This window comes from Salmo salar, chromosome ssa20, assembly GCF_905237065.1.
Source record: "Salmo salar chromosome ssa20, Ssal_v3.1, whole genome shotgun sequence".
Classification (NCBI taxonomy): domain Eukaryota; kingdom Metazoa; phylum Chordata; class Actinopteri; order Salmoniformes; family Salmonidae; genus Salmo; species Salmo salar.
In genome coordinates, this window is record NC_059461.1 from 35,359,889 (window position 1) to 35,504,067 (window position 144,179).

Sequence of the window (144,179 nt, forward strand, 5' to 3'; positions counted from 1 at the left end):
GCCGACGCAGGTGCTGTGTGTTTGAGTGACAGTGTGAGTGAGGTGCAGCCAGGCGGCTTCTCTTTGTAAGAAGTGCTGCCTACCTTCTCTTCCAACAAGTCCCTCCCGGCAACAAACTGTCATGGCTGACAGCTGCCACAAAGGAAGAGAGGTAAGGATTGAACAAAAGTTTAAGAAATGAAATTAAAGCATAGAAGGGAACCTGACGGCACCTAGAGAAGAGGCATTGTCCTTGGGGGAAATGTATCTGTGAGAACATGCTTTGATCACTGGAGGATGAAAAGGAGGATGAGAAGGGGAGAGCCCATTGAAAACAATGGAGGGAAGAAACCAGACCTGCAATTACTCTCCTCTCAGTGACTCAGGCAGGCCAGAGGAAACCACAACACTACATTACACAACCTAGAAGGTCAAGGTTTAGACATCCTTGACGCTGTTGGTTGTGCAGCAGGGCACGTTGAATGGGGACAGTTGTAGTAACTATGTTCTTCTAGGGTGTGTTTCGTCTCGTTTTCTCCTCTGTGGTAATGAATGCTTTGTAAAAACAAAAGATTGAGCAAATGCAAAAAGACAGTTGAAATGTAGCCACAGCATTGAAGTAAAAAGGCAAAAACACCTTTCGAAGAGGAAAACCACAAAACTAAGGAGTGTAGGAAAAGAGAAGCATCACTTCACAGGGGGAAGATTTAAATACATGAAGGAGAGTGAACTGAGCAAGAGAGAAAGAGGGGAGGGGTGGTTGGAGGTGGGTGGAGGAGGTGGGTGGAGATAATCACCTTTATTTTGTGATTCGGAGGAGAGGAGCGGTAGGCAGGGCACCGCCCCAGCTTTCTATAGAGGTAAAGATGAGTGCAGCTCCATTGCCCCACTATGGTCCACTTTGATAGACAAAGCAGCCCAGTGAAGGGGAACTTCATGCTGGCAGAATCTGAGGAGACTGTTTACAGAAGAGCTTGTCTGATGTAGGCCCTGTTCCCCTTGTATGAGAAACAGTGGAGGGAGCCCTGCTTTGATGTCTCTTTCTTTCTGCTTCTCTCTCTCTCTCTCCCTCTTTTTCCTTCAATTTCAAGAGACTCAACAAGTAAGCATTTTTCTTGTTAAATCTGCTAGGTGATTGAGATGCATTCGTTACAGGTTTTATTCGGTTTACATTGGATTTAGAAAAGAGTGGAATTCTGTTAGAATATAAACTGAAGTGAAAGTAGAAATGGTCTTACAAAGAGAAAAAATAGGGAGAATAGAGAGGTTACCTACAGGTGTTTGTGTGTGTGTGTGTTTGTGTGTGTGTGTGTGTTTGTGTGTGTGTGTTTGTGTGTGTGTGTGCATACACGTCCATATCCGTGCATGCTTGTGTTTGTGTACATTCGCGTGTGTGTGTGTACTCTGACCAGGTCAAAAAGGTCCTGTCAACAGACTGGCTGCTTTAATGTGACATATTAATGTGGCCTGCCAGTGCCAATAACCCACCACAAGCAGCACGTGTGTGCATATTTATGAGAGTCCATAACTTCAGCCCCCTCGTAAAAATCTCCACTTGTGCTGGGAACTGCTGAGTGTGTTCATAAACCATTGAGAAAGCTTTTTCCCCTTTCACTACCTGGGGTAGATTGGTGAGTATGTTCAGGAGAGGAGATGGCAGAAAATATAATGATCAATGTTCTAGTTGAAAAACATGGAGCACATTCATAATCCTGTGAACCTGATTGATTCTGTGTCAATTTATCTCTTATTTTGCTTTAATCTATGGCTAAGTCCCAAATGGAACCCTATTACATATACTGAACTACTTTTGACCAGAGCTCCTATGAGCCCTGGTCAAAAGTAGTGCACCCTACAGGGAATAGTGTGCTATTTGGGATGGAGCCTAAAGTATGTACTCATCTATAGAGGAGTTATTGTGTTTCTCCTACGAGGCACTTAATGTAAATGAAGGGTGAATACATTTATCCATAAATGAGTTATTCTATACACTGTATTAAAATGTTGCAGGATAATAAAATGTGCTTTCTCCAATTGTTTACTCTTGCCTCTGCACTACCTATGGAGGCTTTAGTCACAAGAGACAATCAGCTATTTTCTTTATACACTGAATACAAATATAAACGTAAAGTGTTGGTCCCATGTTTCATGAGCTGAAATAAAAGATCCCAGAAATGTTCCAAAGCACAAAGAGCTTCTTTCTCTCAAATTTTGTGCGCAAATTTGTTTACATCCCTGTTAGTGACCATTTCTCCTTCCCAAGATAATCCATCCACCTGACAGGTGTGACATATCACAAAGCTGATTAAACAGCATGATCATTACACAGGTTCCTCACCGCGGGATGGTATGTGACCAGCCAGATAATTCAGCTATGGGTTTGCACAACTGAAGAATTTCTGCATAAACTGTCAGAACCCGTCTCAGGGAAGCTCATCTGCATGCTCGTCATCCTCACCAGGGTCTTGACCTGACTGCAGTTCAGTGTCGTAACCGACTTCAGTGGGCAAAAGCTCACCTTCGATGGCCACTAGCACACTGGAGAAGTGTGCTCTTCATGGATACATCCCGGTTTCAACTGTACCAGGCAGCTGGGCGAACAGTTTGCTGATGTCAACGTTGTGAACAGAGTGCCCCATGATGGCGGTAGGGTTATGGTATGGGCAGGCATAAGCTATGGACAACGAACAGAAATGCATTTTATTGAAGGCAATTTGAATGCACAGAGATACCGTGACAAGATCCTAAGGCCCATTGTCATGCCATTCATCTGCCTTCATCACCTCATGTTTCAGCATGATAATGCATGGCCCCATGTCACAAGGATCTGTACACAATTCTTGGAAGCTGAAAATATCCCAGTTCTTCATTGGCCTGCATACTCACCAGACATGTCGCCCATTGAGCATGTTTGGGATGCTCTGGATAGATGTGTACGACAACGTGTTCCAGTTCCCGCAAATATCCAGCAACTTTGCACAGCCATTGAAGAAGAGTGGGACAACATTCCACAGTCTACAATCAACAGCCTGATTAACTCTATGCGAATTAGATGTTGCACTGCATGAAGCAAATGGTGGGCACACCAGATACTGACTGGTTTTCTGATCCACACCCCTACCATTTCTTTAAGGTATCTGTGACCAACAAAGGCATATCTGTATTCCCAGTCATGTGAAATCCATAGATTAGGGCCTAATGAATTTATTTCAATTGACTGATTTCCTTATATGAAGTGTAACTCATTAAAATCTTTGAAAGTGTTGAATGTTGCATTTATATTTTTGTTCAGTGTAGTTTTTTCACCTGTCTCAGCATTAACTGCATCCCAAATGGAACACTATCCCCTGTATAGTGCACTATTTCTGACCAGTGGCCATTGTCTTTTCTGGTGATCCATTGTAACATTGGACATCTGTTCCTGCTGTAAGCGTCAAAAAAAGCCATATTACAACCTATGTGCTGTGATAATTGGGTTGTTTGCTCTATAACCTGTTAGTTCATATTCCTTGTGACAGTGATATATAGGCCTAAAGGCAGATACAATTAGAAGGCACAGTGGCAGAATAAATTCAACCACACCTTTGTTTCATCACAAAACTGGATAGCGACCTCTGTCCAGTGAAGTCCACAAAGCATATTGCATGTACAGTAACAGACAGTTAGATGAACTACAGCATGGTCAAGCAAGTTAATGTTTCCGACATTTTCGGACCACTAAATAACTATTGATTTAGAGAGTTACCGTAATTGACTAAGAACACAGGAGCTGCCTCCACTATTCCAGCACCATTTCAACTTCAACATTTCAACATCATCAAATCATCTCTGCTTAGTCTAATACAGTGACAACTAAAATATACTAAAAACGATTTAGTCCAATCAATGTAAGCTGAATATGATATGGCTGTCCATGGTTCTGATTTCTGTGTGTGCGCACGTGTGTGCGTGTGTGTGTTTGCGTGCAAGTAGAAAACATGTTGACTCACCCTACTTGTAGAGAAACGCCAATGCCATCCTCTCTTTCAAACGGTCTATCCCTCTGTCATACAGTAGACGCTTTTAGTTTTTGTTGTCCTAGGCTACCTGGCTAAAATAACCTCCATTCATGGACAACGTTAGCTGGTTAACATTAGCCTTCTACATCTACAGCTACATACTGAACTTTAATTCTCTCGGGCCGGAGGCACAACAATGTATGAATTTATGGAAGGATCAGAATCCCTGTTATAATCATTAATTAAGTAAAACCACAAGTCCAAATCTCTATCCATGGCTAATTTAGGAAAGGGACAATTTTAGCTAGCTAGCTAGTTAGCCACTGGAGGACAACAACACAACGAGATGCAACAATTCAAGTTTTTCTGTCAATGACATATGCTCTTGTAGCGTCTTGTCTGTGGTGTGGCGGAAAGAAGCGCAGGAAGCAGCGAACACTGTGTGGTAATTTTAATTAAGAACCACCCGTACAAAATAAGAGGTCTCCCAACAACAGGGAAAAATACAATGGACAAGCACAGTCAACAAACGCAGTTGACATACAGAAAAACAATCCCGCACAATAGGGTGCGGGCCAGCTGAACTAAATAGCCCTCTTAATTACCTAACTCAGGGCAGGTGAGAAAACATAAAAAAAGGGAAAAAACAAAAAGGGAATCGGTGGTAGCTAATAGGCCGGTGACGACGACCGCCGAGCGCCACCCGAGCAGGAGGGGGCGCCACCGTCGGTAGGAATCGTGACAGCTCTCAATGGGATTTGATAGGAGTTACGCCAAAATCCAAGCTGGTTTCCATTAACACTTTTTTTTGGTGCGCCAGGACCATTCACAGTTGAGCTCGCTCAGTTTAGCTCAACGCTATACTTTTTTTATCAAGGGAGGCCAAGTGCTCAGCTTGCTTCCCTTGCCTTCAATGCTACGGGCGGCAACGATGTCATACTGGTTTGGACCAGACAGCATCAGTTAGATGGCCTACACGTAGAGAGACAGAGGGGCGCTGTTTTTCTCACTCTGATGTTTTCTCCTGTGAGAAACATTCAGGCTCTTGCAAATTGAAGGAAGATTATGAATCACAGAGACAAAAGAGACAGAAGATAATTTTTTAGTTTTTGAGTTTTCTTGGTCAATTCTTTTGAGGAAACCTGCCTTTTTTTTGTTGAACCTTTATTTAACTAGGCAAGTCAGTTAAGAACAAATTCTTATTTACAATGTTGGCCTACACCGGCCAAACCCGGACAACGCTGGGCCAGTTGTGCGTCACCCTATGGTCTCCCAATCACGGCCGGATGTGATGCAGCCTGGATTTTCTCGGCATCCATGAATACACACTACTGATGCTGGGTTTCTTTCCTTCTTGGTCTAGTAGTCCTGTTGACGTGCCTAGAGGAATTTATTGGAGCTGGGAGCCGGGAGCACACAAGTGCATGCACACAAACAAACACACACACTTCATGACAAAGTGAAATAGAGGGAAAATGACACACAGCGTATTTTCATAAATCTCCCTGCCTGTTGGCATAGTAGCTCTGTGCTGTCAGCAGGTTGTCTCGTTAGTTTAACAATCAGACACACATAAACCAGACAACACAATGTGCCCTGCATACAGGATGGACAGAGTGAGAGAGCTCATCCACGGGCTGCTTGGGGGAAGTTTGATATGAATGGCTACAAAATCAGGTTCTTCAGTTTGGAAAAACAGAGGGTTTAAAATCTCATTCTCTCAAATGATTCATTTCTAAACAAAAGAGCTCCAACTCATACTGTTCCTGAGTCATTTCACTCTATTGGAGGAGAAATTATTTAGACTGTTACAGTGTAATAGGCCTACTCACCCCCTCCTTCTTGTCTTTCAGATCTCCACAGTTTACATTGCTCAATGCTAGAAGCACAGAGCGACTGGCTGCATACGCTTTTCCAGTGAACTTAAATAACTGCAGGGCCACTACCACCGACATGGTTTCCTCACAGTGGGACAGATTGGTAGACTAGACTCATGACAGGGCTTCAAATGGAAGACAAGAGGGAGATCAGACATGTGACTCAGTGTGAAGAGGTCACAAGGGCTGGTTTGTCCCCCTTTCCCTTCCCTCCCCCCACCGCCATCTCCCTCACTAACACTAATTGTAAACATATGATTGACGCTGCCGCTGCAGATGTGGAGCACCTCCACTCACCCTTTACGTCCAGTTCCAGGTTGTGTCCGAAATGGTATCCTATTCCCTATATGGTGCACTATTTTTGACCAAAGCCTTATGGACCCTGGTCAAAAGTAGTGCACTGCATAGGGAATATGGTGCTATTTTGGACACAGCCCCAGTGAGCTGCCTCTATCTAGCCAGAATCCAAACAGAAATATGAAGAAAAGGCTTGTTTAGAGCGCTACAGGGGGGTGGCTCAAATTGAAAGTGACAGCTTGCCATAATATGGCACCTGTAATGTGATTAGGCCAGCATGGCACTATTTCTATAAACCCAGAGAGCACTACTTAGACGGCATCCCAAATGGCACCCTATTCCCTATGTAGTGCACTACTTTTGACCAGAACCCCATAAACCCTGGGAATGCCAAATACACTCAATCTCTTACCACTAAAAGGGGACAAAAGGATGGATTTTCCCCCACAATTTTGTTTATCTTGCAATGCTTCATGCTTTGAGAAGAATTGAGATTATGTTTTCGTTGAATCATAACTCCTAGAGGGGAATTGCAAAAACATGTGGACGAGGGGAGGTTCGACTGGGTTTAGTACATTGTGAGCCAACAACAGAGAGGGAGGAGAGAGGGAAGTAGAGTACTCTGGGAAAGGATTAGGTCAGGCCTTATCAGATGCTCTGCTGGTCCGAGTCAGTATGTCAGTGCCTGCGATGTGAATGAGAAATGACATGACAATGATATCACGAGGTTTCTCATTGTGAAATGGAGCTGATCTTACTTCTCATGAAGTTGAAACTCATTGGTATAATATAAACAATATTAGGAGGGTGTTCTTAATGTTTTGTACACTCAGTGTAGATACTATTTGATTTGTAAAGGTATGTAGTTGAGGATGAGAAAAACATATATAGTGAAATTAATGCAGGGAGGGAGAGATAATATATGCCATTTTGCAGACACTTTTATCCAAAGTGACTTACAGTCATGTGTGCATACATATATTAAGCATGGGTGATACTGGGAATCAAACCCACAACCCTGACGATGCAAGCGCCATACTCTACCAACTGAGCCATACAGGGAGGGAGGACAAGGACATACAGGGATGGTAGGAGTCCATGGATGGAGGGCTGGATAGTTTGTACCCCTTTCCTGTAGTCGAATGACTAGTGGCCTCATGGGTGGAAAGTTATATCTTTCATAACTTCATAATTAATAAACATAATTGTTTTTAAAGCCGGAAATCTGGTATTTCTACGTCAAACGGATTTGTTATATTTCAGTCTTCTGTGATGTATATAAAGTGTAATATTGGGATGCAAACTCAAAATGTAATACATTATATCTGACATGGTACACGTATCTTATTGTTTTAAGTCCATAACCAAGTGTGTGAGGTGTATACTTTGCTTTCAAAGTAGATTTGTATAAGTCTACCAAGAAACACTCTGTGTGAGCCTGATTTAGCCCACTGCAGTAAAAGGTTTTAAGTAGAACTGAGCGACTGGAAAGAGTATGGGGAATATAGAGAGAGAGTGAGCATTGCAAAAAAGTGAGAGACAGAATGGACCTTGGAGCTAAAACCAGCATGAAATTCAACAGAAATTCTTCAAAAGTCTGAGGCTGACAGTGAAAAACTGTGAAATTATAAAATTGAGCTGGAGAAATAAAAATAAGAATTATTATAGTTGGCACGCACGAGGGAAGCAAGAGCCCAGGGCTGCGTTTCCAAATGAGCCGTCACCGATTGAGAGATCTGGGCTTCAGCTATGATTTAGTGTGGAAGGAGAGTGCGTGAGTACTCTAACCTTCACAATTAAGTTTTTTACCCCAGGAATTCCCTGACTATCACTCTAGCGATGACAGGATGAAAGATGGGGAAAGGGGGACTGACGGACTTGAGCATGGACTTGGCTGGGCTAGGAAATGAAGGGATGGCAAACAGCAGCATGAGAGGGTATTGGGACTGTGTTGCCCTGCCAAACACAGTAAAATTTAAAAGCATTGTAATTCCTCAACTGTGTTTAAAAATGTGTCAACGAGCAGGGAGATGGAGTAATGTTGCCATCTCTCCTTGCCTTTTGCCCCTTTTATATACCTCCCTCTCCCTCCAAACTGAAATGAAAACAAGTCTTTATTTGTATTATTACACCGTGCTAGATGCCAAAGCCTACAGCATGTGGATCATCACAAAAGCCTGTATGTTAGCCATCATTCTCCCCCTGTACCCCCAACTAAGTAGACTTAATGAGTGACTCCATCTCCCTCTCTCTCCTCTTGCTCCCTCTTTCTTCCCTTGGCTTTGAGTTAAAGAAAAGCCTGTCAAGGGCAATCAAGTCAAGCCAAAGACATCGTTGAGCATATGTGACAGGCTGAAAGCAGCTAAAATGGCCTTATAATGAAACTAATAATGGTGTGGGTAAGCATAATTGACCAATGCTGGCTGGGGAGTATTGAGAGAGGGATCCATTTGAGACGCAGGCGACGAGATGGAACAGAAGGGAAGGTGGAGTGGCTCTAAGCCCAGCAGTCTCTCTGTGGGCCAGCCCCGACCTGTATCTACTGCTACCTCTACCTCTACCCAGCCCCGACCTGTATCTACTGCTACCTCTACCTCTACCCAGCCCCGACCTGTATCTACTGCTACCTCTACCCAGCCCAGCCCCGACCTGTATCTACTGCTACCTCTACCCAGCCCCGACCTGTATCTACTGCTACCTCTACCCAGCCCAGCCCCGACCTGTATCTACTGCTACCTCTACCTCTACCCAGCCCCGACCTGTATCTACTGCTACCTCTACCTCTACCCAGCCCCGACCTGTATCTACTGCTACCTCTATCCAGCCCCGACCTGTATCTACTGCTACCTCTACCTCTACCCAGCCCCGACCTGTATCTACTGCTACCTCTATCCAGCCCCGACCTGTATCTACTGCTACCTCTACCTCTACCCAGCCCAGCCCCGACCTACATCTACCTCTACCCAGCCCAACCTGTATCTACCTCGACACAGCACTGCCTCTACCTCTACCCAGCCCGACCTATATCTACCTCTACCCAGCCCTGCCCCGACCTGTATCTACCTCGACCCAACCCTGCCTCTACTTCTACCCAGCCCGACCTGTATCTACCTCTACCCAGCCCGACCTGTATCTACCTCTACCCAACCCTGCCTCTACCTCTACCCAGCCCCAAACTGTATCTACCTCTACCCAGCCACGACCTGTATCTACCTCTACCTCTACCCAGCCCGACCTGTATCTACCTCTACCTCTACCCAGCCCGACCTGTATCTACCTCTACCTCTACCCAGCCCGACCTGTATCTACCTCTACCCAGCCCCGACCTGTATCTACCTCTACCTCTACCCAGCTCTGACCTGTATCTACATCTACACCCAGCCCGACCTGTATCTACCTCTACCCAGCCCGACCTGTATCTACCTCTACCCAACCCTGCCTCTACCTCTACCCTGCCCCAAACTGTATCTACCTCTACCCAGCCACGACCTGTATCTACCTCTACCTCTACCCAGCCCGACCTGTATCTACCTCTACCTCTACCCAGCCCGACCTGTATCTACCTCTACCTCTACCCAGCCCGACCTGTATCTACCTCTACCTCTACCCAGCTCTGACCTGTATCTACATCTACACCCAGCCCGACCTGTATCTACCTTTACATAGCCCTGCCTCTACCCAGCCCGACCTGGGCAGAGGTAGATACAGGTCGGGCTGGGGGTAGAGGTCGATACAGGTCAGGGCTGGGTAGAGGTAGAGGTAGATACAGGTTGGGGCTGGATAGATACAGGTCGGGCTGGGTAGATACAGGTCGGGCTGGGGGTAGAGGTAGATACAGGTCGGGCTGGGTAGAGGTAGATACAGGTCGGGCTGGGGGTAGAGGTAGATACAGGTCGGGCTGGGTAGAGGTAGATACAGGTCGGGCTGGGGGTAGAGGTAGATACAGGTCGGGCTGGGTAGAGGTAGATACAGGTCGGGCTGGGGGTAGAGGTAGATACAGGTCGGGCTGGGTAGAGGTAGATACAGGTCAGGCTGGGTAGATGCTGGGGGTAGAGGTAGATACAGGTCGGGCTGGGTAGATACAGGTCGGGCTGGGGGTAGAGGTAGATACAGGTCGGGCTGGGTAGATACAGGTTGGGCTGAGGGTAGAGGTAGATACAGGTCGGGCTGGGGGCAGAGGTAGATACAGGTCGGGCTGGGTAGATACAGGTTCGGCTGGGGGTAGAGGTAGATACAGGTCGGGCTGGGGGCAGAGGTAGATACAGGTCGGGCTGGGTAGATACAGGTTCGGCTGGGGGTAGAGGTAGATACAGGTCGGGCTGGGGGCAGAGGTAGATACAGGTCGGGCTGGGTAGAGGTAGATACAGGTCGGGCTGGGTAGATACAGGTTCGGCTGGGGGTAGAGGTAGATACAGGTCGGGCTGGGGGCAGAGGTAGATACAGGTCGGGCTGGGTAGAGGTAGAGAGGGATCCATTTGAGACGCAGGCGACGACATGGAAAAGAAGGGAAGGTGGAGTGGCTCTAAGCCCAGCAGTCTCTCTGTGGGCCAGCCCCGACCTGTATCGACCACTACCTCTACCCAGCCCGACCTGTATCTACCTCTGCCTCTACCCAGCTCGACCTGTATCTCTACCTCTACCCAGCCCAACCTGTATCTACCTCTACCCAGCCCGACCTGTATCTACCTCTACTCAGCCCCGACCTGTATCTACCTCTACCCAGCCCGACCTGTATCTACCTCTACCCAGCCCAACCTGTATCTACCTCTACCCATCCCCAACCTGTATCTACCTCTACCCAGCCCGACCTGTATCTATCTCTACCCAGCCCGACCTGTATCTACCTCTGCCTCTACCCAGCTCGACCTGTATCTCTACCTCTACCCAGCCCAACCTGTATCTACCTCTACCCAGCCCGACCTGTATCTACCTCTACCCAGCCCGACCTGTATCTACCTCTACCCAGCCCAACCTGTATCTACCTCTACCCATCCCCAACCTGTATCTACCTCTACCCAGCCCGACCTGTATCTATCTCTACCCAGCCCTGTCCCTGTCCCTACCTTTACCCAGCCCTGTGCCTGTCTCTACCCTTACCCAGCCCTGTGCCTGTGCAAGTGCATGTGTGTGCGTGTGTGCGTGTGTGTCTCTGAACAGGGGAGTAAAGCCATCAGGACCAATACCGTTTCAGGACAGAGGCAGGTAGATGTGTGGGCTCTGTGCCATGGCTATCAGCCACCTCATCAAAGTCACTTTCCCAAACTAATAGTGACTCACGTTTGCCCCCGGCCGCCCGGCTTATGTTACAGTACCAGTCAAAGGGATAATGGCCTCATAATTGGAATTTGGTGTTTGAGATTAAATCAGGCTAACTTAACCTGTGCCTCTCTCTTTCTGTTTGGTTGGTTTGATCGCTGCTTGCCGAGCAGTGGAGGGAGCCTGGGTGGGAAAGGAGCCTAGACAATTGCATCACCAGATGAGAGACACGTGGGTGGGGAGGGAAATGGATCTCCATGTTTGGTTTTTCAAGTTCAGAGCTTTCTCTTTCTCTCCTTCACTCTCCCTCTCATAATTTATCGTGCTCTCTCTCCCCCCTCAATTCAATGGGCTTTATTGGCATGGGAAACATACTGTATGTTTACATTGCCAAAGCAAGTGAAATAAGCAATAAACAAAAGTGAAATAAACAATCAGAAAGGAACTGTAAACATGACACACTCTCTCTCTGTCTATCTTGTATGCAGGGCACAGTGTGCTGTCCCAGTGTGTTTGCTTGTTTACGTGTGTCTGATGGTTAAACTAAGGAGACAGCCTGCTGACAGGCCCTATGCCAGAGCTACGTACGCCAACAGGCCGGGAGATTTATGAAAATATGCTGTGTGTCATTTCCCCTCTATTGAATGATGTGTGTTTGTGTGCGTGCACTTGTGTGTGTGTGTAAGGAAGAGGGTATAGGCCTATGTGTGTGTCATTTCGGGAAAGTCTATAAAAGTTGGATCTAAAAGCCAGAATATGCCTATTAGATACAATGTCTAGAGAGCATTTCAATCTCAAAGCCAGTGTTTTTGATCCCACACGCTCATCAAAGCTCCTCCAAATCTACTCCAATTTAATATTTGATCCCTGCTTTTGGAATGTGAAGTGAATGATAACATTTCATATGAGGCGAAACGAAAAAGAAAACAGCCTCAAGTCGAACACGAAACATGTTGGCTGTCAGCACAGCATTTATTTAATGCCACTGTCTTTAGCGGCTCGGCAGTTGAGTTTAATCTGTCGGAGCGGTGGAAATGAGTGTTGGTGACAGGGATGTCAACAGCGGTTTGTTTCATGGGCTACAGGAGAACAGTACCTGCCTGTTACACAACCGGTCCAGTCTTCTCCCCTTGTGTGCCCAAGTCAACCTACATTACTGTCAATCTCTGAACCCAACAGTGACATGCTTAATCACTCCGTCAGTTAGCCCCACTCCAGCGCTTTCTATGTTTGTGTCCCAAATGGCACCCTATTCTCTACTGTATACTATATATTTCCTATAAGTAGTGCATAAGTAGTGCACTACATAGGAATGATGGTGCTATTTGGGATGTATCCTAAATAAAATGATAACATGCCACAGTGGAAGTTTCAAAATAACTCAACTATGTTTAGATGTTATATTTTCATTTGGATGACGTCCATCCACTCCACAGGTTGCCTGATACAAAAACATGTCTGACAGGTGATGTTGATCCTGGTGGTTGAATTAAATTGGCAGTTGGTTGTTTTGGCAGTTCATCAGGGGTCATTTCAGCTTGTGTGACTTAATAGATGTTGGACTCTCTTATACTCTTGTGTTGTCTGTCCTCATAACTTCCCTCTCCCTCACCCCTCCACCCCTTTAATTCCCCCTAACTGTCAATCACACCCTGTGTGTCTGTGTGCCTTTGTGTGTGTCTGTGTGTCTGTGTGCCTGTGTACCTTTGTGTGTGTCTATGTGTGTGTGTCTGTGTGCCTGTGTGCCTTTGTGTGTGTCTGTGTGCCTGTGTGTGTGTCTATGTGTGTGTGACAGTGTGACTGTGTGTCTGTGTGTCTGTGTGCCTTTGTGTGTGTCTGTGTGCCTGTGTGTGTGCCTGTGTGACTGTGTGTCTGTGTGACTGTGTGTCTGTGTGCCTGTGTGTGTGCCTGTGTGACTGTGTGTCTGTGTGACTGTGTGTCTGTGTGCCTGTGTGTTTCTGTGTGTCTGTGCCTGTGTGTGTGCCTGTGTGACTGTGTGTCTGTGTGACTGTGTGTCTGTGTGCCTGTGTGTGTGCCTGTGTGACTGTGTGTCTGTGTGACTGTGTGTCTGTGTGCCTGTGTGTTTCTGTGTGTCTGTGCCTGCGTGTGTGCCTGTGTGACTGTGTGTCTGTGTGACTGTGTGTCTGTGTGCCTGTGTGTGTGCCTGTGTGACTGTGTGTCTGTGTGACTGTGTGTCTGTGTGCCTGTGTGTTTCTGTGCCTGCGTGTGTGTGTGTGTGTGTGTGTGTGTGTGTGTGTGTGTGTGTGTGTGTGTGTGTGTGTGTGTGTGTGTGTGTGTGTGTGTGTGTGTGTGTGTGCCTGTGTGTGTGCCTGTCTGTGTGTGCCTGTGCATGTGTCTGTGTGTGTGTGCGTGCATGTGTGTGAGAAAAGGGAGAGTTTTAGCACTATTGTAGCGAGGACAAGGGGAGGAGGGGAGGGGAGGAGAGGACGAGGGGAGGAGGGGAGGACAGGAAATACTTGCACAGGAAACCAGCAGCAGTGGCAGCAGGGCATATATTCCAGTGAGACAGTGAATGTGATTCATCCTGATCAAAGGAAGCTGTCAGTGACAAAGGGCCGTTTGTTTTGCCGAAGCATGACACGTATCAGAGACACATAAATTACAGGAGGTATTAGATGGAGGCTTTGTGGATTTCATGGTCGTGTGGCTACACTAACTGTTTCCCAAATGGTACCCTATTCCCTATATAGTGCACTTTTGAGTAGTGCACTATATACTGTAGTGTTCTATTTGGGACACAACCTCTGGTTGGTTGGTTTGATCGCTGCTTGCCGAGCAGTGGAGGGAGCCTGGGTGGGAAAGGAGCCTAGACAATTGCATCACCAGATGAGAGACACGTGGGTGGGGAGGGAAATGGATCTCCATGTTTGGTTCTTCAAATCCTCCGACAAGAGATGAGAGCTGGCATGTGTCTGGCCCAGAATGAGAGGATTGAGAGAGAGGAGAAGGAGAGACAGAAAAGGAGGATGGGTATGAGGAGCGTACAGTATCTGTGATCCTGGGATTGTGTCTGCTCTGACTCAGTGTGTCCTTTTTTAAACACACAAATAACGAGAGGAACAAGGGAGAGATCTCCCCGGCAACATCTTGTCAATGGCAACATATCATTCAAACAAGGACTGGTAGAAGATTGCTTTTGTTGCTGTTCTTAAATAACCTGACCAGTGATCAGTTGTAGTTATAAGGCCACAAGGCAAGACCCAGATGCAGACACGGGAGGCAGAATGGTCAGGCAGGCGGGTACAGAGTCCAGAAACAGGTAAGGGTCAACACCGGGAGGACTAGCAAAAAGAGAGTAGAAAACCAGGAGCACGGGAAAAACATGCTGCTTGACTTGAACATACAAGACGAACTGGCACAGTGAGACAGGAAACACAGGGATAAATACACTGGGGAAAATAAGCGACACCTGGAGGGGGTGGAGACAATCACAAGGGCAGGTGAAACAGATCAGGGCGTGACAGTGGTAGTGATGATTAGAGCAGAACAAGCTTATATTTTGGTTTATGAAGTGGTAGGACAGTTTAACTAAGCTTGTGGGGCATTTTATAAGCTACATTCGTCAAGAATCAATGGGTATACACTTAGTGGTCAGTTTGTAGGTACACCACCCCATTGACGGTTAGTGGCCTGCTATTTAAAGCAGGCAGACAGGCATTGTGAGGCATTCGGTTATCGTTCGATTGGTCATTAGAATGGAGTGACCTAACCGACTTGGAGAGTGGTATGATCGGTGCCAGGCGCGCCGGTTCCAGTATCTCAGAAACAGCCGTCCTCCTAGGTTTTCCATGCACAACAGTGTCTAGGGTTTACAGAGAATGGTGCAACAAACAAAAAACATCCAGTTAGCGGCAGTCCTGTGGACAAAAACAGCCTGTTAACGGAATGTCGAAGTAGAATGGCAAGAATCGTGCAAGCTAACGGGCGGGCCACAAACAGGCAAATAATGGAGCAGTACAACAGTGGTGTGCAGAACGGCATATCGGAACGCACAACTCGACGGTCTTTGTCACGGATGGGCTATTGCAGCAGACGACCACACCTGGTTCCATAAGCTAAAAACAAGAAGCAGCGGCTCCCGTGGGCCACGATCACCAACACTGGACAATTGAGGAGTGGAAAGACATTGCCTGGTCCGACAAATCACGGTTCCTGTTGCAACATACAACATTCCCTACACTTTAGGTCCCTTGATACCAATTGAGCAACGTTTCTATGCACCAAAGAATTCAGGCTGTTCTGGAGGCAAAGGGGGTCCGACCCGATACTAGATGGGTGTACCTAATAACCTGAGTGTACATCCTTAATTTTAATCCTTAATCCTTAAAAAGTCCAAAAATGTACCAATTGCAGATTGCCCCTTTAAGTTGCGAAAGAGGATTCAACACAACCTCCAACAGGATCACATTCCAAAATATCAGACAAATCATTATCTCCAAACCTGCAAAAACAATATATTTCCACATAGTCCTGTGTTTGGGCTTACTATTGATTTCGACCAGACAAAGCCCTGCTAGCACATTTGGTTTCTTGGAAGTTGTGGGAACATATGAGGCTTAGAGAATGTTTTACTATCGTTCCCAGAGGTTTTCCTTGGAGTTTTATTAACATTCTGAGAGTGGAAATTATAGGTTATTTAAAGTTTTTTTTATTAACGTTCTAATAAGACTTTTAATAACACTGCAAGCTAAGTTTGGGTTAACTATTTTGAACTCCAAGCACAGATAGGACACATTTCTTTTTTATTGTGACACAGGGTCACTGAGATTGGAACCTGTGATCTTCTGTTCTCTATCAATGGAATTAGTCCACTGCACCACCAGGATGGAGCTAGCATGCCATGTTTTTGTTTTACTTATATAAAGCTGTTTATTTTAGTCTAGTCAAACAGACCCCATTTCTAAGGAAACAAGCACTCATTAAGATCAGGTGTGGCCAATTAGTGGGCATGGCCAACACACCTGAACACACCTAATAAGATAGAGGATGGAGAGAGTGTTGTTGACACTAGGAAAGGAATGTATATGTTTCTAAATAACATTCTTAGAACGTTCTTTGAACGTTATTAATGTTTTCTTGTGGTTTTTATGGAAAGATTTCTTAATGTTCTTAATGACTTTAAATAGAATCATGAGGAAACCTGTAGAAAACATTATGCTGAAGTACTTAAATTCCCACAGAAAAACATTGTAATTAACATTTTCGGAAAGTTCTGAGTATATGACTTTAAATAGAATCATGAGGAAACCTGCAGAAAAGGTTATGCTGAAGTACTGAAATTCCCACCTAAGAAACATACGGTTTTCAGAACATATTGTGCTAGCTGGGTATCCTGCACCATTCCCAGAACTTTGTGGGAAGGTTCTATGCAAATAACCATAGGATAACCACACTCTAATAGAGTTCTAAGAAACATGTGGTTCTCAGAATGTTCTGTGCTATCAGGGAGTCCTCTGCAGAGACAAGTAATACAATACAATCAGCAATCTGATCTGTTTTGATTCATCGTGCCTGCCAGGAAATTCATTTACTGCCTGGTCTGTAATCCAGACCAATTAATGGATTGAGTTTCATAGAGTTACGTGTTGGAAAACCTCACACTGTTCCTTTGTTCATATAGGGAAACAACGGTTTGTATTAGTTTCAAACAAACTCTCTCAGACCGAATGCTGTGTAACTGTGAAAATAAAATATGACCACCACATTTCTGGAGCCGAGCCCCTCCCTTTCGTTTTCAGAAGAAATAAAAACTGCTGTAATAAATTTAGATGACAAAAAAACAGGGAGATTTGACAAATTAGTTTGAACACTTTTAACTGTCAAGTTGTTAATTTATGACTGTGCAAACTTCCAAGTGTTTGGCTTGGCTGTTGAACATGGAGTCCCAAAGCTCTCGGAGGTGACTGTAAAATGAAATATGGAGGCAACGTTGCTATTTATTTTTTTCCATGCCTGGGGCTTTCATGGGCCTATTGGTTTTAATCCTCCAGAGTGCTGTAGGAGAAGCCGATTCCTGTTCACATTAATAAATATAATATTTTGCAGAGCAAGGTCTAATGGTCAAAATGTCACATCTACCACTCTCCCTTATCCACCGCACGGCCGTAAGTGAACAAACCACTCTTTTATTTGCTTGTTTCAAACTCGTGAAAGGAAAAAATCCCCGTTACTTTTGGTTTGGACCACTATGAGGTGGTCCAAAATCCCCCTGTTACTTTTGGTTTGGACCACTATGAGGTGGTCCAAATGTCAATCACCCTGTTTGATGAAAATATGAGTTTTATGTTTGAGTTGTTCTACTTTCTTTATCTCTGCACATTACCTGCATATCTCATAGGCTCTCTGTATCTCTCTGGTTTCTCTCTTTCTCCCTCTGTCTCTGCTCTCCCTCCCGTCCTCCTCTCCTCCCCTCTGAGGGTTTTGACTAAAAACATGCGCTCTTTAATCACCAAGGTGACAGTCCATACCCTATGTGTGCCTCTGCCCTGCTGCAAAAATAAAGGCAGGGTCAGCCTCAGTGTCAGCTCCAGGTGTAACGTGGGAGGGAGGGAGGGTGAACTGAGGGGAAGGCACTGTAAGTTGCATTTTATGCATGCCTGCCACAGGAAGAATTCCGTAGGAAAAAATTAAGAAGGAGAACTAGAGAGAGTTTGAAAGTCAACAGGATTAAAAAATATATATTTGTAACCTTTGTTTAACTAGGCAAGTCAGTTATGAACAAATTCTTATTCTCAATGACAGCCTAGGAGACTGCCTTGTTCAGGTGCAGAACAACACATTTTTACCTTGTCAGCTCAGGGATTTGATCTTGCATCCTTTCAGTTACTAGTCCAACACTCTAACCACTATGCTACCTGCCTCCCCATTTACAATGATGGCCTACCCCAGCCAACACTGGTACAATTGTGCACCACCCTATGGAACTCCCAACCATGGCCGGATGTGATGCAGCCTGGATTTGAACCAGAGACTGTATTGACACCTCTTGGACTGAGATGCAGTGCCTTAGACCGCTGAGCCACTCAATACAGTGTGTGAGGGGAATGTTAGTAGCTGACATCATTGAGTCTCCACAGGGCTGGTAAGTCAACAGGATACAGTGTGTGAGGGGAATGTTAGTAGCTGACATCATTGAGTCTCCACAGGGCTGGTAAGTCAACAGGATACAGTGTGTGAGGGGAATGTTAGTAGCTGACATCATTGAGTCTCCACAGGGTTGGTAAGTCAACAGGATACAGTGTGTGAGGGGAATGTTAGTAGCTGACATCATTGAGTCTCCACAGGGCTGGTAAGTCAACAAGATACAGTGTGTGAGGGGAATGTTAGTAGCTGACATCATTGAGTCTCCACAGGGCTGGTAAGTCAACAAGATACATTGTGTGAGGGGAATGTTAGTAGCTGACATCATTGAGTCTCCACAGGGCTGGTAAGTCAACCGGATACAGTAGTAGTGAGTGTTTTGGCACTTTCAAACAATGAACCTTATGGGAGCTGGTGAAAAGTAATGCACTATATAGGGAATAGGGTGCCATTTGAGGTGCACCCAGGCCGAGATGTAAAGCAGTAGAGGAATCAGAAGATCTTGTGACCCGGTGACTTGGCAGACATGCTTCTGTCTGTCTGCGTGATGGACAAATAGAAGGGCTGGCAGCAGGGAGCACCATGGTCTTTGTGTGTGTTTCTTACTGCCTATGTATGTATGTGTGTGTGTGTGTGTGTGTGTGTGTGTGTGTGTGTGTGTGTGTGTGTGTGTGTGTGTGTGTGTGTGTGTGTGTGTGTGTGTGTGTGTGTGTGTGTGTGTGTGTGTGAGGGCTGAATTCCTGTGGAGTTCACGGTGAGGCCAGGCCCCATGGCAGAGTGCCTGCTGGGAGGGGTGGGACAGGAGAGGCCATTAATTACAGCGCTGTGACACAGGGACTGACGAGCTGTAATTGATGCCTCCTGTGCAGCAGGAGAGGAGAGGAAAGAAGAGGGGAGGTGCTTAGTCATGCAGTGAAAGGGTCACCTCTCAGCCAGGCCAGGCAGGGGGGTAAGGGGGGGGGGGGGGCACACTGCACCCACCAAAAATGAGTAACTCTCTCATGGGCCTGTAGCCTGCACCTCCGCTCGCTAGTTAGATTTTTTTCTTGCCAAGTTTTTGCGTATGGTTCTTGAATGGTTGTTCTTTCTCTATCAAAGTTACCTTATAAAATAATACTTGAGATAGTCAATGTTTTGAAAAGGCAGTGAGTTGGTTTTGATTCTAGCTAGGTATTACAAGATTTTTATAAGGTTTTGTCTCCATTATGGCACATTAAAATGTTACATAACATTAGCTACAGATGTGTTTATCTATTTCAGCCATTTAGCAGATGTCGAATAAGTGAAACCAGATCAATTCGGTTTTGTAACAAGGAGACTGAAGCAAACCACATAATACAAGCTTTAATATAACATAATACAAGCATTAATACCACATAATACAAGCTTTAATATAACATAATACAAGCATTAAAACCACATAATACAAGCTTTAATATAACATAATACAAGCATTAAAACCACATAATACAAGCTTTAATATAACATAATACAAGCTTTAATACCACATTATACAAGCTTTAATATAACATAATACAAGCTTTAATACCACATAATACAAGCTTTAATATAACATAATACAAGCTTTAATATAACATAATACAAGCTTTAATACCACATAATACAAGCTTTAATATAACATAATACAAGCTTTAATACCACATAATACAAGCTTTAATATAACATAATACAAGTATAAAAACAATTGTAACAACTACCAACCACAGCGCTAGAATGCTGAGAGAGTAAGTTTCAAATTGTGCCCTTGCCTTGCTCATGTCAGTTGAGGATGAGCAATGGCCTGTCAAACAGAGGATGGACTCCTACTTGTTAGGGTCCTTTGATCTGCCTGATGAATAATGGGTAACGAATGAAGGGCCGGGTGGGTAGACAGAGGTCCTATGCATGAGTGTGTGTGTGTGTGTGTGTGTGTGTGTGATGTATGAGAGAGGACCTTACAAGCTGCCTGGGGGTCCGTCTTTCTCTCCTTTCAGGGTTTGGGTGGCCCCCTGGTCTGCTCTCCTGTTGCAGGGGTACACACACACACACACACACACACACACACACACACACACACACACACACACACACACACACACACACACACACACACAGGAGAGGTAGGTGTCTGAGGAGACAGGGCTGATGGAGAGGTCACTGGCAGGGCATCTGGATAGCAGAGGAGACACTCAATAACCTACATAACAGGTTGACAGCCAGGATAGGACAGGACAGTCCGGACACTACTGAAGTGAACTGACCAACTGACCTCAGAATTGTTTTTTCTTAGGTGACAGTTAACTTAGTGTAGGTATAATGCTTTATTACTTGTTTTAAGCATGCCTGTATACACCTTTTATAATGTCTTAGTATAAGGTTCATTTTCAATCAAAATGGCTATTATTTAGTAACAAAAAAAAGTTTAGGGATAAATAATGGATAAGATGTCAGAGAAGTGTTATGATACCTCATACTACATTATGTTTACGCAAAAGTCTGAAAAGACATCTATTGAATTTTATAAATATTCTGTCAGTTGAAGTACACCAGGTAAAGTGAGGAAGTTTCATTTCACAAGCTGACAATTCACTGTGTCTTAAACTAAATTGGCCTGGACAGTAATTTATATTTGTTTCAAGTTCTGACAGATTGACACCATCCCACCCACGCCACAGATTGAAAGTGAAAAGTGAGAAATGAGAAACAGGTGTCTGTGTGCGTGCATGTGTGTGCACGTCCATGTGTGTGTATGTGTGAGTGACTGTGGTAGAGGGGCGATTCGGCTGACCTCCGCAGAGAGTGTGGTGGGTCAGGGCTGGAGTACAGGGAGAGGGGTGAGAGAGGCGTGAGAGAGGGGTAAAGGAGCCTCAGGCCTGGAGTGCCTGTTCTGTTTGTTAGTTTAGACAGTCCAGCTGGTTACAGTGACTGGTTACTGACTAGTAACTGTTTAAAGCCCTTATATAGCTTAACTACTTTCTCCTGTCCTGTGGTTAACTGGTGTCACTGTTTGTGTTCCAATTGATTCATCAGTCACAGACTCATTGACTGACAGTGCTGCTTTTAGTGAGAGGTCTTTATCACGCCAATTACTACTGTACCCAGGGCCTTTGTTGTCTACCCTGCAACCCTTGAGAGAGATCACAGAGACTGGCTGGCTGGCTGACTGACAGGCTGATGAATTGGAGTTTTGGTTGGTTGTTTAGGCTGTATAGTGTAAATGGATGCTGATGATGTTTAAGCAAGGTGTGGTTAATAAAAATTCCTCCGCAATAAATACAGTACAGGTTGTGCTGTCTCAGCTGTTTAGTCACTCATTACTCTGATGTAGTGATGATAGGATGGAAGGACTTGAGGATTCAATGATATGATGGAACTATTGCTGACATACTGTGGGACTTGGGTATTTAAGACTCACTCACTTGGTGATGCACAGTAATTCAACCCCAGTCATTTTTTATCATATGGAGGATGTATTTTTCATGTGTTTTTACTCCCTAGTCCCCAGCTGCACTATAAATTGGTGTGAAACAGATGACGTGATATACTGTGTCCGTCTTCCAGTCATAAATCTAGCAAATTGCCCAATGTGTTTCTCTATATATTGTGTAGCGTTTGAATGATAAAACAGAGTGCTGTGCTGGCAGATCCTCTGTGCTGCCTGTCAATGACTGATCACTCAGCCCGGGGCTTTCCAGGCAGATGCTAAAACTGAGTCTTTTGACATTTAAATCGATAGGCCAGGTCCCTGTTCTTCACATAGATTCCAATGAACTTTTAACACCCCGGCCTTTGAAGAATGCAAATATGATCCCCCTTAGAAAGTTTACAGGAAAATGAGCACTGGTAGAGCAGTGTCCAAACACAGTTGAGTTATGACCCACCAGATACCTCTGCTGAGTTTAAAGGAGATGCGGTCACGGAACGCCGTCCAAAAATAAAGATAAACAGGAATAAATCTAAATCCCGGTGCTGTGCAGGAGAGGGGAGGGTGTGTGAGGGGTTGGAGGGTTAAGGCCTAGTTGATTTATGAGCCTTTTGGTATTGAAATCACACACATAAAGCTCCCCTCCTTGTGAAATCATGTGGCGCGTTTCTGCCTTCCACCCCATTTAACCCCTGGCTGGTGGCACTGGTACACCGTGACCGGTCAGCCAATTGGAGCACACCTTCTCCTACCGTGGACCAATGCCGGCCATCGTAAGAGAAGGATAGCAGCCGTGTCACACCCACCACCTTTTATGACTTATTGTCTGTGTAATAATGTTGTTGTTTTTTTCAGTTTTTAAAAACATATGATGAAAGGACAGGAAGGGTAGCTACAGTAGATGAGTGGAAAGGTTGATGGAGGGGTGGTGGAGGGTGTCACAATGATGTAATAATAGTTGCCAAAGCATGAAAGAAGTCTATGTTTCATTTTCCAGCTCTGAGAAGGAACAAGAGGAAGGAAAAGAGAGACATCTGGAAGTAGGGAGCGAGGGAAGGAAAGAGGGAACAAGGGAAGGAGAGAGGGAGGAGAGAGGGAGGAGGGAAGAAGAGAGGGAGGATGGAAGGAGAGAGGGGGAGAGAGGGAGGAGAGAGGGAGGAGAGAAGTAGAGAGGGAGGAGGGAAGGAGGGAGGGAGCAAGGGAAGGAGAAAGGGAGGAGGGAAGGAGGGAAGGAGGGAGGGGAGAAGGAGGGAGGGAGAAGGGAAGGGAGAAGAAAGGTGGGAAAGTGAGCAATATATGAGTGTTGAGAGAGCAGAGGAGGGAAAAAAATTAAATAAAGAACGCCAAGCCTTCAGGTTTGATTTGGGCGTTTTTCTGACAGCTATAATTCTCCAGCCTACAGAATTTCATCAAACTGAAGTTGTGTCAAAGCTGTGCTGCGGGGCTGCGGTCCTTTCAAGTCTCCTTCTCTGACAGGTAAATTTATTAGTCCTGAAATTTGTACAGATCAGACGTCACTCATGGCAAACTGTCAAAACGTCAGCACGGCACACAGGCAGCCTTCCTGCAATGCCCTTTGCTTTTCAATACATTTCAGCAGGGACAACGATTTCTCACTCACGCTCCAACTCAGAATTCATATATTTCTGTTGATTCCTAATCTGTAAATTATCCAGACTTAACGAGTAAATAAAGTATGGCATAAAGCTAAAAGCGGCAAAAGAATTAAGGCTTGAAAAAATACAATTCAGTGTGGATAGTTTGAAAGCACAAGGATGTGTTTGAGTGGAAAGCTGACTTTGTGTTTGTTAGCTTTGGTGTTTGGTTACTATTTTCTGGGCATCTGCTCATGCACCGCACATTAAAGGTGAATGTTGGATTAACATCTGTCATGGTTGGAAAGAGGGAGTTGGATGGAGGAGGAAAGAGCATAAATTAGTGTGAGGTGGTGAGTGATGGAGAGAGGCGGACGTAAACAGAGGGCATGTGTGGGTTAAACCTCACACAAGATTTATGGGCAGTGAAATAAGACTGGGTGATAAGTCAATGGACAGGAGAGCTATACAGTGAAGACAGAAGAGACTGAGGGAGTGAAAGTGAGTGAGAGACAGGGCGGCGAGGGAGATAGAAAGGGTTGGGGGGGGGTTAAGGCAGTTTCCTTGGTTGCCTCTTAAAAACTTACTTTACCCAAACATCTGGTTCTTATATTTCAAAGGGAATTAGTTATATTGGGGTTGTCTGAAGATACATTTATCATCCAGGAAAAACACAAACATTTTAAGAAATGAAAGGTGAGGTGACACTTCTCTGATGTTTAAATAAATCATTTCAATATTATTACAAACGTACGTGCTGTTGATGGGAGAGAGCATGGAGAGAGGGAGGGGGCCCAGCTCACAGGGAAAGCCTTGTCTCAGCTTTTTAAATTGCAGGGCCCCGCTGTGTGTGGCTGCTTTTTTCCCCCTTTGCTCTCTCTCTCTCTCACTCTCTCCACTTTTTCCCTTTTCTCTATACTTCTCCAACACATTCATGTCATGTTTTTAAATCATTCATTCATTACTGTTTGTCATTTTCCTACATTCATTTAGCTAACTTCTTGTCCTCTGTCGGTGATAGGATAACATTAGCATTATGTAATTCTAAGTTTTGTTTCTTAATCAAATTATCCTCCATATACACAACCGTTCAAAAGTTTGGGGTCACTTAGAAATGTCCTTGTTTTTGAAAGAAAAGCCATTTTTTTGTCCATTAAAATAACATCAAATTGATCAGAAATACAGTGTAGACATTGTTAATGTTGTAAATGACTATTGTAGCTGGAAACGGCAGATTCTTTTATGGAATATTTACATCGGCGTACAGAGGCCATTATCAGCAACTATCACTCCTGTGTTCCAATGGCACGTTGTGTTTGCTAATCCAAGTTTATCATTTTAAAAGGCTAATTGATCATTAGAAAACCCTTTTGCAATTATGTTAGCACAGCTGAAAACTGTTGTACTGATTAAAGAAGCAATAAAACTTGACCATCTTTAGACTAGTTGAGTATCTGGAGCATCAGCATTTATGGGTTCGATTACAGGCTCAAAATGGCCAGAAGCCATTTCTTCTGAAACTCATAGGTCTATTGTTCTGAGAAATGAAAGCTATTCCATGTGAGAAATTGCCAAGAAACTGAAGATCTCGTACAACGCTGTGTACCACTCCCTTCACAGAACAGCGCAAACTGGCTCTAACCAGAATAGAAAGAGGAGTGGGAGGCCCCGGTGCACAACTGAGCAAGAGGACAAGTACATTAGAGTGTCTAGTTTGAGAAACAGACACCTCACAAGTCCTCAACTGGCAGCTTCATTAAATAGTACCCGCAAAACACCAGTCTCAACGTCAACAGTGAAGAGGCTACCCCGAGATGCTTTGCCTTCTAGGCAGAATGGCAAAGAAAAAGCCATATCTTACACTATCAGGAATCAAGGTAAGACCCAGATGCAGACTGTCGAAGTAACACTTTATTGTAGCAACAGGGGCAGGCAAAGACAGGTCAAGGCAAGCAGGGGTCGAAAATCCAGGGTAAGGCAAAGGTACAGGACGGCAGGCGGACTCAGGCTCAGGGACAGGCAGGATTCAGTAATCCAGAGGTGGAGCAAAGGTACAGGATGGCAGGCAGGCTCAGTGTCAGGCAGAGAGGTCAGGCGGGCGGGTAACAGGGTCAGGACAGGCAAAGGTCAAAACCGGGAGGACTAGCAAAGAGAGGCTGGGAAACGATAGGTGCTGACAGGAAAACCGCTGGTAAGCTTGAACGAACAAGACGAACTGGCAACAAACAGACAGAGAACACAGGTATAAATACTTGGGAAGATGGGCGACGCTTGGAGGGGGGTGGAGACAAGCACAAGGACAGGTGAAACAGATTAGGACGTGACACAGACTGTCCAATAAAACGAAAAGATTAAGATGGGCAAAAGAACATAGACACTGGACAGAGGAATTCTGCTTAGAAGGCTAGGAACCCGGAGTCGCCTCTTCACTGTTGACATTGAGACTGGTGTTTACAGACACGCGCGCGCACACACACACGCACAGACACACACACACACACACACACACATACACGCTCTGACAGAGTTTCATTAAAGCCTGTCCTCCCGCCCTATCCTCTGGCAAACTGTGAAAGACGGTCCGGAACGAGTCCCAGATTGAGCCAGAGACAGACAGGGCAAAGAGAGAGAAAGAGAGTAAGTGAAAGAACGGTCTGAGGAGAACGACAGACAGGCCTCACATTAAGACTTGGCTGCCTGCCCTGTGAACCTAAAGTTACGTGTTACTGATGAGCTTTACACCCTCAATGTGTCCATGCTTGTATTTGTCTGTGCTTTCATGTAGGTACTCAAGGTCATGTGGGTTATGCATATTGTGTGACGAAACAACAGCAGTAACACAAAAAGGACCATACATAGTGGAGACATACTATATTTTGTGCTTCAGTAGGGCTGAATAGTTCCAGGTTTGGTAAGAGTAAAGCTTTACACTTCTTTATAAATATTTGGGGTCACATGGTGTGTGTGTGTGTGTGTGTGTGTGTGTGTGTGTGTGTGTGTGTGTGTGTGTGTGTGTGTGTGTGTGTGTGTGTGTGTGTGTGTGTGTGTGTGTGTGTGTTGGAATGACTTTAGGTTGTAATTACCTGCAGAACAGACCTCTGTGGAGGAGGACTGTAGCTGTTTGATATAATCCTGCATGGCATGCCATGTTCTGTACCTCAAACAGACATAGCCAAATGCTTCAGCGCTTTCTCCCCCCATACCGTGTGTGTGTGTGAGGTGGTCATTAGTGATAACACAGCCAGCAAGATGAAAATGTCATGTGAGTAGGGGTATGTTGACTGGGCTGTCATTATTGACTTGACTGGGCTGTCATTATGGTGAACATGTCAAATGGTGGTTGGAGGGGGTACGATCAGCCTGACAGGTCACAGTATGAGAGAGAGAGAGTGGGGGAGAGAGAGAGAGAGTGAGGGAGAGAGACAGAGGCAATAACCGAGAGAGGGACATTAAGAAAGATGGAGAATGAGAGAGAGAAAGATACCAAAGGAGAGTGAAAAATAGAGAGAAAATAAGATGTACAAAGATGGGGTGAAACAGGAAGAGAATAAGAAAGAGAAGGACTGAAAGAATGTGAAATAGAGAAAGATAAGAAAGGGGAGGGAGAACAAGAGAGAGAAGGAGACAGAGAGAGATAGCAGGAAGATCTCAATTACATACTCATCGCATCCTCTCTCCTCTCTCCTCATGTCCTTCTCAAAACCCATTGGATGAGTTTTGAGGAGACGAGGAGAAAGGAGAGAAGGCGCAAGGAGTATGCACTTGAGATCTTCCCAAAGAGAGTGAGTGAAAAGGAAAGAGAAAGAGAGAGACTTTTGCTGCTGAGGAGTAAGGAGGGGACAGACACAGCAGAGACAGCAGAGACAAAGACACTAGAGACAGCACAGACAGCACAGACAGTAGAAACAGCCGAGACAGCAGAGACAGTACAGATAGTAGAGACAGCTAGACAGTAGGTACAGTAGAGACAGTAGAGACAGCCGAGACAGCCGAGACAGAAACAGCAGAGACAGTAGACACAGCAGAGACAGTAGACACAGCAGACAGCACAGACAGTAGAGACAGCAGAGACAGCAGAGACAGTAGAGACAGCAGAGACAGCAGACACAGTAGACACAGCAGACACAGTAGACACAGCAGAGACAGTAGACACAGCAGAGACAGCAGAGACAGCACAGACAGTAGAGACAGCAGAGACAGCAGAGACAGCAGAGACAGTAGAGACAGCAGAGACAGTAGAGACAGCAGACACAGTAGACACAGCAGAGACAGTAGACACAGCAGAGACAACAGAGACAACAGAGACAACAGAGACAGCAGAGACAGCAGAGACAGTAGAGACAGCAGAGACAGTAGAGACAGCAGACACAGTAGACACAGCAGACACAGTAGACACAGCAGAGACAGCAGAGACAGCACAGACAGTAGAGACAGCAGAGACAGCAGAGACAGCAGAGACAGCAGAGACAGCAGACACAGCAGACACAGTAGACACAGTAGACACAGTAGACACAGCAGAGACAGTAGACACAGCAGAGACAGCAGAGACAGCACAGACAGTAGAGACAGCAGAGACAGCAGAGACAGCAGAGACAGTAGAGACAGCAGAGACAGTAGAGACAGCAGACACAGTAGACACAGCAGAGACAGTAGACACAGCAGAGACAACAGAGACAACAGAGACAGCAGAGACAACAGAGACAGCAGAGACAGCAGAGACAGCAGGGACAGTAGAGACGGTAGAGACGGTAGAGACAGCAGAGATTAGAGACAGGCATCAGAGACGGCAGAGACAGTAGAGACAGTAGTATTTGGCTAAGGTGTATGTAAACTTCCGACTTCAACTGTACATATTCTTATTTCATTCCTTTACTTAGATTTGTGTCTATCAGGTAGTTGTTGTGGAATTGTTAGATTACTTGTTAGATATTGCTGCACTGTCAGAACTAGAAGTACAAGCATTTCGCTACACTCGCAATAACATGTGCTAACCAATAAAATTTGATTTGATTTGGCCGGGGTAGGCCGTCATTGTAAATAAGAATTTGTTCTTATCTGACTTGCCCAGTTAAATAAATGTTACATATAATCTATAGATCTCAGTTCTATATAATGTGTTCCTACTCTCTATATAGTGAACCAGAACCCCTGGTCAAAAGAGTTGCAGTATGTAGGGCAGCGTTTCCCAAACTCCATTCTCGGGACCCCAAAGTGTGCACGTATTGGTTTTTGCCCAAACACTACACAGCTGATTCAAAGCTTAGTGATTAGTTGATTATTTGAATAACTTGGGTATTGCTAGGGCAAAAACAAAACCCACTTGGGGTTCTCAGGAATGAGTTTGGGAAACTGTGATGTAGGGAATATGGTGCCATTTGGGACGCAGTCACTGTAGTAGAACTTTGCTGTGTTGTCGCCATGGTAACGGTGGGTTATTCCAACAGGAAGTGTAAAGCAGGGCTTCCTGTCTCTGGGTCTTTGACGTCTCTCCAGTAGGAAATTATATGGTCATCTCACAGGAAGATTCCAGTCAATATTTCCACCATTGAGTTCCTCCTAGTGACTGATGTACAGACATCAACACATCCCCTTCTCTGAGGAATGGCTTCCCTAATCCACAACAATAGGACCATAGGACCATGTTGTCATCATGTAGAACCCTGCAGCCAGTGGGAAGGTTCCATTATGATGGATTACTGTGTTGGGGTAGACTGGAGTAATAATATTTATATAAAATATAGTACAATTATGTTTAAGGGATGTATTTAAATTAATACATTCGACCCATTAAAGATAGTTATGCTTATACAGTTGAAGTCAGAAGTTTACATACACCTTAGCCAAATACATTTCAACTCAGTTTTTCACAGTTCCTGACGTTTAATCCAAGTAAAAATTCCCGGTCTTAGGTCAGTTAGGATCATCACTTTAGTTTAAGAATGTGAAATGGCAGAATAATAGTAGAGAGAATGATTTATTTCATGATTTATTTAAGCTTTTATTTCTTTCATCACATTCCCATTCCCATTCCCAGTGGGTCAGAAGTTCTGGGTCAGAAGTTTACATACACTCAATTAGTATTTGGTAGCATTGCCTTCAAATTAACTTGGGTCAAACATTTTGGGTAGCCTTCCACAAGCTTCCCACAATAAGTTGGGTGAATTTTGGCCGATTCCTCCTGACAGAGCTGGTGTAACTGAGTCAGGTTTGTAGACGCTTTTTCAGTTCTGACCACAAATCTTCTATAGGATTGAGGTCAGGGCTTTGTGATGGCCACTCCAATACCTTGACTTTGTTGTCCTTAAGACATTTTACCACAACTGTGGAAGTATGCTTGGGGTAATTGTCCATTTGGAAGACCCATTTGCGACCAAGCTTTAACTTCCTGTCTGATGTCTTTTGAGATGTTGCTTCAATATATCCACATCATTTTCATTCCTCATGAGGCCATCTATTTTGTGAAGTGCACCAGTCCCTCCTGCAGCAAAGCACCCCCACAACATGATGCTGCCACCCCCATGCTTTACGGTTGGGATGGTGTTCTTCGGCTTGCAAGCGTCCCACTTTTTCCTCCAAACATAACAATGGTCATTATGGCCAAACAGTTATTTTTTTGTTTCATCAGACCAGAGGACATTTCTCCAAAAAGTACGATCTTTGTCCCAATGTGCAGTTGCAAAACGTAGTCTGTTTTTTTTTATTGCGGTTTTGGAGCAGTGGCTTCTTCCTTGCTGAGCGGCCTTTCAGGTTATGTTGATATAGGACTCGTTTTACTGTGGATATAGATACTTTTGTACCTGTTTCCTCCAGCATCTTCACAAGGTCCTTTGCTGTTGTTCTGTGATTGATTTGCACCTTTTGCACCAAAGTACGTTCATCTCTAAGAGACAGAACACGTCTCCTTCCTGAGCGGTATGACGGCTGCGTGGTCCCATGGTGTTTATACTTGCGTACTATTGTTTGTACAGATGAACGTGGTACCTTCAAGTGTTTGGAAATTGCTCTCAAGGATGAACCAGACTTGTGGAGGTCTACAGATCTTTTTCTGAGGTCTTGGCTGATTTATTTAGATTTTCCAATGATGTCAAGCAAAGAGGCACTGATTTTGAAGGTAAGCCTTGAAATACATCCACAGGTACACTTCCTTTTGACTCAAATGATGTCAATTAGCCTATCAGAAGCTTCTAAAGCCATGAGATCATTTTCTGGAATTTTCCAAGCTGTTTAAAGGCACAGTCAACTTTGTGTATGTAAACTTCTGACCCACTGGAATTGTGATACAGTGAATTATAAGTGAAATAATCTGTCTGTAAACAATTGTTGGAAAACTGACTTGTGTCATACACAAAGTAGATGTCCTAACCGACTTGTTAGCAAGACATTTGTGGAGTGGTTGAAAAACGAGTTTCATTGACTCCAACCTAAGTGTATGCAAATTTCCGACTTTAACTGTATAAATATATGGATGAGCTCTGACCGAGCGGCATGGGAAAGATGAAATAGATTGTATAAAATAGAGTATATACATATGAGATGAGGAATGCAAAATATGTAAACATTATTAAAGTGGCATTATTAAAGTAACTAGTGATCCATTTATTAAAGTGGACAATGATTTCAAGTCTCTATATAGGCAGCAGCCTCTCTGTGTTAGTGATGGCTGTTTAACAGTCTGATGGCCTTGAGATAGAAGTTGATTTTCAGTCTCTCGGTCCCAGCTTTGATGCACCTGTACTGACCTCGTCTCCTGGATGTTAGCAGGGTGAACAGGCAGTGGCTCGGGTGGTTGATGTCCTTGATGATCTTTTTGGCCTTCCTGTAACATTGGGTGCTGTAGGTGTCCTGGAGGGCAGGTAGTTTGCCCCCGGCGATGCGTTGTGCAGATGCCACCACCCTCTGGAGAGCCCTGTGGTTATGGGCAGTGCAGTTTCCATACCAGGCGGTGATGCAGCCCAACAGGATGCTCTCAATTGTGCATCTGTAAAAGTTTGTGAGGGGTTTAGGTGACAAGCCAAATTTCTTCGGCCTCCTGAGGTTGAAGAGGAGCTGTTGTGTCTTCTTCACCAAACTGTCTATGTGGGTGGACAATTTAAGTTTTTTCTGTGATGTGCATGCCGACGTACTTAAAACTTTCCACCTTCACTGCTGTCCCGTCGATATGGATAGAGAGGTGCTCCCTCTGGTGTTTCCTGAAGTCCACTATCATGTTGTTGTTGACATTGAGTGAGAGGTTGTTTTCCTGACACCGCATTCCGAGTGCCTTCACCTTCTCCCTATAGACTGTCTCGTTGTTGTTGGTAATCAAGCCTACTACTCTTGTGTCGTCTGCAAACTTGATAATTGAGTTAGAGGCACACATGGCCACACAGCCATGGGTGAACAAGGAGTACAGGAGGAGGCTGAGCATGCACCCTTGTGGGGCCCCAGTGTTGAGGATCAACGAAATGGAGAAGTTGTTTCCTACCTTCACCACCTGGGAGCGGCCCGTCTGGAAGTCCAGGATCCAATTGCACAGGGCGGGGTTGAGACACAGGGCCTCAAGCTTAATGATGAGCTTGGAGGGTAATATGGTGTTGAATGCAGAGCTGTAGTCAATGAACAGCATTCTTACATAGGTGTTCCTCTTGTTCAGGTGGGATAGGGCGGTGTGCAGTGTGATGGCGATTGCATCATCTGTGGACCTATTGGGGCGGTACGCAAATTGAAGTGGGCCTAGCGTGACAGGTAAGGTGGAGGTGATATGATTCTTGACTAGTCTCTCAAAGCACTTCACGATGACAGAAGTGAGTGTTACGGGGCGATAGTCATTTAGTTCAGTTATCTTTGCCTTCTTGGGTACAGGAACAATGGTTGCCATCTTGAAGCATGTGGGCACAGCAGACTGGAATAGGGAGAGATTGAATATGTCCGTAAACACACCAGCCAGCTGGTCGGCGCATGCTCTGAGGACGCGGCTAGGGATGCAGTCTGGGCCGCCAGCCTTGCGAGAGTTAACACATTTAAATTTCTTACTCATGTCGGCCACGGAGAAGGAGAGCCCACAGTCCTTGGTAGCGGGCTGCATCGGTGGGACTGTATTATACTCAAAGCGGGCAAAGAAGGTGTTTAGTTTGTCTGGAAGCAAGATGTCTGTGTCCATGATGTGGCTGGTTTTCTTTTTGTAGTCCGTGATTGTCTGAAGACCCTGCAACATACGTATTATATTGTATTTATAATGGATCCCCATTAGCTGCTGCCAAAGCAGAAGCTACTCTTCCTGGGGTCCATCAAAATTAAGGCAGTTTATATAACTTTAAAACATTACAATACATTCACAGATTTTGCAACACACTGTGTGCCCTCAGGCCCCTACTCCACCACAACCAGATATCTACAGTACTAAATCCATGTGTATGTATGGTGCCTATGTTATCGTGTGTGTGTGTGTGTGTGTGTGTGTGTGTGTGTGTGTGTGTGTGTGTGTGTGTGTGTGTGTGTGTGTGTGTGTGTGTGTGTGTGTGTGTGTGTGTGTGTGTGTGTCGGTGCCAATTTTTGTGTTGCTTCACAGTCCCTGCTGTTCCATAAGGTGTTTTTTTTATCTGTTTTTTAGATCTAATTATACTGCTTGCATCAGTCACTTGATGTGGAATAGAGTTCCATGTAGTCACTGCTCTATGAAGTACTGTGTACCTCCCATAGTCTGTTCTGGACTTGGAGACTGTGAAGAGACCTCTTGTGGCATGTCTTGTGGGGTTTGCATGGGTGTCCGAGCTGTCTGCCAGTAGTTTAGACAGTCTGAGCTGTTGAATTGCGTTTCCACTTTGTCTCTATACTGACATTTCGCTTGTTTGATTGCTTTGCGGAGGGAATAACTACACTGTTAGTATTCGGCTATATTCCCCAGTCAACTTTCCATAGATAAATGTTTTCAGTTTTGCGTTAAGGTAGGTTTTAATAGTCACAGTGGGTATAACATCTCTTATGCACTTCCTTATAAACTCACTTACCGAATCAGTGTATAAATCGATATTATTCTCTGAGGCTACCTGAAACATGTCCCAGTCCGTGTGATCAAAACAATCTTGAAGCGTGGATCCGATTGGTCAGACCAGTGTTGAATAGTCCTTGTCATGGGTACATCTTGTTTGAGGTTCTGCCTATAGGAAGGGAGGAGCAAAATGGAGTCGCTGGGCCAATTGTGCACCACCCTATGGGACTCCCAATCACGGACAGTTGTGATACATCCTTGAATCGAACCGGGGTCTGTAGTGATGCCTCTAGCACTGATATCATTTTACATTTTACATTTTAGTTATTTAGCAGACGCTCTTATCCAGAGCGACTTACAGTAGTGAATGCATACATTTCATTTCATGCATTATTTTGTTTATTTAAAAAAAATTATAATAATTGTACTATGCAGTGCCTAAGACCGCTGCGCCACTCGGGAGCAATACTTAGATACTAATGTACTCCAGAATCAAGAATCCATGGCGGTAAGCAAGGCCATGAGAATACAAGCAGGAATGTTTAAATTAATAACTTTACTAATTGTATCTCTCATCAGGACAGATTTATTTAGACACATCAAAGTGATGATTGAGTGCTATTGTATTCCACAGCTACAGTAACAGTTTAGTGTTAGCCCCAAGCAGGTTTTTCTTTTGCCATGTTTCCTTATGTGTTTCTGTAAGTTTGTGTGTGTGTTTGTGTTTGTGTTTGTGTATGTGTGTGTGTATGTGTGTTTGTATGTGTGCGCGCATCCATGTGTGTGTCCAACACATGCCCACGCACTCTGGTATGCCCATCCTGGAGGGGCCAGTCCCTTCACAGAGAGAGGGACATACACACATGTACCACATAGAGAGGGGAGAGGTCCTCCAGACTAACGAATCGTCCAGATAAACACCATGCTCTCAGGAATCTCCCAGAGGCGTGAATGAACAAGAAAGATTTAAGCGGGCATGAGAGAACAGAAGAGACACACAAAGGGAGTTCTTCCCTCTGGTGTTTTGCTATTTACTGCCAAGAGGGCGGCCTAGATCCCTATCTATACTGAACAAAAATATAAAGGCAACATGCAACAATTTCAAACATTTTACTGAGTTACAGTTCATATAAGGAAATCAATCAATACAAATACATTCATTAGGCCCTAATCTATGGATTTCGCATTACTGGGCAGGGGCACAGGCATGGGTGGCCCCGGGAGGGCATAGGGCTACCCACTTCGGAGCCAGGCCCACCCACTGGGGAGCCAGGCCCAGCCAATCAGAATTAGTTTTCCCCCACAAAAGGGCTTATTACAGACAGAAATACTCCTCAGCACCCCCTCCCCCTCATCGGACAATCCTGCAGGTGAAGAAGCCGGATGTGGAGTTCCTGGGATGACGTGGTTACACGTGGTCTGCGGTTGTGCGGCCGGTTGGCTTTACTGTCAAATTCTCTAAAACGACATTGGAGGCGGCTTATGGTAGAGAAATGAACATTAAATGATATATCAAAAGCTCTGGTGGACGTTCCTGCAGTCAGCATGCCAATACGCTCCCCTCAAAACTTGAGACATCTGTGGCATTGTTGTGTGACAAAACAGCACATTTTACAGTGGCCTTTTATTGTCCCCAGCACAAGATGCACATGTGTAATGATCATGCTGTTTAATCAGCTTCTTGATATGCCACACCTGTCAGGTGGATGGATTATCTTGGCAAAGGAGAAGTGCTCACTAACAGGGATGTAAAACATTTGAGAGAAATAAGCTTTTTGCACATATGGAACATTTCTGTGATCTTTCATTTCAGCTCATGAAACATGGGACCAACACTTCACATGTTGCGTTTATATTCTTGTTCAGTGTATGTGCTGTAGGGGTTGTGAGGAGGAGGAGCAGGCACACTAGAAGAACCAGTTGTTGGCTGACATCTTGTCTTGACAGTCCTCTATGTAATGATTTACTAACATGATAATCGATGGCTATAACATATAGGACATTCACACGCAGTGTCTTATCTGCAATTCTTCCTACAGATAGGCAACATACCTGTATCTTGTGTGTGTGTCAAATCAAATCAAATGTTATTCGTCACATGCGCCAAATACAACAGTGAAATGCTTACTTACAAGGCCTTAACCAACAATGCAGTGGTATTTACTAAAATAAACTGAAGTAAAAAAAAAAGCAGAAAAAAATGAAGATTATAGAAAAAGAAATAAAGAGCAACAATAAAGTAACAGTAGCGAGGCTTTACACAGGGGGTGCCAGGACTGAGTCAATGTGTGGGGCACTGGTTAGTCATGTGTCATACTGAGTGTGTGTGTGTGTGTGTGTGTGTGTGTGTGTGTGTGTGTGTGTGTGTGTGTGTGTGTGTGTGTGTGTGTGACAGAACATTGGGCTCACAGTACTGCAACCATCCTGTCCTGGGACTTTATAGTTGTTGTTATCAGTGTATAGATTTTGTCATTCCTGTTCCTCCTCTGAGTCCCCAGAGATAGTGAACCCATCTACTTTCCTCCTCCTTCCACCTTTTTAAACCTCAAATACACTACAATTTGCATTTCCTGCTGCACAGTGATCAAATGATGATAGTACATCTGTACACACACACACACACACACACACACACACACACACACACACACACACACACACACACACACACACACACACACACACACACACACACACACACACACACACACACACACACACACACATAGATATGAAGGCACACACACATCTTGCATCATATTCAGAAGGGCTAGAGAATTCTACCCCAGGAAGGGTCCTCAACAGCAGAGGGGGAAAGTTGCACCCCTACCCCAATACCCCCAGTCTCCTCTGTAACCCCTTTGTCCCTTCTCTCAGGTGGTGATGACAATGACACTAAGTGTGGGGTGTTGGTTGTGTGACTGGCTTGGAACCTGGCTGGGCTGACCCCATTAAAGAGAGGGGGGCATTGGGGGGAGGGGTAGATGGAGAGGACAGGGGGGAGAGAGAGAGAGAGAGAGGGGAGAGAGAGGGGGGGTGGTTCTTGGCTCTGCAGCAGCCTAGCTAGCTGCTTTGCTCGTCTCGCTGCCAGATAATTTACTGCCCCTTCATCCGGGCGGAATGTGTTTGTAGCCAGGCGTAATGGAGGCCATCCATTCTCCCTGTCAAGTTTTTTTTTCTGGGCTAGTGCAGGAAATGTTTGACAGAGAGAGGGCAAAGCTGTTTCTATGGGAGCTATCTCGCTAACCTAGAGTAGTGTATACATGGGAAACATATTACAGTTTGTGGGATGGCCTGTGAGTGACTGTGTTTGTTTATGTGTGAGTGTGTGTTGTGTTTTATTAATGTGGAGCTGTGTGTGTGTGTGTGTGTGTGTGTGTGTGTGTGTGTGTGTGTGTGTGTGTGTGTGTGTGTGTGTGTGTGTGTGTGTGTGTGTGTGTGTGTGTGTGTGTGTGTGTGTGTGTGTGTGAGAACTCCTGTATAGTTAGAGACTCTCTATTTAGCTGTGTTTCTGTGGGTGTCGTGTCTTTTATCACTGTGTCATCAAGATCTATTTCTCACTAGCTAAACAACTGCTCAAGAAATATCATTTAACATGTTCATATGGGGCCGCAGTATACAAAGGAAGTAGACCTGACTCTTCTTCAAAGAGTTGACCTATAGCATCTTGCATTCTTGTATGGACCTACAGTAAGTAATAGGGAACCAGAATGGCACATAGTTTGTGTCCCAAATGGCGCCCTATTCAAATATGGGTCCTGGTCAAAAGTAGTGCACTATAACGGGAATTTGGTGCCAATTGGGACGCATGCCTGTTAGTGGGCTGCTCTTTCTCATTCTGTTCCTTATCTTAGTATTTTTATGTTTTTAGGATCCCCATTAGGTACAGATCGAAGTTTCCTGGAGGGGTGGTCCAAAATAGGGGAGGTTTTGTCAAACTTTTTATTTTTCTTTGGGGAAGGTTGTGTGGTTTTTGTATTGGACACAGGGGAGGGTAGTGCATTTTTTTCCCTGGTTTACATTTGCTCTCGTATTGACTTACTTTTGATATTATCCTAATAAAGTTTTTTTAAACTTTTGAATGTTTGTTGTGGCTATTATTAAGCTTTAGCCACTGCAGGCCTATGATTATTTTTTACTTATCTATTTTTTACTTAAAACACTTACAAAATATTCTGATCGAAAATGAATGAATATGCCTCTTTCTGTACATCTATATCTATATAGCAGACGCAGTAGCCGTCTGACATTAAATAAATGTAAATAAATATCTGTGTCATAGCATGCCACCGGCATTTCTATCTCTCTATCTCTCTGGGGTTAGGCCTAAGCTTCTCTTCCTTTATATATATATATATATACATCTACAGTACCAGTTAAAAGTTTGGACCAAAAAAGTGTTAAACAAATCAAAATATATTTTAGATTTTAGATTCTTCAAAATAGCCACCCTTTGCCTTGATGACAGCTTCGCACACTCTTGGCATTATCTCAACCAGCTTCACCTGCAATGCTTTTGCAACAGCTTTGGAGTTCCCGCATATGCTGAGCACTTGTTGGCTGCTTTTGCTTCACTCTGCGATCCAACTCATCCCAAACCATCTCAATTGGGTTGAGGTCAGGTGACTGTGGAGGCCAGGTCATTTGATGCAGCACTCCATCACTTTCCTTCTTGGTCAAATAGCCTTTACACATCCTGGAGGTGTGTTGGGTCATTGTCCTGTTGAAAAACAAATGATAGTCTCACTAAGCGCAAACCATATGGGATGGTGTATCGCTGCAGAATGCTGTGGTAGTGTTAAGTGTGCCTTGAATTGTAAATAAATCACTGACAGTGTCACCCCCACACCATCACACCTCCTCCTCCATGCTTCACGGTGGGAACCGAACCATACATGCAGAGATCATCCGTTCACCTACTCTACATCTCACAAAGACACAGCGGTTGGAACCAAAAATATCAACTTTGGACTCAACAGACCAAAGGAAATATTTCCACCAGTCTAATGCTCATTGCTCGTGTTTCTTGGCCCATGCAAGTCTCTTTTTATTATTGGTGTCCTTTAGTAGTGGTTTCTTTGCAGCAATTTGACCATGAATGCCTGATTGACACAGTCTCATCTGAACAGTTGATGTTGAGATGTGTCTGTTACTTGAACTCTGTGAAGCATTTATTTGGGCTGCAATTTCTGAGGCTGGTAACTGTAATGAACTTCTCGTCTGCAGAAGAGGTAACTCTGTCTTCCTTTCTTGTGGTGGTCCTCATGAGAACCAGTTTCATCATAGCGCTTGATGGTTTTTGCGACTGCACTTGGTGAAACATTCAAAGTTCTTGAAATGTTTATTTATTTAGGCTGCAATCTGAGGTGCAGTTAACTCTAATTAACTTATCCTCTGCAGCAGGATAGCCCTTACACCTCTAGGATGTGTAAGGGCTATTTGACCATGAAGGAAAGTGATGGAGTGCTGCATTAAATGACCTGGCCTCCACAATCACCTGAACTCAACCCAATTGAGATGGTTTGGGATGAGTTGGACCGCAGAGTGAAGGAAAAGCAGCCAACAACTGCACAGCATATGTGGGAATTCCTTCAAGACTGGTGGAAAAGCATTCCAGGTGAAGCTGGTTGAGAGAATGCCAAGAGTGTACAAAGCTGTCATCAAGGCAAAGGGTGGCTACTTTGAAGAATCTCAAATATAAAATATATTTTGATTTGTTTAACGATTTTGGTTACTACATGATTATATATGTGTTATTTCATAGTTTTGATGTCTTCACTATTATTCTACAATGTAGAAAATAATAAAAATAAAGAAACCCCGAAATTATTAGGTGTGTTCAAACTTTTGACTGGTACTGTATATTTTATTTTATTTATTTCACCTTTATTTAACCAGGTAGGCAAGTTGGGAACAAGTTCAAGGCCAAGATAAAGCAAAGCAGTTCAACACATACAACACAGAGTTACACATGGAGTAAAACAAACATACAGTCAATAATACAGTAGAAAAATAAGTCTATATACAATGTGAGCAAATGAGGTGAGATAAGGGAGGCAAAGGCAAAAAAGGCCATGGTGGTAAAGTAAATACAATATAGCAAGTAAAACATTGGAATGGTAGATTTGTAGTGGAAGAAAGTGCAAAGTAGAAATAGAAATAATGGGGTGCAAAGGAGCAAAATAAATAAATAAATAAATACAGTAGGGGAAGCGGTAGTTGTTTGGGCTAAATTATAGATGGGCTATATACAGGTGCAGTGATCTGTGAGCTGCTCTGACAGCTGGTGCTTAAAGCTAGAGAGGGAGATAAGTGTTTCCAGTTTCAGAGATTTTTGTAGTTCGTTTCAGTCATTGGCAGCAGAGAACTGGAAGGAGAGATGGTCAAAGGAGGAATTGGCTTTGGGGGTGACCAGAGAGATATACCTGCTCTAGCGCGTGCTACAGGTGGGTGCTGCTATGTTGACCAGTGAGCTGAGATAAGGGGGGACTTTACCTAGCAGGGTATTGTAGATGACCTGGAGCCAGTGGGTTTGGCGACGAGTATGAAATGAGGGCCAGCCAACGAGAGCGTGCAGGTCGCAGTGGTGGGTGGTATATGGGGCTTTGGTGACAAAACGGATGGCACTGTGATAGACTGCATCCAGTTTACTGAGTAGGGTATTGGAGGCTATTTTGTAAATGACATCACCGAAGTCGAGGATCGGTACGATGGTCAGTTTTACGAGGGTATGTTTGGCAGCATGAGTGAAGGATGCTTTGTTGCGAAATAGGAAGCCAATTTTAGATTTATCTTTGGATTGGAGATGTTTGATGTGAGTCTGGAAGGAGAGTTTACAGTCTAACCAGACACCTAGGTATTTGTAGTTGTCCACATATTCTAAGTCAGAACCGTCCAGAGTAGTGATGCTGGACGGGCGGGCAGGTGCAGGTAGCGTTCGGTTGAAGAGCATGCATTTAGTTTTACTTGTATTTAAGAGCAGTTGGAGGCCACGGAAGGAGAAAAAAACGGATGGCACTGTGATGGACTGCATCCAGTTTACTGAGTAGGGTATTGGAGGCTATTTTGTAAATGACATCGCCAAAGTCGAGGATCGGTAACTCTGGAAACTCTGTCTTGAGTTGTATGGCATTGAAGCTCGTCTGGAGGGTAGTTAACACAGTGTCCAAAGAAGGGCCAGAAGTATACATAATGGTGTCGTCTGTGTAGAGGTGAATCAGAGACTCACCAGCAGCAAGAGCGACATCATTGATGTATACAGAGAAAAGAGTCGGCCCAAGAATTGAACCCTGTGGCACGTCCATAGAGACTGCCAGAGGCATCCGATTTGACACATAGAACTCTATCAGAGAAGTAGTTGGTGAACCAGGCGAGGCAATCATTTGAGAAACCAAGGCTATTGAGTCTGCCGATGAGGATGTGGTGATTGACAGAGTCGAAAGCCTTGGCCAGGTCAATGAATACGGCAGCACAGTATTGTTTCTTTTCGATGGCGGTTACGATATCGTTTAGGACCTTTGAGCGTGGCTGAGGTGCACCCATGACCAGCTCTGAAACCAGATTGCATAGCGGAGAAGGTACGGTGGGATTCGAAATGGTCGGTAATCTGTTTGTTGACTTGGCTTTCGAAGACCTTAGAAAGGCAGGGTAGGATAGATATAGGTCTGTAGCAGTTTGGGTCAAGAGTGTCCCCCCCTTTGAAGAGGGGGATGACCGCAGCTGCTTTCCATTCTTTGGGAATCTCAGACGACACGAAAGAGAGGTTGAACAGGCTAGTAATAGGGGTTGCAACAATTTGGGAAGATCATTTCAGAAAGAAAGGGTCCAGATTGTAGGGGTCCAGATTTTGCAGCTCTTTCAGAACATCAGCTGACTGGATTTGGGAGAAAGAGAAATGGGGAAGGCTTGGGCGAGTAGCTGTGGGGGGGTGCAGTGCTGTTGACCGCGATAGGGGTAGGCAGGTGGAAAGCAAGGCCAGCCGTAGAAAACTGCTTATTGAAATTCTCAATTATAGTGGATTTATCGGTAGTGACAGAGTTTCCTATCCTCAGTGCAGTGGGCAGTTGGGAGGAGGTGTTCTTATTCTCCATGGACTTTACAGTGTCCCAGAACTTTTTTGAGTTTGTGTTGCAGGAAGGAAATTTCTGCTTGAAAAAGCTAGCCTTGGCTTTTCTAACTGCCTGTGTATATTGGTTTCTAACTTCCCTGAAAAGTTGCATATCACGGGGGCTATTCGATGCTAATGCAGAACGCCACAGGATGTTTTTGTGTTAGTTAAGGGCAGTCAGGTCTGGAGAGAACCAGGGGCTATATCTGTTCCTGGTTCTAAATTTCTTGAATGGGGCATGCTTATTTAAGATGGTGAGGAAGGCATTTAAAAAAAATAACCAGGCATCCTCTACTGATGCGATCAGGTCAATATCCTTCCAGGATACCCGGGCCAGGTCGATTAGAAAGGCTTGCTCGCTGAAGTGTTTCAGGGAGCGTTTGACAGTGATGAGTGGAGGTCGTTTGACCGCTGACCCATTACGGATGCAGGCAATGAGGCAGTGATCGCTGAGATCTTGGTTGAAAACAGCAGAGGTGTATTTAGAGGGCAAGTTGGTTAGGATGATATCTATGAGGGTGCCCGTGTTTACGGCTTTGGGGTGGTACCTGGTAGGTTCATTGATCATTTGTGTGAGATTGAGGGCATCAAGCTTAGATTGTAGGATGTCTGGGGTGTTAAGCATGTCCCAGTTTAGGTCACCTAGTAGCACGAGCTCTGAAGATAGATGGGGGGCAATCAGTTCACATATGGTGTCCAGAGCACAGCTGGGGGCAGAGGGTGGTCTATAGCAGGCGGCAATGGTGAGAGACTTGTTTTTAGAGAGGTGGATTTTTAAAAGTAGAAATTCTAATTGTTTGTGTACAGACCTGGATAGTAGGATAGAACTCTGCAAGCTATCTCTGCAGTAGATTGCAACACCGCCCCCTTTGGCCATTCTATCTTGTCTGAAAATGTTGTAGTCAGGGATGAAGATTTCAGAGTTTTTGGTGGTCTTCCTAAGCCAGGATTCAGACACGGTTAGGACATCCGGGTTGGCAGAGTGTGCTAAAGCAGTGAATAAAACAAAATTAGGGAGGAGGCTTCTAATGTTAACATGCATGAAACCAAGGCTATTACGGTTACAGAAGTCATCAAAAGAGAGCGCCTGGGGAATAGGAGTGGAGCTAGGCACTGCAGGGCCTGGATTCACCTCTACATCACCAGAGGAACAGAGGAGGAGTAGGATAAGGGTACGGCTAAAAGCTATGAGAATTGGTCGTCTATGACGTCCGGAATAGAGAGTAAACAAAGCAGGTTTCTGGGGGCGATAAAATAGCTTCAAGGTATAATGTACAGACAAAGGTATGGTAGGATGTGAATACAGTGGAGGTAAACCTAGGCATTGAGTGATGATGAGAGAGAGATTTTCTCTAAGAACATCATTGAAACCAGGTGATGTCATAGCATGTGTGGGGGGTGGAACTGAAAGGTTGGATAAGGTATAATGAGCAGGGCTAGAGGCTCTACAGTGAAATAAGCCAATAAACACTAACCAGAACAGCAATGGACAAGGCATATTGACATTAAGGAGAGGCATGCTTAGCCGAGTGATCATAAGGGTCCAGTGAGATTCAGACAGCTAGCCGGGCCATAGGTAGGAAGCTGGCAGAAGATGGAGGGAGGTCTGTTTTTAGCCACCTCGGGAATTTCCGTCTGTAGATTAGTGGGGTTCCGTGTGGTAGAGGGGACCAATCCAATTGGCAAAATAGTTATAGTTATAGTGGCCCAAGAAAAGTGTCCGATAGACCTATTCAGTTAGCAGCCGATAAGACAGCTAACGATTAACGGGCCGCAGATGGGCATTCAGGTTACGTCGCGACGGAGGGGCCAGTTGGATAACTCCCTCGGGCAGATAACGTCGGTAGTCCAGTTGTGAAGGCCCGGTGGGGCTCCGCATCGGCAGTAAAACGGGTACGGATAGGTGATTGTAGCCCAGGAGTGGCTGATGGAGCTCTTCAGCTGGCTAGCTCCGGAATAATTGATGTTTGCTCTGGGACCGACGTTAGCCAATAGTCACTCGGATAGCAGCTAGCTAGCTGCAAGATCCAGGTGTAAATGTCCAGAGCTTGCGATAGAAATCCGGGGATATGGAGAGGAAAATAGGTTCGGTATGCTCTGGTCTGAGTCACGTTGTACAAAATTGGCAATAGCTATTCGAGCTAAGGGATAGCTGATGATATCATACAGTGGACACCTAAGCCTATAGACCTTTGCATGCAATGCCTTGATATATTTAGCGCTCAAATCAATGACAGCTGAACCGTGAGGTGGAAAATTAATATTTTAGGAAAGTAGCCTAAAAAACAATAAAAATATAGCCTATAAAGTTTTGCACATCCTACACATCGAAACACAAGGAATAGGGTTTTTGTAATTTGTTATAGCTGTTTTTAAGGACACTTAAATGTGGCTCATTTGGCCAACATCTCTCGTTTATTGATGGTACTGGCTGTGCCAGGTTGGATCTGAATGCATATGGATTTCCGTAAAATTTCTGAAACGTCCGGTAAATAAGAATCTGCACTGTCATGTTGTCCCACGCCAAATTTTCTTAAAGGAAACTCTGAAATGGCATATTGTTTTTATGAAGATTTTAGAATATTCGCATGAATCTGTCACCAAATTGGATGGAAACCTAGCTATAGACACCCTAAAAAACTGTCAAGTGTGCTAGTCCAGTGTCGCTTTGATTATGCCTGCACATCGTGGTTCACCATCAGCCCCAAACATCTAAAGAATAAGCTAACAGTCAAACAAGCTTGTAAGAATTGTACTTAACCTCATACTCATCTGGAGGTTGAGCAATTTTTAATCTCTGCCACTGTAATTGTATTTGTTTTTATGTAAAAAATAAGAGAAATAGAAATAAGTCACGACTTTATTGTGCAATCCCGGTCACTTAAAAAATGTTATCAATCCAAACTGTGCAGCGGCCAATTGATGAATGGAAAGAGACATATGTTACAAAACACCCCGAAGTTGAATAACAAGCCAAGCCTTCAATACTGGGTAGGCCTATAAGGTAGGGAGGGATGTATTTTCTGTTTGTCGAGACTGACATAGTCATAGTCTATTTATTGTGGTGTTGAAAAGGCAAACCATGATATAGAAACACCCAAAGTCGGTATGCTTTGTTTATTGGTTGTGTGGTGCATTGGCAAATAAAACCTGTTGGTAGAAAATTAGTTGCATAATTAGTTGCATATAAAATCTGATTTCCCCCTAGCTGATCATTGTCTGCAGCCGGCTCTGATCATCGTGCAATGAAACAGGCAGGTAGAGTGAGCTCGTCTGTAGTGGTCGGTAAACCCTGAACCTTTTGGCCCGTAGCCCTGCCATCCACGTTTATAAATACAGGGTCGCTACAGTTATTGTTATTTTTGGTTGTAAACATTATTTTGAGGTAATTCTATGAGGGGGGAGGGTGTTCAATTTATTTTTCAGTACAAGGGGAGGGTCATGTCAAAATATTTGTAATGTTGGGGAGTGCAATTTTTTCAATGATCACCTTCAGTTGGACCAGCCCCTCCCCCCAATACATTTTGATCTGTCCATGAGTTGTTGTTGACGCTGCAGTTACTGTTCCTGGGGTACAGAAAAAAAACAAAAAACATGACATGATACAGGACGTCAATAGACCAAAACCGCTATATGCTTTATCCAGTCTCCACAGTCTTTTTCCATACTTAACCTTCCTGGCTCTTCCTCTCCGCCTGCTGCTGCTCTGTGTCAGCCCGGTGTGTTCCAAGGCCCTGTCAGGAAACAGCTGTAACTGCTCTCACAAATGTGTCTCAAAAACAAGCATGGCTATGGAAGACATTAATAAGCTGAACACTACAGTTATTCTGGTTCACTGTCTATTCCCTATGTGAATTTCAAACTGCACCCTATTCCCTTTATAATGCACTACTTTTGATCAGCCACCATAGGGGTGTCTATTGGGATGTGTCCACTGTGAGTAACATTCACACTAATATCCAAACTGTCTCTCCCAGACTCGGTCTCTTTCAGTCATTCTGTTTGTGAATACGATTTAGGATGCAAGCTACTTTAGGAAGTTTTCAGAGATCACACTACGTTACTCACAATCCTCAGTGATCTGTTCAGTTTTCAGCCCCCGACAGTGCCTTGAGAAAGTATTCACACCCCTCCACTTTTTCCCAAATGTTATTGTGTTACAGCCTCAATTTAAAATTGGTTAAATATAGTTTTTTTTGCTTACACACACTACTTCATAATGTCAAAGTGGAATTATGTTTTTTGACATTTTTACAAATGAATGAATTGAAAAGCAGGTCAACTGAGTCAATAAGTATTCAACCCCTTTATTACGGAAAGCCTATTTCAAACACAGATTCAACCACAAAAACCAGGGAGGTTTTCCAATGCCTTGCAAGGAAGGGCACCTATTGGTAGATGGGTCATTTATTTTAAGCAGACTATCTATTTTTAATTACACCTTGGATGGTGTATCAATACACCCAGTCACTACATAGATACAGGTGTCCTTCCTAACTCAGTTGCTGTTGAGGAAGGAAACTGCTCAGAAATTTCACCATGAGGCCAATGAGGACTTTAAAAGAGAGTTTAATAGCTGTGATAGGAGAAAACTAAGGATGGATCAACAACATTGCAGTTACTCCACAATACTAACCTAAATGACAGAGTGAAAAGAATGAAGCCTGTATAGAATAAAAATATTCCAAAACATGCATCCTGTTTGCAACAAGGCACTAAAGTAATATTGCAAAGAACTTGGCAAAGCAATTCACTTTTTGTCCTGAATACAAAGTGTTATGTTTGGGGCAAATCCAATACAGCACGTTACTGAGTACCACTCTCCATATTTTCAAGTATGGCATCATGTTTTGGGTATGCTTGTAATAGTTAAGAACTGGGGAGCTTTCAGGATAAAATCTAAATGGAATGGCGCTAAGCACAGGTAAAATCCTAGAGGAAAACCTGGATCAGTCTGCTTTTCACCAGACACTGGGAGATTAACTGACCTTTCAGGAGGACAATAACCTGAAACACAAGGCCAAATATACACTGGAGTTACTTACCAAGCAGACAGTGAATGTTCCAGTGGCTGAGTTACAGTTTTGACTTAGATATGCTAGAAAATCTATGGCAAGACTTGAAAATGGTTGTCTAACAATGATAAACAACCAATTTGACAGAGCTTGAAGAATTCTGAAAAGAATAATGGGCAAATATTGTACAATTCAGGTGTGCAAAGCTCTTACCCCAAAAGACTCGGAGCTGTAATTCCTGTCAAAGGCGATTCTAACATGTATTGACTCAGGGGTGTGAATACTTATGTAACAGAGATATTTCAGTATTTTATTTTCAATACAAACATTTCTAAAAACATGTTTTCACTTCGTTATTATGGGTTTTTGTGTGTAGACTGATGAGAAATATTTTTTGTATTCAGGCTGTAACACAACAAAATGTGGAATATGTCAAGGGGTCTGAACACTTTCTGAAGGCACTATAAGTATCTGTGGGCCTCAGGCAGACTCACAGAAATGGCTTAGCTCCAAAATGGCTGAGCCCGCACCTCAGTTTCTCAACAGAGCTGTCTTATCGACCTTCACCGATACTCACAGGGAGAGGAGGAGGGGGGAGAGGGGAGAAGGGGAGATGGAGGCAGAAATCAAAGGCACATCTATGTGTATGTGTCTGTGTGTGTGTGAGTGTGTGTGTGTCTGTTTGTATGCCCATGTGCATATAGCGTTGGATGTAGGTGGGTTTATTAATTAATTAATTCCCTCCCTCCTCCTCTCCGCCTCAGCTTCTCTTCCTCTCCTTGTCAGGGCTTTGGTGGGCGACTCTTGTTAGTGCGAGTGGGGAAGTGACTGCGGCTGACAATATAATTTACATTGTCTGTAGAGAGCTACCGGAGCGCTGCAGTCTTATTTATGCCACATTAGGGGATTTGCCTGCGCCGCTGTCTCTGGGCCTAATCCATCAGAAGCCTGTTTTCCAATGCCGCTTTATTGGAGCGTGCCCTTGAGAGAGTGCTGAGTAGCAGGGAGTGTGTTTGTTTGTGTGTGTGCGTGTGTGTGTGTGTGTGTGTGTGTGTGTGTGTGTGTGTGTGTGTGTGTGTGTGTGTGTGTGTGTGTGTGTGTGTGTGTGTGTGTGTGTGTGTGTGTGTGTGTATATATATGCTTGCTTGCGTGCATGCATGTGTGTGTGACAGTGTGCATACGTGCTTGAATGATTAAGGCTGGAAAAGTCAGACAAATGGACAGCGGACTCAGACAGGCGAAATGACATCCATAACTTCAAATAGGAACCATGATTACTACCATTGTCATATCAGTAAGTCTGGCACAGCAGAAAAGTGGCCATTGGGCTTTTTATCAAGCGTGGATCACTGAAATCCTTCCTGCTTTAGCTGCCCGTATTCCTTCCAATGGCTTGTCTATTATTGTAACAATCTTCAGAATCAAGCAAAAGTCCTGTCCTGCTCTCCTTCCAACAGGAATAGCTGTAGCTGTCTAGATAAGTGAGTTAAATGCAGAGTGGCATAGACACACACACACACACAGTCTGAATTGTATCTACAGTACCTAAGCTTTGTGTGGTACGAGGCTTAGGGGGAGAGAAATATGCGTGGGAGAGGACTGACTGGCACAGTAAGGAACCATGTAAAAGACCTCGTTTTTCATCCGGGATACAGAATGTCAGGGTGAAAGGCCGGAAAGACATTTCAGCTTGGTGAGTCTCTCAGGTGCAGCACATGGGGCTCCAAGTGCACCTCATTAATCACACCTTGGGGACTGGAGGGCTGCATCCAAAACGGCACCCCATTCCATATACAGTGCACTACTTTTGACCAGTGCCCATAGTGCTCTGCTCAGAATATGTACAGTAAATAGGGAGTAGGGTGCCATTTGGAATGAAGCCAGGAAAAATGTCCATATCTGTAATTATGAGATACTTCTAAACGGGAAATGCAGCTGGCCCCCTCCCTCCCTCTTTGAAGGTTGCAGCTGAAGAGTAAACAGTACAGTGTACAGTGTACAGGAGTATGCCCTTACAAGGACACTGAGACAGGAGCACCTGTTGCACAAGTGAACTTATGGGGCTAATCGTCACCTAAGCAGGAAAAAACTCCAGAAAGAGAGAGAGAGAGAGACTGTTTGCACATAGCCAGTAATATAACATTTGAAATGTATTTTGTGAGTATAATGTTTACTGAATGTTTATTGAATTGAGAGAGAGAGGGGGAGAGAGAGAGGGGTGGGAGGAGGGGCGAGGGGGAGGAGAGAGAGAGAACTCTGTTCACAAACACAAACTGACCCCACAGAGCCCCAGGACAGCAACACAATTAGACCCAACCAAATCATGAGAAAACAAAAAGATAATTACTTGACACATTGGAAAGAATTAACAAAAAACAGCCGGACCCGACGTCACTAACCAAAACAAAAAACAAAAACTCCCTAATGCTTTTTTTAGTGGTGTCAGCATTCTGAAAGGATCGATGCTGGTAGACGAGAAGCAGGTACAGGGAGTGAACATTTAATAGCAACGGACATGGAACAGGACAGCGTCTAGACATGAACACATTACAACATTAATGCTGACACTGGGGGAAAAATGGGGGAGCAGACAGAAATAGGGAATGCAATCAACAAAGTGAAGGAGTCCAGGTGAGTCCAGGTAGCGCTAATGCAAGTAATGATGGTGATTGGTGTGCGTAATAAAGGGCAGACTGCCCTCGAGCGCCAGAGAGGGAAAGCAGGAGCAGGCGTGACAGTTAACATATGTTTCCCATGCCAATAAAGCCCTTAAATTGAATTGAATTTAATTGAATTGAAAGAGAAAGAGAGAGAGCGCTCACCCACGGGCTTCTCGGTGGAAGTGTGATATGATTGGCTACAAAAACAGCCTCTTCAGTTTGGAAAAACTCTTACTCTCCATTGCGCAGGGCTATGTAGTCTGGCTAAAGGCTCTCACACATCGCACTGAATGTGAATCTAGCGTTCATGTGCTGATTGGACAGCACGCTTTGTTTAAAAGCACAGACACACCAGTAGGGTTGTCAAATGTTTGCCTGCCTTCAGTACTTAGCAGCTCTGAACAGATTGCGGCTGTCATTCCCTTTTGTGTTCACACAGTAAAGACCTTGAAATCGTCAGCCACTCAGCCTTGTTAAAATACTCCAAACCTGAAGGTGTTAGTAGCATTGTTTGGCAATGGATGTCCGTGTGTGTTACTTTATGGTCTAGTCAATTTCAGCTAGCTAACTGTGCTAATGTTGCTATTGTTGTAGAAAGCCCTTGTTGATACTAACCAGATGGCCACGGCTAGATAACTAGCCATCAAGATGACAAACTATTTAATTTTCTCTCCATAATCGCATACAGCCCATAGATATATTTTTAGCTAGCTGGCTAATGTTATATAAATGGTTAGCATGATTTGACTAGCTATTTGGAACAATTCTGATGAAAAGAGTGGATTAGACCGGAAAAAGTTCCCTCTTCTTTCCTGCTCTCTGGTGGGATCAACGTCAAGTTGTCGGCCAATGCCAACCATTGCGATTCTGCAAGTAGAAACGGCAGGTTCGTTGGTACCAGGTCAGTACACAGCAGGTACGTATTTTGTTCTAGCAAGAGAGGGAACGGCCACCTACTGTGATAAGTACTGTACCTTTCGGCAGTTTATCGGCAGTCAGATTCTCACCTGGTCACAGACAGCTGATGTGTTGTGCACTGAAGTCCACAAGCAAAGGGAAAAGGTGAGAGGAGGAAGGAATTGGCTGCTATGAATTGGCTGCTATGTTTGTGTGTGAGCAGGTGTGTATTCATTCCGTAGATGCTGTTGTAAAATGTTTCTGAAATAAAAGCAAACGGAACGAAACAGGGAGATAAACATACCTTAATTTTTCAAATAGAAACTCTCATTTGCAACTGTTGGACTAATGATTACACCCATAGATCAGCTAGATTCAGGCAAGAGTGTGCAATGCGGTATTGAATGTGTGAATGTCTGTCATCTTTATTACAAAACCTTCTCTCAACATTTGAATCTACGTTGTAAAAATTCATTCATAGGCTAGGTTGTAACAACCTAATTATGGGTATAGGGAAAATTCAAGTATCATGTAGTAACCTAAACCTATCAATGTTACATTTGTAAGGGCTGTCGTCGGAAGAAGACCAAGGTGCAGTGGAGTTAGTGTTCATCATTGAATATTTAATCACAGAAAGAACACTATACAAACAAAACAAGAAAACTGACAGCCAAACAGTCCTGTCAGGTGCAAACACTAACAGAAACACACTAACAAAATACAATTACCCACAAAACCCAAAGGAAAAACATGCTCCTTATGTGTGACTCCCAATCAACAACAACGAACTTCAGCTGTGCCTGATTGGGAGCCACACACGGCCCAAAACACAGAAAAACAAAAACCTAGAAAAAGAACACAGAACGCCCACCCAATGTAACACCCTGGCCTAACCAAAATAAAGAACAAAAAACCCCTCTCTATGGCCAGGGCGTTACAGTACCCCCCCCAAGGTGCGGACTCCGGCCGCAAAACCTGACAGGCGGGCGGCTCTGGCGGCTCCGGACAGGCGGGCGGCTCTGGCGGCTCCGGACAGGCGGGCGGCTCTGGCGGCTCAGGACAGGCGGGGGGCTCTGGCGGCTCCGGACAGGCGGGCGGCTCTGGCGACTCCTGACTGGCGGGCGGCTCTGGCGGCTCCTGACTGGCGGGCAGCTCTGGCGGCTCCGGACTGGCGAGACCCACTGGAGGCCTAGTCCTGGGAGGTGGCACAGGATGGACCAGGATGGGGAGACCCACTGGTGGCCTGGACCTAGGAGGAGGCACAGGACGGACCAGGATGGGGAGACCCACTGGAGGCCTGGACCGAGGAGGAGGCACAGGATAAACCGGGCTGTGGGGGAGCACTGGAGTTCTGGTATGTACGCTCGACATGCTTACTCCAGGCTGAATGCCCACTTTGGCCCGGCATGGGTGGAGAGCAGGCATTGGGCGAACTGGACCCTCCCAGCGCTCTGGAGACACAGTACGCAACGCCGGCGCAGGATAACCTGGACCGAGGAGGCGCACTGAAGACCAGACGTGCTGAGCTGGCACCATCCGCCCTGGCTCGATGCCTGCACTCGCATGGCACTTGCGGGGGGCTGGTATGTAGCGCACCGGGCTATGCACGCGCACTGGGGACACCGTGCGCTCCACAGCATAACACGGTGTCTTACCAGTACCACGCTGCTTCCGGTAAGCACGGGGAGTTGGCTCAGGTCTACCGCCTGACTCCGCCAATCTCACCGTGTGCCCCCCCAAAAAATTATTTGGGGGCTGCCTCTCGTGTCTGCTGCGCTCCCTTTCCTCGTACCAGCGCCTCTCAGCTCTCGCCGCCTCGATCTCCCACTGCGGGCGGCGATAATCCTCAGCTTGAGCCCATGGACCTTTCCCATCCAGGATTTCCTCCCAAGTCCATGAATCCTGAACGCTCCTCTCCTGGCGCTTCTCCTTCCTCCGCTGCTTGGTCCGTTGTTGGTGGGTAATTGAATATCAATGACTGTCATCCAATATGCTGTAATAGAAATAAGGCCAAATAAGGCCAAGATCATCTTAAACGGCACCTACTGCAACTTGTGTACAAAACATTAAGAACACCTTCTCTTTCCATGATATCGAATGACCAGGTGAATCCAAGTGAAAGCTATGGTCCCTTATTGATGTCACCTGTCAAATCCACTTCAATCAGTAAAGATGAAGGTAAGGAGACAGGTTAAAACCTCTTTGGGCTAGGTGGGACGCTAAAGCCCCATCTCGACAACATCCGGTGAAAATGCAGAGCGCGAAATTCAAAATACAAAAATCGTAATATTAAACATTCATGAAAATACAAGTGTCATACATCATTTAAAAGCTTAACTTCTTGTTAATCCAGCCACTTTGTCAGATTTCAAAAAAGGCTTTATGGCGAAAGCATACCATGTGATTATCTGAGGACAGCGCCCCGCATACAAAAGCATTAAAAACATTTTCCAAACCAGTGTGCCTGGCACCAACTACCATACCCCGTTCAAAGGCACTTAAATGTTTTGACTTGCCCATTCACTCTCTGAATGGCACACATACACAATCCATGCCTAAATTGTCTCAAGGCTTAAAAATCATTTTTTAATAAGGCTAGGGGGTAGTATTCGGAAGTTCGGATGATGGACGTGCCCAAAGTAAACGGCCTGTTACTCAGGCCCAGACGCTAGGATATGCATATAATTGGTAGTATTGGATAGAAAACACTCTGAAGTTTCTAAAACTGTTAAAATAATGTATGTGAGTATAACAGAACTGATAAGGCAGGCGAAATAAGGCAGCCCTTTTTCCCTCCTTCAGTTGTGGGATCTTGTTTTTGTACAGCTCAGTGAAAGCCTGCAGAACGTGACGTTCGTTTTCCTTTGTTTGTTGTTTTGTTTAGTGTTCTGAGTTATAATAAAATTTATCATGAGCACTTACCACGCTGCACCTTGGTCTCCTCTCTACGACGAACGTTACAATATTACATGGATTTATTAGACTTACAGGTCACTAATTAGTAAGGAACTCCCCTCACCTGGTTGTCTAGGTCTTAATTGAAAGGAAAAAACTCAAACCTGCAGACACTCGTTCCGCCGTAGAATGAGTTTGACACCCATGACATAGAAGATAGAGAAAAGTTGCCCCCAATATAATCTGGGATGTATTTAAGGCGTACATTAAGGGAATGATAATCTCATACTCTGCAAAACTAAATCTGATTTAGAAATGTGCATTTAAATAAAATGAAACAGATATAAAAATGAATTACTATCTTAGAAAAATCCCATAAAAAATCTTTACAAGATAAAGAAGAAAATAACATTTCTGAATTTAAGCAAGAATACTATCTTTTATTTCTGAAAAGAGACAACAATTACAGGTTAAACTCAAATAAAACATACTACTTAATGGCAAATAAACCTGGTAAGATACAAATGCAGTAATTAGAAATAACAACATGATTAATGGCAATTTTGAAAGCTTCTATGAAAATGTATATAGATTAGAATTAAAGAACAGTTGGATAGATCCTATAGCCTTCTTAGACTCAACAACCCTGATGCAATTATCAGCAGACAATAAATAATCACTAAAAAAAGACATCCCCCCCAAAAAATACATTTTAGATACTGTTAAAACATTTACACAGTGAAAAGCACCCCGAATGGATGGCTTACCCATAGAATTATATTCAACATTTTGGGACAAAGTAGCTTACCTATTTACACAAATGACAATACACGTCACTCAATTCAGTACTTCCTAGTTCCATGTATCAAACTGGTATTTCAGTTATATTAAAACCAGGAAAATCTGAAGAGTCCCCCACTGATTATAGACCCATAAGTTTAATAAATTGTGGGGCCTCCCGAGTGGCACAGCGGTCTAAGGCACTGCATCGCAGTGCTAGAGGCATCACTACAGATCCCGGTTTGATCCCAGGCTGTGTCACAGCCGACCAGGAGACCCATGAGGCGGCGCACAATTGGCCCAGCGTCATCCAGGTTAGGGGATGGTTTGGCAAGCTGGGATGTCCTTGTCCCGTTGCGCTCTAGCAACTCCTTGTGGAGGCTGGGCGCATGCACGCTGACCTTGGTCGCCAGCTGTATGGTGTTTCCTCCGACACATTGGTGCGGCTGCCTTCCAGGTTTAGCGAGCAGTGTTTCAAGAAGCTTGGCAGGGTCATTTTTCAGAGGACGCATGGCTCTCGACCTTCGCCTCTCCTGAGTCCATTCAGGTGTTGCAGCGATGGGACAAGACTGTAACTACCAATTGGATATCATGAAAAAGTTGTAAAAACTTTAAATACAAATATACAAGAAACAAACATTTAAAAATAAAACGTTTCATAAATTGTGACAATGAAATAATAACAGAGCTTAAAAGCAATAGAATGGCAAAGCCTTACCAGACTTGATACATATCAATCAAACAGGGTTTTATAAAAAAAAGCACTTACAAACAAATACAAGAACATGTTTCAGTTTAATACAATACGCAAAAAAACAATAATGGCTGTTGATGCCATAAAGGCTTTCGACCGTCTTGAATGGGCTTTTCTATTAAAAACATTGAAGCTTTGAACTTTCTAGCTGAAATAATACATGTAAATAAAATATATACAGTTGAAGTCGGAAGTTTACATACACTCATTAAACTAGTTTTTCAACCATTCCACAAATTTCTTGTTAACAAACTATAGTTTTGGCAAGTCGGTTAGGACATCTACTTTGTGCATGACACAAGTCATTTTCCAACAATTGTTTACAGACAGATTATTTCACTCTATCTCAATTCCAGTAGGTCAGAAGTTTACATACACTAAGTTGACTGTGCCTTTATACAGCTTGGAAAATTCCAGAAAATTATGTCATGGCTTTAGAAGCTTCTGATAGGCTAATTGACATGATTTGTCAATTGGAGGTGTACCTGTTGATATATTTCAAGTCCGACCTTCAATCTCAGTGCCTCTGCTTGACATCATTGGAAAATCAAAAGAAAACAGCCAAGAACTCAGATTTTTTTTTGTAGCCCTCCACAAGTCTGGTTCATCCTTGTGAGCAATTTCCAAACACCTGAAGGTACCACGTTCATCTGTACAAACAATAGTATGCAAGTATAAACACCATGGGACCACACAGCCGTCATACCGCTCAGGAAGGAGACGTGTTCTGTCTCCTAGAGATGAACGTACTTTGGTGCGAAGAGTGCAAATCAATCCCAGAACAACAGCAAAGGACCTTGTGAAGATGCTGGAGGAAACAGGTACAAAAGTATCTATAGCCACAGTAAAACGAGTCTTATATCGACATAACCTGAAAGGCTGCTCAGCAAGGAAGAAGCCACTGCTCCAAAACTGCCATAAAAAAGCCAGACTACAGTTTGCAACTGCACATGGGGACAAAGATCGTACTTTTTGGAGAAATGTCCTCTGGTCTGATGAAACAAAAATAGAACTGTTTGGCCATAATGACCATTGTTATGTTAGGAGGAAAAAGGGGGATGCTTGCAAGCCAAAGAATACCATCCCAACCGTGAAGCACGGGGGTGGCAGCATCATGTTGTGGGGTGCTTTGCTGCAGGAGGGACTGGTGCACTTCACAAAATAGATGGCATCATGAAGAATGAAAATGATGTGGGTATATTGAAGCAACATCTCAAGACATCAGACAGGAAGTTAAAGCTTGGTCACAAATGGGTCTTCCAAATGGACAAAGACCCCAAGCATACTTCCAAAATTGTGACAAAATGGCTTAAGGACAACAAAGTCAAGGTATTGGAGTCTCCATCACAAAGCCCTGACCTCAATCCTATAGAATATTTGTGGGAAGAACTGAAAAAGCGTGCGTGAGCAAGGAGGCCTACAAACCTGATTCAGTTACCCCAGCTCTGTCAGGAGGAATGGGCCAAAATTCACCCAACTTATTGTGGGAAGCTTGTGGAAGGCTACCCGAAACATCTGACCCAAGTTAAACAATTTAAAGGCAATGCTCCCAAATACTAATTTAGTGTATGAAAACTTCTGACCCACTGGGAATGTGATGAAAGAAATAAAAGCTTAAATAAATCATTATCTCTGCTATTATTCTGACATTTCACATTCTTAAAATAAAGTGGTGATCCTAACTGACCTAAGACCGGGAATTTTTACTAGGATTCAATTTCAGGAATTGTGAAAAACTGAGTTTAAATGTATTTGGCTAAGGTATATGTAAACTTCCGACTTCAACTGTAAATGTCCTAAAGCAAATATATACATGATTAATACCTTATCTGATGAAATTGCTACAGAAAGGGGCACAAGACAGGAAAGACATCTCTCCCCACTCGTGTTTGCACTGGCTATTGAACTGCTTGAAGAAAGAATTAGACATGACCCAAATGTAACAGGTATCAGTACTGGTAAACATGAATATAACATAAACTTATTTGCAGATGATCTCCAGATATACCTGACCAATACTGAAAACTCAATGCCCACTTTAATAAAAATATTTTCAAAATAGAATGTTAGAATCTATTCAGCAACTTCTGTGGCCTTACTGTACACTAGTTAGTGGTTTGCAATAATGTTCTGCTCAGTTTTACCTGCCTAAGCATACTTTAGCCCTCTGGATAGTATATAGATGTTCATACCATAGGGAGGGAGATAAACAACCTTTTCTGTCAGCACAATTATAAACCAATGTGCTGCAGAGTTCTGCTCCCTTTGCTTTCTTTGAATCAAAGCAAAGCAGAATAATTAGCCAACAAAGAACCTTGCTCTTGGTCCTTGGTGTGTTTTCTCGCTCGCTCAACTTTTCTTTGTTGTTTTACTGCTTGGCTAGCTTTGTATTCCCACTCACTTCTCTCTGTTCTGTACTCCTAACGTGTAGTTCCATCTTCGAAGGCCCGTCCTTATAGGGCAGCACACTTAATGGGGCATTCTCTCACTCTCCACCTATTTCATTTTCTATCTCATTTCCTCTCACTTCTCCCTTTTACACCTGAGCTTCTCTTTTTTTCTTCCCCAGTAGAGTGAGATACAAAAAGAGATGGAGGAGAAAGAGAGAGGAAAAGGGAGAGATAGAGAAATGTGGTGTGAGAGAGCTAGATAGAGAGAGTGATGTAGAGAGAGGTAAAGGGAGTGTGTGAACGGCTGCCATGAAGATAAAGCTATTTGGCAGCAGTGTCACAGACCTCCTCAGCGTCACATCCAGGGTGGTGGAGGAGAGAGAGAGAGAATGGAGGAGTGGAGTGCTCCATCCATCATCGTCATGCAGGACTGACACAACAAAAGACAGAGTGCAGGGTGCGGCCTCTATGTCAGCAAGGGCCGGGGAACTTCAACAATATTTTTGGGCGCCTGTCAGACTGTCCAATAAAGGAGGCCGATATATGAACTATCTAGCACTGATGTAATGCGCCTCATAAATCCACTTTAATTACTGTGTGTGGGGACAGCCAGTGGGAGCCCGGCTGGATTTATGGTGTCTTTCCGCTTGGCATCTTAAGGACTCTGTGCTTTTAATATCAATACCCTGTAATTTATTATGCACACCCAGACCTACCTCATAACTCATGTTTATTTGTTCCCACTTCTTTGACACAGGCATTTAGCACATTTCACTTGGGGTTTAATCTTTTTTTCTAATGAGCCCATTATCTGCTGGTGTCCTCTGGCTGGCTCGCCGTTGGTGCTGGGCCTGGGCCTGAGGAGGCACAGGGGCTGGGACTGCGGCCTGGCCCGGCCCAGTCTGTGTGGAGTCCTGCCCCAGCAGCAGCTCTCATCACTGGGAAAGGAAGCTCAGTGGAGAGGGTGGGAGGTGGCAGTGAGAGGTAGGTTTTAAGCCCTGCAGAAAGAGCAAGATAGATCTCTCTCTTTCCTTCCTTCCTTCCTATCTCTCTCCAAGCCAGGCAGAACAATGAGTGGGGGGAAGAGAGGTTATAGAAGAGAAAGAGCAAAGGGGAAAAATATAAAACATTTAACATTTGTGCAGGGTGAGGACAGACCTGCCATGTCATGCTAATAGCTTCCAGAACAGGGTTCCATATTACACCCAGGCGCAAGGCCATCTCAGCCCATCTCCCTAATGCTAGCAGCTAAATGCCTGTGCAGACCCAATGACAGTGACATATTCGTTTTGCAGCCTTTCACAATTTGATATCTCTGAGTTTGCCAGCATACTAAAGATTTGATTAATGTCGTTCCATTTGGGCCCTGTAATTCACCTCGACTGCAGTGCCAAATAATCAGGTGTTCCGTATCAGAGCGGAGAGAGCAGGAGTGAGGGAATAAGAGAGAGAGAGAAGGCAGGGAGGGAGAGAGAGGGGTGGAGAGAGATAGAGAGAGACAGACAGAGTGAAAAAGAGAGAGGGAAAGAGAGAGGCAAAAATATAGGGAGAGAGTCGGGGAGAAAAAGAGAGAAAGCAAGAAAGAGAGAGGCCATGCTAATGAGAAAGCTGGTTAATTAAGCTTGCGGCGAAGAAGAGACAATTACTTATGACTCCTATGACAACGAGGCTCTCTCCAACACAGACCCACCCCTGGATATACTGTAGGACAAAGTGCTGAGTCCCACAAGACTGCATTGCTAGGAGAGGAGTAGGAGTTGGAGTAGGAGTGATCAAGAGTAAGAGTAAGAGTAAGAGTAAGAGTAAGAGTAAGAGTAGGAGAGGAAGGAAGGAAGGAAGGAAGGAAGGAAGGAAGGAAGGAAGGAAGGAAGGAAGGAAGGAAGGAAGGAAGGAAGGAAGGAAGGAAGGAAGGAAGGAAGGAAGGAAGGAAGGAAGGAAGGAAGGAAGGAAGGAAGGAAGGAAGGAAGGAAGGGAGAGGGAGAGAGCAGGAGGAGTGAAGGAATAGGCGCTGAAGAGTTGCAATAGGAGGAGAGGAGGAGGACGAGAGTAGAGCAGCGGAGGAGAGGAGGGCTGTTGCAGCAGAAGGAAGCATTATCCAGTCTTTTTTTTATATAAACTTCAGAGTTTTTTTTCGATCCATATTTCCAAGGTGGTTTTACTGGTACTGATCAGCTCTTTAAGATTAGAGCAGAGAGGAGTAGTGACTTAGAAAGAGCACCCAGTAAGTATTTAGGAAGAAAGTGAACCATGCTGAAGACAGACAGTAGGAGGGAGGAAGGATACATCACATTCCAGTAAGGGAGGAATACGCTGGAGCTAACAGGGAATGGGATTCTTAACAGTAGCTGTTGATTACATAATAACCACAGAGTCATCATGTTGAGGTTATGAATGCCTGTTAAACTGGAATGAAACCACTTGAACCAAATTGTAAAACCCCAAATGTAATGACTGCTGTATTCTTAATGTTAGCATTTTATATATGACATTTGGCCAGGTCCCCCTCAAATGTGAAAAGAGGTTTCTAAACTCCAGGGTCTTTCCTGGTAAAATAAATGTTTAAAAAAAAAGTAAACTGTAGCATTATCCACTGGGTTGCTTGATACAGCATATGTCAGTATCTCCTCTTTCTTTATACTATCAGTGATAAGAGTGAGAAGAACACACCCAGAGAGTGAAAGACAAGTTCTCTTCTGACCTGCAGCCTCCCTGAGGTAAAGTAGAACCACACACTGCCTTGCCTTGGTCATGTGATTTCTCTGTGTAGGGTTGATGTTGTTGTGATAAATACTGTAGTGACTTGCTATAGCTAGTCAGCCCCTTTAAGTTCTCGTGCCCAGGTATCGTAGTGTTTCCCTCCCTGTTGTGTCAGACAGAAACATTTGGAATATAATTACTCCAAACAAAATATACTGTAGCTACAGTGGTGTGGAAACACCAAATAGAATCACAAATCAAATCAAATGTTATTAGTCATGTATACATGGTTAGTTCCTTTTCACTGACCAATTCAAGTTATCCTTTCAATATCAGTTGAAAATGTAATACTATAAAAAAATGCCGATATTTTCCTTTCATGTGAAATTATATTTCTCATATCCTTTACTGTATGGTGTCCTAATGGGTAGATTTGTAGAGGGAGGAGATTGTTGTCTGACTGTCACCTCTCTCGGTGTGTGTGTTTGTGTTACGTGTGTGCTTGTGTGTTTGTGTTTGTGTCTTTACAGCATGATACAATTCTAATTTGTTTACAAAAGTACTAACTGGCCTACAAACAGTGAGCTTGCTAAAGAGAGAGAGAGAGAATTTATTTGGAGAGAGAGAGAGAGAGAGAGAGAGAGAGAGAGAGAGATAATGAAAAGGAGAGAAAGAAAGAGGATTGAGAGACAGATTCTGTGTGTCAGGGCAGGGGGCGTGAAGATTAAACAGAGAAAAACCTGCAGCCTGGTATGCCTTGGGAGAAGGAGAGGAGGGCAGGGGGAGGAGAGGAAAGATGAATGTGGCAGGAGAGGTGGAGATCAGGGCGGGGAGGAGGGAGGGGTGTAGGATGGGGAGGGAAGGGGGGAGGAGGCTCATTGGTGCTCAGTTGAACTGGAACTGACCTAAAGAGCTCTCTAACCCTTTCCTGAACCGACCTCCACAACGGACCCTGGATAAAGGAGGTCATAAAGTGAGCGTAGGATTTAAAAAAGGACAAAGGGGATGAAGAAGGAGAGAGGGACCCCCCTCAAAAACATCTGGCTGTAAGTCACCATTTTTCCACACAAGACTCTGGATAAATACTCTGTCCTTCCTCCATAGAGCTACCAGAAAAATGAGTGCCGGTTCAAAAGGTTCCTCCTATCCATTTAAAGTTCCTCTTCCTTTGATTTATTCCTCAAGCTAGCACTTCTCTAAGAGTCAAGGACTCTTTCTCTCTCCAACACCTTCAAACAAACACACTGTGTCATATGTATACAGATAGACATCAGATTCCCAGGCCAGTGTTTCTCACTCCCTCCCTTTCTTTTCCTCTGAGTTAATGTGTACTCAAACCAAGAGACTTCTTTGGAACAAACCATTCTGTTGTGTTCTGTGTTGTTTTGAATGCTCATGGAAATGTGGGTTAGTCATGGCCCACTTTGAATGCTCCCAGAGAGTGCTCTGCTTGATTGGTGTCAGAGCTTGGCTCTGGTCAGGGTGAGAGAGATTTGGAGGATAAGTTGACTGAGAACATATTCTCTTTTACAGCAACAACTTGTGGAAGTGTGTGGGTGAATGAGCCAACTGGAAGCTGGGGATGATTAGATTGTATGAGGGAAACATTAGGAATTTAGCCAGGAGACCAGGGTTAATACTCCCACCATGAGATCTTTAGTGACCACAGAGAGTCAGGACACAGTCCCCTTCATTGCCCTGAGATCTCCTTAGACCAGAGGGAAAAGTGCCCCCTACTGGACCTCCAACACCACTTCCAGCAGCATCTGGTCTCCCATCCAGGGACTGACCTGGACCAACACTGCTTAGCTTCAGAGGCAAGACAGCAGTGGGATACAGGGTGGTATGCTGCTGGCAAAATACATGACAAGCCAAGGTCTGCCTGCCTGTACGCCTGCATCTTTGGATGCCTGGCTGCCTGGCTGGGCTGTGTATCCACTGTAATTCCACTTTACGATCTGTTCCACAGTAACTGCTCCATAAATCTCATGACGCCTAGCTCCTCCACCCCAACCCCCCAACCCCCCTTATCATGCAAACATCGTAATCCCGGCCGCAATTTCCTCTCTTTATTGGCAGTCACTTCTGGTTTAATGGCCCTTTGATGATTGCACAGTAAAATGGTACATGAGGTGATTGCTCCAGATTGCAAGGGAAGAAAGGTGTGTGTGTGTGTGTGTGTGTGTGTGTGTGTGTGTGTGTGTGTGTGTGTGTGTGTGTGTGTGTGTGTGTGTGTGCATGCGTGTGTGTGTGTGAGTCTTCTGTGTCTGAGAGTTCTCACTGTCTGCTTGCTGACAGAATGCAGGCAGAATGCTGACAGAATGCAGGCCTCACTAGTTTCAGGTCAACATCCATCAATGCAGGCCTTTTACTGTTACTGTTACTCTGCTGACAGTATACTGCACTGTTGTGTTGTCCTGTTTTACTTCATTGTAAACACCAAACTCTGTTTCCTTGTTGCTATGCTATGATAGTTGGTCCACTGAAAATATTTTTTTTCATGATGAGCCTGTCTTTCCTATTGGCTTGTCTCAGACTCCCTTTCTCCTTCTCCTTGAATGACATATATATATATTGTACCAAAGGAGCTAGTCTAGTTCCTGTGGGCCCTGGTCAAATATAAGGCACTATAAAGTATGGATGGGACCTCACAATATAATATTATCACCATACTTACAGTTGAAGTCGGAAGTTTACATACAGCTTAGCCAAATACGTTTAAACTCAGTTTTTCACAATTCCTGACAATTAATCCTAGTAAAAATTCCCAGTCTTAGGTCAGTTAGGATCACCACTTTATTTTAAGAATGTGAAATGTCAGAATAATAGTAGAGAGAATGATTTATTTCAGCTTTTATTTCTTTCATCACATTCCCAGCGGGTCAGAAGTTTACATACACTCAATTAGTATTTTGGAGCATTGCCTTTAAATTGTTTAACTTGGGTCAAACATTTCGGGTAGCCTTCCACAAGCTTCCCACAATAAGTTGGGTGAATTTTGGCCCATTCCTCCTGACAGAGCTGGGGTAACTGAATCAGGTTTGTAGGCCTCCTTGCTCGCACATGCTTTTTCAGCTCTGCCCACAAATATTCTAAAGGATTGAGGTCAGGGCTTTGTGATGGAGACTCCAATACCTTGACTTTGTTGTCCTTAAGCCATTTTGCCACAACTTTGCAAGTATGCTTGGGGTCATTGTCCATTTGGAAGACCCATTTGTGACCAAGCTGTAACTTCCTGACTGATGTCTTGAGATGTTGCTTCAATATATCCACATCATTTTCCTGCCTCGTGATGCCATCTATTTTGTGAAGTGCACCAGTCCTTCCTGCAGCAAAGCACCCCCACAACATGATGCTGCCACCCCCGTGCTTCACAGTTGAGATGGTGTTCTTCGGCTTGCAAGCATCCCCCTGTCACGAATCCCCTGCCTGTTCGAGCGGCGCTCGGTGATCGTCGTCGCCGGCCTACTAGCCACCGCTGATCCCTTTTTCCTTTTCAGTTTGTATGGTCTTATTGGTTGCACCTGTTCCCTATTGTGTTTCTTGATTTGTGTTTATTTAAGCCTGTTTAGACCGCCCAGGTTTGTGCGGGATTATTTTTGCTGTCGTGTATTTTGGATGTGCTGGCTGATGCCTTATTTCTCTCTCCGGACTGTTTGCCCGTTGTTTTGGGTTGGTCATTTGTTTTACGCGCCCGTCTGTTTTGGCGTGACCGGTTTGTGCCGGAAGAAATAAAGACGTTGTACTTTACCTCTGCTCTCTGCGCCTGACTCCAACCACCACTCCTAGTATCCCGTGACACCCCCTTTTTCCTCCAAACATAACAATGGTCATTATAGCCAAACAGTTCTATTTTTGTTTAATCAGACCAGAGGACATTTCTCCAAAAAGTACAATCTTTGTCCCCATGTGCAGTTGCTTTATGGCAGTTTTGAAGCAGTGGCTTCTTCGTTGCTGAGCGGGCTTTCAGGTTATGTCGATATAGGACTCGTTTTACTGTGGATATAGATACTTTTGTACCTGTTTCCATCTTACATTTATATTACATTTCACATACGCTCTTATCCAGATCGACTTACAGTAGTGAATGCATACATTTCAATTCATTTCATACGTTTTTTTTTTCCCTTACTGGCCCCCTGTGGGAATCGAACCCACAACCCTAGCGTTGCAAACACCATTGCAAACACCGTGGTCTACCAACTGAGCCACAGTCCTTTGCTGTTGTTCTGGGATTGATTTGCACTTTTCACACCAACGTACGTTCATCTCTAAGAGACAGAACGCGTCTCCTTCCTGAGCGGTATGACGGCTGCGTGGTCCCATGGTGTTTGTACTTGCATACTATTGTTTGTACAGATGAACGTGGTACCTTCAGGCGTTTGGAAATTGCTCTCAAGAATGAACTAGACTTGTGGAGGTCTACAATTATTTTTCCGGAGGTCTTGGCTGATTTCGTTTGATTTTACAATGATGTCAAGCAAAGAGGCACTGAGTTTGACGGTAGGCCTTTAAATTTGTCCATAGGTACACCTCCAATTGACTCAAAGGAGGTCAATTAGCCTATCAGAAACTTCTGAAGCCATTACATCATTTTCTGGAATTTTCCAAGCAGGTTTGAAGGCACAGTCAGCTTAGTGTATGTAAACTTCTGACCCACTGGAATTGTGATTCAGTGAATTATAAGTTAAATAATATGTCTGTAAACAATTGTTGGAAAAATGACTTGTGTCATGCCGAAAGTAGATGTCCTAACCGACTTGCCAAAACTATAGTTTGTTAACAAGAAATTTGTGGAGTGGTTGAAAAACGAGTTTTAATGACTCCAACCTAAGTGTATGTAAACTTCTAACTTCAACTGTAAGTGACGATACGATATGTATTGCGATTCTCATAATTCAATACTGTAATGTTGTTGAGATTCGATGTTCCAGACATATTGCTCACCATGTGTCTGCTGCAGAGAGACAAGAGAAAGCCATGTGAAAAACACGTATTAAACAGTCATGAAAATAAAGGTGCTCAAAACTAATTGGCTCCCTATTTAAAAAGGTGGAGAACAAGCTATGAAGCAGAAATACTGGATTTTTGGTGCAGGTACAGCCAACTAGAGAAAAAATAATATTGTGATATTGTCAAAACTATGCGATATGATATATTGTCAAAAATAATATCCTGATATGTAACTGTATCGATGTTTCCCCCCAAATATAAAGGGAATAGGGTGCCATTTGGGACGTAGTCCTAGAGTTTTTTAAGGTCAGGGACCAGGGCTAACTGTGCCATGTGACTAGGCCATTTCTCAGTAGGGGAGGGTGGGCTGTGTGCTTCAGCTTGTTGCTCTATTTCCCTCCTGCTGTTAACAGCTTCTCTATCATACTATCATACCCTGTCAGTAAACTACTGCTCCAAGCAAGTATGAGCACAATTATCAGAAATCCCAGCCTTACATACCAACGACCGCGAGGAGATAACCTTTAGTACATATCTGTGAGGGTATTAGAGGGTAGCAGGTTGGTGGCCACGGCCATACTACCCAGAGACAGACGACCTGTCCAGAAACAACCCATAGCCCCTAGCACCTAGCCCCCATAGCCCTTAGCCCCTAGTCCTAAACTCCTTCACGTTTGTGGATCTCTGGGAGGACTGCATACATTTAAGCAATATGGCTAAAAAACATAAACCTATCCAATCCTTTAAGATCTCTTCAAGTGGTGTAGGATGCTATAGGGGCAAGGGGTTGTTTGTGGACAGGGCCAGAGACAAAGACAGAGGCTGGGTGCGGTGAGTGGGCAGACATTTCTGTCATGGCCTCCCAGCTGACTGAGTGTGGTGACGAGTGAAGGAGTGAAGTGAAGTTAGCGGGCTGGAGAGGGCGTCACTGGCAGACAGCTAGAGGGCCACTCCTGTGGTATGTTAATCCCTCCTCTCTCACCACCCACTCCCTCCCTCCCTCCTCTTCTCCTCCGATCTTCAGCTACCTGCCTGGGCTCTTTTGTCTCCTCACTGTTGTTGTTCGTCATCAGCGGCTGGGACAAGGGGTCAGGAGAATGGGCTTGGTATGGCCACGGTGGGGTGGCAGGGTGGAGGGAGGGGGAGTGTTACCTCAGCAACCTCCCTCCTACTGCCCTTGAAATGCCCTCTTCACCAAACCGTCTCCTGGAGTTAGTGTTGGTGTCTTTAAAGGAACTAAATAGAAAGCATGTATTTCATGACATATTCTTGTATTGCAAAAACAATCAATGCATGTCAATACTTTTTCTTGTTTTATTATTTTGCAGATTCTGCTGTATCACATTCAAAGGAGGATCCACTGCTCTAAATTCTAGTTTAAATGGATGTGCCAATCAGCTGTGGATATGGAACGGGCCCAGGAGCAAAGCTGTAATGTATTCCCAGGGTGCAATGGTTGTCGTAAATACAAGCATACAACCATATTGTTGAGCGGCGGATCATATTTTACACTGTTAACACGCCATCTGGTTCTCCCTATAAGCATTCATTACACATAATGGAACACACTCTACAGGCAGGGTACTGCAGAGTACACCCTGTCACGCACAATACGAACACACACACAGCACTAGAAGCTTTCAGAGTGTAAACAGGGGACAGGGTTCAAATGAGGGTAATGCATAACAAAACACCAGAGAGAGAGAGAGAGAGCGAGCGAGTGAGCGAGCGAGATAGAGAGAGGGGTGGGAGGGGGGGTAAAGCACTACCCCTTTACTTCTCTGCAGCTGATGCTGTGCCACAGCTGTACATGACATTGTGACATTCCTGAAAAATACAAAGGAAAACGCTGCACAACGCTGTTCATGTATCCAGGTGATTTTATTGTTACAACATTTCAACCCTTAAGTCATTAGGCATCCATATCCCAGATGGGGATATGTCCTATATATAGGGGCAGTGCTCAGTGACATCACTTCCTGAAACAGGAGGTAAAAACATATATCGGTTCACAATATTAACATTCAATATATAAAAATATATAACCATACATGTGGAAAAGGTTTGAGTGGGATAATGCGGACTACAAGTAGCAGAAGGTGTATTTCTGGAGAGATGACTTCCCCGCAAGAAATGTAGGAAGACGGCAACAAACGAAGTCCCCACCACTCACACGGAGCAAGACACGGTAATACACTTGTCCAACAGGTCTATAGCTGACACAAGCTCATCTGCCTTAGGTAACAAAATATACTTTGTCCCAACATCACAGGCCAATGACTTTGATACAGTTATAGATGTCGGCCACGTCGCCGAGATTGACGTCTTGCTTACGGACAGGCTAAACACATTCTTCGCACACTTTGAGGATAACACAGTGCCACCGACGCAGCCTGCTACCAAGGACTGTGGGCTCTCCTTCTCCGTGGCCGACGTGAGTAGAACATTTAAACGTGTTAACTCTCGCAAGGCTGCCTGTCCAGACGGCATCCCTAACCGCGTCCTCAGAGCATGTGCAGACCAGCTGGCTGGTGTGTCTACGGACATATTCAATGTCCCCACATGCTTCAAGATGGCCACCATTGTTCTTGTACCCAAGAAGGCAAAGGTAACTGAACTTAATGACTATCGCCCCGTAGCAGTCACCTCTGTCATCATGAAGTGCTTTGAGAGGCTAGTCAAGGATCATATCACCTCCACCTTCCCTGCCACCTTAGACCCACTTCAATTTGCTTACCACCCCAACAGGTCCACAGACGATGCAATCACCATCACTCTGCACACTGCCCTATCCCATCTGGACAAGAGGAATACATATGTAAGAATTCTGTTTATTGACTATAGCTCAGAAGTCAACACCATAGTACCCTCCAAGCTCATCATTAAGCTTGAGGCCCTGGGTCTCAACCCCGCCCTGTGCAATTGGGTCCTGGACTTCCTAACGGGCCGCCCCCAAGTGGTGAAGGTAGGAAACATCACCTCCACTCCGCTGATCCTCAACACTGGGGCCCCACAAGGGTGCGTGCTCAGCCCCCTCCTGTACTCCCTGTTCACCCATGACTGCATGGCCAAGCACGCCTATCTACATCGACGGGACCGCAGTGGAGAAGGTGGAAAGCTTCAGGTTCCTTGGCGTACACATCACTGACAAACTGAAGTGGACCACCCACACAGACAGTGTGGTGAAGAAGGCACAACAGTGCCTCAACCTCAGGAGGCTAAAGAAATTTGACTTGTCACCTAAAACCCTCATACATTGTTACAGATGCACATTTGAAAGCATCCTGTTGGGATGTATCACCGCCTGGTACGGCAACTGCACCGCCTGCAACCTCAAGGCTCTCCAGAGGGTGGTGCGGTCTGCCCAGCACATTACCGGGGCAAACTACCGGCCCTCCAGGACACCTACAGCACCCGATGTCACAGGAAGGCCAAAAAGATCATCAAGGACATCAACCACCCGAGCCACTGCCTGTTCACCCCGCTACCATCCAGGAGGCGAGGTCAGTGCAGGTGCCTCAAAGCTGGGACCGAGAGACTGAAAAACAGCTTCTATCTCAAGGCCATCAGACTATTAAACAGCCATCACTAGCACATTAGAGGCTGCTGCCTATAGGCATAGACTAGGAATCACTGGCCACTTAAGGAATGGAACACTAGTCACTTTAATAATGTTTACATATCTTGCATTACTCATCTCATATGTACAGTATATACTGTATTCTATACTATTCTACTGCATCTTAGTCCATTCTGCTCTGACATCGCTCGTCCATATGTATATAGTCTTAATTCACTCCTACTTAGATTTGTGTGTATTTGGTATATGATGTGTAATTTGTTAGATATTCCTTGTAAGATATTACTGCACTGTCGGAGCTAGAAGCACAAGCATTTTGCTACACCCGCAATAGCATCTGCTAATCACATGTATGTGACCAATAAAATTTCATTCCATTTTTTTTCAGCAGCTTGAGGTTAACCAAGTTCTTTGATAATGGAGTTGCTCCCTATGCACCTGCCAATGTAAATCCATTGAATGAAACAACAAGTAACCAGACAAGACATAGTGCTTATGCTCTTCCTATTGATAACTTAAATGACAATGAACTTGACTCTCGCTCTGAGGACATGATAAGGGAAAATGCACATAATACCTCCCAAAAGAAACCCCTCTCTTAAAACATACTGGAACCTATTTTAGAAAGATATACACATTGTATACAAAAATATGTGGACACCCCTTCAAATTAGCGGATTTGGCTATTTCAGCCACACTGGTGTATAAAATCGGGCACACAGCCATGCATTCTACATAGACATAGACATAGGCAGTAGAATCGCCTTACTGAAGAGCTCAGTGAATTTCAAAATGGCACCGGCATAGGAGGCCACCTTTCCAACAAGTCAGTTTGTCAAATCTCTGCTCTGCTGAAGCTGCCCCGGTCAACTGTAAGTGCTGTTATTAAGAAGTGGAAACATCTAGGAGCAACAGTGGCTCAGCCGCGAAGTGGTAGGCCACACCAGCTCACAGAACTGGACCGCTGAGTGCTGAAGCACATAGCGCGTAACAAAATTGCATGTCCTCGGTTGCAACAATCACTACCGAGTTCCAAACTGCCTTTGGAAGCAACGTCAGTTTAAGAACTGTTCATCGGGAGCTTCATGAAAGGTGTTTACATGGCCGAGCAGCCGCACACAAGCCTAAGGTCACCATGCGCAATGCCAAGCGTCAGCTGGAGTGGTGTAAAGCTCATTGCCATTGGACTCTGGAGCAATGGAAATTTCTTCTCTGGAGTGATGAATTCCGCTTCACCATCTGGCAGTCCGACTGGTGAATCTGGGTTTTGCGGATGCCAGGAGAACGCTACCTGCCCGAATGCATAATGCCAACTGTAATGTTTGGTGAAGGAGGAATAATGGTCTGGAGCTTTTTTTCATAGTTCGGTCTAGGCCCCTTAGTTCCAGTGAAGGGAAATCTTAAGGCTACAGCATACAATGACATTCTAGATGATTATGTGCTTCCAACTTTTTGGCAACAGTGTGGGGAAGCCCCTTTCCTGTTTCAGCATGACAATGCACCCGTGCACAAAACGAGGTCCATATAGAAATGATTTGTCGAGATCGGTGTGGAAGAACTTGACTGACCTGCACAGAGCCCTGACCTCAACCCTATCGAACACCTTTGGGATGAATTGGAACGCCGACTGCAAGCCAGGCCTAATCGCCCAACATCAGTGCCCGACCTCACTAATGCTCTTGTGGCTGAATGGAAGCTTGTCCCCACAGCAATGTTCCAACATCTCGTGGCAAGCCTTCCCAGAAGAGTGGAGGCTGTTATAGTAGAGAAGGGGGGACCATATTAATGGCCATGATTTTGGAATGAGATTTTCGGCGAGCAGATGTCCACATACTTTTGATCATGTGGTGTACATAATCTCCTGTCTCAGAAACGAGAACACAAGGTATTCCACAAAATGTCCAAAGTAGAGAAAGAGAAAGTATCATTTAAGGAACTCAAGAATAACTCCACTATCATTTATAAAAAGGTGCAATAGCAATGGAAAATAACTCAGTGATGATGAATTTTACAGAAGACTCTCTAGGGATCCTCCTAATCAATTCAAGTCTCTGATCCATGATAAACTGTCTAAATGTTTCAATGAAGTGGAAATTACAAAGACAGAATATGAGTATATGAAAGTTGACTGCCCAACCACACCTGTCATATACACTCTCCCCAAAATTCACAAGTGCATGATGCCACCTATACCAGGTAGGCCCACGTACCCCAGAGACTATATTGATTTTATCAATCTCCTGAAATCTGTGGACCACATACCAGAAAAGTATATTCTGTGTACTTTTGATGTCACCAGTCTATATACTAACATCCCCCATCAGGGCGGCCTAGAGGCCCTCATGTTCTACCTCAATGAATGTCCCCCTAATGCTCTACCCAGCACCACATGTATTGTGGACTTGGCTGAACTGGTACTAACCTCCAACTATTTTCTCTTCAGAGGAGACTTTTTCTTACAGACCGAAGGGTCAAAGACTCCAGCCACCCAAGTCAAAGACTGTTCTCTCTGTTCCCGAACGGCAAGCAGTACCGATGCACCAAGTCTGGAACCAACAGGACACTGAACAGCTTCTACCCCCAAACCATAAGACTGCTAAATTGTTAGTTAAATAGTTAACTAAATAGACTGTTAAATAGTTAAATAGTTAACTAAATAGACTGCTAAATAGTTAGTTAAATAGACTGCTAAATAGTTAACTAAATAGACTGCTAAATAGTTAAATAGTTAACTAAATAGACTGCTAAATAGTTATATAGTTAACTAAATAGACTGCTAAATAGTTAAATAGTTAACTAAATAGACTGCTAAATAGTTAGTTAAATAGTTAACTAAATAGACTGCTAAATAGTTAGCTAAATAGACTGCTAAATAGTTAAATAGTTAACTAAATAGACTGCTAAATAGTTAACTAAATAGACTGCTAAATAGTTAAATGGTTAACTAAATAGACTGCTAAATAGTTAAATAGTTAACTAAATAGACTGTTAAATAGTTAACTAAATAGACTGCTAAATAGTTAAATAGTTAACTAAATAGACTGCTAAATAGTTAGTTAAATAGACTGCTAAATAGTTAAATAGTTAACTAAATAGACTGCTAAATAGTTAAATAGTTAACTAAATAGACTGCTAAATAGTTAAATAGTTTGCTAAATAGATAAATAGTTAACTAAATAGACTGCTAAATAGTTAGTTAAATAGACTGCTAAATAGTTAAATAGTTAACTAAATAGACTGCTAAATAGTTAAATAGTTAACTAAATAGACTGATAAATAGTTAAATAGTTTGCTAAATAGTTAAATAGTTAACTAAATAGACTGCTAAATAGTTAGTTAAATAGTTAACTAATTAGACTGCTAAATAGTTAAATAGTTAACTAAATAGACTGCTAAATAGTTAGTTAAATAGTTAACTAAATAGACTGCTAAATAGTTAGTTAAATAGTTAACTAAATAGCTGCTTGGATTATCTGCATTGACCCTTTTTTGACTCATCACATACGCTGTTGCTACTGTTTACTATCTGTCACTTTATTCCTAGTTATATGACCATATCTACCTCAATGACCTCGTACCCCTGCACATCGCCTCTGTACTGGTAACTTTGTATACAGAAAAGTTATTGTTACTCATTGATATCTATTATTACTTGTATTATTATGTGTTTTACTTTTCTATTATTTCTCTATTTTCTTTCTCTCTGCATTATTGGGAAGGACCTGTAAGTAAGCATTTCACTGTTAGTCTACACCTGTTGTTTACGAAGAATGTGATGAATAGAATTTGATTTGATTTGAAGGGACAGTGATGGGGAGCACAATGGTTGCTAATTATGCCTACCTGTATTTAGGAATGTTTGAAAAACAGGTGGTGCTGAATCCAGAACTTAACCCCTTCTCCCCAATATTTTCCTGATCTATACAGGGACCCCGGAAGAGCTCTTGGAATTCCATGCCTATATAAACTATAAATGAGCCCCTCCGTTTCACCATTAGTTATGACCTATCCCAAATCAGTTTTCTTGATGTGTTAAGGACAAAACCTCCGTCTCTACAGATCTCTACCGGAAAAAGTTACGGACAGGAACACCCTCCTTAGAGGTGACAGGTTCCATCCACGTTCACTTATTAAAAGTCGTCCTGTAAGTCAATTCAGCCGCATTAGAAGAATATGTAGCTCTTATGCTTCCTACCAGAAATAGACCACGGACCTCACACAAACGTTTAAGGAAAGGGGATATAAAGATTATTGGGTCAAACATGAAGGGCTAACAGAGTTGGAAAGCCTTCAACCAAAAGTAAAAGAAAAAGCAGAATGTGTCCCTTCATGCTTCACCCAATACGTACCCTTAGGGAAGGCATTTAAGGACATTATCAGGAAGCACTGGTACATTGTTGATACTGAACCACAACTGAAATCCATCTTAAACCATCCCCCATATATGGTCTTTAAAAGACCACCAAACGTGAGAGACATTGAGGTCAAACCTGATTACCCTCCAGAGAAAGGTGAAATTACAAATCTGGCCAATGTGTTTAATGCAGTTTCATGTACAAATGTCACTTCTTCACCAACCCCCACACAGAACAAAGATCGGATGCCGGATTACCTGCATGTCCACCAATGTTGTTTATGTGTTGAAATGTCCCTGTGGTCTGTCCTACATAGGGAAAACCTGCAGAAGCCTTAAGACCCAGATCAGTGAGCACCGCAGCAATATACAGACAGGTGAGAGAAAAAAACCCTGTTGCTGTTCATTTTGCACAAGCCAGACATCCTATTAGCTTTCTGAGATACATCGGGATATAAATGGTCAAGCAGTCATGCATTGGAAGGGACATTGAGAGGAAACTACTAAGGGAATCTTTCTGGATACACCAACCCAACATACTGTCTCCTCAACGCCTTAATGAGGAGTTTGACTTAAAACTGTTTTATTGTTCTAAAATGTCCGAACTACTGTTTTTACCCTAATTGAAAACTGTGTACAGTGCATTTGGAAAGTATTCAGACCCCTTGACTTTTTCCACATTTTGTTACGTTACAGCCTTATTCTAAAATTGATTACATTGTTTTTTCCCCCTCATCAACCTACACACAATACCACATAATGACATAAATGCATTTTTAGAAATGTATGCTAATGTATAAAACCCTTTTTTTTTTATGAAATATCACATTTACATACAGTACCAGTCAAAAGTTTGGACACACCTACTCATTCAAGGGTTTTTCTTTATTTATACATTGTAGAAAAATAGTGAAGACATCAAAACTATGAAATAACACATATGGAATCATGTAGTAACCAAAAAAGTGTTAACCAAATCAAAATATATTTTGTATTTGAGATTCTTCAAAGTAGCCACCCTTTGCCTTGATGACAGCTTTGAACACTCTTGGCATTCTCTCAGCCAGCTTCATGAGGTAGTCACCTGGAAAGCATTTCAATTAATAGGTGTGCCTTGTTAAAAGTTAATTTGTGGAATTTCTTTCCTTCTTAATGTGTTCGAGCCAATCAGTTGTGTTGTGACAAGTTCGGGGAGGCATACAGAAAATGGCCCTATTTGGTAAAAGACCAAGTCCATACTATGGCAAGAACAGCTCAAATAAGCAAAGAGAAACGACAGTCCATCATTACTTTAAGGCATGAAGGTCAGTCAGTCCGGACTGAAAGTTTCTTCAAGTGTAGTTGCAAAAACCATCAAGCACTATGATGAAACTGGCTCTCATGAGGACCGCCACAGGAAAGGAAGACCTAGTCTCTCTCTGTACTTTGCTGCATACTTGGCATTCAGGCCAAAGTGTTGAATCTTGGTTTCATCAGACCAGAAAATCTAGTTTCTCATGGTCAGAGAGTCCTTTAGGTGCCTTTTGGCAAACTCCAAGTGGGCTGTCATGTGCCTTTTACTGAGGAGTGGCTTTCGTCTGGCCACTCTACCATAAAGGCCTGATTGGTGAAGTGCTGCAGAGATGATTGTCCTTCTGGAAGGTTCTCCCATCTCCACAGAGGAACTCTGGAGCTCTGTCAGAGTGACCATCGGGTTCTTGTTCACCTCCTTGACCAAGGCCTTTCTCCCCTGATTGGTCAGTTTGGCCGCGCATCCAGCTCTAGGAAGAGTCTTGGTGGTTCCAAACTTTTTCCATTTAAGAATGATGGAGGCCACAGTGTTCTCAGGGACCTTCAATGCTCCAGAAATGTTTTGGTACTTTTCCCCAGATCTGTGCCTTGACACAATCCAGTCTCGGAGCTCTACGGACAATTCCTTTGAATTGCTTCACTGGTTGCCCTTATTTTGCTCTGACATGCACTGTCAACTGTGGGACCTTATATAGACAGGTGTGTGCCTTTTCAATTGAATTTACAACAGGTGTACTCCAATCAAGTTGTAGAAACATCTCAAGGATGATTAATGGAAAGCAAATGGTCTGAATACTTAAGTAAATAAGGTATTTCTGTTTTTTATTTGTAATAAATTAGCTAAAATTTTGATTTCGTGTTGTCATTACCGAGTATTGTGTCCCTTTTAGAATAAGGCTGTAACGTAACAAAATTTGGAAAAAGTCAAGGGGTCTTAATACTTTCTGAATGCACTTTATATACAACCGTTATTAACCGTAAAATTTGCTTTTCTTTCAAAAACAAGGAAATTTAGAAGTGACCCAAAACTTTTGAACTGTAGTGTATATCTCACTGTAAATATTTATCACATTCCTCATGTATGGTTTTATATTTAGAGGAGGAAGAAAGATAAGGAGAAAAAGAGAGATAAGAAGGGCGACCGACAGGTAGAGAGAGAGAGAGAGAGGTAGAGAGAGAGGTAGAGAGAGAGGTAGAGAGAGAGAGAGAGTGTTCTGGCTGAGTTGACAGAGGCCCATTCATCCTCCATGCTAGAGCAGACAGAGTGCTGGCGCTGGGAGGACAGGGCCCATAAATCAGCCTCCATGAGACTCACACATGCATGCTCGCACGCACACATGCACAAACACACACATATAAACTCAGCAAAAAAAGAAACGTCCTCTCACTGTCAACTGCGTTTATTTTCAGCAAACTTAACATGTGTAAATATTTATATGAACATAACAAGATTCAACAACTGAGACGTGAACTGAACAAGTTCCACAGACATGTGACTAACAGAAATGGAATAATGTGACCCTGAACAAAGGGGGGGGGGGGAGGGGGTTAAAATCAAAAGTAACGGTCATTATCTGGTCTGGCCACCAGCTGCATTAAGTACTGCAATGCATCTCCTCATGGACTGCACCAGATTTGCCAGTTCTTGCTGTGAGATGTTACCCCACTCTTCCACCAAGGCACCTGCAAGTTCCCGGACATTTCTTGGGGGAATGGCCCTAGCCCTCACCCTCCGATCCAACAGGTTCCAGACGTGCTCAATGGGATTGAGAGCCGGGCTCTTCGCTGGCCATGGCAGAACACTGACATCCCTGTCTTGCAGGAAATCATGCACAGAACGAGCAGTATGGCTGGTGGCATTGTCATGCTGGAGGGTAATGTCAGGATGAGCCTGCAGGAATGGTACCACATGAGGGAGGAGGATGTCTTCCCTGTAATGCACAGCGTTGAGATTGCCTGCAATGACAACAAGCTCAGTCCGATGATGCTGTGACACACCGCCCCAGACCATGACGGACCCTCCACCTCCAAATAGATCCCGCTCCAGAGTACAGGCCTCGGTGTAACGCTCATTCCTTAGACGATAACCGCGAATCCGACCATCACCCCTGGTGAGACAAAACCGCGACTCGTCAGTGAAGAACACTTTTTGCCAGTCCTGTCTGGTCCAGCGACGGTGGGTTTGTGCCCATAGGCGACGTAGTTGCCGGTGATGTCTGGTAAGGACCAGCCTTACAATAGGCCTACACGCCCTCAGTCCAGCCTCTTTCAGCCTATTGCAGACAGTCTGAGCACTGATGAAGGGATTGTGTATTCCTGGTGTAACTCGGACAGTTGTTGTTGCCATCCTGTACCTGTCCCGCAGGTGTGATGTTCGGATGTACCGATCCTGTGCAGGTGTTGTTACACATGGTCTGCTGCTGCGAGGACAATCAGCTGTCCGTCCTTTCTCCCTGTAGCGCTGTCTTAGACGTCTGATAGTACGGACATTCAATTTATTGCCCTGGCCACATCTACAGTCCTCATGCCTCCTTGCAGGGTGCCTAAGGCACATTCATGTAGATGAGCAGGGACCCTGGGCCTCTTTCTTTTGTTTCTTTTCAGAGTCAGTAGAAAGGCCTCTTTTGTGTCCTAAGTTTTCATAACTGTGACCTTAATTGCCTACCGTCTGTAAGCTGTTAGTGTCTTAACGACCGTTCCACATGTGCATGTTCATTAATTGTTTATGGTTCATTGAACAAGCATGGGAAACAGTGTTTAAACCCTTTCAAATGAAGATCTGTGAAGTTATTTGGATTTTACAAATTATCTTTGAAAGACAGGGTCCTGATAATTTTTTTGCTGAGTTTACATGCATGTGCACACACACACACACACACACACACACACACACACACACACACACACACACACACACACACACACACACACACACACACACACACACACACACACACACACACACACACACACACTACCGAGACACACTACCTAAAGCTTATTACAGTCAGTATGACAATGCCTGTTCACCCACAAAGAACTTACACACAAAGCACAGACCCATGTTTTCAACATTGTCATTTTGAAGACTGTGTGGACAATAATGTTTTTATCTATTCTATTCTCACTCTCTATCACAAGGCCTATGCATTTCACTCTCATTCTGAATCGACTCTCATGCAATTGACACTCATTCTGAATCGACTTTCATGCATTTGACTCTCATTCTGAATCGACTCTCATCCTCTTTCTGCCACACAACATAACTTGACAAGCAACATGTCTCTCTCTCTCTCACTCACTCTCTCACTCTCACTCTCTCACTCACTCTCTCACTCTCTCACTCACTCTCACGCTCTCTGTCTCGCTCTCACTCACTCTCTCACTCTCTCTCTCACTCACTCACTCATTCACTCACTCACTCACTCACTCACTCACTCACTCACTCACTCACTCACTCACTCACTCACTCACTCTCACGCTCTCTGTCTCGCTCTCTCTCTCTCATCCTTTGTTTTTGTGTCTTTAGCTAATGGAGGACACCCTCTAGCAGGCTAATGATCTCTCCTACTCCACTGGCTTGGTCTGGGCAGGCTGGGTTAATGGTATTGATTAGCAGGATGATTGATCTCAGGATCTGGCTGATTATTGGGTCATTAATCAGGCCTGGATTACCCTATCAATAAAGCTGCCAGCACAAGCTAGTCTGGAAGACACATGGCAGAGGAAAGGAGGAATGGAAAGAGGGAGGAGATATCAGGAGTATTGAGACTATAGAAAGACTATCTATTACAGCTCCTACTTGTGACTTAGTGCAGGAGGTCAGGCAACAAAATAGATGACTGTCACTAGCTCACACACACTGTCACCAACACACACTGTCACCAACACACACTGTCACCAACACGCTGTCGCAAACACACACTGTCGCCAACACACTGTCGCGAAAACACGCTGTCGCAAACACACATTGTCGCAAGCACACACTGTCGCAAACACACACTGTCGCAAACACACACTGTCGCAAACACACACTGTCGCAAACACACACTGGCAGTAAACACTATGTGTCACACTCACATTAGCTGTGGGAAAACAGTGTCAGACAAGACCCTAGATGTGTGTGTGTGTGTGTGTGTGTGTGTGTGTGTGTGTGTGTGTGTGTGTGTGTGTGTGTGTGTGTGTGTGTGTATGTGTGAGTAAGCGTGCATGTGTGTGTGAACGATCCTTATTAATGGTCTAGGTGTGTAGGGGACTCAGAGGACACTGATTGGTTGGCATTGAGATGAAAGAGAAGAGCCCCTGTCTGTTAGAACCTTATTCACTTTACAGACATAGACACAAACATACCTTATGCACAAACACCCTACGCACACAGCTAACTCTCTGGCCTAAATCCCTTCCTCCAGGTATTTACCAGACAGCAGATCTGTCACAGGTCCAGGAGCTGACTGGGCATCCATAAAGCCAGGGGCCACCAGACACATAATATTACACACACACACACACACACACACACACACACACACACACACACACACACACACACACACACACACACACACACACACACACACACACACACACACACACACAGACAGCCTGGAGCTCTGTGGGGGCAAGGACAGACTGGGGTAATGAGCTTGTGTTTAATGAGGGCTGGGTTCTGCTTGTGTTCTCTTAAGGGTGTCACACAGGCAGGCGGAGAGAGAGCTGCACCCCACTGACTTATTGGAGTCTTTCCATATGTCTGTCATAGCTCTAACAAGCCATATGTTTGTCATAGCTCTAACACGCCATATGTTTGTCGTAGCTCTAACACGCCATATGTCTGTCATAGCTCTAACACGCCATATGTCTGTCGTAGCTCTAACACGCCATATGTCTGTCGTAGCTCTAACACGCCATATGTCTGTCGTAGCTCTAACATGCCATATGTATGTTATAGTCCTAACACGCCATATGTCTGTTATAGTCCTAACACGCCATATATCTGTCGTAGCTCTAACACGCCATATGTCTGTTGTAGCTCTAACACGCCATATGTCTGTTGTAGCTCTAACACGCCATATCTCTGTCGTAGCTCTAACATGCCATATGTATGTTATAGTCCTAACATGCCATATGTATGTTATAGTCCTAACATGCCATATATCTGTCGTAGCTCTAACACGCCATATGTCTGTTGTAGCTCTAACACGCCATATGTCTGTTGTAGCTCTAACACGCCATATGTCTGCTATAGCTCTAACATGCCATATGTCCATTGTAGCTCTAACATGCCATATGTCCATTGTAGCTCTAACATGCCATATGTCTGTCGTAGCTCTAACACGCCGTATGTCTGTTGTAGCTCTAACACGCCATATGTCTGTTGTAGCTCTAACACGCCATATGTCTGTCGTAGCTCTAACACGCCGTATGTCTGCCATAGCTCTAACATGCCATATGTCCATTGTAGCTCTAACATGCCATATGTCTGTCGTAGCTCTAACACGCTATATGTCTGTCATAGCTCTAACACGCTATATGTCTGTCATAGCTCTAACACGCCATATGTCTGTTGTAGCTCTAACACGCCATATGTCTGTTGTAGCTCTAATCTCTGTCGTAGCTCTATGTCTGTCATAGCTCTAACACGCTGTATGTCTGTCATAGCTCTAACACGCCGTATGTCTGCCATAGCTCTAACATGCCATATGTCCATTGTAGCTCTAACATGCCATATGTCCATTGTAGCTCTAACATGCCATATGTCTGTCGTAGCTCTAACACGCCGTATGTCTGTCGTAGCTCTAACACACCGTATGTCTGTCGTAGCTCTAACACGCCATATGTCCATTGTAGCTCTAACACGCCATATGTCTGTTGTAGCTCTAACACGCCATATGTCTGTTGTAGCTCTAACACGCCGTATGTCTATCGTAGCTCTAACACGCCGTATGTCTGCCATAGCTCTAACATGCCATATGTCCATTGTAGCTCTAACACGCCGTATGTCTGTCATAGCTCTAACACGCTGTATGTCTGTCATAGCTCTAACACGCCGTATCTCTGTCGTAGCTCTAACACGCCGTATGTCTGTCATAGCTCTAACACGCTATATGTCTGTCATAGCTCTAACACGCCGTAGGTCTGTCGTTGCTCTAACACGCCGTATGTCTGTCGTTGCTCTAACACGCCGTATGTCTGTCGTAGCTCTAACACGCCGTATGTCTGTCGTAGCTCTAACATGCCGTATGTCTGTCGTTGCTGTAACATGTCGTATGTCTGTCGTAGCTCTAACACGCCGTATGTCTGCTGTAGCTCGACACGCCATATGTCTGTTGTAGCTCTGACACGCCATATGTCTGTTGTAGCTCTAACACGCCATATGGTTCCCTCACCTCCACCCCACTCTGTCCCTCTAGCTTTCATTACTTCTTCACTCTTTTATCTTCATTCCATCCATCCAAACCGCTAAAAAACTACTGCCTACTTTCTTTCATTTATTCTCACCTTTCACTCTCACTCACTTCTCACTTTATACCTATGTATCAACCTCTAACCTTCACGGACAGAGTCATAGTTTCTTCTCCATAACTCCTATAAAGACTCCATTTGTAGTTTTCTGACATACACCCAGTTTATTTAGTCATTTCCTGAAAGGTTTGATAAGTTGTAGTAGTTGTTGTTTGTTCCTTCAGCCCTGATGAGTCACCAGTCCCTGAAGCTTTTAAATGATTATTATCATTATCATGATTATTGTTGTTATTATTATTATTGCTATGATTATAGTTATCATCATTATCATTATTTTTTGTAGTATCATTAATATCAGTATTATTATGATCTGACAGCCCTCCCTCCACTGACTGTTATAACAGAGATCCTTCCCTCCCCACCTCTCCCCCTCCTTTCCTCTCCACTCCCCTCCTCTCTGACCCCAACCTTTAGATAAAGGTCACTGCACTGTGTGCACTTTCACACATACTGATACACACACACATACTTACACACACTCACTCTACTAAGCCCATCAAGACTACCTGGTAAAACAGACCATGTGAAACTGTTGGTGGGACACAATGTGATAACACTGCTATGTGGAGATGGGTGATTGTGCATTGCACTCATTTTTGTTGGTGAGTATATCATCTTCCCTGTCAGTCACTGTCAGTCCCCCTGGTGTGTATTGTAATGTGTGGGTCATCTCTGCCTTACTGACAACTACACAAAATACTGCAGTCTATTTTCCATGGTGAGAAGAATAAAGACCTCGCTGACCTGGACGGAAAGTATTCCCACCCCTGCTATGACTGTATCCCTCCACCCTGCCTCTTCTCCATCTCTCCCCACAACTGGTTCTCTGTCTCATCAAAACTGTTCCTGTCTTTCATATAGAACCATCTGTCTCTCATCAAACTATTCCTGTCTTTCATATAGAACCATCTGTCTCTCACTGGGACTAACCCGTTTCTCTGAGTGCCATCTCATTAATGTCAGCAAGTGATAGGCTATTGGAGAAGTCTATTTTGTGTGTGTGTGTGTGTGTGTGTGTGTGTGTGTGTGTGTGTGTGTGTGTGTGTGTGTGTGTGTGTGTGTGTGTGTGTGTGTGTGTGTGTGTGTGTGTGTGTGTGTGTGTGTGTGTGTGTTCCAAAAGCTTGACTATTCATGCAGCAGCAGTGTGTATAAGTGGTGTACTGCGGCGGGCGCTGGCTGTGTGTCCTTGTAATCCCAGCTAGTCCCCCGCAGAGAGAGACATCCCAGCCTGTCAATTATGGATGAGTGTCTGGCTATGATCAATGAGCTAGTGGACAGGACAAGAGCCAGCCGCTGCCACGATACATCTCTGAACAATGAGTAACACACACACTTTGAACAAGGCACACACAGGCAGGCATGTGCGCACACACACACACACACACACATGTGCACACACACACACACACACACACACATGTGCACACACACACACACACACACACACACACACACACACACACACACACACACACACACACACACACACACACACACACACACGGGCACCGTATTGGGGAAGGTAGGGTAGCCTAGTGGTTAGAGCGTTGGGCTAGTAACTGAAAGGTTACAAGTTCAAATCCCCGAGCAGTTAACCCACTGTTCTTAGGCTGTCATTGAAAATAAGAATTTGTTCTTAACTGACTTGCCTGGTTAAATAAAGGTAAAATAAAAAAAATTGGGGAGGAAAGTTAGGATGATTCTAAGGGCCTGTGACTGACAGGGGCCCTAAAAAATTATTAGAACATTTTTTTAAATATATATATATATATATACTGCTCAAAAAAATAAAGGGAACACTTAAACAACACAATGTAACTCCAAGTCAATCACACTTCTGTGAAATCAAACTGTCCACTTAGGAAGCAACACTGATTGACAATAAATTTCACATGCAGTTGTGCAAATGGAATAGACAACCGGTTGGAAATTATAGGCAATAAGCAAGACACCCCCAATAAAGGAGTTGTTCTGCAGGTGGAGACCACAGACCACTTCTCAGTTCCTATGCCTCCTGGCTGATGTTTTGGTCACTTTTGAATGCTGGCGGTGCTTTCACTCTAGTGGTAGCATGAGACGGAGTCTACAACCCACACAAGTGGCTCAGGTAGTGCAGCTCATCCAGGATGGCACATCAATGCGAGCTGAGGCAAGAAGGTTTGCTGTGTCTGTCAGCGTAGTGTCCAGAGCATGGAGGCGCTACCAGGAGACAGGCCAGTACATCAGGAGACGTGGAGGAGGCCGTAGGAGGGCAACAACCCAGCAACAGGACCGCTACCTCCGCCTTTGTGCAAGGAGGAGCAGGAGAAGCACTGCCAGAGCCCTGCAAAATGACCTCCAGCAGGCCACAAATGTGCATGCGTCTGCTCAAACGGTCAGAAACAGACTCCATGAGGGTGGTATGAGGGCCCGACGTCCACAGGTGGGGGTTGTGCTTACAGCCCAACACCGTGCAGGACGTTTGGCATTTGCCAGAGAACACCAAGATTGGCAAATTCGCCACTGGCGCCCTGTGCTCTTCACAGATGAAAGCAGGTTTACACTCAGCACATGTGACAGACGTGACAGAGTCTGGAGACGCCGTGGAGAACGTTCTGCTGCCTGCAACATCCTCCAGCATGACCGGTTTGGCGGTGGGTCAGTCATGGTGTGGGGTGGTATTTCTTTGGGGGGCCGCACAGCCCTCCATGTGCTCGCTAGAGGTAGCCTGACTGCCATTAGGTACCGAGATGAGATCCTCAGACCCCTTGTGAGACCATATGCTGGTGCGGTTGGCCCTGGGTTCCTCCTAATGCAAGACAATGCTAGACCTCATGTGGCTGGAGTGTGTCAGCAGTTCCTGCAAGAGGAAGGCATTGATGCTATGGACTGGCCCGCCCGTTCCCCAGACCTGAATCCAATTGAGCACATCTGGGACATCATGTCTCGCTCCATCCACCAACGCCACGTTGCACCACAGACTGTCCAGGAGTTGGCGGATGCTTTAGTCCAGGTCTGGGAGGAGATCCCTCAGGAGACCATCCACCACCTCATCAGGAGCATGCCCAGGCGTTGTAGGGAGGTCATACAGGCACGTGGAGGCCACACACACTACTGAGCCTCATTTTGACTTGTTTTAAGGACATTACATCAAAGTTGGATCAGCCTGTAGTGTGGTTTTCCACTTTAATTTTGAGTGTGACTCCAAATCCAGACCTCCATGGGTTGATAAATTGGATTTCCATTGATTATTTTTGTGTGATTTTGTTGTCAGCACATTCAACTATGTAAAGAAAAAAGTATTTAATAAGATTATTTATTTCATTCAGATCTAGGATGTGTTGTTTAAGTGTTCCCTTTATTTTTTTGAGCAGTGTATATATAATATAATGTTAATATAATATTTTATTTACAATATCCTAATAAAACTAACAGTTTCTTCCCCCCCACCCACCCACCGTCTATTTAAATGAAATTGTTCGATTCTGCCCCCAAACCAGGCGTGAATGGTACTTGCTAGCAATGAATTGGGAGTGAGGAGTGCCAGTGAATCATCATGTCTCAGCTTCCAAATGAAAAATCTGGCTTCCTAAAACGAAAAGAAAGAAAAGAAAGACAGGAGAGAGGAAAAAAAGGGCGACAGTATGTCACCCAATTTTTCACAAAGGAAGGTGGGTGTAGTCTGTGAGAGGTGGAAATTAACCTGTTAGCTTAGTCCATAGTGAAATAGGCTACTTTTGCTCCCCTAACATTAGTTACTTAATATCTTCACAGAAGATTCTGAGTGTTTACATTTCATTCCGCTTTTAGCCGACATTTAATCAATGCAGGCAAACTTTTAGCAAGCTATTCATACTAAATCAGTTGTCCCTGTCCCTGCCCCTGTCCCTGTCCCTGCCCCTGCCTGGTGCCAGGCCCAACAGATGCAACTTCAGGCTCAGCAGCCTTGTCTCCCCATCCCGATACCCCTGAACCAGCCCTGTCTCCCTATCCTCATACCAGCCCTGTCTCCCTATCCCCATACCCCTGAACCAGCCCTGTCTCCCTACCCCCATACCCCTGAACCAGCCCTGTCTCCCTATCCCCATACCCCTGAACCAGCCCTGTCTCCCTATCCTCATACCAGCCCTGTCTCCCTATCCCCATACCCCTGAACCAGCCCTGTCTCCCTATCCCCATACCCCTGAACCAGCCCTGTCTCCCTATCCCCATACCCCTGAACCAGCCCTGTCTCCCTATCCCCATACCCCTGAACCAGCCCTGTCTCCCTATCCCCATATCCCTGAACCAGCCCTGTCTCCCTATCCCCATACCCCTGAACCAGCCATCTCCCCATCCCCATACCCCTGAACCAGCCCTGTCTCCCTATCCCCATACCCCTGAACCAGCCCTGTCTCCATATCCCCATACCCCTGAACCAGCCCTGTCTCCATATCCCCATACCCCTGAACCAGCCCTGTCTCCCTATCCCCATACCCCTGAACCAGCCCTGTCTCCCTATCCCCATACCCCTGAACCAGCCATCTCCCCATCCCCATACCCCTGAACCAGTCCTACTCCCAACTGAAGAAGGAGGTGAGCAGCATTGTGTTGAATGACATGTCAGTTGCCATAATTGCAGATACTGCAATGTATTGAGGACAGGAATGTGATTCTACTGTCAGGAAAAATCTCACTTGACAGAGGCAGCCAATATCAGAGCCTTAAAGGAAGAGATGCAGGCTCTTAGAGATGGAAGGGAGTCTCTCCTGTCTGAGGCAACACTGATCGCTACCCAAATGGATGTTGCACCTCAATTTAGCAAGGAACACAGCCACCAGAGGAAAAGGAAAAGATTCCATGATGAGACCTTTCAAGAGGAGACAGCTCAGGACATTGCAGCAATGGTGTTTCGGAACACAGTGTTTTTTTACTGCTAAGTGACTTGGACATCAGGTTCCACACCACTGCAAAAATTGTGGAATAATTTTCTGCTGTTCTGAAAGTTGGCAGATTATTGAGAATAAAGTCCCTTCTGTGTGCCAACCACTGATCATGAAGTATTCCAGAAATCTTACACCTGAGTTTCAAAATGAAGTAAGACACCTGAACACTGTAAATGCTGCCACTTTCCCCCCTAACTTGTCCCCTCTTGGTCTTCTGAATGTAATTTGTAAAATGCAGCTGCAAAGTATTTTTGTAGAAGTGTGCATTGCTTTACGTATATTTTGCCTGTGACTGTTGCTGGCGGCGAGAGAGCTTTCAGTAAGCTAAAACTAATAAAAAACGATTTGAGGTCCACTATGTCCCAGGACAGGCTTTGCAGTCTTGCCATGCTGTCCACTGAACGTCAGTTAGCTAGAAAGCTGGACTTCAAAGACTTGATCAGTGACTTTCCTAGCAAGAAGGCTCGGCACTGGGCTCTTGGTGAGTAAGGCTGATCAAGGGCCAGTGATAACTGTTAAATGGCATGGCTATGGATATTGGATCACTACACCCATGATGCCCACAGGCTGAGAACAAGACTGAGAACAGACTGAGAACAAGATATGTCTCAAAGTAATGGCTGGATTGTCATAACATTTGTTGTGCACAATCAAGACCTCAAGTGGAAGAAACCTATTGATTTGGTGACCACTTGACCTTTCCTCTAGCGCCACCATCAGGCCTTTTCATGTCCATTTCGTTTTCCATTTCCACTTTTACAGCTGCTTAATTTCTAGTTGGTGGTTACAGCAATTGGGTTGGTGTGGCCTGTGGTGGTGGGGCCCAATGTAATATCAAAATCCCTGGCGGCCCCTGCACACACACACACACACACACACACACACACACACACACACACACACACACACACACACACACACACACACACACACACACACACACACACACACACACACACACACACACACACACACCACACAGAGAGAGAAACCCATAAATTAGGAGTATTGTAAGAGCTGCAGGTCTCTCAGTTTGCATCAGACGGAGACAAAAGACAACGACAGGAGCCAAGACCCATACCACTGTTTGTGAAAGATTAGTGGAATCTTTGTGGGTAGCTGGACAGGTAGGATGACTGACAGTGAAGGTGAACAGGTAGTCATGGGTCAGGGGACAGAGGAATGGATGAGACTGAGACAGGAATTCCTTTAACCATAAAGTGGTATATTTACTGGGTAGTCTGTGGTGGATTCATGGATGCACAGAACGTCTGGATTAGATGGAGTTAAGGAAGAGAAAGCAGCGAGATCGGACGATGGCGATTTCCTCCTTTTAATGAGTTGACATCTGTCGGACATTTCCACCTGACCTAATTAAAGCGCCACTGGCCCAGCTGAGCAAGTGGCCATGAATTATAGGATTCTTCCACCAAATCCATGGGCCTTTTCTACAGCCACCCTGGAAATATGTTAAATTTCACACTCCTCAAAAAGGCTCATTGCTCCCTGTCCTCTGTCATCTCAGGGAGAGGAATTAGTCGGGCAACTGGCCGGATATATGTCCGGTTTTTATCTGGATCTCCACTGATCTAACAAGACCATCGGTCCCAGGCATGGTCTTGGTGATATGGCCCACCGGCCAGGAGGCTCGAGGTCCACTATCAATACTTCTTGGCCAGTTTCCAGGCTGGCCGTTTCTCTCCACCATTTCCCTCTGTGCTGTAGGCTTGGTAGGTAATCCGGCGTCTGCCAACGAGGTTGGTATCAGCATGCATGGCTTGAGGAAGTGACGCATCTCTGAGTCCCATCAAGAGCATATTCGGTGTAACCGGATCGGGTTCAGCGATGTCTGCAGAGAGATATTCCAAGGGTTTGGAGTTCAGTATCCCTTCCACCTCTATAAGGACGGTCCGCAAGACAGTTTCAGTTTGGTCTCCCAGGACGACTCGTAAGGCCGTCTTTACAGATTTGATCTCTTGCTCTCATGTTCCTCCAAAATGAGGAGCTCCTGGAGTTTCCGGAGTTCATTTGAATGAGATTTGTTGGTCCATCAGCTGATCCTGGAGGCTGGGTTCCATGGCTTGGAAGGCGTCCTCCAAACTGGCTTCTCATGCCTTGAAGTTTATGCCCCTGTCAGCCAGGATCTCGTAGAGTTTCCCCCGATGGGAGATAAACCACCATAGGGCCATGAGGAAGGCTTCAGTATCCAAACTCTCCAGTAGGTCCAGGTGGACACATCTAGTTGTCAAACACTTGAATAAGAATGCCCCAGCGCTTTTCCACTCAACAACCTAGCTTGATCGTCAAGGGGCCAAAGCAATCTACTCCTGTTGACCAGAAGGGTGGTTTGAGGAGGCGCAAATGAGCAGGGGGTAAATCTGCCATTTTGGGCACAGTAGCTCCGGCCCGCCATCTCTGACATTCCACACAGGCGTATTGGTGCTTACGAATGGCTCCTCGTCCTCCAAGTATCCAGTACTTCCGCCTCATCTCCCCATAGACTCTCTCTGGCCCTTGGTGGAGAAGCCTCTCATCAAAACTCTTGATGAGGAGGCTGGTAATAGGGTGTCTGGAGTCAAGGATAATTGGGTGGATAGCATCGGGATCCAAGACTTCTGCTTGGCGCAGCCTCTCTCCGACTCTGATCACTCCGAGGATTTGGTTATATTCTAGGGCAAGAGAGAAAAGACGGCTGTCCTTAGCCATTTCCCTACTGGCTTTCAGAGCTTTTAGCTCCTCAGGGAAGCTAACTACTTGTGCATGCTGGAGGAATAGTGTCTCTGTCGTGAGGGAGGTGGGTATGGAAGCCACCCCATCTGAGGTCTGGTTTGTGGCGGCGATCAGATCCGGTAGTGTTTGGGATTGTGCTAGGTCAGGGTGAGCTGTTGTTGGTCCCATAGAGATGTTGTAGCATTGGGTGGACTTCCCTAACTCACTGGGGGCTGGGGGCTGGGGGCTGTCGGCCACTCGTTCTCTGGTTGGGACAAGAATGGTCATCCCAAGCTCCAGAGATGGGGTTGAGCCAGTTCCTTAAGGGTTTTACCACTAGTAACGTCATCAGCAGGATTGTTTACGCTGTCAACATACCTCCAGTCCTGGACTTCTGTTAGGTCTTGGATTTCTGCAATGCGAGTTCCGATGAACACCTTATACCTGCAGGACTCCGACTTGAGCCAGGTCAATACAGTGGTCGAATCACTCCAGTAGATGACCCTTTGGATTGGCAAGGTGAGCTCGGCTCGCAAGGTCGATGCCAACTGGGCTCCGGAAAGGGCATCACTGAGTTCCAGCCTAGGCATTGACAACTGCTTCTTGGGTGTGACCCTGGACCTGGCCATGACAAAGGAGACATGGGTGCGGCCTGCTTTATCCTCCACTCGGAGATAGGAAACCACCCCATAAGTGCCCTCCGAAGCGTCACAGAATACATGCGGTTCCTGGCATGATCCCAGTTGGTCAGCACAGGGTGGTACATAACATCTTGGCATTTGGACTTCAGAGAGCTCCGATAACTCTGTTTCCCAACAGATCCATCGTTCCACTAGGTCAGCCGGGTGGATTGGTTCATCCCAGTCCCTCTTGGTCTGCCACAGGTCCTGGACTAAGACTTTGGCCCGGGTTGTGTATGGCAGGATATATCCAAGGGGATCGTATTGACTGGCCAGGGTCCGATAGATGGTGCACAGAGTGGGGGTTTCGGTACTCAGGGCTGAGTGGTGCTTCTACCCCAGGGTATCCGGAATGCAGCTCCATCTCAGTCCTAGAGTGGGCTCTTGTGGGTTAGCGCCAGACTGTGATAGCTATAGTTCACTGCTACTGGACCTGGCTTGTGGAGGGAGGTGCTGAATAACCTCCGCTCTGTTACTCGCCCACTGTTGGACCTCGAATCCCCCTTTGGACAGGAGATTCCGTACTTTATCAAGGAGTGCTTTCGCTTCAGCCGTGGATGGGACGCTCTGTAAGCAGTTATCCACATAGAAGGCATTCTCCACTGAATCCCATACTTCTGGGTCTCTGTCTGGGTGCTCCCGTGCGTGTCTCTGCAGAGCGTATATGGCACAGCAAGGACTGCAGGTGGTGCCAAATGGGAGTACTTTCATAGCCATTTATAGATTGTGGGCTCTGCGTCTCATTCCATATGTTGCCATATGAACCGGAGCAGTGTGGTGTCGGAAGGCAGCAGACTAATCTACAGTTTGTTCTTTGTCAGCAAATAAGCAAACACAGGAAAGAGATCAGAGAGGACTGGGAGTGAAGAGAGCTTCTGATGCGTTTCCTCCTCCTCCTCCTCTTCTCCTTTCCTCTATTTCTAAACCGCTTTCACTCGTCCTTATCACTTACTCTCTTCTGGTCTCTACTGTTTCCTCCTCTCCTCTCCTCCTCTCCCTCCTGTTTCCTCCTCTCCTCACTTCCCTCGTGTTTCCTCCTCTCCTCCTCTCCCTCCTTCCTCCTGTTTCCTCCTCTCCTTCCTGTTTCCTCTTCTCCTCACCTCCCTCCTGCCAACTATTTCCTCCTCTCCTCACCTCCCTCCTGCCAACTATTTCCTCCTCTCCTCACCTCCCTTCTGCCAACTATTTCCTCCTCTCCTCACCTCCCTCCTGCCAACTATTTCCTCCTCACCTCCCTCCTGCCAACTATTTCCTCTTCTCCTCACCTCCCTCCTATTTCCTCCTTTCCTCACCTCCCTTCTCCCTCCTATTTCCTCCTCTCCTCCTATCACCTCTGTCCTCCCTCCTGTTCCTCCTTTCCTCCCGCCTGTTTCCTCCTTTCCTCTCTGGCCTCGTCTGGGTCTGACAGGTTTTCAACTCATCTTTCTGCCTTGTCGTCTTGACTACTTGTGGTTTCGGGGCGCTTCACCAAGAATCTCTCCTCCCACAATGACAGTGTGATTTTATGAATCTCTTATTCAACCTTCATGTGAGACTTGAGAAGTCCCTGGAGATGTATTTTTTTTACACAGGCCATGAAACAGGATGCCAAATTACTACCTCAACCCACTACTACCCAGCTGTCTTAAACCTGCTTCCACCCAGATGCATGCGCACACATGCACAAACGCACACATGCACTCACACACACATGCACGCACACAAACACGCTCACACACACATGCACGCTCACACATGCACACACAAGTAAGCATTTCACTGTTAGTCTACACCTGTTATTTACAAATCATGTGACAAATACAATTTGATTTGATTTGACACATACACTCAACCCACGTTATCCTTGCATGGCTGTGTGTGTGTCTGTGCATGGCTGTAAGGCACTCCTCACGCTGCTCTGAGAGATTACATTTCAAAGGGATCAAAAATACTCCAGACAGTCCTGCTAGGATAATCAATCAGCACACCAAGGGAGGGAGGGAGGGAGGAAAAGAGAAAGAGGGAGGGAGGGAGGGAGATGTGTAGAAAGGGTAAAGAAAAAAGAACATGCATATATACAGTTGGGGACTGCGGCCCGCATCTGTATCTGTGCTGGAGAATTGGAGTCATAAATCAAGGAGGGCTGTCAGGGAGAGGAACATGTAGAGCAGGGAGGAACGGGGGAGAGGGGGTAGAGAGAGAGGGGAAGCGCCTCAGCCATCCAGCAAGCATCCTGCCAGTGCGAGATGGCAATTTCCCTAAATGTCGCTGCGTCAGGCAGAGGGAAAAGGGTGGAGCAGATAAGGCAGTGTGAGCATCTCTGTCCTCGACCTCTGGACGCACGGCGAAGCCCCCAAATCTCATTACACTGACATGAGAGAACTTTCTCACTGTGTAACCTCATTATTCTCACTCTGTAATCAACCAATGGTATATACTGTATAGGGAAGTGTGTGTGTTTACTTCAGCCAGGTCAACTGTAATACAGGTCAGTATTAAGCCCTATTTGCACGGGAATAGAAAGCTCTACTCGCACAGGACTAGTATTACTATAAAACGTTGGTTACGTAATTATTACCCCAGCATGTCCGTTTTTCCAGAGGACAATTTGGACTGGATTCGATCTTTTTTTTCTTCTCGTAATTCTTTCTTTTTTTTCAATAAATTGACAGTTATGATTGAAGCCTGGAGGTTTTCTTCTAGGCATGAAGATACTTCAACATGTCCAGGTGAAAACAGGCTACACTGATAACTCAAACTTGGTTCCCAAGTTTCTAAACCATACCAAACCATCTTCGGTATAGTGACACCACAATATTTAATTTGAGGAAGTATGATCATTATCATAAGGATATTTTAGCAATCCGCAGCAGAAGACGTCCTAAATGCCCCCCAGGCTTCAAATGCGAGATGTGTTTTTAGGCTATGGATGAGAAAGCTGGCCGCCTGGCCAAACTGAGCAATCGGGGGAGAAGGGCTTTGGTCAGGAAGGTGACCAAGAACCCGATGGTCACTCTGACAGAACTCTAGAGTTCCTCCGTGGAGATGGGAGAACCTTCCAGAAGGACAACCATCTCTGCAGCACTCCACCAATTAGGCCTTTATGGTAGAGTGACCAGACGGAAGCCACTCCTCAGTAAAAGGCACATGACAGCCTGCTTGGAGTTTGCCAAAAGACACCTAAAGACTCTCAGACCATGAGAACAAGATTATCTGGTCTAATGAACGGAGATGTTTTTCAGCTGCAGGGACTGGGAGACTAGTCAGGATCAAGGCAAAGAGGAACAGAACAAAATACAGAGAGATCCTTGATGAAAATCTGCTCCAGAGCACTCAGGACCTCCGATTGGGGTTCAACTTCCAACAGGACAATGACCCTAAGTACACAGCCAAGACAATGCAGGAGTAGGTTTGGGACAAGTCTCTGAATGTCCTTGAGTGGCCCAGCCAGAGCCCAGACTTGAACCCGATCGAACATCTCTGGAGAGACCTGAAAATAGCTGTTCAGCAACCCTCCCCATCCAACCTGACAGAGCTTGAGATGATCTGCAGAGAAGAATGGGAGAAACTCCCCAAACACGGGTGTGCCAAGCTTGTACAGTCATACCCAAGACCACTTGATGCTGTAATTGCTGCCAAAAGTGCTTCAACAAAGTACTGAGTAAAGAGTCTAAATACTTATGTAAATGTCATATTTCATTTTTTTTATAAATTAGCAAAAAATCTAAATGCATGAAATGTATGTGTTCACTACTGTAAGTCGCTCTGGATAAGAGTGTCTGCTAAATTACTAAAATGTAGAAGTCTATGAAAACACTGTTTAAAACCAAACTGTTTAACATTATCCCAACTTACATTTTCCATGACACAGTTATTGTATGAGGCTCTGACACAAAGAGGAGTGTAGTTATACCTCCCATCTGACCCCAAAATCTCAAAAGAAAATGTAAGAAAAGTGAAAACTGCAATTTGTACAGCTGTAAATGAAAGTTAGAAATATATCATTGTGATAATAATAGCAGTAATGTGGTCAACCATGTTGTACTTGAATAGTGTGTGTGTGCTGTCTCACCACAGACCACCCACACCACACCCTACTGGGCCCTACTCTCCCTTTCTCCTACTCTCCCTTTCTCTCCCTCACTCTATCATTCTTTCCCTCCTTCCCTCTCTCTCCATCACATTCCACACAGTCTTTCCCTCTTCTCTGGTGTCTGACAGACAGCCACAGCACCATGCCAGGAGCCCATGGAAAGCTATATCTTTATTAGGCTGTGGGTAGAGAGAGGAAGGAAATGGACATGATGATTTGTAGGTTGGCCATAATGTTGATGGATGATGATGATTCACTAGGTCTGTTTCATGTTGAATCATCAACAAGCTCTCCCAGTCTCAATGCACAATCCAACGTTTGTCCATAAACGTGTTGAATCAGCTCTACCACCCAGTTAGTTAGGCTTCTGTGTGACTTCTGAGACTTGGCTCCATTACATGTTATTTTTATGATTTAATAGGACTATAGAGTATTTTCACGAGTTCGGCTTCTCGCCATCTGATGAACTTGTCGGTAGGGGTAGTAGTTGATAGAGTTTGGTATGTGGGTTTTGGCTTGGATGGGGTTCAGGATTGGTAGCTGGCCTCCCGTCAGGGTCAGCCCCCGGTCGTGAACTGTGGTTGTGCTGAGCCTGCTGGCAGGGTGTGGAGAAGCAACGTGATGGCTGTGGGGATGATGTGGGAGCACTGATGTAGTCAAGACACTAAACCTCCAATCCGAGTCGAGTCCCAAGTCCCTGGTGTTCGAGTCCCAGTCTTGTACACTAGTCTAGTTTAAGTCGAGTCCCGAGTCTTTTGGTAGTGCTAAAGTCGGAGTCTAATAATTGAAAGCTACATTTGGTAATGTGTTGCACATTATGAAGGCTAGTTAGATAATGCAATAGCTATCTAACATTTTATGTTTTAGCTAGAATGTTGAAATATGCAGGAAAGAGAGACTTTCAGACAACAAGTTGCCACTGGTCCAAATCAGAGTCACCACTGTTCAGGTCCAAGATGAGTCACTGCATGGAGACACTGCGTGGGAGTGTGTTCCCAACTGCTAGATAGAAGATGGGCACATGCAGGAGGTTCAGCCCCTTCCTCGGGCTGGCAAAGCACATGTTGGGAAGGCCGTGTGATGGCTGCCTGGTGGTGCAGGGGGATCTGTTCCATCTGGGAGAAGGGAATCTGGAGGTGTGGAGTGCAGGGAGGAAGTTCAGGAGGTCCCGGGTTTGGTCCAGGCAAGATGCCAGAGCTCTGGTAGGGTGTCAAGTTGGACTGGCCGAGTTGCACTTCAGTGAATGAGCTGAGTTATCCACTCAAACTGGTTGAAGTGTTAGCTTGTAGACATGCACTACAGTGGAGCACATCGACTGGCATATGGTGCGTTTGGCATGGAGGATGTGAAAAGAGTGGACAGGGGTGGAAGACGTAACAAGGTAATGTAAGCAAGGTAGAGTCCCTGGTCCTGGACAAAGGTTGTGCTGAATCCCCCTTCCTGGTAGGGTCAACCCCCAGTCGTTGACTGGTGTTGTGCTGGTGGCCCAGCGCAGGGAAAGGCCCTGGTCATGGACCAAGGTTGTGTTGGACGGCCCAGTGCAGATAAAGGTCGAAGTGGAGAAAGACAGGGAGGTATATTAGTTATTCTGTTATCGTAGTTATTCCAGGAGCCAGTGAAGTATTAAGTTATCCTCTAGAGCGAGCGCTGTAGCTCTGTCGTTGCCATCTTTAGCATCTTCTTGCAACTTCTTGCATATTCTTGCTGTGGGTTTATTTCCCAGTTTGGTGCATCTTTAGATGGGTTACCATGTTGGTCAAATGAGTGTTAAGATTTACGCGAAAGGCTGAAGTTGGTTGCCCCAAAAATGGTCCAGTAAGACAAAGGTTACAGGTTGCGAATGCTGGAATGGCTCATCTGGAGAAGCGGGGAACTGTCGGGGAACTGCAAGGAGGACAGCAGGGAAGGCGGAGGGGCACTGTGGAGATGGCAGTGGAGGCGTGCTGTGGAGGGGCACTGTGGTGGTGCGCTGGATGCGGGAGGTGCACCGTGGAGGTGCATCATGGAGGAAAGTGGCCGTAAAGGCGGGAGGAGCCGCGGGAGTGGTGAAGGCATCGGAAGGAGGGGGGAAAGTGGCCGAGAAGGTGCGAGAAGCTGCGGGAGAGGTGAGGGAAGAGGGGAGAGGGGAGATAGTGGCTGAGAAGGCAAGAGGAGCTGCAGGTAGTGGGGATTTTCTTTGTCTTTCATTTCTCCTAGAGAAAACGGAGAGAGGAAGAGGAGGCCGCAGTAAAGAGGGCTTCGCCCAGGAACTCCAAGTCCTAGGAAACCCGAGGGTGGAACCACAGCATCGGACCCCGGCAGTGGCAGCATGCTGGGCCAGTCACAGCAGGATCCACCGGCTGTGGTGAGGTGGCGGACATCGAAAACCAGGCCGAGAATGAACTTGCAGTAGTGAAGATAGATGCCGTTTAAAAACTATGCGGGTGGTTGATCAAGCAAGGAGAGTAAGGCGGCCTTGTTGGATGCAGGTGAGAAAATTGGTATCTCCATATATGGAGTTACTTGCGAACAGGCCGTAATCCAATATGGGTGTCTGTGCCCACATATGAAGTTCCTGTTCCGGGCCACATTCCAATATGAAAGGGTGTACCCAAATATGGAGTTCCTACTCTCAGGCTGCATTACAATACGAAAGGCAATGCCCAAATATGGAAGTTCCTGCTGTGGATTAGATGTGTCATCTGAAGCTTAAAGCGTTATACTACACATTATATTAACTCCATCCCAAAACATACCTATGCCGACTTATGCGGCACTGCAGTGCCTCCTACAGTTTCCTAAATGGAACACTATTCCCTATGTAGTGCACTAGTTTAACCAGGGCCCATCAGTAACCCCAGCCTAAAGGTTTCAGCCTCCTTCCCATCTCTGTCAGTCAGCTGATCCTCTGTCTCTCTCCTGTCAAACCTGTAGCTTCACACACACACACACACACACACACTGTTGTGGTAGACCAATGGTAGAGTGAGTGAGTCTGAATTCCTGTGCTGGTAGGAGGCCAGACCAGACCAGACCAGACCAGACCAGACCAGACCAGACAGACAGACAGACAGACAGACAGACAGACAGACAGACAGACAGACAGACAGACAGACAGACAGACAGACAGACAGACAGACAGACAGACAGACAGACAGACAGACAGACAGACAGACAGACAGACAGACAGACAGACAGACAGACAGACAGACAGACAGACAGACAGACAGACAGACAGACAGAGACTGCTCTGGATAAGAGTGTCTGCTAAATGGCTCAAATGTCAATGTAAACTGTGTGTGAGTGTAACATTCCTGCTCTTCGTTCCAGTGTGGGAAGGTAGCATGTTGACGTGTCATGAATGGCTGTCTTGCTGTGCTGTCGGCCCAGAGTGTGAAGTCAACTCCTCAAAGCAGTGTTGTGTTCAAGACCATCTAAAGCGAGACCGATTCAAGATCAATACCGGAGAAAATAGAGTCAAAGTCAAGACCAAGACTGGAGGGATGGTCGAGACTGAGTCAAGACCAAGACCGGGGGGGAGTCAAGACTGAGTCAAGACCAAGACCGGAGGGGGGGTCGAGACTGAGTCAAGACCAGGACTAGAGGGTGGGTTGAGACTGAGTCAAGACCAAGACCGGAGAGGGGGTTGAGACTGAGTCAAGACTGGAGGGGGGGTCAAGACTGAGTCAAGACCAGGACTGGAGGGTGGGTTGAGACTGAGTCAAGACCAAGACCGGAGGGGGGGGTTGAGACTGAGTCAAGACTGGAGGGGGGGTCAAGACTGAGTCAAGACCAAGATCGGGTGGGGGGCGAGACTGAGTCAAGACCAAGAACAGAAAAATGTGTGTCCAATTCAATTTTGGCATTAGGTGTTTTACAAAATGTGCACTCTCTCCTACATAGAGTGTGCTGGTATTACGGTCGCTGTCCTTTTAAATTACGAGTACTCAAATTACGAGTCCTCTAGTGTCAGCAGCATAGAGACATGAGGGGCCAGGAGGGATCAGAGCAGAGAGCAGGACCACCCCAACACCCCAACACAGAGCAGGAAGGCCTGTTGACCTGCTGGGATCAGAAATCCTCACAGTTTGTGAGTCCGTGTGCGTGTGTGTGTGTGTGTATTGTTCCCTGTCAGGAGTCACCCCTCTCCTCCTACTCCCCTCCCTTTCAAGTGTGACAGTGATTAATGATCCTCAGCTGTCAGGTACATTACTCATTGGGTTTCTCACCAGCCCTCCCTCTCTCTTTCTCTCTCGTTCCTTTCTCTCGTTTCTCTCTCTCACTCTCTTTCTTCCTCTCTCTTTCCTCTCTCTCCCTCTCTCTTTTTCGTTCCTCTCGCTTTCCTCTCTCTCCCTCTCTTCCTCTCTCTCTTTCCCTCCTCTCTCTCTCTCTCTCTCTCTCTCTCTCTCTCTCTCTTCCTTTCTTTCCTTCTCTCTCTCTTTCTCTCCCACTCTCTATCCTCTCTCTCTCCTTTTCTCACCTTCTCTCCTCTCTCCCTCCCTCTCTTTCTCCCACTCCATCTCTCTCTCCTATCTCTCTATTTCTCTCTAGGGATGAAAGAGAAGTGAGTGATGCTGAGAGGTAATGAGACTCTAGCCTTACCAGCAGAGATGCCACAGACCCAAAGAGAAAGAGAGAGGGAGGGGGAAAGAGAGTTGGAGAGATGGAGAAAGGAGAGATGAGGAGACAGAGAAGGTGGGGAAACAACAACATGTCTCTCCCACAGGAGTGGGAATAGAAAGGCCTTTCACTGCATACTGAGTGCTGAAAAGAATAATACCACTAATGAAAGGCATGAGCGTGAGCAAGAATATTTTCACAGGCCCCCGTATGTGTGTGTTGGTTGTGTGTTTGGTGTGTTTGATGTGTGTGTGTGTTGGTTGTGTGCGTGTGTGTGTGTGTGTGTGTGTGTGTGTGGGGGGGGGGCATGAATGTGCCATCTGAGGGCATTTGACTGTGAGAAAGCCCAGACGCCCAATGTCAGGCATTACTCTACCCCTGCGCGATTATGGATGATGCCAAATGAAAGGTTTCCTCTCTTGGACTGATGCAGCCGTCAGAGGACAGCCATCTGCTTTCCATTGGCAAGGCCTGACAGGAGAGGGCTGCAGTGAGCTGGGCTGAGCTGGACTGAGCTGGGTGTGATGGGGCCTGGGCTGCAGTGAGCTGGACTGAGCTGGACTGAGCTGGGTGTGATGGGGCCTGGGCTGCAGTGAGCTGGACTGAGCTGGGTGTTGGGGCCTGGGCTGCAGTGAGCTGGACTGAGCTGGACTGAGCTGGGTGTGATGAGGCCTGGTCATGTGTCCCAAATGACGCCCTATTTCCTTTATACCCACATGAAAAAATGGTATAATTGTATAATGTTAGGGTTGAGACTAAGGTTAGGGTTGAGACTAGGGTTAGGGTTGAGGGTTAGGGTTGAGACTAGGGTTAGGGTTAAGGCTAGATTTTAGGCTAGGGTTAGGGTTGAGACTTGGGTTAGGGTTGAGACTAGGGTTAGGTTTAAGGCTAGGGTTAAGATTGAGGGTTATGGTTAAGACTAGGGTTAGTGTTGAGACTAGGGTTGAACTGGGATGTGGACATGAAGCTAAGGTTAGGGTTGAGGCTAGGGTTAAGGTTGAGACTAGGTTTGAGGCTAGGGTTAGGGTTGAGACTAGGGTTAGGGTTTAGGCTAGGGTTAAGGTTGAGGCTAGGGTTAGGGTTGAGACTAGGGTTAGGGTTGAGGCTAGGGTTAGGGTTAGGGTTGAGACTAGGGTTAGGGTTGAGACTAGGGTTAGGGTTGAGACTTGGGTTAGGGTTGAGCCTAGGGTTAAGTTTGAGCCTAGGGTTAGGGTTGATTCTAGGTTTAGGGTTGAGACTAGGGTTAGGGTTGAGACTAGGGTTAGGGTTGAGACTAGGGTTAGGGTTGAGACTAGGGTTAGGTTTTGAATTGAAGTAGGGTTAAAAAGAGACTGATTTGTCTTGTGGTGCGCAGGCCTATTGCTGTGTACCCCTCCAATCTGAATAAATTCTACTGTTAAAATCCACTAGATTGACTCCTAAAAACCTTTACAAAACGTAAGTAGGTTAGTATTGTTTCTAAAAATGATAGTCTGAGTGGTTATCTAGGACCATGAAGGGACTAAGATGTTAAAATATACAAGGGATCAGGGGATAGATGCTTTATTAGTACATATGCACAGTTATAAGCCCATTTATCTACTAGGGTTAGGGTTGAGACTAGGGTTAGGGTTGAGACTAGGTTTAGGGTTGTGGCTAGGGTTAGGTTTGAGACTAGGGTTAGGTTTGAGACTAGGGTTAGGGTTTAGACTAGGGTTAGGGTTGAGACTAGGTTTAGGGTTGTGGCTAGGGTTAGGTTTGAGACTAGGGTTAGGGTTGAGACTAGGGTTAGGGTTGAGACTAGGGTTTGGGTTGAGGCTAGGGTTGGGGTTAGGGTTGAAATTGCATGTAGACATGATGCTAGTATTAGGGTTGAGACTAAGGTTAGGGTTTGTGTTGAGGCTAGGCTAGGCTTGAATCAATCAAATGTGTTTATAAAGCAGTTTTTATACGTCACAAAGCAGATGTCACAAAGTGCTGTACAGAAACCCAGCCTAAAACCCCAAACAGCAAGCAATGCAGATGTAGAAGCACAGTGGCTCGGAAAAACTCCCTAAAAATGTATTTTTGAAGCCCAATGGGAGGATTTGATTTGGGCCACATTATTTGAAAATACTCAAATGCACAGAAAATAAGTATTTAAATATCAAATACACAAGCTCTGATAACACAGCGGATACAAGTATTGTGTGAGTAAAATAAGCACATAGTATCTAAGGCTGCATTTACACAAGCAGTCCAATTCTGATCTTTTTTTCACTAATTGGTCTTACTAGAATAGGTCAGAAAAAGAACTGATGTGAAAAGATCTGATGTGATTGGTCAAAATACCAATTAGTGGGAAAAAGATCATAATTCGTCTGCCTGTGTTATTGCAGTCTGAGGGAGTGATAACACAGTACCACATGTGATCTAAAACCAAGGATCCAACCCATGCAAAACACTGCTTCAACACTATCCCAAGAAGAAACCCCAAAGAGAGAAAGAAAAGTGTGAACAAACGGCATGAAGATAGAGAACAAAACTAGAGACACATCCAGCTCCGGAGCAGTTACCCATGAAGCGACTTCACAGGTCTCCATGTCAGGCATGTCATAAAGTTATGGCAGGAGTGGAAAGTATGCGGATTCAAACAAACTATTTTAATCAAGGCTGCGAGTGGAGCGGCGGGCCGAGCCAGGCTGGGTGTCAGCCTTGATTTATTACCACTAGACTATTAATGCACCGCAAGGTGAGGGGGTTGTACAGGAAAAGGGTGGGGAGAGAGGGGGGTGGGGGGAAGAGAGAAAGAAGGGGAGAATGAGAGAGAGAATGAGAGAGAGAACGAGGGAGGGGAGGGAGAGAGGGGTGAGAGAAAAAAAGAAAGAGGGAAGGTGAGAGAAAGGGAGGGAGATACTTTCAGGCCACACAAGAAAACTCTTATAAGCGTGTCTTTCTTTCTTCCATTCGTTCTCTCTCTCTTTCCCTCTCTCCCACCACCCATGTCTTCGCAGTCTGACAGGGTGAGGATAGAGGGGAAACAGATGAGAGGGAGGGAGAGGGATGGAGAGTACGGAATGGAGTGAGTGATTTGTGAGGGATTGTGGGCATTCTTGTGTGAGTGTGCGTGAATATTGGGTTGTTCTGTCTCTGCAATGATCATTAAAGCTCCTGTCTGAGGCTTAATTCTTGTAGAGCTGTATGTGTGAGAGTGCGTAAGTGTTTGTGTGTGTCTATAGATAGTACATTTCAGTGGGTTAGTCTGCTGACCGTCTACCCTGAAGCACTCTGCTGTGTCATCAGCCACAGGTTCCTGTCGCCATGGGAACAAGCTTGGCCCATCCTCCATCTCCAAGGAGACTGTCAATCGTCTGGTCATCTGTCATGGCACATGACACACCAGCCTGACAGCCGAGAATGTCTCCATCAGCCCCTCCTCCCCCTCTCCTTCTCTTCCTATCTTTTCTTCCTTCACTCATCTCATGGCCCACTCTCTCCCTCCCTCTCTCAGCTCTTGTCTGGCCAATTCCTTACTGGTCAGTAATTGACAAGAAAAAATATGTGGGGTTTCAGCTATGTTTTTCAATGTGTGTTTGTGTGTGGAGGGGTGGGGTGGGTGGGGGGGTGGGTTGAGCTTGTGTATTTGTGTTTGAGTCAGTGAATGAGGACTGAAGTGAGTTTGTTTTGATCCTTTGTCATCACTAGCTTGGCAGCTCACACTGTCTGTCTGTCTCCCTCTCCTTTCTTCTCCTTCTCTCGCGCTTTCTCTCTCCTCTGTCAGTTGTCTTTCAGACAGACAGAGGAGAAGCTGTCAGCCTGTGAAGAGGTGTGTGTGTGTGTGTGTGTGTGTGTGTGTGTGTGTGTGTGTGTGTGTGTGTGTGTGTGTGTGTGTGTGTGGCTGAATCAATCAGAGCTCAAACAAGGTGGAAACATGTATTGATAGGGCAGCAAATGAAGTGATTGATAGGATCAATGCAGACATCCGGTGGACAATGAGCTCCATTGCGATGTGTGTGTGCGTGCACATGTGTGTGTGTGTGTGTGTGTGTGTGTGTGTGTGTGTGTGTGTGTGTGTGTGTGTGTGTGCGTGCGTGCGTGCGTGCGTGCGTGCGTGCGTGCGTGCGTGCGTGCGTGCGTGCGTGCGTGACAGGGGCGGAAGGTAGCCTAGCGGTTAGAGTATTGGGCTACTAACCGAAAGATCGCTGGTTTGAATATTTGCTCCAGGGGCGCTTTATTACTATGGCTGACCCTGTAATTAAACACATTTCACTGTACCTATCCGGTGTATGTGGCAATGCAACATCTTTAGTTTTTTGACAGCTTATGAGGGATGGGCTCTCTGCTCCCTCCACTCCCTCATCCATGACAGTAACAGCACAATGAATCAATGACCTCATCCCAGTGCATAGGGCCTTCCAACTTGGTTATGTCTCATATACTCTGAGGAATAAAATGCTGTAATGTAATGATTGATTTATACTTTACACTGATTGAAGACTACTACATACTACTCTAATGCTACATATCCATCCTTTTCAGCCAGTAATGATATATGCAGAGAATCGTAGTCAATTGTCTTCTGTTTAGTAGGCCAATTTTATAGGCTAAATTATGTTTGCAGAGTTCTTAGGGGTCAAAAAATAAATTTAAGTACCTACAATTTCTTTCAGCAACAGCCACATAGACTGTGTTAAGAATTGTTCAGAATTAGATCCTTATAAATTGGTTCTAACAAGATAACGTAAATATTGAACCTCTTATCTCATAAGGACACAGACGCTTTATAAATACGTATCATATGTATGTAGTGGATTACCGTCTAACTGCCTTGTTCCTTTTCTCTCTCACTCCCTCTCTCTACCTCCCCTGCTCTTCCATCCTAGTCCCTCTGTCTTCCTCTCTTCTCTATCTCATCTCAGGTGTTAAAATCTTACATTTCTATTTGTACTCTGCATGGGGAAATATTTACCCATTGCTGTTGGAGCAGAATGATATGAATGGGCATCATTTCAGCTTGTCAAATTAGCCGCCCTTTACTGCCTGCTAATGTCTCTGTAATTGGAATGCTGGCAGGGACGGCTGTCTGCTTGCTCTGCCCCGCCGTCATGTGTGTCACGTGTTGTTAATGCTGTTAGCTGCTGGGTGGTGATGTGTGTGTGTGTGTGTGTGTGTGTGTGTGTGTGTGTGTGTGTGTGTGTGTGTGTGTGTGTGTGTGTGTGTGTGTGTGTGTGTGTGTGTGTGTGTGTGTGTGTGTGTGTGTGTGTGTGTGTGTGTGTGTGTGTGTGTGTGTGTGTGTTGTGGAGATGGGCTGCCTGCGCCACGGGTGGCAGTGTTATGCCATTGTTTCGGGCCACGTCGGTAACTGTTGTCATGTAGCTAGGCCTGTTGTGTTGTGCCCTGTTCTATGGGGCTAAACTTAACAAAGAGCTGCAGTTGGTTTTAAAATGGCTGGCAAAGAATAAGTTAGTCCTAAATATAAAAAAAAATACTTAAAGCATTGTATTTAGGACAAATTATTCACTAAACCCTAAACCTCAACTAAATCTTGTAATAAATCATGTGGAAATTGAGCAGGTTGAGGTGACCAAACTGCTTGGAGTAACCCTGGATTGTAAACTGTAATGGTCAAAACTTGTTGATACAACAGTAGCTAAGATGGGGAGAAGTCGGTCCATAATAAAGTACTACTCTGCCTTTTTAACAGCACTATCAACAAGGATAGTGCTGTTAAAAAAACTACAGGCCCTAGTTTTGTTGCACCTGGACTACTGTTCAATCGTGTTCAGGTGCCAGAAAACGGAACCTTGGAAAATTACAATTGGCTCATAAGAGGGCAGCACGGCTGGCCCTTAAATGTACACGGAGAGCTAACAATATACATGTAAATCTCTCATGGCTCAAAATGGAAGAGAGATTGACTTCATCACTACTAAGTGTTGACATGCTGAATGCACCGAGGTGTCTGTTTAAACTACTAGCACACAGCTTGGACACCCATGCATACCCCACAAGACATGTCACCAGAGGTCTCTTCACAGTCCCCAAGTACAGAACAGACTATGGGAGACGCACAGTACTACATAGAGCCATGACTACATGAAACTCTATTCCAGATCAGGTAACTGATAGGATCAGCAGAATCAGATTTAAAAAACAGACAAAAGTACACCTTATGGAACAGCGGGGACTGTGAAAAGATACACACACAGATGAACAGACAGGCATACGCACACGCTAGCACACACACTCTAACTGTAATATTACGCACACACACGCTAGCACACGCACTCTAACTGTAATATTACGCACACACACGCTAGCACACGCACTCTCACTGTAATATTGTTGCATGGTGGTATTATACATTTTGTATTGTAGTTATGTAGTGATGTAATAATGTTATGTGATGTACTGTTTCATCTTTTGTTCTATGTGCGATGTAAGAGCCTTAATGTGTTTGGACCCCAGGAAGAGTAGCTGCTGCCTAATAAATACAAATTCAAAAATGTATGGGTATTGAGTGGATCCGGCAATGACTGACAATGTGTTGTCATAAAAACGAATCAGGGAGATGTTAGTGCTTATGTGTCAGACACACCATAATAACACAACCAACACTAAAAACAAAATTAAAAACTATTCAGCCACAAAACGCTAACTCAAGATGGCAACACTATAGAACAACATACTGTAGCATTTCTCCTCTGAAGGCTTAGATGAGGTATAAAATGGGGGAAGGAGAGATAGAGAACAAGAGAGAAAGGGAGAGAATAGAGTGGGAGAAAGGGAAGCGTGAAGAAAAGCAGCTGTGCTGATATTGATCTTCCGCCAGAGAGATTGATAGAGCAATAAGGATCTGAAGAGGAGAGATGAGAAGAGGGGAGAGGGGAGGAGAGTAGGGTGGGAAAGACAGGAAGGTGAGAGAGACACACACACACATAGACCCATGTAGCATTGACACACACACCTAATTTACCTTATGTGATGCACAAAGCTCTCACGGAGAATAGAACACAATAGATCCTCATAGGACTCATTCAGACAGAGGCCTTTTTACATCTCTTTTATGAAATAAAATGGCTAAAGGCTCCTGCTCATTTAATAAAATATACATATTTATCCATTATTTTACCAGGTAAGTTGACTGAGAACACATTCTCATTTACAGCAACGACCTGGGGAATAGTTACAGGGGAGAGGAGGGGGATGAATGAGCCAATTGTAATCTGGGGATGATTAGGTGACCATGATGGTTTGCGGGCCAGATTGGGAATTTAGCCAGGACACCGGGGTTAACACCCCTACTCTTAGTGTAAGTGCCATGGGATCTTTAATGACCTCAGAGAGTCAGGACACCCGTTTAACGTCCCATCTGAAAGACGGCACCCTACACAGGGCAGTGTCCCCAATCACTGCCCTGGGGCATTGGGATATTATTTTAGACCAGAGGAAAGAGTGCCTCATACTGGCCCTCCAACACCACTTCCAGCAGCACCTGGTCTCCATCCAGGGACTGACCAGGACCAACCCTGCTTAGCTTCAGAAGCAAGCCAGCAGTGGTATGCAGGGTGGTATGCTGCTGGATGCTGCTTCTCATTCACTATTTAACCCAAAAAGGAGAGTTTTCTGCCTCTCTCTAGTTTCATCTCTGTGGGGTGGCAGATGGGTTGTTCCACCAATTTCATGTAACTTGGTGGGGGAAAACATTTGATTTCAACTCATTTTTAAATTATGTCATAAAGAGCACAAGTTCAACTTCATAAAAACCTAATTTCCCATTTAAATAGGTTAAATAAAAAAATGATTATAGTACGCACCTACTAAGTGCCAAATAAAATAACAGGGTTGACGATTTCATCTTAAATCAGCCATAAATCCCCTTGTAACAGGAGGAATGGAAGCTTGCTGTGTGCAACAAGGAGAGGCAATTGAATGCAAGCTTAACAAAAAAAAGCTTCAATTAAATTGTTAGACAGGCTAGAAATGTTTTATCTTTGGTTAACAGGATTGATGTGTTATGCTCGACCTGCTCAGTTTTCCACAACAAAACATGGTCAAAAACAGTAGAACCAGTTCGCCTGCTTTTACTCTTGTAACGAGTGTCGTGTGTGGAGGACCAAGACGCAACAGGGAAGTGTATACTCATCTTCTCTTTTTAATATATAAGAAGGAGAAACAAAATAAACACATATACAATTAACAGCAACGCCACTAACAGTTCTGTCATGTGATGTGATAAGCACAAAACAGAATACAACTACCCACAATCCACAATACAAACAAAGCCCTAATTATAGGACCTTCAATCAGAAGCAACGAGGAGCTGCTGCTTCCAATTGAAGGTCAAGAACAAAACTGCACATAGAAACAGAGTGACTAGAATAAACATAGAAAATGCCCTAACATAGAACATATACCAAAACTCTAGACCACTCTAATCAAACACCCCTTGTCTATACACATAGACTAACAATCCCTGAAACATATAAACAAAATACCCCCTGCCACGTCCTGACCATACTAAACACTAACAAATAACACCTTTACAGGTCAGAACGTGACAACTCTAGGGTTGAACTATTAGATGTTCAATGTTTTTTTATTTATATTTAAAAAGGAACAGTTTCACCATATTAACAGTTTCACCACGTAACAGGGTTGACCTTAAAACCAGAGACAGGTTTTATTCTACCTTCAAATAAATCACTAATCACACCAAATAAACAATCATCTTCGGAAATGACTTTGTCAAAGCAACAAAATAACTATTGCCTCATAAAATCATGGTGAAAACTTGGGGTTAGGTAGGTAAAAATCGTCCTGGAAATCACAGAGGGTGAACAGAGGGATGTGTCAAAATTATGGATTTTGGCATTTTAGCAAGTCTTATTCATATAAAAAAAATCTGATTTATTGAGTTCTCCATGTGGTCTATATTAAAGGGCACTTCATTGAATATAACAGGCTTAAACTAATGTATATAATTGATTATACAAGAGACTAAATTCACAAATTCTACAGCACAATGACAGTGTCATGTTTTAAGTGTCAAACTAATAATTACTCAATAATCCATGCCTTCTGGGAATGCTATATAGTCCAAAAGGTATGGACGGAGTTAGAAAGTTGTCTGTCAGAAGTATTACAATGTAAATGTACTTTAAATCCATCTGTCTGCATATTTCAAGACGTCATATGAGGGGGCATTGAGACACCCGATGGGTTAGATGATCGTTTTCTCGTCAGTGCTCTTGAAAAGACGTATACTTAAAAACAACACTCAACCAGTCCTCCATTGTTAAGACATGCTTCATTATCTGAATATGAGTGTGCGCCAGAGAGGAACAAAATGGTGCAATTTGAGGACATGTGGCGGAGAGTAGTGCAGGCACTGGAGATAGTGGTGATAACAGGTGGGTCTGGGCAGGACTGATGTTGTTGATGTTTGTGTCTGTATGTTTGCATTTGTATTTATTGTCTTGTGGAGTATGTGTTTGAACTACTGTGTGCCAGTAGTTCAAACAGACAGCTCGCTGCATTCAACATGACAATACCGCTCACAAATACAAGTAGTCATGAAGTCAATCTCTCCTCCACTTTGAGCCAGGAGAGATTGACATGCATATTATTAATGTTAACTCTCTGTGTACATCCGAGGGCCTGCTGCCCTGTTATGAGCCAATTGCAATTTTCGTAAGACCCTCTTTTTTAATTTAGTTTAGTCACATGATTTCTCAATTTGCAGTACGTTTCACAATCGGTTGCGCTGCCAGATTTATTTGCCATAACTTTTGCCTCATCCTTCTCAACCATACAATTTTTCAATTCCTCATCAATCCAAGGGGATTTAACAGTTTTTACAGTCATTTTCTTAATGGTGCATGCTTATTAGTAACTGGAATAAGCAATTTCATAAATGTGTGCAACAGCTGGTTACTCCTCATTACACACCACAGACCAGCAAATATTCTCTACATCCTCAACATAAGAATCACTACAAAACTTCTTGTATGACCTCTTATACACTCTATTAGGCCCAGCCTTAGGAACTTTGGTTTTCCTAGATATGGCTACTATATTGTGATCACTATATCCGATGGATTTGGATACTGCTTTAAAGCAAATTTCTGCAGCGTTAGTAAATATGTGATCAATACATATTGATCATTTCATTCCTGTGCTGTTTGTAACTACCCTGGTAGGTTGTCTGATAACCTGAACCAGGTTGCAGGCACTGGTTACAGTTTGAAGATTTTTCTTGAGTGGGCAGCTTGATGAAAGCCAGTCAATATTGTAATCACCCAGAAAATATACCTCTCTGTTGATACCACATACAGTACATTAGCAAGCATTTCACAAATATTATCCAGATACTGACTGTTAGCACTTGGTGGTCTATAGCAGCTTCCCACAATAATGGGCTTTAGGTGAGGCAGATTAACCTGTAGCCATATTACTTCAACAGCATTTAACATGAGATCCTCTCTAAGCTTTACAGGAATGTGGTTCTTAATATAGACCACAACACCACCCACATTGGCATTTCTGTCTTTTCTGTAAATGTTATAACCATGTATTTCACATTTTAGCAGACGCTCTTATCCAGAGCAACTTACAGTAGTGAATGCATACACTCCATACATTCTTTTCTCCGTACTGGTCCCCCGGCGGGAATCAAACCCACAACCCTGGCATTGCAAACACCATGCTCTACCAACTGAGCCACACGGGACCACTTGTATTGCTACCACTGTATCATCAAAGGTATTATCTAAGTGACTTTCAGAGATAGTCAGAATATGAATGTCCTCTGTTACCAGCAAGTTATTGACTTCATGAACGTTGTTTCCTATGCTCCATCTGTTAACATGGGCTTTTTTTTAGCACTTTTCAGGGATGCTTGATTGTTTGCAATGCTTTCCTGGGAAGCTTAGCAGAAGTAGACATGTTCATGCTATTTATGTTAGTGCAGGGTGAGCTGCACACAGTGGACTTCCTACTAGGGCACACCGCCTCAGTGCTAACAGTATAACTCTGGTTCATAGGCACATGATTACTGCATACAATAGCTGTAGGATCAGCAGAGGCATTCAGGGTAGTTAGAGGGACATCAGGTAGGTTACTTACATTGTGTCTTCCAACACCCCTGGGATAATGTACATTTGCTGAAGCATTATGACAACTCAGCGACACAATGGTAGGGATTAGCTGAGCTGGGCTTGGGTCATTGATAAGTCATTGTCTCAACACAGCCTTATAATGCTGTGAAAGGATCCAGAAACCCAAATGATTTGGGTGGATCCCATCCTCCTTATAAAACTGGCTTTTTTTCAGAAGGTATCAAAATTTTCAATAAATGTTAGACCCACAGAGCTGCAATAGTCTCGTAACCAGTTATGGAGGGCAAGAATTCTGCTGAAACGTTCAATGCCACAATTTAGGGAGGGCAGAGGGCCAGATATTGTTGGGCGTTTGTGACCCAATCCATTCTTTAAATCCATATTCCGTTGTTCTGAACTGCCCTTCACAATGTAATTTAATCCCACATGAACAATGATAGACAAAATTTCCTAAAGCTGGTTTAAAATGTTTGGGAGAAGCTTATTGATGTCCTGTACTCGTGCACCTGGATATCACAACGTTTTTGCTCCACAGACTGAGACATTTCTCACCATTGAACTGCCCAATACAACAGCCGGAGAAAGGAATGGAGAAATCCGCCCATTCATCCCCCCTCACACAATTTGTTGAACCTTTCATGGGTCCACGAGAAGCAGGATAGGTTACGCCCACTGTTCCCGGCAACAGATCCAGACCTCCCACAGAAGGCAGTGTCCTGTCAGATCCAGACCTCCCACAGCAGGCAGTGTCCTGTCAGATCCAGACCTGCCACAGCAGGCAGTGTCCTGTCAGATCCAGACCTCCCACAGCAGGCAGTGTCCTGTCAGATCCAGACCTGCCACAGCAGGCAGTGTCCTGTCAGATCCAGACCTCTCACAGCAGGCAGTGTCCTGTCAGATCCAGACCTGCCACAGCAGGCAGTGTCCTGTCAGATCCAGACCTCACACAGCAGGCAGTGTCCTGTCAGATCCAGACCTCCCACAGCAGGCAGTGCCCATCAGATCCAGAGAGAGGGAAAGGAGCCAAACTCGACGACGAAGCCGCTGCTGGAGTCAGCATAGTTGGAGTCAGCACCGCCGTTGCAGACACATGCAATGCCAGCAATGAAGGCACAGGTAGATCAGGAACCAGTGCAGCGAAGCTATTCCTTATGTCAATCTGCTCCAAACCTCTCGCAGTCATTCCCGTCCACTTAGCAGCATGCCGCTGCCTTCGGTTTCCACGACTTGTGACATGGGACGAGTGCTGATTGGAACAATCTTCTTGCTACTTAATTACAAGATAGACGTGGAGAAGCAGATGGAGACAACTTCCTTGGCAGGCTAGTTCCAGGTAGCATATGCCATTTGAATAGGGACAGATGACAAGGTGGGGAAACATCCATCAGGCCTTAACATTTTGTAAAATCTTTAAAATATAAAGCTTGAATATGTTGAATTCTGTTTTGTGTTTAAGTTTTCCTGTCACCTTCTCCGGAGTTAGCAGATAAAAAAAATTAAAAAATACCTTGAACACTGAGTTATGTGTTCGACTTAACATTTTGTAAAATCTTTAAAATATAAAGCTTGAATATGTTGAATTCTGTTTTGTGTTTAAGTTTTCCTGTCACCTTCTCCGGAGTTAGCAGATAAAATTTTTTTTTTAAATACCTTGAACACTGAGTTATGTGTTCGACTTAACATTTTGTAAAATCTTTAAAATATAAAGCTTGAATATGTTGAATTCTGTTTTGTGTTTAAGTTTTCCTGTCACCTTCTCCGGAGTTAGCAGATTTCTATAAGCGAGAACGAGAACGAGAAAGTTTTAATTAGCGTTTTCCCCATAAGTTTGCGCAGAATTTAGATTTGCTTGCTAAGCATAGCCACCTCATTCCTGTAATCCTCCGCTAGCAAACAATTGCCGCATTGGAACTAGCTAGCTGACTAGTTGGTAGCAGGTGTTGACACAAACACTTACAAAATTCAAATAAAACGAAGCTAAACTTCGGAAACTACAGGCCGAAGCAACTGGTCGAGGTGCAGGAGATATCAGTTTGTAACAGGAAAATATGTCATTGACGTTGAAAATAACACATTGTTTTTGTATTTTTTGTATTGTTGGGATTCAATTTAAAAAAAGAAAGAATACAACAAGGTTTTAAAATTCAATATTAAAGCACAATTTCTACTTAAAATGTTAGTGGGACACAAAAGGAACTCATTTTGCAAAACAACCAGGATATAATTTACTGAGAGGTGTGTGTGTAGAGTGAAGAGTGTGTGAGAGAGAGAGCAGAAGACAGACAGTATATAGTCATTTATTAGACGCTCTTATCCAGAGCGACTTATCGACAGATTTTTTCACCTAGTCAGCTCTGAACCAGTGACCTTTCAGATACTGGCCCAACACGCCAAACCACTAGGCTACCTGCCGCTGTATTATTACAGAGAGGGCTGTGGTGGTGACATGATGCATGGCCCGGGCAGCATTGATCTGGCCTCTGCAGCTGCGAGCTGTCTGGGTGAGCCTCTACAGGGGGAGTGTTTGTGTGTGTGTGTGTGTGTGTGTGTGTGTGTGTGTGTGTGTGTGTGTGTGTGTGTGTGTGTGTGTGTGTGTGTGTGTGTGTGTGTGTGATGTATAGGCGCGTGGTGCGGGCGGGCGGGATCGGGCACAGCCATCACTCAGGTCTAATGGAGGGGCCGTGGCAGACAGCCGCTGACGGATGACCTGTCCCAGCACACACACACACCCTGCTCCACAGTGACACTCATCAGATAGCAGCACTAATGTCTGACCTCCTTCACTCAGCACATGCCCTTCATCTGCAGAGAGAGAGAGAGAGAGAGAGAGAGAGAGAGAGAGAGAGAGAGAGAGAGAGAGAGAGAGAGAGAGAGAGAGAGACTGCGTCATTTAATTTTTTTTCATTTTATTTATTTCACCTCTATTTAACCAGGTAGGCTAGTTGAGAACAAGTTCTCATTCACAACTGCGACCTGGCCAAGATAAAGCAAAGCAGTGCGACACGAACAACAACACAGAGTTACATGGAATAAACAAAACAGATAGTCAATAACACAATAGAAAACAAAAATAAATACAAATAAAGTCTATATGAGAAGGTAAGGCAATAAATAGGCCATAGCAGTGAAGTAATTACAATTTAGCAAATTAACACAGGAGTGATAGATGAGCAGATGATGATGTGCAAGTAGAAATACTGGTGTGCAAAAGAGCAGAAAAGTAAATCAAAACAATATGGGGATGAGGTAGGTAGATTGGGTGGGCTATTTACAGATGGGCTATGTACAGCTGCAGCGATCGGTTAGCTGCTCAGATAGCTGATGTTTAAAGTTAGTGAGGGAAATATAAGTCTCCAACTTCAGCGATTTTTGAAGTTGGTTCCAGTCACTGGCAGCAGAGAACTGGAAGGAAAGGCGGCCAAAGGAGGTGTTGGCTTTGGGGATGACCAGTGAGATATACCTGCTGGAGCGAGTGCTACGGGTGGGTGTTGTTATCGTGAGCAGTGAGCTAAGATAAGGCGGAGCTTTACCTAGCACAGACTTATAGATGACCTGGAGCCAGTGGGTCTGACGACGAATATGTAGCGAGGGCCAGCCAACTAGAGCATACAGGTCGCAGTGGTGGGTGGTATAAGGGGCTTTGGTGACAAAACGGATGGCACTGTGATCGACTGCATCCAGTTTGCTGAGTAGAGTATTGGAAGCTATTTTGTAGATGACATCACCAAAGTCGAGAATCGGTAGGATAGTCAGTTTCACTAGGGTAAGTTTGGCGGCGTGAGTGAAGGAGGCTTGTTGTGAAATAGAAAGCCGATTCTGGATCTGATTTTGGATTGGAGATGTTTAATATGAGTCTGTAAGGAGAGTACACAGTCTAGCCAGACACCTAGGTATTTGTAGTTGTCCACATATTCTAGGCCAGAACCGTCCAGAGTAGTGAGGCTAGTCGGGCGGGTGGGTGCGGGCAGCGAATGGTTGAAACGCATACATTTGGATTTACTAGCGTTTAAGAGCAGTTGGAGGCCACGGAAGGAGAGTTGTATGGCATTGAAGCTCGTAAGAGAGAGAGATGGAGAGGGTAAGAGAGAGAGAGAGAAAGAAAGAGGGAGGGAGGGACAGAGAGAGACAGAGAGAGAGAGATAGACAGAGGGAGATGGAGAGAGATGGAGAGAGGGGCAGAGGGAGGGAGAGAGAGTGTTACTTTTATTCATAAGAGCTTTACACAGTATCTACGGGTAGTTTAACCCTTTTTACCTTGTATTTTTCCCTCAGAGAGGAAGCAGTGCGACTCATGTATTTCTGCGTTGTCGGCATGCCTAAAAGTCTGCCGATATTCTTTTGCTCTCATTCCATACACACACACACTATGCATAGAACGACACAAACAGAAATACACAAATGCAAAACACTCACATAAAAGTTACACATGCACAGCACACACATGGCTGCACACACATGGCTGCACACACAGCGCTTGAACCCACATGTATTACATATTGCTGTAGCCACAGTACACGGCTTCCTTCACTCTCCATCAGGCTCCAACTGAATTTAATGCTCAGAGACATTAAGGTAATGTTACAGGCCAGTAAAATATTTAAAAGTCCCCTGGACAGGGGACTGCAGGGAAGATGGAGGACAGGGGAAACTGGGGGTTGCTGTGCAGGGGACTGCAGGGAGGGTGGAGGACAGGGGAGACTGGGGGTGGCTGTGCAGGGGACTGCAGGGAGGGTGGAGGACAGGGGAGACTGGGGGTGGCTGTGCAGGGGACTGCAGGGAGGGTGGAGGACAGGGGAGACTGGGGGTGGCTGTGCAGGGGACTGCAGGGAGGGTGGAGGACAGGGGAGACTGGGGGTGGCTGTGCAGGGGACTGCAGGTAGGGTGGAGGACAGGGGAGACTGGGAGGGGGGGTCAGCTTCTCTTAGTTTTACTCTATCCTTTGTTTCTACCTCTGTCTTCTACTATAAGCTGAAGCTTAAAGTAGGCCTACACTACACAACACAGTAGGCCTACACTACACAACACAGTAGACCTACTCAACACAACACACTAGGCCTACACTACACAACACAGTAGGCCTACACTACACAACACAGTAGACCTACTCAACACAACACCCTAGGCCTACACTACACAACACAGTAGGCCTACACTACACAACACAGTAGACCTACTCAACACAACACACTAGGCCTACACTACACAACACAGTAGACCTACACTACACAACACAGTAGGCCTACACTACACAACACAGTAGACCTACTCAACACAACACACTAGGCCTACACTACACAACACAGTAGACCTACACTACACAACACAGTAGGCCTGCTCAACACAACACAGTAGGTCTACTCAACACAACACAGTAGACCTACTCAACACAACACAGCACAGTAGACCTACTCAACACAACACCACATAGCAGGACTACACAATGCAACACCACACAGTAGGCCCACACCACACAGTAGTCCTACACAACACATCACAACACAGTAGGCCTACTCAACACAACACAGTAAGCCTACACAACACATCACCACACAGTAGCCCTACACAACACCACACAGTAAACCATCACAACACAAAACCACACAGTAGGCCTACACAACACAACATCACATAGTAGGTCTACACACCACAACACCACACAGTAGACGTACACAACACAACACAGTAGGCATACACAAAACAACATGTCTACTCAACACAACAGAGTAAGCCTACACAACACATCACCACACAGTAGCCCTACACAACTCAACATCACACAGGAGGCCAACACAACATCACACAGTAAACTTACACAACACAAAACCACACAGTAGGCCTACACAACACAACATCACATCACATAGTAGGCCTATACCACACAACACCACACAGTAGACCTACACAACACAACACCACACAGTAGGCCTACACACCACAACACCACACAGTAAACCTACACAACACCACACAGTAGGTCTACATAACACAACACCACACAGTAAACCTACACAGCACCACACAGTAGACCTACATAACACAACACCACACAGTAAACCTACACAGCACCACACAGTAGATCTACATAACACAACACCACACAGTAAACCTACACAGCACCACACAGTAGACCTACATAACACAACACCACACAGTAAACCTACACAGCACCACACAGTAGACCTACATAACACAACACCACACAGTAAACCTACACAACACAAGAAACCTACACAACACCACACAGTAGGTGTATACAACATAACACCACACAGTAGGCTTACTCAACACAACACAATAGGCATACACAACACAACAGGCCTACTCAACACAACACAGTAGGCATACACAACACAACAGGCCTGCTCAACACAACACAGTAGGCCTACACAACTCAACACCACACAGTAGGCCTACACATCACCACACAGTAGACCTACACAAAACAACATCACACAGTAGGCCTACACAACATAACACCACACAGTAGGCCTGCACAACACAACACAGTAGGCCTACACAACACAACACAACACAACACAACACAGTAGGCCTACACAACTCAACACCACACAGTAGGCCTACACATCACCACACAGTAAACCTACACAACACAACACCACACAGTAGGCCTACACAACATAACACCACACAGTAGGTCTGCACAACACAACACCACGCAGTAGGCCTGCACAACACAACACCACGCAGTAGGCCTGCACAACACAACACCACACAGTAGGCCTACCAAACACAACACCGCACAGTAGACATACACAATACAACAGGCCTACTCAGAGCAAGAAGAATACAGTGTATTTTATGTTGAGTCCAAACGCATTAAGAATCTATCGAGGTTTGGTGGACTGGAGAAGGAGGTGGAGGAGGAGGATGGATATTTGATGCTATTGATTTCCCACAAGCTTGTATTACATCTCAGTGATGACTAATGCCCCCAGACCCTGTTACACTGTGAATTATTAAACTCACTGTTTTGGTTTGTGTCAGCTGCAAAGTAATTCTAGATTTGTGACGCTGATATCTGATGATGTGGTATGGGAGTAAAGAGTATATTCTCAGACTTCTTGGGAACTGGACTGACATAGATGATGATGATAGGTCGGTATCGTTGGCTGCTAATGTGGTGCGTTCATATTAGGTTCAATTGGGAGAAGTCAGCATTTCTGTGTATTCTTCAGTATTCCCTGTAGTGCACAGATCCTTATGGGCCCTAGTCAAAAGTAGTACACTAAATAGGAAAGAGGGTGTAACTTGGGACACAGACCAGGACAGTGATATTGCTGCTTAGTGGCTGGATACATTCCAACATACATTGTGCTGGTGTCACATGCGTCATCTAAAACTTGACAGAGTAACAGAGTAACCTGAGAGAATATGGGATGACAGATTGACCAATCATATCATGGAGCAAGGATGGATTAAAAAAAGGGTGGGGGTAAAAAATAACACAAAATGAAGCAACAAAGTAAACCAAGAGAGATAGAGAAAGAAAGACCGAGACCGTGAAAGATATAGAGCAGAAGATAAAAGAGGGAGAGAGAGAGAGGGAACAGGAAAGGACAGTTAGTTAAGATTCAGGGCTTCACGGCGGCAGAGGGAGCTATCATTACCATACATCAGGACACTAAATTAGGTTTTCAGCGGGCCGTAATAAGAGTTTGATAAATCATCGGGCCAGAATTAACTAGACGTCAAAACAATGTGAGTATGCTGATGGATATGGGAGGAGGGGCCGATGGCACAGATTATTCTGGCTGGGGTTGGGCAGGAGCAACCAGGGAAGGGGGGCGAGACGGGGGGAAGAGGGGTGGGAGTGTGAGGGCCTGACAAGGTCAAGTGAGGTAGGATGAGAATGGATGGAGTGGGAGCACAAGGACATAAGGATGTTTTGTCGGGCAGGCAGGCTATAAAAGCGAGAATAGGTTTTAAAAACAGGAATACACAGAGGGTTAGTGGAATGAGATCTGAGAGAAATGGAGGAAAGGGAGTTTGTTTTGAAGCTCTACATTCCAGACTTCTGTCAGTACTTTGTTATCCAGACACAACCCAGGTCAGATATGAGATTGTAGCACACAGCAGCTGAATGTATGACATAGCACTACACAACCCCATAATTATTCCATTCTTGATGCTGTTACGCTGTGTCCAAGTGACTTGTCACAGGACTGATTTGGGGTGTGTGTGTGTATGTGTGTGCATGCCTGCGTGAGTGTGTAAGGGGGGTTGATCATGAGCAGGGTTATCATTGTCACAGTCATTAGGGTGGTTTGTCACAGCCATTTCCTCTGTCTGTCATTCTCTCTCCCTCTCTTTCTCTCTGTCTTTCCCTCTCTGTGGCCAACGGGGGAAGCTTTAACTGCGCATCGCTGACCTTTCCTGAGTCACCGTGACAACCCTGTTGGCGGCGACGCTAGCCCGATTAGTGGTGACAGCGCCGGGCGGGCAGCGCCCAAGCCCGGCTAATTGGGTCCCATCATCTTCAGCGCTGGTTTAGAGAAGAGGAGAGTAAAGCAGAGGAGAGGAGAGCAGAGCAGACCAGGGCAATGCCAGGCTCCAGGGGGAGTCATGTCCCCTCTCACTGTCCTCAACTTCTGCCTGCTCGCTCTAACTGTGTGTGTGTGTGTGTGTGTGTGTGTGTGTGTGTGTGTGTGTGTGTGTGTGTGTGTGTGTGTGTGTGTGTGTGTGTGTGTGTGTGTGTGTGTGTGTGTGTGTGTAAAATGGATAATGATGTCTCTCTCTCCCTGCCCTCCCCCGCCTGGTGACATTTCTCTCTGGGCAGCTGAGGGGGACGTGGCCTGGGGCCTGGAGCTGGAGGATGGGGAATGGAGAATGTGTACTCAGGCATGCAGAGACACTGGACAGACAGTCCCTAGGCCTGCATGGGCCCTCAGCCTACCCCAAACTGGAACTGTGCACTGTATATCTATAGCTGGTCTTAAGCATTGTTTGTTCAAAGTGTGTTTTATACTGAATCTATCGAGTACAGTGTTTTTCTTCCATGTCTACCCCCATACTTGGTATATCAAATCAAATCATCAAATTAACTCAAATTGTATTTGTCACATGCGCCAAATACAACAGGTTACAACCTTACAGTGAAATGCTTACTTACAAGCCCTTAATGAACAATACAGTTTTCATAAAAATGCAAGTTAAGAAAGTATTTACTAAATAAACTGAAGTAAAAAAATTAAGAAAAAAGAAAAAGAAGAAAATAAAAATAATATAGCAAATAATTAAGGAGCAACAACAAAGTAATAGTAGCGAGGCTATATACAGGGGGTACCAGGACTGAGTCAATGTGTGGGGGCACAGGTTAGTCGAGGTAATCAGGGTAATATGTACATGTAGGTAAAATGACTATGCATAGATAATAAACAGAGAGTAGCAGCTGCATAAAAATGGGGGGGGTCAATGTACATTATAGAAATTATATATTATATACATGGCACACATTATAGACGTTATATATATTATATACATGACAGATTATAGACATTATATATATTATATACATGACACACATTATAGACGTTATATATATTATATACATGACAGATTATAGACATTATATATATTATATACATGACACACATTATAGACGTTATATATATTATATACATGACAGATTATAGACATTATATATATTATATACATGACACACATTATAGACGTTATATATATTATATACATGACAGATTATAGACATTATATATATTATATACATGACATACATTATAGACATGATATATATTATATACATGACATACATTATATACATTATATACAGTGCCTTCAGAAAGTATTCAGACCCCTGGATCTTTTCCAAATTTTTTATGTTACAGCATTATCTAAAATAGATTTTTTTTTATCCTCAGCAATGTACACACAATACCCCATAATGAAAAAGTGAAAACAGTTTCAAGTTTTTTGCAAATTTATAAAATTCTGACCCTTTGCTATGAGACTCGAAATTGAGTTCAGGTGTATCCTGTTCCCATTGATCATTCTTGAGATGTTTCTACAACTTCATTGGAGTCCACCTGTAGACATGATTTGAAAAGGCACACATCCATCTATCTATGGTCCCAAAGTTGACAGTGCATGTCAGAGCAAAAACCAAGCCATGAGGTCTAAGGAATTGTCATGATCATTAGAAAGCAAATTACGGACTCCTCTTTAAATCTGGGTATTCCTCCAAAGCTCCATTGTCCTGAGTCTACACAACTCTGCCAGGACCTAGGATCAAGGGAGATACTAAAGTGTTTTAGTACTATATCTCTTGACACAATGATGAAAATAATCATGGCCTCCAAACCCTCAAGCTGCATACTTGACCCTATTCCAACTAAACTACTGAAAGAGCTGCTTCCTGTGCTTGGCCCTCCTATGTTGAACATAATAAACGGCTCTCTATCCACCGGATGTGTACCAAGCTCACTAAAAGTGGCAGTAATAAAGCCTCTCTTGAAAAAGCCGAATCTTGACCGAGAAATTATAAAAAAACTATCGGCCTATATCGAATCTTCCATTCCTCTCAAACATTTTTGAAAAAGCTGTTGCACAGCAACTCACTGCCTTCCTGAAGACAAACAATGTATACGAAACGCTTCAGTCTGGTTTTAGACCCCATCATAGCACTGAGACTGCACTTGTGAAGGTGGTAAATGACCTTTTAATGACGTCAGACCGAGGCTCTGCATCTGTCCTCGTGCTCCTAGATCTTAGTGCCGCTTTTGATACCATCGATCACCACATTCTTTTGGAGAGATTGGAAACCCAAATTGGTCTACATGGACAAGTTCTGGCCTGGTCGGAATCTGTCGGAAAGATATCAGTTTGTCTCTGTGAATGGTTTGTCCTCTGACAAATCAATTGTAAATTTCGGTGTTACTCAAGGTTCCGTTTTAGGACCACTATTGTTTTCACTATATATTTTACCTCTTGGGGATGTCATTCGAAAACATAATGTTAAATTTCACTGCTATGCGGACGACACACAGCTGTACATTTCAATGAAACATGGTGAAGCCCCAAAATTGCCCTCGCTAGAAGCCTGTGTTTCAGACATAAAGAAGTGGATGGCTGCAAACTTTCTATTTTTAAACTCGGACAAAACAGAGATGCTTGTTCTAGGTCCAAAGAAACAAAGAGATCTTCTGTTGAATCTGACAATTAATCTGGATGGTTGTACAGTCGTCTCAAATAAAACTGTGAAGGACCTCGGCGTTACTCTGGACCCTGATCTCTCTTTTGAAGAACATATCAAGACTGTTTCAAGGACAGCTTTTTTCCATCTACGTAACATTGCAAAAATCAGACACTTTCTGTCCAAAAACTACGCAGAAAAATTAATCCATGCTTTTGTTACTTCTAGGCTGGACTACTGCAATGCTCTACTTTCCGGCTACCCGGATAAAGCACTAAACAAACTTCAGTTAGTGCTAAATACGGCTGCTAGAATCCTGACTAGAACCAAAAAATTTGATCATATTACTCCAGTGCTAGCCTCCCTACACTGGCTTCCTGTTATTAAGGCAAGGGCTGATTTCAAGGTTTTACTGCTAACCTACAAAGCATTACATGGGCTTGCTCCCACCTATCTTTCCGATTTGGTCCTGCCGTACATACCTACACGTACGCTACGGTCACAAGACGCAGGCCTCCTAATTGTCCCTAGAATTTCTAAGCAAACGGCTGGAGGTAGGGCTTTCTCCTATAGAGCTCCATTTTTATGGAATGGTCTGCCTACCAATGTGAGAGACGCAGACTCAGTCTCAACCTTTAAGTCTTTACTGAAGACTTATCTCTTCAGTAGGTCCTATGATTAAGTATAGTCTGGCCCAGGAGTGTGAAGGTGAACGGAAAGGCTGGAGCAATGAACCGCCCTGGAGCAATGAACCGCCCTTCCCCTCTTTCCACTGGGATTCTCTGCCTCTAACCCTTCTACAGGGGCTGAGTCACTGGCTTACTGGTGTTCTTCCATGCCGTCCATGGGAGGGGTGCATCACTTGAGTGGGTTGAGTCACTGATGTGGTCTTCCTGTCTGGGTTGGCGCCCCCCCTTGGGTTGTGCCATGGCGGAGATCGTTGTGGGCTATACTCGGCCTTGTCTTAGGACGGTAAGTTGGTGGTTGGAGACATCCCTCTAGTGGTGTAGGGGCTGTGCTTTGGCAAAGTGGGTGGGGTTATATCCTGCCTGTTTGGCCCTGTCCGGAGGTATCATCGGATGGGGCCACAGTGTCTTCTGATCCCTCCTGTCTCAGCCTCCAGTATTTATGCTGCAGTAGTTTATGTGTCGGGGGGCTAGGGTCAGTCTGTTACATCTGGAGTATGTCTCTTGTCTTATCCGGTGTCCTGTGTGAATTTAAATATGCTCTCTCTAATTCTCTCTTTCTCTCTTTCTGTCTTTCTCTCGGAGGACCTGAGCCCTAGGACCATGCCTCAGGACTACCTGGTATGATGACTCCTTGCTGTCCCCAGTCCACCTGGCCGTGCTGCTGCTCCAGTTTCAACTGTTCTGCCTGCGGCTATGGAACCCTGACCTGTTCACCGGACGTGCTTGTTGCACCCTCGACAACTACAATGATTATTATTATTTGACCATGCTGGTCATTTATGAACATTTTAACATCTTGACCATGTTCTGTTATAATATCCACCCTGTACAGCCAGAAGAGGACTGGCCACCCCTCATAGCCTGGTTCCTCTCTAGTTTTCCTCCTAGGTTTTTGGCCTTTCTAGGGAGTTTTTCCTAGGGAGTTTTTCCTAGCCACCGTGCTTCTTTCACATGCTTTGCTTGCTGTTTGGGGTTTTAGGCTGGGTTTCTGTACAGCACTTTGAGATATCAGCTGATGTACGAAGGGCTATATAAATAAATTTGATTTGATTTGATTTGTCCGTAGAGCTCCGAGACAGGATTGTGTTGAGGCACAGATCTGGGGAAGGGTACTAAAACGTTTCTGCAGCCTTGAAGGTCCCCAAGAACACAATGGCCTCCATCATTCTTAAATGGAAGAAGTTTAGAACCACCAAGACTCTTCCTAGAGCGTGCCACCTGGCCAAACTGAGCAATCGGGGGAGAAAGGCCTTGGTCAGGGAGGTTTGTCTGTGGAGATCGGAGAAACTTCCAGAAGGACAACCATCTCTGCGGCACTCCACCAATCAGGCCTTTATGGTAGAGTGGCCAGACGGAAGCCACTCCTCGGTAAAAGGCACATGACAGCCTGCTTGGGAGTTTACCAAAAGGCACCTAAAGACTCTCAGACCATGAGAAACAAGATTCTCTGGTCCGACGAAACCAAATTGAACTCTTTGGCCTGAATGTCAAGTGTCACGTCTGGAGGAAACCTGGCACCATCCCAACGGTGAAGCATGGTGGTGGCAGCATCATGCTGTGGGGATGTTTTTCAGCGGCACGGACTGGGAGACTAGTCAATATCGAAGCAAAGATGAACGGAGCAAAGTACAGAGAGATCCTTGATGAAACCTGCTCCAGAGTGATCAGGACCTCAGACTGGGGCGAAGGTTCACCATCCAACAGGACTACGACCCTAAGCACACAGCCAAGACAGTGGCTTCAGGATAAGTATCTGGATGTCCTTGAGTGGCCCATCCAGAGCCTGGACTTGGACCCGATCGAACATCTCTGGAGAGACCTGAAAATAACTGTGAAGCAACACTCCCCATCCAACCTGACAGAGCTTGAGAGGATCTGCAGAGAAGAATGGAAGAAAATCCCCAAATACAGGTGTGCCAAGCTTGTAGCGTCATACCCAAGAAGACTCAATGGTGTAATCGCTGCCAAAGGTGCTTCAACAAAGTACTGAGTTTAGGGTCTGAATACTACAATTTTTCAGTTTAAAAAAAATTAATTAGCAAACATGTCTAAAAACATTTTTTTGCTTTGTCATTATGGGGTATTCTGTGTAGCTTGATAAGAATAAAACATATATTTGTCCATTTTAGAATAACCTAACAAAATTTGGAAAAGGTCAAGGGGTCTGAATACTTCCCGAAGGCACTGTACATTATAGATATGATATACATTATATACCAAGATGATACATATAGCACAACAAGGTCAGATCTAGCCTGCTCATTCAGTCAGTAAGTCAGTCAGTCATTATGTCAGTAAGTCAGTCATTCTGTCAGTCAGTAATTCAGTCAGTCAGTCATGCAGCTTGTCCATCGGTCTGTCCATTTGTAAGCCCATCCTTCCGTCCTATTCATCCATTATTGAGATAGTCAGTTAGTCCACCCAAGTCTCCTATCAAAGAGAGTTTCTCAAAACAAATGTGTCTCCATTTTAGGCTCCTCAAGGGTGCTTTGCATTTTGACTTTATCCGTCCTATGACCACTCTTAATCTGAAGTGTTAGTCATACTATATAACTTTTGTACTACAGAAGTGTACAATCAATGTCTTCTTAGATACAATCTAACTGATACAATCTAATACAATTGTAAAATCTTATGTCTCCTTCGCAGGGTTGGGGAGTAGCGGATGACATGTACATCCATTACATGTAACAGATTACAAAAAAACGGTAACTGTAATCCATTATGTTACAAACAAAAATATTGTAGTCAGATTACAGATACTTTTGAAAACTAGATGATTACTTTGAGGATTACTTTTAAATTCAGAAAGGACGTTTGCGAAAAAAATCTTGGACACTTCTTTGTTTTCTCAATGACATTCAAATCAGCATTGAAAAAAGGCACAAGTTTAAATTTGTTCCACCTAAGCGAGTCTGACCACAAGTCAGAGACCACTATGATGAATTAAAGAAGTTTAATCTGTCTATCAATCATTGTTTTTTTAAAACCAGTGGTCAGCCAGTGAAAAATGTGCTCTTGCAACAGCTGCATAGATCCCAGCCTATGGAATAAAAGTGGGGCTTTTATTGCCCAATCTAATTCATGCTGATCAAAAAAATATCCATAGGCCTAATGGACACATGTTCAAACTCGTACACTGTTGATCTGTAGTTGCTACATCCATTTATTTTTGGACTTATAAATTATATATATATATACACTGCTCAAAAAAATAAAGGGAACACTTAAACAACACAATGTAACTCCAAGTCAATCACACTTCTGTGAAATCAAACTGTCTACTTAGGAAGCAACACTGATTGACAATACATTTCACATGCTGTTGTGCAAATGGAATAGACAACAGGTGGAAATTAAAGGCAAATAGCAATACACCCCCAATAAAGGAGTGGTTCTGCAGGTGGGGACCACAGACCACTTCTCAGTTCCTATGCTTCCTGGCTGATGTTTTGGTCACTTTTGAATGCTGGCGGTGCTTTCACTCTAGTGGTAGCATGAGACGGAGTCTACAACCCACACAAGTGGCTCAGGTAGTGCAGCTCATCCAGGATGGCATATCAATGCGAGCTGTGGCAAGAAGGCTTGCTGTGTCTGTCAGCGTAGTGTCCAGAGCATGGAGGCGCTACCAGGAGACAGGCCAGTACATCAGGAGATGTGGAGGAGGCCGTAGGAGGGCAACAACCCAGCAGCAGGACCGCTACCTCCGCCTTTGTGCAAGGAGGAGCAGGAGAAGCACTGCCAGAGCCCTGCAAAATGACCTCCAGCAGGTCACAAATGTGCATGTGTCTGCTCAAACGGTCAGAAACAGACTCCATGAGGGTGGTATGAGGGCCCGACGTCCACAGGTGGGGCTTGTGCTTACAGCCCAACACCGTGCAGGACGTTTGGCATTGCCAGAGAACACCAAGATTGGCAAATTCGCCACTGGCGCCCTGTGCTCTTCACAGATGAAAGCAGGTTCACACTGAGCACATGTGACAGATGTGACAGAGTCTGGAGACACCATGGAGAACGTTCTGCTGCCTGCAACATCCTCCAGCATGACCGGTTTGGCGGTGGGTCAGTCTTGGTGTGGGGTGGCATTTCTTTGGGGGGCCGCACAGCCCTCCATGTGCTCGCCAGAGGTAGCCTGACTGCCATTAGGTACCGAGATGAGATCATCAGACCCCTTGTGAGACCATATGCTGGTGCGGTTGGCCCTGAGTTCCTCCTAATGCAAGACAATGCTGGACCTCATGTGGCTGGAGTGTGTCAGCAGTTCCTGCAAGAGGAAGGCATTGATGCTATGGACTGACCCGCCCGTTCCCCAGACCTGAATCCAATTGAGCACATCTGGGACATCATGTCTCGCTCCATCCACCATCCACTACTGAGCCTCATTTTGACTTGTTTTAAGGACATTACATCAAAGTTGGATCAGCCTGTTTGTATATATATATGTCAGAGGAGTTATATATTCTTATTCTTCAATAATCAATGTGTGTGTGTGTATATATATATATATATATATATATATATATCAATATATATATATCAATATATATATACACACACACACATTGATTATTGAAGATATATAACTTATACATGCCTTGTGAGCTTAGTTCAACTGTCACACTCCATGAGAATCCAAAATATAAGGTTGTTTTCCTCCAATGTTTGTAAACATTGTAAATGTAAACAAACACTGTATAGCCTCAAAACATGGTTAAAACAATCATTTTGATATCATGGATGGTCAGTCCTTGCATCCATAGCTTTGTCTATTCATCTGAGAGTGGTTACATTTCTCCAAGCCCATCCCTCAGCTTTTTACCAAAACAGATATGGTGCAGCAATTTTGTTATTGTTTCATCTGTGGATTTGACCTTTAAACAGCTGCATATTATCAAGATATTAAAGTGTCACCAACAAAAAGGTAAACAATAGGCCTATAGCAAATGCAGCATATGGCTTTCATTTTCACATGTAAATAGCACATCTATACTGCAATATTTCCAAGTCCTATTCTTGAAAATGACTGGAATGACTGGAATTCTGATATATCTTTATATTAAAAACCAAAGTCTAATTTAATCGTATTATTATGTGTAGTAGAAAGTGATGGGTTAGAAGAAGCCTACATAACAAACACATAAAGTAACATGTAACATCCATATATGGCCAGCTATGTAAACTTTAACATTGATTTATCCTGCAATAGAAGTCATTCAATTGGTAACAAACATTTTTATCTTCTTCTAATGCCTCTTCAGGGGAAAGTAATCTAAAAGTAACTGAATGTAATCAGATTACGTTACTGAGTAATCCAGAAGTTACATTACTGATTACAATTTTAGACAGGTAACTAGTACTGTAAGGGATTACATTTAGAAAGTACCCGACCCAACTCCTTTGTCGTATTTAACTAGGCAAGTCAATTAAGAACGAATTCTTATTTACAATGACGGCCTACCCAGGAACAGTGGGTTAACTGCCTTGTTCAGGGGCAGAAGGACAGATTTTTACCTTGTCAGCTCAGGGATTCAATCCAGAAACCTTTTGGTTACTGGCCCAACGCTCTAACCACTAGGCTACCTGCTGCCCCAAATTGTTTTGTATTGTTGTACTCTTCCTATGTTCAGAAGCAGCTAGGGTTGTTTAGAGGAATCTAATTTGTGCAGAAAAATCAGAAGTGAAGTACTACTACAGCTGACCCTGTAAAGCAACACATTTCACTGCACCTATCTGGTTTACATGACAATACATCACTCATCACTCAATACATCGTTCCTCAATACTATGTGTATGAATGTACCTCATGGAATTTAGCGGCATGCTTGTGTGTGTGTACCTCTCACTCAAGCTAGTGTTTGTGTGAATGTATTTCTCACTGCAGCTGGTGTGTGTGTGTGTGTGTGTGTGTGTGTGTGTGTGTGTGTGTGTGTGTGTGTGTGTGTGTGTGTGTGTGTGTGTGTGTGTGTGTGTGTGTGTGTGTGTGTGTGTGCTGTGTTCCTCTCTCTGACCCTGCAGTCATTAATCTCACTCCTTGTCAGGTTAATGGACACTGATGGACAGGCCAGTGTTTGCCCACTGTGCACACACAAACACTCCTACACACACCCCTAGACACACACACACACCCCTACACACACACACCGCGCCTCACTGCTGACAGCTTCAAACCCACACACACATACAGTACTCATTCAGTTACTCATTCACATCAGCTGACACACTTAAAAGTACTCATTCAATGAATGGTCCTGAACCTGCCCTGTTTGTGTGTGTGTACAGCATTTCCATTATGTTAACTGGAGTGAATACAGTCTAGTCCAGCTGCCCAGTCACCTCTTACCCCCTCTGCTGTTCACTCACAGAATATCTCTCTCTCTCTGTTTCTATTTTTCAGATCATATACTGCTGGAGACCAAACACTAGTTACAATCAAGCCATAGAGGCTTAAAATGTACCTCAATCTCAGGGAACATGCAATTCAACTGAGATCAAAAATACTGTACTGTATGCCGTCATTGTAAATAAGAATTTGTACTTAACTGACTTGCCTAGTTAAATAAAGGTTCCATTTTTTTGAAAGAGTAACAAACTATTTGGCATGGGCGGTATATTGTATATTTGGCTACTTGGAAATAGCCACGGGATGGTTTTTCAATACCCTCAATACCACTGAAACTATTTCTTTGATGTTTTTTAATAAATGTAAATATTTGTAGCTACTTTTTAAGTAAATACCTGCAGTCAACTTGTGCAATACGTTAGGAGATGAAGCAGATTGTGTTCTTCATTTCACCTGTCACATTATTTTGCATTATGAAGCTTATCATAGTTCCCCAGAACAGTTGAGCCAGTCACATGTTTGTTTGGAAATAGCACAACGGGAGAAAGCAGGAGCAGCTGTGTACTGACAGGTATTACGTTTTATATTGAAAGTTAACAGTTTTCTTTTTTGCTTCAACAGAGTGATCAGGGACGTGCAACTATAGTAGTTTTCCTTCACATAAAACACATTAGTGCAACACATTCGGCAGAAAATATCTTAATTTTCATCAGATGACAACAGAAGTGCAACGCTATTTGGCTGGCAGCTACACAGGTAAATGAGCTTACAATGAAAAAGCAAGGTCTTCTTTTGCTAAAACTATGCATGTATAGAACAAGAAGGCCCGCACACTGTTAAAGCTTCCAATGCACAACTTTATTGACAACGTTTCGATCTGAAACAGATCTTCGTCAGGTCAAACACACTGAGTGTTGAATGGCCATCATATTTCTTATGTTTATCATAGAAAGAATGTAGCCAGCTACATTTCCTAATGTTTTGCTTAAAGTTAATATTGCATTTTACCAGAGAAAAGACAGCTGGCTGGAGGTTTGATGCTGTGGGGTTGCTTTGCTGGTGACACTGTCTGTCTCACCAGCATCAGATGACCTGGCCTCCACAATCACACGACATCAACCCAATTGAGATGGTTTGGTATGAGTTGGATCACAGAGTGAAGGAAAAGCTCAGCTTATGTGGGAACTCCGTCGAGACTGTTGGAAAAGCCTTCCTCGTGAAGCTGGTTGAGAGAATGCCAAAAGTGTGCAAAGCTGTCTTCAAGGCAAATGGTGGCTACTTTGAAGAATCTAAAATACATAATATATTTTGATTTGTTTAACACTTTTTTGGTTACTACATGATTCCATGTGTTATTTCATAGTTTTGATGTCTTTACTATTATTCTACAATGTAGAAAATAGTAAAAATAAAAAAAACCTGGAATGAGTAGGTGTGTCCAAATTGACTGGTACTGTATAACTTTATGAGCTGGATTGCCTGTCTTTGCAATTTGTTTATTTTCGTTTGCCCTCATTAGCATATTTCGCTAGCAGTCTCCATGGAAATTCGCTATTACTTAGCATTTTGATAATAGACGCCCAATGGGCTTTTTTGCGTTTTGGCGCCCCTTATGTACTAAGCCGGTAGTACTGTAAATCCAGGGATGAGAGAAAGGTGGAATGACGATATGAAAATGTGGATACCACCCAACCCTACAAACTGTAGAACAAGAAAAAAGAGAAACTCTTTACACACGATTTGTAAGATTTGTTATGTTGAGCACACACACACACACACACACATGCAGTTTTGTTTAACTGACCTTATGGGGACACAATTGATTCCCATTCAAAATCCTATTTTCCCTAACCCCTAAACCTAAACCTAACCTTTAACCCTACACTAATTTTAACCTTAACCCTAAACCCTCTAGAAATAGCCTTTTTCCTTGTGGGGACTAACAAAATGTTCCCATTTGGTCCAATTTTTGTTCATTTACTATTCCTGTATAGTTAAACACACACACACACAAACACACACACACACACACACACACACACACACACACACACACACACACACACACACACACACACACACACACACACACACACACACACACACACACACACACACACACACACACACACACACACAGCCTTTCTGATAGAAATTGGGGAAAAACAGCTCGGCATGCATGCAGTTACTCGAGAGTATTCTACAAACATCTGTATTCTATGTTTCCAGAGTCATTACGAGGTTAGAAACTCAGCCCCACACAATCAATTTTACTCTTCCACCTTCCCTTCTGTTCCTCTCCTCCCTCTCTGCTGCCTTCCCTCCTCCTCCTCTTCCCCCCCTCTTGTCCAGTCCTCCTCTTCCCCCCCTCTTGTCCAGCCAGCTTGGTTCCTCCACATTTCAAAGCAATTACTTTATGTTGATTTAGCTGTCATTGGGGGCATGTGTTTTAACATGATTTATAGACTGCAGCCCAGTGCCAGTTGACTTGCGATAAATTGCACAACATTCAAAAAGGCTCATTTGCTTAGCATTACATTAGAGGGCCGATGATTGCTACACAAAGTAATGTAAATGAGTTCTGAGAGGGCCCATCACTCACCATGTCATGTATCCAATCCCATTATTATTTATGACTATAATTGCCCCATGTTTCCTCAGGCCAAAGCGTACAACTCATGTGTGTCGTGACAGCTCCACTCTGACACAGGCTGAGAGAGAGAGAGATGGAGACGGTGTGTGTGTGTGTGTGTGTGTGTGTGTGTGTGTGTGTGTGTGTGTGTGTGTGTGTGTGTGTGTGTGTGTGTGTGTGTGTGTGTGTGTGTGTGTGTGTGTGTGTGTGTGTGTGTGTGTGTGTGTGTGTGTGTGTGTGTGTGTGTAGAGTCAGTATAAAAGTGTGTACATGTTATGTCTTTGTTGGAGTGTCAGCGTGCATGAACGTGTAGTCTTGTGAGTGTGCATAGAGACAGTGCAAAAATGAAAATAAATACAAGGGTCAACTCAGATATTCTGTTAGCTATTCATCAGTCTTATGGCTTGGGAATAGAAGCTGTTCAGGAGCCTGTTGGTGTCAGACTTGATGCACCGGTACCGTTTGCCATGCGGAAGCAGAGAGAACAGTCTATGGTTTGGGTAGTTGGAGTCTTTAACAATTTTCTGGGCCTTCCTTTTACACCACCTGATATAGAGGTTCTGGATGGCAGGGAGCTCTGCCCCAGTGATGTACTGGACTGTGCACATCACTCTCTGTAGCACCATGCGATCGAGAACGGTGCAGCCCCGTCTATTCCTGTAGTCCATGACCAGGTCCTTACTGAAGTTTAGCGGGAAGTTGTTGTCCCTGCGCCACACTGCCAGGTCTCTGACCTCCTCCCTATATGCTGTCTCATCGTCGCCGGTGATCAGGCCAACCACTTCACGTTGTCAGCAAACTTGATGATGATGTTGGAGTCGTGCGTGACCACGCAGTCGTGGGTGAACAGGGAGTACAGGAGGGAGCTAAGCACACACCCTTCTGGGGGCCCCGTGTTCAGTGTCAGCTTGGCGGATGTGATGTTGCCTACCCTCACTATCTGGCATCGGCCTGTCAGGAAGTCCAGGATCCAATTGCAGAGGGAAGTGTTCAGTTCCTGGGTCCTGAGCTTGGGGGGAAAATGGGGTTGAATGCTGAGCTGTAGTCAATGAACAGCATTCTCACATAGGTATTCCTCTTATCTAGGTGGGTGAGGGCTGTGTGGAGTGCAACTGAAATTGCGTCGTCCATGGATCTGTTAGGGCGGTATGCAAGTGGCAGTGGGTCGAGGTTGTCTGGGATGATGGAGTTTCTGTGTGCCATAACCAGCCTTTCAAAGCACTTAATGATTATAGATGTAAGTTCTACAGGGCGGTTGTCATTGTGGCATGAAGCCTTAGAGTTCTTGGGAACAGGAAGGATGGTAGTCATCTCAAAACATGTGGGGATTACAGACTGGAACAAGGAGAGATGAAAAATGACAGTTGAATATGCCTGCCAGCTGATCTGCGCATGCTTTGAGAACGTGACCTGGAATACCATCCATTCCAGCACCCTTGCGAGTTTTTAAAGACCTTACTCACATTGGCCTCTGAGAGTGAGATCACACAGGCCTCTGGGTCGGTGGGGGCACTCATGCACGATATGGTGTTGTTATTGTCAAAGCATGCATAAAATCAGTTGACTTCATCTGGTAGAGGGGCATCATTGGACAGATCACAGCTGGGTATTCCTTTGTAATCTGTAATGACTGAAGCCCCTGCCATATGCAACGGGTGTAATATGATTCCACTTCATTCCTATATTGTCTTGTAGTGGGACTTCTTGTACTTGTTCCTGTCCTCAGCCGTAGCCTCAGGGTTGTCTGCGATAGCCCTGTGTGCGGTAGCCCTGTCCTTTAGCTTAACGCAGGGCTTTTGATTGGGGAAGTAGCGAACCTTCACTGTGGGGACAACGTTGCCGATGCAATCCTTATGTGTGTTTCTGTGTGTGCATGTGTATGTTTGAGAGCATATTTATCTGGCTAGAAGGAAGGAGCCAGCCTCTCTATGTTATCTACCTGAGCTCCGTATCAGGAGGTGAAGTTGATTGGATAACACTGATAACAACCAAACACACCAAAAACGATAGATCCAAACACACCCAAAACACACACTAAGAAATTTTAAAATGGTGAAGAATGTAAATACTTTAGTATTCAGTAACGTGCCGTCTGGCTATCTACCGTACGCCTCATTCTGAGGTCAACTATGACTTTGAGAACACAGCTGAGGCTGGCCCATTGCATCGTGCTCAGACATGTCATAACACTGCTACTTACATGTGCTTCTGTCAAACATGTCAGCCCCCAAACCATAACAAAGATAAAGCGCTGCTTTCATAGCCGGTCCCAGTGTGTGTTGACATTGCAGCGGAGGCATTATTTGATTGGCACAGTCTATGCTGATTACATTGTAATCTGGTTTTATGGAGGCCGTGGCTCTGTCACGGTCTGGGTGGGGGTGGGGTGGGGGGTGGGGGGTCAGAGACAGGAAACAGAGATAAGGAGAGAAAAGCCTAGGGGATTCATACACTGTCTGACACAACCAGAGGTTTGCCCTGCGAACACAGAGCAACTGGACATGAGAGTGAATTAATTCTCTGGTTAACTCTGTGTAAGGGCATTGTAGTTCACTAGTCCTAATAGATCGTTATATTACTGCAGTTCACCAGTCAAATGCAGTGATTCAAATATATTACTTGTACTATGCTGAATGTCTGTATGCTAGCCATTGAGTTCATCAGGCGCTGACTGTACACTAAACAAAGGGGACAAAGTTTCACAGTACAGTCCCTGCTGAGAGAATTCACTATCATCCTCCCATCCGCTCTCATCTATTTTCCGTTCTCCAAATTCTATTTTTCTCTCTCCCATCTCTCCACTCTCTCTGTCCTTCTTTCTTTCTGCCTCTTTCTTCTCTCTCTTCTGTATGTCCTCTCTCCCCTTCTCTCCTCCCTGCCAGAGCATTTGTTTTAACAGATTAATGATTGACTTAAACAGGGCCAATTAATCAGCGTGTAATGGGGTTGCTGGGACACCCAGTGACCATGCATCAGAGGCAGAGATGAGCACTGTCACCCCGCACACACAGCCCTCCTCAATCACTCCCACATTAACACCACAGAGAGGGCCCTTGCTGTCTCTGCCTTGCCGGTTCCCCTCTTTCCACTGGGATTCACTGCCTCTAACCCTTTTACAGGGGCTGAGTCACTGGCTTACTGGTGTTCTTCCATGCCGTCCATGGGAGCGGTGCGTCACTTGAGTGGGTTGAGTCACTGACGTGGTCTTCCTGTCTGGGTTGGCGCCCCCCCTTGGGTTGTGCCATGGCGGAGATCGTTGTGGGCTATACTCGGCCTTGTCTTAGGACGGTAAGTTGGTGGTTGGAGACATCCCTCTAGTGGTGTGGGGGCTGTGCTTTGGCAAAGTGGGTGGGGTTATATCCTGCCTGTTTGGCCCTGTCCGGGGGTATCATCGGATGGGGCCACAGTGTCTTCTGATCCCTCCTGTCTCAGCCTCCAGTATTTATGCTGCAGTAGTTTATGTGTCGGGGGGCTAGGGTCAGTCTGTTACATCTGGAGTATTTCTCTTGTCTTATCCGGTGTCCTGTGTGAATTTAAATATGCTCTGTCTAATTCTCTCTTTCTCTCTTTCTGTCTTTCTCTCGGAGGACCTGAGCCCTAGGACCATGCCTCAGGACTACCTGGTATGATGACTCCTTGCTGTCCCCAGTCCACCTGGCCGTGCTGCTGCTCCAGTTTCAACTGTTCTGCCTGCGGCTATGGAACCCTGACCTGTTCACCGGACGTGCTTGTTGCACCCTCGACAACTACAATGATTATTATTATTTGACCATGCTGGTCATTTATGAACATTTTAACATCTTGACCATGTTCTGTTATAATATCCACCCTGCACAGCCAGAAGAGGACTGGCCACCCCTCATAGCCTGGTTCCTCTCTAGGTTTCTTCCTAGGTTTTTGGCCTTTCTAGGGAGTTTTTCCTAGGGAGTTTTTCCTAGCCACCGTGCTTCTTTCACATGCTTTGCTTGCTGTTTGGGGTTTTAGGCTGGGTTTCTGTACAGCACTTTGAGATATCAGCTGATGTACGAAGGGCTATATAAAAATAAATGTGATTTGATTTGATTTGGAGGGAGCCAAGGAGGGATGGAGAGAAGAGTAAAAGGAGGGTGGAAAGAGAGAGTGAGGGGTAGAGGAGATAAAAAATAAAGAGAGGGATGAGGTTTGGTAAATGGCAGAGGGTGATAGAAAAATATGGATGACAGTTGGAACAAGCAGCAAGGGTGAGAGAATGGGGTGTATAGACCTCGCATATAGACCACACATACCACACATGACATAGAAAACATACAGGAAGTGAATTGAAAACTGCCCTTTGTTTTCTATGAGACTTTTCACATTATTTATTTCAGTTAGGGGTCTATTCAATCCGCACCGAGGGAGTTCAGCTTTACAGCGTGATTTAAATGTTAAGGAATGTTCCCGCATAAACCCTGCATATGTTGGCTCAATCTGAAATGACCTTTACATTACTATTGTAACGAATCTGTAACGCTGCATGAATAAAGCACTTACTGAATTGATTGAATTGACCCTAACCCTGACACATAGATCACATAGGGAATGCATAAGACCATGTAGACAGACTAGCTTGTGAGATAACCTGTGGCAGCTGGCCCTGGGCTGAGGGCTGTGTCTGTGCACACGCGTGGTCAGGTTTGATCTCGTCTGGTGGTCAGTATACACAGACAGGTCTCTCTCTCTGTGTTGTGTCTGGGTCAGATGAGATCACACACCCGGCTGTGTCAAACACCCAAACACAGCATGCCAAGGATCAGGACAACATCCCAACAGCACAGATAACAACCTCTCTGAGCCCAACCACTCTGACCTACACCTCAGTCAACACACAGCCCTAGGCCCTAAGGAACAACAGTAATAATGTACTCAACTTTATTGTCCCAGAAAGAGAAATTGGTTTGCGCCAGTTTAAAAAAGACATGACAACATACAACAGCAAATACATATCAAAGTGAGATAAGTATGTAAGAACATGACATAAAGCTTGAAGGTTCGGATCTGCTAAAATCTATGTTACTTTCATGAAAGGCAAATTCTAGGGTTGGTTTCCTGGAGCCCAAGGAAACCAGTCTATTAGCACTGTCAAAGGAGATTCACCATGAACCGAATGAATGGAATGGTCTCAAACACCTGGTTTCCATGTGTTCAATACCATTCCATTTATTCCATTCTGTACATTATTATGAGCTGTCCTCCTCTCACCAGCCTCCTCTGGTCCAGGAATATAGGCTCAATCTCAGTATGGCAAACTGGTCCCTAGTGCCTGATTGCATCTTGCATGCTGAATACATGGGATAAGGTTCTTGGTCTTTTAAATAGATGTCAGCAGATGTGTTTTTTCTACAAGAGCTACACTTTAAAAAATGAGAAATGTTATATTTAAAGAGGAGCTGGATTGGAGAGGCCTATGCTGCCACCTACTGTAATAACAGCAGAGGTGTAGGCATCCTGATAAATAAGAATACACCCTTTTACCTTATATCCCAGCATATGGACCATAGATGTTCTCTCATTTTGAATTGTACCTTACATGGTTAAGTATTACTGGGGAAGGGTCATATAAGATGGGCTGCTGCTCTCATCTCACTCTGACTATGTCAGGCACACATTATAATCTCATTCTGTGAGATTGACTTCTCAACCACGTTGGTAAATCCTTTACAAATACCACAGACATGTGTCACTCACGAGAATTGGACAGGCAGCTGCATGTCAAATAGTAATCGTCCTGTCAAGATACAGTCACGCTGGAGTAAAATACCCACTTAATATGCTGTCCATCAATCTATATCTCCGTCTATCCCTACTCCTCCTCTCTCTCTCTCAGACAGTTCGTGACAACTAGCAGATGAAATTGCATCTGAAAAATAGTTTTTTTTCTGCTGATGCAGACTAAGGACAGACTAAGAAATACAAATACTCCTAGCTAGCAGACATACAGATCACACACTTCCACATCAATCACACTCCTAAAGCACTTCTGTCAGACTCTGTACAAGGGACGATCAACGCCTTGATAATCCATCAAAACCCTAAACCACAACCCAGGACAAGAAAGGGCTGTGAATACTAGAATACTAAACTCTATGTATTCAACAGCAGCCAAGCAAGCTTCTCGAGCCTCAGCTAAAGTTTATATGCAAAACGCCCCCAAAAGCCCAAGGATCTTTGTGTTTGGTGGAATCTGTCTGTAGTGTAGTGTAGTGTAGTGTTTTGGCCAGGGGCTAGAAACAAGGCTAAAATTGAGCGGGAACTATAGAGACAAAGACACACAGAAACACAGAGAATGAATGACTAGCACAGAGCCTTGGTGCAGCTCTCTCTTTCATGTGTGTCCTTCCCTCTCTCCCTCCTAGCCTGTCCGTGTGTGTGTGTGTGTGTGTGTGTGTGTGTGTGTGTGTGTGTGTGTGTGTGTGTGTGTGTGTGTGTGTGTGTGTGTGTGTGTGTGTGTGTGTGTCAGAGTGATAGGTGTGTGTGTGTGGGGGATCTCCCTGTGTGTGAGCTCTGCAGGTGATTCTTTATCTGTCCTGCATGCTCAATTATCCATCTGCCCTCTCTTTCTCTCTGCTCTCGCTGTCACCCCCCTCCTCTCTCTCTGTTCCCCCTATTCAGAGATATGACAGGGTTGAGAGAATATCTCTTCATACATCTTCAATCACACACACACAAACAGTACACTTTCCTTCCCTGTCTGGCCTTACCCTGTATGTTCCCACTCCCTCTGTGTGTGTATCAGTCAGCGAGTCAGTAATTGTTAAGTGTGTCTAGATGTGTGGGTTCATTCCCCTGTTGACAGAACGCTTGACTCAGTGCCCTCCTGTCCTGGCTGCCTGGGCCTCATGCCCTCTGCTCTGACAGACAGGATGTCCCAAATGGCATATTTGGGACACATCCACAGACCATAGGCATCTCTTTATACCTCTCCCTGTCTAGCCAGATGTCACTCTGCTCTGCCACACACCGCCACACAGAAGATAGGGTTAGTGTCTACTGGGTTGGTTGTGGTATTGGTGGTAAAGTTGCGTTTTGCCTTTGTGTGTGTGTGTGTGTGTGTGTGTGTGTGTGTGTGTGTGTGTGTGTGTGTGTGTGTGTGTGTGTGTGTGTGTGTGTGTGTGTGTGTGTGTGTGTGTGTGCGTGTGTGTGAATATGCACAAAATGTGTTCAAGCGTTTGTGTGAGACATTCATAATCACATACTGTGAGAGTCTGCGAGTGTGTGTGTGTTACGTGCCTATGCACACTGTGTGTGTGACTGTTTTTGTTGTATCACTCACCACACCAGTAGGAAATGGAACTGAGAGGACTGATCCCGACCCGATAGGGGCTGACAGACTGAACAGGACGGGGGGCGGGGGGTTGGCGATGTGGCGCCCCTGGCAGACTGACTGGGCATGTAGAAACATGTGGGCTTCATTCCCATAATCCACCACGAGATCTGAGCTCTGACTACTCCAAACACACAGACAAAACCAAGCTCCTCAAATCACAGTGTTCAACCACAGAACACATTCATATAGAACACCCAAACAACACGGAAAACACAGAAAACATAGAGACAGAGAATATTCATATAGAACACTCAAACAACACAGAAAACACAGAAAACATAGAGGCAGAGAATATTCACATAGAACACCCAAACAACACCAATAGAACATCCAACTTAGCATTTAAGGCAAACTGTTTTACACCCAGCTGGTGCAACCGGACCCTAGTGAATATAACAAAATAATGCTAGAGCCTCCAGCAAATAGAGCTCATTAATAGAATGCAAACATACAGCATATTTCCCAGAGAGCACATACCCCTGAATAACAGCACTTAATAAGACAGTGTGGTTTCCAGTAAGGCAAAGAGGCCGTGTCCTTCAGACAGCTACGGTAGTGGTATAACTGTAGGTGGAGAAACTGAAGGTGGAGAGACAGAAGGTGGAGAGGAGACTGAAGGTGGAGAGACAGAAGGTGGAGAGGAGACTGAAGGTGGAGAGACAGAAGGTGGAGAGGAGACTGAAGGTGGAGAGACAGAAGGTGGAGAGGAGACTGAAGGTGGAGAGACAGAAGGTGGAGAGGAGACTGAAGGTGGAGAGACAGAAGGTGGAGAGGAGACTGAAGGTGGAGAGGAGACTGAAGGTGGAGAGGATGAAAGTAGAGAGACTGAAGGTGGAGAGACAGAAGGTGGAGAGGAGACTGAAGGTGGAGAGACAGAAGGTGGAGAGGAGACTGAAGGTGGAGAGACAGAAGATGGAGAGGAGACTGAAGGTGGAGAGGAGACTGAAGGTGGAGAGGATGAAAGTAGAGAGACTGAAGGTGGAGAGACAGAAGGTGGAGAGGAGACTGAAGGTGGAGAGACAGAAGGTGGAGAGGAGACTGAAGGTGGAGAGGAGACTGAAGGTGGAGAGACAGAAGGTGGAGAGGAGACTGAAGGTGGAGAGGAGACTGAAGGTGGAGAGGATGAAAGTAGAGAGACTGAAGGTGGAGAGACAGAAGGTGGAGAGGAGACTGAAGGTGGAGAGACAGAAGGTGGAGAGGAGACTGAAGGTGGAGAGGATGAAAGTAGAGAGACTGAAGGTGGAGAGACAGAAGGTGGAGAGGAGACTGAAGGTGGAGAGGAGACTGAAGGTGGAGAGACTGAAGGTGGAGAGACTGAAGTTGGAGAGACTGTAGTTGGAGAGACTGAAGGTGCAGATGAATGTGTGCAGGAGGGGGGCAGGGAGAAAGAAGGCAGCAGCAGGAAGCTGGCTCCTCTCTGGTCCTCCTGGTCCACTCCGTTCTGTGTGTGGGTAACGTTGAGTGACATGTGTAAGCGGGCGCTGTCAGCCCTGTGTATGTCACACTGAGTGGCACAGATACTGAGGTCCAGGGACAGGCAGACACACTGGGATATATGTATTGATGTATGTATATGTCTTTGAATGCAAATTCTTATTATTGCTTTTTTGGTTACTACATGGTTCCATATGTGTTATTTCATAGTTTTGATGTCTTCACTGTTATTCTACAACATAGAAAATAGTTAAAATAAGAAAATCCCTTGAATGAGTAGGTGTGTCCAAACGTTTGACTGGTACTGTACACAATCCATGTCCCAAGGCTTAAAAATCCTTCTTTAACCTGTCTCCTCCCCTTCATCTACACTGATTGAAGTGGATTTAACAAGTGACATCAATAAGGGATCATAGATTTCACCTGGTCTATGTCATGGAAAGAGGTGTCCTTAATGTATTGTACACTCAAAGTATGTACACTCAAAGTATCAAATGTTATTGGTCACATACACATATTTAGTTATTGTGGGTGTAGTGAAATGCTTGTGTTCCTAGTTACAACTGTGCAGTAGTATCTAAAAACAATTCACAACAATTACACACAAATCTAAAAGTAAAAGAATTAAGAAATATAAAAATACTTTGAGTGTACAATACTTTGATATACAGTATGTATACATATAGAATACCTATAACACACTACCGAAACATTTGCACCCACCGCACCCTGTATTCATATTCAACATACTGTATAGTACATGCAAACACAAACACACACCTAGACAAATATTGTAAATACAAAGGCTATAAAATTCATGAATAGCACACTCCAAATGCAAAGCCACTGCATGCACAAACGCATCAATCAAATTTTATTGGTCACATACACATAATTAGTTATTATGGGTGTAGTGAAATGCTTGTGTTCCTAGCTACAACAGTGCAGTACCATCTAAAAACAATTACACACAAATCTAAAAGTAAAAGAAATAACAAATAATAGATTGCGCAATGTTTGACTGGCATTGACTAAAATACAGTAGAATAGAATACAGTATACACATATGAGATGAGTAAAGCAGTATGTAAACAGTATTAGTGACTAGTGTTCCATTATTAAAGTGGTCAGTGATTCCAAGTCTATGTATATTGTCACAGCTGTTAGAAGGAGCGGACCAAGATGCAGCGTTTTCGTAGTTCCACATATTTATTTAACCAGTGAAACCGAATGCAACAATTAAACACTTCAAAATATACACAAAACAACAAACCGTGACGCAGGAGGATCAAATACACTCTCAACGAATAATCACCCACAAACACATGTGAAACAAACATCAACTTAAATAGGACCTCCAATTAGAGACAACGACAACCTGCTGCCTCTAATTGGAGGACATGCCAAACAACACCAACATAGAAATGCAAAACTAGAAACTGAACATAGACATACAAAAACAGACAAACACCCCCTGTCACGCCCTGACCTACTCTACCACAGAAAATAACCACTCACTATGGTCAGGACGTGACATATATAGGGCAGCAGCCTCTAAGTTGCAGGGTTGCGTAACCAGGTGGAAGCCGGCTATTGGTGGCTATTTAGCAATCTGATGGCCTTAAGAGAAGCTGTATTTACAGCCTCTAAACGCATAAAAAACATACTCCAAATGCAAAGCCACTGCACACATTAAAACATACTTTGCACAGAGTCTTCTTTAACTAACCTTGTTCGGGACACACAATTCAGTCCCATTCAAAATCCTATTTTCCCTAACCCATAAACCTAACCCTTACCTTAACCCTAAACCTAACCCTAGATCCTAACCCTAACACTAGCTCTAACCTTAAGCATAAACCTCTTAGAAATAGCATTGTGGGGATTACTGGTCCCCACAAGTATAGTTAAACACGTCCACACACACACATCCCCCCACACACACACACACACACACACACACACACACACACACACACACACACACACACACACACACACACACACACACACACACACACACACACACACACACACACACACACACACACACACACACACACACACACACACACACACACACACACACACACACACACGCGCGCTACATGGACCTTGGCCATAGCATAGCTGGGTCCCCTGCTGTTGCTGCATGGCTGAACAGTGTGTCAAGATTTCTGACGAGTGTGTGTTCTGGGAACGGCGTCTGTGTTGTCATCGGCCACTCTCTCACCATCTTTCTCTCTTTCCCTCTCTTCTATCACCCTCCAGCTGTCCTCCCTCTCTTTCTCTCTCCCTCTCCATTAGCCTCTCTCTTTCAGCACAGTACAGCCATACAACTGTCACCAGTTCATCTAGAGCGGAGTGAGGAGGAAAAACTCAAGCATGAAGCACTGTCAGAAATATCCTGTTTCTGGCATGGATTTGCACATCTAATTATTCTGAGTGACAAAGTACATAAACACATGGTCGGAGGATCTGGGGCTGGCTTGGCAAGTGATCCCCACTACTCTGCTTTTGGTTGGGTGGTGGAATAAGGATTTGAACATCTACTCTTTAAACAAAAGGGCCCACAATCTCTTCTGGTGGTGATGAGCGATGAATCAAGTCAGATGGAGGGATTTTAATTTGCTGTGCGTGTATTCATGTACACTATATATACAAAAGTATGTGGACACCCCTTCAAATTGGTGGATTCCGCTATTTCAGCTGACAGGTTTATAAAATCGAGCACACAGCCTTGCTATCTCCATAGACAAACATTGGCAGTAGTATGGCCTTATTAAAGAGCTCAGTGACTTTCAACGTGGCACCGTCATAGTATGCCACCTTTCCAACAAGTATGTTTGTCAAATTTCTGCCCTGTTAGAGATGCCCCGATCAACTGTAAGTGCTGTTATTGTGAAGTGGAAAGGTCTAGGAATAACAATGTCTCAGCAGCGAAGTGGTAGGCCACACATGCTCACAGAACGGGACCGCTGAAGTGCGTAAAAACTGTCTGTCCTCAGTTGCAACATTTATTACCGAGTTCCAAACTACCTCTTGAATCAACGTCAGCACAAGAACTGTTCGTCGGGAGCTTCATTTTATGGGTTTCCATGGCCAAGCAGCCGCACACAAGCCTAAGATCACCATGCGTAATGCCAGTGGAAACGCGTTCTCTGGAGTGATGAATCACACTTCACCATCTGGCAGTCCGACGGACAAATCTGGGTTTGTCAGATGCCAAGAGTACGCTACCTCCCCCAATGCATAGTGTCAACTGTAAAGTCTGGTGGAGGAGGAATAATGGTCTAGAGCTGTTTCTCATGGTTCAGGCTAGGCCCCTTAGTTCAAGCGAAGGGAAATCTGAATGCTACAGCATACAATGACACCCTTGATGATTCTGTGATTCCAACTTTGAGGCAACAGTTTGGGCAGGGCCCTTTCCTGTTTCAGCATGACAGTGCCCCTGTGCACAAAGCGAGGTCCATACAGAAATTGTTTGTGGAGATTGGTGTGGAAGAATTTGACTGGCCTGCACAGAGCCCTGACCTTAACCCCATCGAACACCTTTGGGATGAATTGGAATGCCGACTGCGAGCCAGGCCTATTCCCCCCAAATCAGTGCCCGACCTCACTAATGCTCATGGCTGAATGGAAGCAAGTCCCTGCAGAAATGTTCCAACATCTAGTGGAAAGCCTAAAGAAGAGGGGATGCTGTTATACGAGCAAAGAGGGGACCAACTCCGTATTAATGGCCATGATTTTGGAATGAGATGTTTGACGAGACGGTGTCCACATACTTTTGGTTATATAGTGTATGTGTGTGTGTTTTCACACAGATGGACAGGTGTGTAGGTGTGTGTGTATGAGCCCAGAGAAAATAAGTGGGTCAGGCTGAGCGGAGCGACAGACGACTGGTGTCCTTCATCGTTTTTTCTCCTCCTCCTCCTGGGCAGGCAGACAGTGCTGACAGGTGACTGATGGGGTGACACACACCTGTCAGTGCTTAGCCTCCCTGTGCTGACAGACATTCACGCCACCGCCACAGACAAGACAAACACACACATTGACAGGAACACTGCCAAACACACACACACACAGCCTTTGAACCAAATCAAATACAGCACAGTCTCTCTCTCTCTCTGCGTGTGTGTGTGTGTGTGTGTGTGTGTGTGTGTGTGTGTGTGTGTGTGTGTGTGTGTGTGTGTGTGTGTGTGTGTGTGTGTGTGTGTGTGTGTGTGTGTGTGTGTGTGTGTGTGCGTGTGTGTACAGAACAAGTTGTCACAGTTTACAGAAGTTGAAATGTAGTCCTATTTGCATGTTGACTTAAACAAACCATGACTGTATAGAACTATACACTGAGTGTACAACACATTAAGGACACCTGCTCTTTCCATGACATAGACAGACCAGGTGAATCCAGGTGAAAGGTATGATCCCTTATCAATGTCACTTGTTAAATCCACTACAATCATAAAGGGGAGAAGACAGGTTAAGAAGGTTTTTAAGGCTTGAGACAATTGAGACATGGATTGTGTATGTGTGGCATTCAGAGGGTGAATGGGCAAGACAAAAGATTTAAGTGCCTTTGAACAGGGTATGGTAGTACGTAGGTGCCAGGCTGCAACAGTTTGTCAAGAACTGCAATGCTGCTGGGTTTTTCACGATCAACAGTTTCCCGTGTGTATCAAGAATGGTCCACCACCCAAAGGACATCCAGCCAACTTGACACAACTGTGGGAAGCATTGGATTCAACATGGGAATCCCTGTGGAACACTTTCGACACCTTGTAGAGTCCATGTCACAAAGAACTGACCCTGTTCTGAGGGCAAAAGGGGGAACTCAATATTAGGAAGGTGTCCTTAATGTTTTGTACACTCAGTGTAAATCAGTCAGGAATATAAAAGACAGTGTGACAGTTGCGGTGGGGTTGGGTGCTGTGTCAGCAACAATAAGAATTTCCATGAATTTCCATTACAAAATGTATAAAGATTTATAAAGACATAAGATTTACATAAACCAATTGCTTGTGTTCTCTGTGGAATCATTAACCCTATGGTGTCCGAGGCAGAGGGAAGGTCCAGGGTGAAGGGGCGGTGTAGGGAAGGTCCAGGTTGGAGAGGTAGAGGGGCAGAGTAGGGAAGGTCCAGGTTGGAGGGGTAGAGGGGTGGGGCAGGGAAGGTCCAGGGTGGAGGGGCGGTGTAGGGAAGGTCTAGGGTGGAGGGGTAAAGGGGCAGTGTAGGGAAGGTCCAGGGTTGAGGGGCGGTGTAGGGAAGGTCCAGGGTGGAGAGGTAAAGGGGCAGTGTAGGGAAGGTCCAGGGTGTAGGGGTAGTGTAGGGAAGGTCCAGGGTGGAGGAGTAGAGAGGTGGGGTAGGAGAAGGTTCATAGGCGGTGACTGGGGGTCTTGGCTCTCCTCTGGGTGAGCAGGTGACTCTGGTGGAAGGGTAAGGAGCAGAAGACCTGGTCTGGGGGAGCAGGTGACTCTGGTGGAAGGGTACGGAGCAGAAGACCTGTTCTGGGTGAGCAGGTGACTCTGGTGGAAGGGTACGGAGCAGAAGACCTGGTCTGGGGGAGCAGGTGACTCTGCTGGAAGGGTACAGAGCAGAAGACCTGGTCTGGGGGAGCAGGTGACTCTGGTGGAAGGGTACGGAGCAGAAGACCTGGTCTGGGGGAGCAGGTGACTCTGCTGGAAGGGTACGGAGCAGAAGACCTGGTCTGGGGGAGCAGGTGACTCTGGTGGAAGGGTACGGAGCAGAAGACCTTGTCTGGGGGAGCAATGGGAGCTCATTTGACAGGTTGGTGATCACAAACCTGTAGGAGTGGGGATGATTTGAGGTGATTAAAAACTGAAAGTAGTTGACAATAAAGTATTCTATTTCAGGGGTTTTTAAACTGGCATCCACGGCCACGGGTTCCGCACATTTATTTATTTTATAACATTTTTATTGGGGATTTTTATATGGAAAAAAAAAAATTCTGAATAGCGCTAGCTGCAACAGAATACCATTGTGGATACTATTTTGATGTCTCTGCGTCCAGTATGAAGGAAGTTAGAGTTAGTTTCACGAGCCAATGCTAACTCCTGTGAGAACAAAGACTGGAAGTCTACAGGAACAGTTACTGTAGCATGCTAGCTGTTCCTGTTTGTGCGACTCT